Genomic DNA, 144,179 nt, shown 5'->3' with positions numbered 1-144,179 from the left:
TGTGTATATAGTATATACACAGCTATATATACTATATACACACCATATATACAGGCACATACACATATACTACATACACACAGGTATATACACAGCTATATATACTATATACACATACCATATATACAGGCACATACACATATACTATATACACAGCTATATATACTATATACACACAGGTATATACACAGCTATATATACACACCATATATACAGGCACACACACATAGGTATATACACAGCTATATATACTATATACACACACCATATATACAGGCACATACACATATACTATATACACAGCTATATATACTATATACACACAGGTATATACACAGCTATATATACTATATACACACACCATATATACAGGCACATACACATATACTACATACACACAGGTATATACACTGCTATATATACTATATACACACACTATATATACAGGCACATACAGATATACTATATACACACAGGTATATACACAACTATATATACTATATACACACACCATATATACAGGCACATACACATATACTACATACACACAGGTATATACACAGCTATATATACTATATACACACCATATATACAGGCACATACACATATACTATATACACACAGGTATATACACAGCTATATATACACACCATATATACAGGCATATGCACATGTACTATATACACACAGGAATATACACAGCTATATATACTATATACACACACTATACATACAGACACATACACATATACTAGATGCACACAGGTATATACACAGCTATATATACTATATATACACATACCATATATACAGGCACATACACATATACTATATACACACAGGTATATACACAGCTATATATACTATATATACACATACAATATATACAGGCACATACCATATATACTATATACACACAGGTATATACACAGCTATATATACAGCATATATACAGGTACATACACATATACACACAGGTATATACACAGCTATATATACTATATACATACACACCATATATACAGACACATACACATATACTACATACACACAGGTATATACACAGCTATATATACTATATACACACACACTATATATACAGGCACATAAGCATATACTACATACACACAGGTATATACATAGCTATATATACTATATACACACACCATATATACAGGCACATACACATATACTATATACACACAGGTATATACACAGCTATATATACTATATACACACACCATATATACAGGCACATACACATATACTATACACACACAGCTATATATACTATATACACACATACCATATATACAGGCACATACACATATAATACATACACACAGGTATATACACAGCTATATATACACATACCATATATACAGGCACATACACATAATATATATGACTCGCCCCCTGGGCCGTGGGGTACCCGGAGCCGGGCAACAGGAAGACGATGGGGGTAGTGGTGGCGACCCGGTTCCGTGGCTCAGGGTGGTCAGACCAATGGTAGTCTGCTATGTGCTGTTCATGTTGTCCGACTACACCACCCGTGGATTGGGGTTGTAGCGTCGGCGTCCCTGCCTCCTGCAAGGCAGAGACGCCGTTCCTCTCACCTCCCTGCTCCGTCCTGGCTCGCCGCTTCCCTGGCACTGTGCTTAGGGCGCGCGCGCTCCCTCTCTCTTAAAGGGGCCGCGCGCGCCGTCCTAAGGAGTCCCCGGCCAATTGCCGGTGGAGCTCCCATATATAAGGCACCTCCTCCAAAATGGAGGTGCCCGAGCAAAGTTGTTGCAAAGCCTTTCACCTCTGCTTCAGCCCTCAGGTCCCGTTGCCAGTCTGCTTTTCAGCGCTGTCTACCTACTTGCATTCCTGCGGTCCGACAGTCTGTCTACCTGAATCCGCCAGTCTGTCTATGGACCAGTCCGCCTGCTGATCAGGAAGCTCCTGCCTGAGATCACCTGCCAGCCAGCCGAGAGACTCTTACCCGCTCACCTGGGAGCGCTCTCCTGCTACCTGCCAGCTAGCTTACATGGAGGCTCTGCCGTCACCTGCCGTGACCATCTGCCAGCCAGCCGAGAGACTCTTACCCGCTCACCTGGGAGCGCTCACCTGCTACACGCCTGCTAGCCTACCTGGAGGCTCTGCCGTCACTTGCCGTGACCACCTGCCTGTCTAGAGACTCTTACCCTGCTGTCACTTGCCGTGTCCACCTGCCTGTCTAGAGACTCTTACCCTGCTGTCACTTGCCGTGACCACCTGCCTGTCTAGAGACTCTTACCCTGCTGTCACTTGCCGTGACCACCCGCCTGTCAAGAGACTGTTCCCGTTACTTGCCGTGACCTCCTGCCCTTCTTCCCAGAGACTGTTCCTGTCACTTGCCGTGACTACAAGCCCGCCTTCCCTGGGAGCCACCCGCTTCCTTACAAGGACTGCCCCTTTGTATAGTAGCTCAGAGGTTCCACCTTCCAGACCCGTTACAGTTTGCTCGGGCCATGGAACCCGGTGTCACCAAAGCTCTCTCGCTCTCGGACCTATGTCATGAACTTTCCCGTCAGAGGTCCCAACAGGACTCCATCTTGGGCCACCTGCGTAGTGTTCACTCCCGCCTGGACACACTGACTGCCTCGTCGGGAGCTGCTTACACTCGCACAACTACTACCCCGGCAGCGCCGCTGCCCATCAATACCATGGCATCCCTTCCCGGTCCCCGTCTTTCCACCCCGCCTCGTTTTAGTGGAGATCCCAGTCAGGCACGGGGCTTCATTAACCAGTACACCCTGCACTTCGAACTTTTGGCACACCAGTTTTCCACCGACCGAGCCAAAGTGGCCTTCTTCATGTCCCATCTCACTGGGGAAGCGCTGGCTTGGCTAAATCCTCTATGGGAGAGAGGAGACCCCTGGTGTCCGACCTGCCAGCCTTTCTCTCGGCCTTCCGGAAAGTCTTCGACGAACCCGGACGAAAGACCTCATCCGCCTCATCTCTGCTGCGCCTCCGTCAAGGGAGTCTCACCGTGGGCCAATATGCCATACGGTTCCGTATCCTTGCTTCTGAGCTTGCCTGGGATAACGACGCCTTGGTGTCCGTCTTCTGGGAAGGTCTATCCGGCCGGATTAAAGATGAACTTGCCGGTTGGGACATTCCTACCACTCTCGATGATTTAATAACACTTGCCACCCGGATTGACATCCGGTTCCAGGAGCGTACCAAAGAGGTCACCCGTGAGAGGAGGTTTCCTCGCCTTGCTCCTACCTTCCAGTATCCCGTCACTTCCTCTGTTACTCCCCAGGCGCACTCACTCGGGTCTATGCAGGTCGACCAGACCAAGATGGTCAAAACCCGTCAAGAGTCATGCCGTGCCGAGGGGAGCTGCTTCTACTGTGGCAGTAAGGAGCACCGGATCCGTTCCTGCCCGGAGAGGTCGGGAAACGCCTGTGTCTAGGATCGCTCAGAGAGGTCGTCCTAGACAAGAATAAACCCTCTCCATCTCTGATGCTGTCGGTCTCTATCATCTGCGGGGAGAACCGTTACTTTGAACTAGCTGAACTTGATTCTGGAGCTGCCGGAAATCTTATTTCTCAGTCCCTGGTAGAGAAATACCGCATTCCCACCAAACCTCTGGCCGAACCCTTATCTGTCGCCTCCGTGGACGGGGGTCTCTTACCGCATCCCATCCAACTTATCACCGAACCCATAACTCTGCAGGTGGGAATGCTGCACTCTGAGAGCATCTTCTTTCATGTTCTACCTGGTCTCTCTCATGCCCTTTTGCTTGGCCTACCTTGGCTCCAGAGACATGCACCCGTGCTTGACTGGCAGACCGGAGGAGTCCTTCGCTGGGGACAGGACTGCCATAAGACTTGTTTAGTTCCCGTTCGTCCTGCCCGTCCTTCTCCTCCCCCCGCCAATCTACCCGGCCTGCCGGTACCCTATTGGTCTTATGCTGATGTCTTTAATAAAAAGGAAGCAGAGACATTACCTCCTCATAGACCATATGATTGCCCTATCGACTTGGTACCTGGCACTACTCCGCCCCGAGGGCGTATCTACCCTTTGTCCGCTGCTGAGACCCGGTCCATGTCTGAATATATCGAGGAGAACCTGGCCCGGGGATTTATCCGGAAATCTACCTCCCCGGCGGGAGCAGGCTTCTTCTTCGTTAAAAAGAAGGACGGCTCACTCCGTCCCTGCATAGACTATAGAGGCCTTAACCAGATCACGCTGAAGAATAAATACCCCCTTCCGCTCATTCCTGAATTATTTGACCGTCTGAGGGGTGCTAGAATCTTCACCAAGCTGGATCTCCGTGGGGCCTATAACCTGGTTCGTATCCGTCAGGGGGATGAATGGAAGACGGCATTCAACACCCGTGACGGCCACTATGAATACCTCGTAATGCCCTTCGGTCTCTGTAATGCTCCCGCCGTCTTTCAAGAGTTGGTCAATGACATCTTCCGTGACCTTCTCTACTCCTGCGTGGTGGTATACCTGGACGACATCTTGGTCTTCTCTCCGGATCTCCCCACACACTGGAGGGACGTTAGTCAGGTCCTGCTCAGGCTCAGGCAAAACCACCTCTACGCTAAATTTGAGAAGTGCCTCTTTCAGCAGACCTCGCTTCCATTTCTGGGCTACATTATCTCTCAGACTGGTCTACGAATGGATTCTGAGAAACTTTCTGCCATCCAGAAGTGGCCCCGACCGGAGGGGTTGAAGGCTATTCAGCGGTTCCTGGGCTTCGCCAACTACTACCGCCTCTTCATTCCGCACTTCTCTTCCCGGACTGCCCCTATCTCTGCGCTCACCCGTAAGGGCGCTAATCCCAAAGTATGGCCGCCCGAGGCAGAGGAGGCGTTCCTGTCTTTGAAACAAGCTTTCTCCTCCGCTCCTGTGCTGCACCGTCCGGACAGCAACAAACAATTCTTCTTAGAAGAAGACGCCTCCTCCTCCGCAGCCGGAGCGGTGCTCATCCAAAAGGCGCCATCCGGAAGAATGGTAACCTGCGGCTTCTTCTCCAAACTCTTCTCCTCATCTGAGCGCAATTATTCTATAGGAGACCGAGAATTGTTAGCCATTAAGTTGGCACTGGAGGAGTGGCGTTACCTGCTCGAGGGGGCTCTTCACCCGGTAATAATCTACACGGATCACAAAAACTTGGCTTATCTCCAGAGTGCCCAATGACTTAACCCACGCCAAGCCCGGTGGTCCTTGTTCTTCGCCCGCTTTGATTTCATTCTTTATTTGCGCCCGGCCGACAAAAATATCAAAGTTGATGCCTTGTCCCGATCCTTTTTGTACTCCGATCTAGAGGAGGAGCCTAAGCACATCATCGACCCCGCCAAGGTAATGCTGGTGGCTCCCGTGGATCTAAATAGTCTTCCACCCGGTAAGACGTTCGTAACAGTACCTGATCGTGAGAAAGTCCTACATTGGGGACATTCGTCTAAGCTAGCTGGCCATGCTGGCTAGAAAAAGACCCTCCTGCTTATTACCCGGCATTACTGGTGGCCTACCCTGCACAAGGACGTAATAGACTTTGTCTCAGCCTGTGCGTCCTGCGCCCGCAACAAGGTTCCTAGACATCTGCCAGCCGGCTGTCTTCTGCCTCTTCCCATACCTGCTGCCCCGTGGCAGCATATAGCCATGGACTTTATAACGAATCTCCCTGTCTCTACTGGTTGTACGGTCATTTGGGTGGTCGCTGACCGCTTCTCTAAGATGGCTCACTTCATTCCCCTGTCGGGCCTTCGTTCTGCATCTGAATTGGCTAAAGACTTTATCCATCATTTTTTCCGTCTTCATGGTCTCCCTCTCCACATCGTATCCGACCGAGGAGTTCAGTTCACCTCTCGCTTCTGGAGAGCCATGTGTAAACTGCTGGGGGTCACCTTGGACTTCTCCTCTGCTTATCACCCACAGTCCAATGGTCAAGTAGAGCGGATCAACCAAATTTTAACCAGTTACCTCCGGCACTTTGTTAATGCCCACCATTCCGACTGGGTGGATCTTTTACCGTGGGCCGAATTTTCCTATAATAATCACGAGAGCGAGTCTTCCTCCAAATCCCCATTTTTTATTGTTTACGGTCAGCATCCTCGGATCCCGTTTCCCGTCTCCGCCTCGGTGGATAATCCGGCCGCGGAATCTCTTGTTAGCGAATTCTCCTCCATTTGGGAGAGTACCAGATCCGCACTTCTTCAGTCCTCCGAGCGGATGAAGAAACAGGCTGACAAAAGACGTCTGGATCCGCCCCAATTCCGTCCTGGAGATAAAGTCTGGCTCTCGTCCAAGTATGTCCGGCTCAAGATTCCTTCCTACAAGTTAGGGCCACGGTTCATCGGCCCACTGGAAGTTATCAAACAAATCAACCCGGTGGCCTATAAATTGAAACTCCCTGCCAACTTGCGGATCCCTAATTCCTTCCATATATCTCTCCTCAAACCTGTGGTACTTAACTCTTTTTCCAAGTCTACAGGTACGCCTCCTGCTTCGGTTTCCGCTGAAGACGAGTTTGAGGTAGAGAGCATTCTGGCCACCAAAAGGTAAGAGGAAAGACCTTTTTTCTAGTGGGTTGGAAGGGGTTTGGTCCTGAGGAGAGAAAGTGGGAGCCCCGGGAGAACATCCATGCCGAGCTCATCCTTGATAAATTTCTCTCTAGCCTAAAAAAGGGGGGGGCCTAAAGGGGGGGGGTACTGTAGCATCGGCGTCCCTGCCTCCTGCTAGGCAGAGACGCCGTTCCTCTCACCTCCCTGCTCCGTCCTCGGCGTCCTCTTCCCGCGCTGCTGGCAGCGCTCGCCGCTTCCCGGGCACTGTGCTTAGGGCGCGCGCGTTCCCTCTCTCTTAAAGGGGCCGCGCGCGCCGTCCTAAGGAGTCCCCGGCCAATTGCCGGTGGAGCTCCCATATATAAAGCACCTCCTCCAAAATGGAGGTGCCCGAGCAAAGTTGTTGCAAAGTCTTTCACCTCTGCTTCAGCCCTCAGGTCCCGTTGCCAGTCTGCTTTTCAGCGCTGTCTACCTGCTTGCATTCCTGCGGTCCGACAGTCTGTCTACCTGCATCCGCCAGTCTGTCTATGGACCAGTCCGCCTGCTGATCAGGAAGCTCCTGCCTGATACCTGCCTGAGATCACCTGCCAGCCAGCAGACTCTTACCCGCTCACCTGGGAGCGCTCACCTGCTAGCTAGCCTACCTGGAGGCTCTTCCGTCACCTGCCGTGACCACCTGCCAGCCAGCCGAGAGACTCTTACCTGCTCACCTGGGAGCGCTCACCTGCTACACGCCTGCTAGCCTACCTGGAGGCTCTGCCGTCACTTGCCGTGACCACCTGCCTGTCTAGAGACTCTTACCCTGCTGTCACTTGCCGTGTCCACCTGCCTGTCTAGAGACTCTTACCCTGCTGTCACTTGCCGTGACCACCTGCCCGTCTAGAGACTCTTACCCTGCTGTCACTTGCCGTAACCACCCGCCTGTCAAGAGACTGTTCCCGTTACTTGCCGTGACCTCCTGCCCTTCTTCCCAGAGACTGTTCCTGTCACTTGCTGTGACTACCTGCAAGCCTTCCCTGGGAGCCACCCGCTTCCTTACAAGGACTGCCCCTTTGTATAGTAGCTCAGAGGTTCCACCTTCCAGACCCGTTACAGCGGTTATTATGAACCGCCGATGCAAAGTAATCCCCTGAGGCTGATGGTGTACGCATCTGAGGTTGTTTAACTCCCCACGGGAAGAGTGTAGCCCCAGGGTTGTGCAATGGATGATGGGGGTGATGGTGCAGGGAGTCCCAGTACCGGTAGTGCTGGAGAAGCAAGAAAGTACACAGACAACGTACTGCAATCCAATGTCTTTTACTCACAGTTCATGTGCTCCGGGTCACTTCTGTACAGGTAGTGACCGCCCGAGCCGTGCTGCGTCCACCAGGTGTGGGGCTCGGTCAACTCCCAGGCAGTTCAGAAGTGTGGCTCAGGACCCCCTTTTGTCCTTTCTCTGGCCTGCCTCACCAGTGACCCACTTTTGTCCAGCTGCCACGGATCTGCGAGGGTAAACATGGGCCCCGTTCCCCGCTGTCCTATATGGTGCCTTCCTAGCAGGTTTGATGAGGTGTCGCACCAATAAATGATAACGACCTCCGGTCTTTGGCTGAGGGTAGTTTCTCCTCCACCAACTTGGGATCCGGTACCCTTAATCTGCCTGACCCTTCACCTGGTATTCTCATGGGTTCTTAGGGTCCCTTCCACCTTCTTGTTCCTGAGCCCTTCTGTTTCTCTATCTCTCCTCCTCCTTTTCTGTTCCTTCTTCTCCTGTTCCTTCTTCTCCTGATCCTTTCTCGGCCTTTTCTCTAGGCCCATTCCTGAGCAGAGCTCCTACAGAGCCTCTGCTCCCTGTTTTCTCCTCTGACTGAACAGACTCTGCTCTCACTCTCTCCTGCATCTAAGATGGTGCCCAACTTTTATACTTCCCTCTAAAGCATGAGCCCAGGTGACCAGCAACCAATGGGCTCCTACCTACGCTCAGGAACCGTCCCCTCCTGCTCCTACATCACTGGGTTTTCCTCCCCCCTCCCCACTCCAGCCAGGCACATAGTCTGTCGTGCCTGCATTACTGTCTAATGGGAGCACCGTTGAACTGTCCCTCGGAAATGGGGTGTGTGTGCTGTATGCAGCTACCTGAGCCCTGGTCCATACTCCATCCTTACCCGGGAGTGGATATCACACCTCTGGCAGAGGTACAATACCCCAGTAGCGGCCGAACCCTCGGGGCGTTACATTCCCCCCTGGTAAACCACAGCACGCCCTCGGGCTGGAACAGAGCAAAAAAAAAAAAAAGAAAACAATTAAGTACAGGATATACAAAACTTTTTCAAAAACTTTTCACATTAGGAATCGGACGACAGTTCAATTCCCTTTATGGGAAACACTTTCCTTTGTCACTGTTAATACTACCGAAACTCTTTTGTCACATAAACATTATAGAAAATTTTCACATTCTTATTTAGCAGCATATAAAACTTATTCATATAAAACATTTTTAAGCAAAACACATTCTTGGATCCGGGCCGCGGTGCAACTTGCGACCAGGTGTTCATTCTTCTTTTAAGTGCCAAAACTTCAACAAACTTTTAAACGTGAGGGACTCTCTGTCCCGAGGTAGACGTTGCAGTCTTGTTATAAAACCAGTAGGGGGCGCTTTAGGAAGCGCAACTATTTACAGGGGATTGGCCGTTCCCAGTCCTCGGCCGGTTGGAAAGGGGGTGGCTGCTCTCAGTCCTCAGCCAGGTTAGGGATGAGGAGCAACGTTCAAACAGGTAACAGTTCAATATTTGTCCCAATGAGGACCACATTTTCAAAACAGGAACAGTCCCAAAAACAGTTCCTTTACCCCGACGGGTAACTATTTACAGTTATGCGCAGCCATTTTTCAGTGGCGATGTCCTCCTTGCGCACCTTCCTCGGGATAGTCTTCAGACCCGTCCGGGTCCTCTTGGCTTTCCTCGTAGCCATAGTGCTGCAGTTCTTCCTCGGTAAGCCGATGGACATGGAGGGCGTACGGTCCTTTTGCGCACTCGTGTTGGGTAAAGGTGACCACATCACCAGGGTAGAGGTCACGTCCACGGTGTCCCTCGGGTAGATGGCTTTCGATGTCCCTGCGGGTTACAAAGACGTCGCCGACGGTTTCCGGATCTCTTATAAAGCCCCAGCCATTCTCCATGTGGAACTTTATCACGGTCCCGGTTGCTCGGGGACCGCGGGCGGCCCGGGGATCTTGACGGGCCCTGCGCTTCTGCTCGGCACTCTGGGCCTGGAGCCGCTCCTCTCTGATGCGCCTCTCTCGCCGTTCCTGCTCAAAGGTCACCAGCTGCTGTTGGCAAGCCTCTAGACAAACGGACCGCGTCCGCCCGGGTCTCCTGAGTGAATCCCATTAAGTTCTCACCAGCGGGGTCCCACTCAAATTGGACGTCCTCTAGTGATGGCAGGATGACTCTTACAGGCTCTGGAGCAGGTATCAGGGGCTCGCGCGGGGGCTGGATCTTCCATGGCTGACCGCTGGTCAGTTCGGCCGGCCACTCCAGCGGCAGTCTATCTGGACCAGTGTGCTGGGCAAACAGGTCCGCGCCCAGCGGTGGTATAGCGGAGGACCTCAATTTGGGGGAAGCGCCCGGGGGCACTCGACCTTCCGACCAGGCCGGGGGTCTGCTGGTTGTGCCCGATGGCGGCCCAGTCCGGGAAGGGGGCGCTGGTTGGGTAACGGCGCACGGGTTAACTAGGCCTTGCGACCAGGCCGGTGACGCTTCCCTCTTTACGGCGCCCGGGGTCAAGGGGTGTGGCGCCGGGCGGGGCCGCGGCGCTCGCCGCTTGAGGCCTAGCTGGGAGCAGTGGCGGCGCGGCAACAGGTGCGGTGAGTGGGGCTTCGGGTTCTGCGACGGGAGGCTGGGGCAGGCTTGCAGCTGCTGGGCCTGGGGTGGTAACGTCCCCTGTACTTGCCTCGGTCCTCGTGGCTCCCTCTGCGACGCCATCTCCGGCCCTCACTCCTCCTTCACCGTTCTCAGAGGCAGGCGTACTCCGGGGTGCGGGTGATGCCTGCCGCTGGTGGGTTCCAGCCTGCCGGGCCAGTTCTTCTCTCCATCCGGCAAGCGCATCCCGCTGCGCCCGGACCATCCTCCGATCCAGGTCCTCCAGCGCAGCTTGCGCACGCTCCGGATCTCTAGGGAGCTGCACCAGGATCTCCGCTAGGCTGCATGGCGGTTCAGCCTGCAGCAGGCTCCGGGCCAAGGTATGGGTGCGGTTGAATCTTTCCTCCATTCCCGGGTGTGGTCCGTCCAGACTGATCCAGACCGCGCCCTGCCCCACAGTTTTCTTCTCTTCCCACCCCCATTGGGGGTGGTCCTGGGGCGACTTAGTGACAATCACTTTCAGGGACAGCCCCCCCACCTTGATGGACATCTCCACAGCTGCGCTCATGGCTGTTGGGGGTGGCCTCCCTCTTTGGCGCCATTCTGGGACCTGGTCCACGATGGGAGGTGGCTTCCTGTGGTCTTTTGGCACGCACATTATGGCGCTCATTCTTCTGGGGCGGGCGCCATCTTTTAACACGGTGAAACAGTCTCTTTTCAGGCACGCAATACCCGCTGGTGGCGGGCCGGTAACAATCCTGCCGACTACGCCAAAGCTGACTCGACCCCTGGGCCGTTGGGTACCCGGAGCCGGGCAACAGGAAGACGATGGGGGTAGTGGTGGCGACCCGGTTCCGTGGCTCAGGGTGGTCAGACCAATGGTAGTCTGCTATGTGCTGTTCATGTTGTCCGACTACGCCACCCGTGGATTGCGGTTATTATGAACCGCCGCTGCAAGGTAATCCCCTGAGGCTGATGGTGTACGCAGCTGAGGTTGTTTAACTCCCCACGGGAAGAGTGTAGCCCCAGGGTTGTGCAATGGATGATGGGGGTGATGGTGCAGGGAGTCCCAGTACCGGTAGTGCTGGAGAAGCAAGAAAGTACACAGACAACAAACTGCAATCCAATGTCTTTTACTCACAGTTCATGTGTTTCGGGTCACTTCTGTACAGGTAGTGACCGCCCGAGCCGTGCTGCGTCCACCAGGTGTGGGGCTCGGTCAACTCCCAGGCAGTTCAGAAGTCTGGCTCAGGACCCCCTTTTGTCTTTTCTCTGGCCTGCCTCACCAGTGACCCACTTTTGTCCAGCTGCCGCGGATCTGCGCGGGTAAACGTGGGCCCCGTTCCCCGCTGTCCTATATGGTGCCTTCCTAGCAGGTTTGATGAGGTGTCGCACCAATAAATGATCACGACCTCCGGTCTTTGGCTGAGGGTAGTTTCTCCTCCACCAAATTGGGATCCGGTACCCTTAATCTGCCTGACCCTTCACCTGGTATTCTCATGGGTTCTTAGGGTCCCTTCCACCTTCTTGTTCCTGAGCCCTTCTGTTTCTCTATCTCTCCTCCTCCTTTTCTGTTCCTTCTTCTCCTGTTCCTTCTTCTCCTGTTCCTTCTTCTACTGCTCCTTCTTCTCCTGTTCCTTTCTCGGCCTTTTCTCTAGGCCCATTCCTGAGCAGAGCTCCTACAGAGCCTCTGCTCCCTGTCTTCTCCTCTGACTGAACAGACTCTGCTCTCACTCTCTCCTGCATCTAAGATGGTGCCCACCTTTTATACTTCCCTCTAAAGCATGAGCCCAGGTGACCAGCAACCAATGGGCTCCTACCTACGCTCAGGAACCATCCCCTCCTGCTCAGGAACCGTCCTCTCCTGCTCCTACATCACTGGGTTTTCCTCCCCACTCCCCACTCCAGCCAGGGACAGATGCTGTCGTGCCTGCATTACTGTCTAATGGGAGCACCGTTGAACTGTCCCTCGGAAATGGGGTGTGTGTGCTGTATGCAGCTACCTGAGCCCTGGTCCATACTCCATCCTTACCCGAGAGTGGAATATCACACCTCTGGCAGAGGTGCAATACCCCTGTAGCGGCCGAACCCTCGGGGCGCTACATATACACACAGGTATATACACAGCTATATATACTATATATACAAACACACCATATATACAGGCACATACACATATACCACATACACACAGGTATATACACAGCTATATACACACACACACACCATATATACAGGCACATACACATATACTACATACACACAGGTATATACACAGCTATATATACTATATATACACACCATATATACAGGCACATACACATATACTATATACACACACAGGTATTTACACAGCTATATATACTATATACACACACATACCATATATACAGGCACATACACATATACGACATACACACAGGTATATACACAGGTATATATACTATATATACACACCATATATACAGGCACATACACATATACTACATACACACAGGTATATACACAGCTATATATACTATATACACATACCATATATACAGGCACATACACATATACTACATACACACAGGTATATACACAGCTATATATACTATATATACACACCATATATACAGGCACATACACATATACTATATACACACACAGGTATTTACACAGCTATATATACTATATACACACACATACCATATATACAGGCACATACACATATACGACATACACACAGGTATATACACAGGTATATATACTATATATACACACCATATATACAGGCACATACACATATACTACATACACACAGGTATATACACAGCTATATATACTATATACACATACCATATATACAGGCACATACACATATACTACATACACACAGGTATATACACAGCTATATATACTATATATACACACACCATATATACAGGCACATACACATATACTATATACACGCAGGTATATACACAGCTATATATACTATATACACACATACCATATATACAGGCACATACACATATACTATATACACACAGGTATATACACAGCTATATATACAATATATACACACACCATATATACAGGCACATACAGTCATGGCCAAAAGTTTTGAGAATGACACCAAAATGATATTTTCCCATGATCTGCTGGCCTCTGGTTTTTATTAGTGTTTGTCTGATGTTTATATCACATACAGAAATATAATTGCAATCATATTATGAGGACCAATAGGTTATATTGACAGTTAGAATGAGTTAATGCAGCAAGTCAATATTTGCAGTGTTGCCCCTTCTTCTTCAAGACCTCTGTAATTCTCCCTGGCATGCTCTCAATCAACTTTTGGACCAAATCCTGACTGATAGCAGTCCATTCTTGCATAATCAATGCTTGCATTTTGCCAGAATTTGTTGGTTTTTGTTTGTCCACCCATCTCTTGATGATTGACCACAAGTTCTCAATGGGATTAAGATCTGGGGAGTTTCCAGGCCATGGACCCAAAATCTCTATGTTTTGTTCCATGAGCCATTTAGTTATCACCTTTGCTTTATGGCAGGGTGCTCAATCATGCTGGAAAAGGCATTGTTGGGCGCCAAACTGCTCTTGGACGGTTGGGAGAAGTTGCTCTTGGAGGACATTCTGGTACCATTCTTTATTCATGGCTGTGTTTTTAGGCAAGACTGTGAGTGAGCCGATTCCCTTGGCTGAGAAGCAACCCCACACATGGTTTCAGGATGCTTTACAGTTGGCATGAGACAAGACTGGTGGTAGCGCTCACCTCTTCTTCTCCGAATAAGCTGTTTTCCAGATGTCCCAAACAATCGAAAAGGGGATTCATCAGAGAAAATGACTTTGCCCCAGTCCTCAGCAGTCCACTCCCTGTACCTTTTGCAGAATATCAGTCGGTCCCTGATGTTTTTTTCTGGAGATAAGTGGCTTCTTTGCTGCCCTCCTTGAAACCAGCCCTTGCTCAAAGAGTCTCCGCCTCACAGTGCGTGCAGAAGCACTCACACCAGTCTGCTGCCATTCCTGAGCAAGCTCGGCACTGCTGGTAGTCCGATCCCGCAGCTGAAACAGTTTTAAGATACGGTCCTGGCGCTTGCTGGTCTTTCTTGGGCGCCCTGGAGCCTTTTTGACAACAATGGAAGCTCTCTCCTTGAAGTTCTTGATGATGCGGTAGATTGTTGACTAAGGTGCAATCTTTGTAGCTGCGATACTCTTCCCTGTTAGGCCATTTTTGTGCAGTGCAATGATGGCTGCACGTGTTTCTTTAGAGATAACCATGGTTAACTGAAGAGAAACAATGATACCAAGAACCAGCCTCCTTTTAAAGTGTCCAGTGATGTCATTCTTACTTAATCATGACTGATTGATCGCCAGCCCTGTCCTCATCAACACCCACACCTGTGTTAATGGATCAATCACTAAAACAATGTTAGCTGCTCCTTTTAAGGCAGGACTGCAATGATGTTGAAATGTGTTTTGGGGGTTAAAGTTCATTTTCTGTGCAAATATTGACTTTGCAAGTACAGTGATTGCTGTTAAGCTGATCACTCTTTGACATTCAGGAGTATATGCAAATTGCCATTACAAAAAATGAAGCAGTAAACTTTGGAAAAATTACTATTTGTCTCATTCTCAATACTTTTGGCCATGACTGTACACATATACTACATACACACAGGTATATACACAGATATATATACTGTAACGGGTCTGGGAGGCGGAACCTCTGAGCTACTATACAAGGGGGCGGTCCTTGTAAGGGAGCGGGTGGCGACCAGGCAGGCAGTCACAGCAGGTGACCGGGACAGTCTCTGGAAGAACGGGCTGGAGGTCACGGCAAGTGACCGGGGCAGTCTCTGGGTGAACGGGCTGGAGGTCACGGCAAGTGACCGGGGCAGTCTCTGGGTGAACGGGCTGGAGGTCACGGCAAGTGACCGGGGCAGTCTCTGGGTGAACGGGCTGGAGGTCACGGCAAGTGACCGGGGCAGTCTCTGGGTGAACGGGCTGGAGGTCACGGCAAGTGACCGGGGCAGTCTCTGGGTGAACGGGTAGGTACGACCTGTGATGGCTGAACCTCCAGGTAGGCTAGCAAGGCAGATGGAGGATGTGTGCTCCCAGGTGAGCAAGCGAGAGTCTCTGGAATAGCAGGTGGTCACAGCACGTGACGGCGAAGCCTCCAGGTAGGCAAGCAGGCAGGTAGCGGAGAAGCACTCCCAGGTGAGCGGGCAAGAGTCTCTGGAATAGCTGGTGGTCACAGCACGTGACGGCGGAGCCTCCGGGCAGGCAAGCAGGCAGGTAGCGGAGGAGCGCTCCCAGGTGAGCGGGCAAGCTGGTCCATAGACAGACTGACAGGAGTAGAAAGGCAGACCGTCGGACCTCAGGCTAGCAAGCAGGCAGGTAGCTGATGTGCGCTCCCAGGTGAGCGGGCAAGCTGGTCCTTAGACAGACTGACAGGAGTTGTAAGGCAGACCGTTGGACCTCAGGCTAGCAAGCAGGTAGCAGGAATAACTGGCAGGACACAGACAGCAAACTGGCAGGACTCTGGCAGGAATCAGGCAGGTAACTGGCAACGGGACCTGAGGGCTGAAGCAGAGTAGAACAGTGCAATAACATTGCTCGGGCACCTCCATTTTGGAGGAGGTGCCTTATATATGGTGAAGTCCTCCGGCCATTGGCCGGGGACTCCTTAGGACGGCGCGCGCGGCCCCTTTAAGAGGGAGGGAGAGCGCGCGCGCGCGCCCTAAGCACAGTGGCCGGGAAGGAGCGCGCGCTGCCAGCAGAGCGGGAGGAGGACGCCGGGCACGGAGCAGGGAGGTGAGGGGAACAGCGTCCCTGCCTAGCAGAGGGCAGGGACGCCGGCGCTACAGTACCCCCCCCTTTAGGCCCCCCCTTTTTTAGGCCAGACAGAAATTTAGCAAGGATAAGAGGGGCATGGATGTTCTCACGGGGCTCCCACGTTCTCTCCTCAGGACCAAACCCCTTCCAATCTACTAGAAAAAAGGTCTTTCCTCTTACCCTTTTGGTGGCAAGAATGTTCTCTACCTCAAACTCGTCCTCAGCAGAAACCGGAGCAGGAGGCGTACCTGTAGACTTGGAAAAAGAATTAAGTACCACAGGTTTGAGGAGAGATACATGGAAGGAGTTAGGGATCCGTAAGTTGGCCGGGAGTTTCAATTTATAGGCCACCGGGTTGATCTGACTGATGACCTCCAGGGGGCCGATGAACCGAGGCCCTAACTTGTAAGAAGGTATCTTGAGTCGGACATATTTAGATGAGAGCCAGACTTTATCTCCGGGACGAAATTGTGGAGGATCCAGGCGTTTTTTGTCAGCGTGTCTTTTCATCCGTTCGGACGACTGAAGGAGTGCGGATCGGGTACTCTCCCAAATGGAGGAAAATTTGCCAACGAGAGATTCCGCAGCCGGGTTGTCCACAGAGGTGGAGACAGGAAAAGGAATCCGAGGATGCTGACCGAAGACTACAAAAAACGGGGATTTGGAGGAGGATTCGCTCTCGTGATTGTTATAAGAGAACTCGGCCCATGGTAGGAGATCCACCCAGTCTGAATGATGGGCATTAACGAAGTGCCGGAGGTAACTGGTCAGGTTCTGATTGATCCGCTCCACTTGACCATTGGACTGTGGGTGGTAAGCGGAAGAGAAGTCCAGGGTGACGTCTAGCAGTTTACAAGTGGCTCTCCAGAAGCGTGAGGTGAACTGTACCCCACGATCCGACACGATGTGGAGGGGCAGGCCATGAAGACGGAAGATGTGACGAATAAAGTCTTTAGCTAGCTCGGGTGCAGACGGGAGGCCTGGCAGGGGAACGAAATGAGCCATCTTGGAGAAGCGGTCAGCGACCACCCAAATGACCGTACAACCGGCAGAGACTGGGAGGTCTGTTATAAAGTCCATTGCTATATGCTGCCAGGGGGCAGCAGGTACTGGGAGCGGAAGGAGGCGACCGGCTGGCAGATGTCTCGGAACCTTGTTGCGGGCGCAGGACACACAGGCAGAAACAAAGTCTATTACGTCCTTGTGCAGGGTAGGCCACCAGTAGTGCCGGGTAATAAGCTGGAGGGTCTTTTTTTGACCGGCATGGCCAGCCAGTTTAGACGAGTGACCCCAGTGAAGGATCTTCTCCCGATCAGGTACTGATACGAACGTCTTTCCGGGAGGGAGACGATTTAGACTCACGGGAGCCACCTGCATTACTCTGGCGGGATCGATGATGTGTTTCGGATCTTCCTCAAGATCAGACACCAGAAAGGATCGAGACAAGGCGTCCGCCTTGACGTTTTTGTCAGCCGGGCGAAAATGAAGAACAAAATCAAAGCGAGCAAAAAACAAGGACCACCGGGCTTGGCGCGGGTTAAGTCTCTGGGCATGCTGGAGGTAAGCCAAGTTCTTGTGGTCCGTGTAAATTATTACCGGGTGAAGAGCCCCCTCGAGCAGGTAACGCCACTCCTCCAATGCCAGTTTGATGGCCAATAACTCTCGGTCTCCTATGGAATAATTGCGCTCTGAGGAGGAGAAGAGTTTAGAGAAGAAGCCGCAAGTTACCATCCTCCCGGAAGATGATTTTTGAGTAAGTACCGCTCCGGCTCCAGAGGAGGAGGCGTCAACTTCCAGGAAGAACTGCTTGTTGCCGTCCGGGCGATGCAGCACCGGGGCGGAAGAGAAGGCCTGTTTTAAGGAAAGAAAGGCCTCCTCTGCTTCGGGCGGCCACTCTTTGGGATTAGTACCCTTACGGGTGAGCGCGGAAATTGGGGCAGTCCGGGAAGAGAAGTGTGGTATGAAGAGGCGGTAGTAGTTGGCGAAGCCCAGGAACCGCTGAATGGCCTTCAACCCCTCCGGTCGAGGCCATTTCTCGATGGCAGACAGTTTCTCTGGATCCATTCGTAGGCCGGTCTGAGAAATAATGTAGCCCAAAAATGGAAGCGAGGTCTGCTCAAAGAGGCACTTCTCGTATTTAGCGAAGAGGTGATTCTGCCTGAGCCTGAGCAGGACCTGACGAACGTCCCTCCGGTGAGTCTGGAGATCCGGAGAGAAGACCAAGATGTCGTCCAGGTACACCACTACGCAGGAGTAGAGAAGGTCCCGGAAGATGTCATTGACCAACTCTTGAAAGACGGCAGGAGCGTTACAGAGACCAAAGGGCATTACCAGATATTCATAGTGGCCGTCCCGGGTGTTGAATGCCGTCTTCCATTCATCCCCCTGACGGATACGAACCAGGTTGTACGCCCCACGGAGGTCCAGTTTGGTGAAGATTCTAGCCCCTCTCAGACGATCAAATAACTCCGGAATGAGCAGAAGGGGGTACTTATTCTTCACCGTGATTTGGTTAAGGCCTCTATAGTCTATACAGGGACGGAGAGAGCCGTCCTTCTTTTTTACGAAGAAGAAGCCTGCTCCCGCCGGGGAGGTAGATTTCCGGATGAATCCCCTGGCCAGATTCTCCTCAATATATTCGGACATCGACCGGGTCTCAGCAGCGGATAATGGATAAATACGCCCACGGGGAGGAGTAGTACCGGGTAACAGGTCGATAGGGCAGTCGTATGGTCTATGAGGGGGTAGTGTCTCTGCTTCCTTTTTATTAAAGACATCAGCATAAGACCAATAAGGAATCGGAAGTCCAGGTAGATTAGCTGGGGTAGGAGAAGGACGGACGGGATGGACGGGAACCAGACAGGTCTTATGGCAGTCCTGTCCCCAGCGAAGGACTTCTCCGGTCTGCCAGTCAAGCATGGGTGCAAGTCTCTGGAGCCAAGGTAGACCTAGCAAGAGGGCGTGAGAGAGTCCAGGCAGAACATGAAAGGAGATACTCTCAGAATGCAGCATTCCCACCTGTAGAGTAATGGATTCGGTGATGAGTTGGATGGGGCGTGGTAAGAGACCCCCATCCACGGCAGCAACAGACAAGGGTACAGCCAGAGGTTTGGTGGGGATGCGGTATTTCTCTACCAGGGACTGTGAAATAAGATTCCCGGCTGCTCCAGAGTCCAGTTGGGCTAGTTCGAAATAACGGTTCTCCCCGCAGACGATTGAAACTGACAGCAGCAGAGATGGAGAGGATTTATTCTTGTCTAGGTCGACCTCTCTGAGCGAACCTAGACACAGGCGTTTCCCGACCTCTCTGGGCAGGCACGGATCCGGTGCTCCTTACTGCCACAGTAGAAGCAGCTCCCCTCGGCACGGCGTAAGTCCTGACGGGTTTTGACCATCTTGGTCTGGTCGACCTGCATAGACTCAGGAGAGTGTACCTGGGGAGAGATGGAGGGAGTGACGGGTTTCTAAAAGGTAGGAGCTAGACGTGGAAACCTCCTCTCACGGGTGACCTCTTTGGCACGCTCCTGGAACCGTAGGTCAATCCGGGTGGCAAGAGTTATTAGGTCATCGAGAGTGGTAGGAATGTCCCGACCGGCAAGTTCATCTTTAATACGGCCGGACAGACCCTCCCAGAAGACGGATACCAGAGCGTCGTTATCCCAGGCCAGCTCCGAGGCAAGGGTACGGAACCGTATGGCATATTGGCCCACGGTGAGACTTCCCTGACGGAGGCGTAGCAGAGATGATGCGGATGAGGTCTTCCGTCCGGGTTCGTCGAAGACTTTCCGGAAAGCCGTGAGGAAGGCAGGCAAGTCGGACACCAGGGGGTCTCCTCTCTCCCATAGAGGATTTAGCCAGGCCAGGGCCTCCCCGGTGAGATGGGACATGATGAAGGCAATTTTGGCCCGGTCGGAGTTAAACTGGTGGGACAATAGTTCAAAGTGCAGGGTGCACTGATTTATGAAGCCCCGAGCCTGGGCGGAGTCGCCTCCGAAGCGAGGAGGTGCAGAAAGCCGGGGTCCGGGGTAGGATACCATGGTATTGGTGGGCAGCGGAGCTGCCGGGTTGCGAGTCATGGCACTGGCGGTGGTTGCTGGTGGAGCAGTCAGAGTATCCAGGCGAGAATTGACATTCCGCAGGTGACCCAGGATGGACTCCTGTTGGGACCTCTGACGGGACAGTTCATGACAGAGGTCCGAGAGCGAGGGAGCTTGGGTGCCACCGGGTTCCATGGCCCGAGCAAACTGTAACGGGTCTGGGAGGCGGAACCTCTGAGCTACTATACAAGGGGGCGGTCCTTGTAAGGGAGCGGGTGGCGACCAGGCAGGCAGTCACAGCAGGTGACCGGGACAGTCTCTGGAAGAACGGGCTGGAGGTCACGGCAAGTGCCCGGGGCAGTCTCTGGGTGAACGGGCTGGAGGTCACGGCAAGTGACCGGGGCAGTCTCTGGGTGAACGGGCTGGAGGTCACGGCAAGTGACCGGGGCAGTCTCTGGGTGAACGGGCTGGAGGTCACGGCAAGTGACCGGGGCAGTCTCTGGGTGAACGGGTAGGTACAACCTGTGATGGCTGAACCTCCAGGTAGGCTAGCAAGGCAGATGGAGGATGTGTGCTCCCAGGTGAGCAAGCGAGAGTCTCTGGAATAGCAGGTGGTCACAGCACGTGACGGCGAAGCCTCCAGGTAGGCAAGCAGGCAGGTAGCGGAGAAGCACTCCCAGGTGAGCGGGCAAGCTGGTCCATAGACAGACTGACAGGAGTAGAAAGGCAGACCGTCGGACCTCAGGCTAGCAAGCAGGCAGGTAGCTGATGTGCGCTCCCAGGTGAGCGGGCAAGCTGGTCCTTAGACAGACTGACAGGAGTTGTAAGGCAGACCGTCGGACCTCAGGCTAGCAAGCAGGTAGCAGGAATAACTGGCAGGAAACAGACAGCAAACTGGCAGGACTCTGGCAGGAATCAGGCAGGTAACTGGCAACGGGACCTGAGGGCTGAAGCAGAGTAGAACAGTGCAACAACATTGCTCGGGCACCTCCATTTTGGAGGAGGTGCCTTATATATGGTGAAGTCCTCCGGCCATTGGCCGGGGACTCCTTTAGGACGGCGCGCGCGGCCCCTTTAAGAGGGAGGGAGAGCGCGCGCGCGCCCTAAGCACAGTGGCCGGGAAGGAGTGCGCGCTGCCAGCAGAGCGGGAGGAGGACGCCGGGCACGGAGCAGGGAGGTGAGGGGAACAGCGTCCCTGCCTAGCAGAGGGCAGGGACGCCGGCGCTACATATACTATATACACACATACCATATATACAGGCACATACACATATACAGTTATATGAAAAAGTTTGGGCACCCCTATTAATCTTAAGCTTAATGTTTTATAAAAATGGGTGTTTTTGCAACAGCTATTTCAGTTTGATATGTGTAATAACTGTTGGACACAGTAATGTTTCTGCCTTGAAATGAGGTTAATTGTACTAACAGAAAATGTGCAATCTGCATTGAAACAAAATTTGACAGGTGCATAAGTATGGGCACCTCACCAGAAAAGTGACATTAATATTTTGTAGATCCTCCTTTTGCAAAAATAACAGCCTCTAGTCGCTTCCTGTAGCTTTTAATCATTTCCTGGATCCTGGATGAAGGTATTTTTGACCATTCCTCTTTACAAAACAATTCCAGTTCAGTAAAGTTTGATGGTCGCCGAGCATGGACAGCCCTCTTCAAATGATCCCACAGATGTTCAATGATATTCAGGTCTGGGGACTGGGATGGCCATTCCAGAACATTGTAATTGTTCCTCTGCATGAATGCTTGAGTAGATTTGGAGCGGTGTTTTGGATCATTGTCTTGCTGAAAGATCCATCCCCTGCGTAACTTCAACTTTGTCACTGATTCTTGAACAATATTGTCAAGAATCTGCTGATACTGAGTGGAATACATGCGTCCCTCAACTTTAACAAGATTCCCGGTGCCGGCATTGGCCACACAGCCCCAAAGCATGATGGAACCTCCACCAAATTTTACTGTGGGTAGCAAGTGTTTTTCTTGGAATGCTGTGTTGTTTTGCCCCCATGCATAACGCCTTTTTGTATGACCAAACAACTCAATCTTGGTTTCATCAGTCCACAGGACCGTCTTCCAAAAAGAAATTGGATTCTCCAAATGTGCTTTTGCATACCTCAGCCGACTCTGTGGCGTGCTTGCAGAAATGGCTTCTTTCGCATCACTCTCCCATACAGCTTCTCCTTGTGCAAAGTGCGTTGTATAGTTGACCGATGCACAGTGACACCATCTGCAGCAAGTTGATGCTGCAGCTCTCTGGAGGTGGTCTGAGGATTGTCCATGACTGATCTCACCATACTTCTCTGCCTTTCTGATGTTTTTCTTGGCCTGCCACTTCTGGCCCTAACAAGAACTGTCCCTGTGTTCTTCCATTTCCTTACTATGTTCAGCACAGTGGAAACTGACAGGTTAAATCTCTGAGACAGCTTTTTGTATCCTTCCCCTGAACAACTATGTTGAATAAATCTTTGTTTTCAGATCATTTGACAGTTGTTTTGAGGAGCCCATGATGCCACTCTTCAGAGGAGATTCAAACAGGAGAACAACTTGCAAGTGGCCACTTTAAGTAGCTTTTCTCATAATTGCATACACCTGGCTATGAAGTTCAAAGCTCAATGAGGTTACAAAACCAAAAAAAGTGCTTTAGTAAGTCAGTAAAAAGTAGGTAGGAGTATTTAAAACAAGAAAATGATAAGGGTGCTCATATTTATGCACCTGTCAAATTTTGTTTGAATGCAGATTGCACATTTTCTGTTAGTACAATAAACCTCATTTCAAGGCAGAAACATTACTGTGTCCAACAGTTATTACATATATCAAACTGAAATAGCTGCTGCAAAAACACCAATTTTTATAAAACATTAAGCTTAAGATTAATAGGGGTGCCCAAACTTTTTCATATAACTGTACTATATACACACAGGTATATACACAGCTATATATACTATACTAGATGGTGGCCCGATTCTAACGCATCGGGTATTCTAGAATAGGTATGCGGCCGACCGGGCGCAATCAGCAAAACGGTATTTAAATTTGGCGCCAATAATGCTGATTGGTCGCGTTCGCTGGCCGCGACCAATCAGCAGAGCGGGGTTTAAATTTGGCGGCAATAATGCTGATTGGTTGCGGCCGCGACTAATCAGCAGAGCGGTGTTTAAATTTGTCGCCAATAATGCTGGTTATTCGAGACCGGTAACCGCGACCAATGAGCAGAGCGGTGTTTAAATATGGCGCCAATATCGCTGATTGGTCACGGCCGGTGGTTGCGACCAATCAGCAGAGCGAGGTTTAAATTTGGCGCCAATACTGCTGATTGGTCGCGGCCGGAGACCGCGACTAGTCAGCAGAGCGGGGTTTAAATTTGGCACCAATACTGCTTATTGGTCGCGGCCTGCGACCGCGACCAATCAGCAGAGCGGTGTTTAAATTTGGCGCCAATATTGCTGATTGGTCGCGGCCGGAGACCGCGACTAGTCAGCAGAGCGGGGTTTAAATTTGGCACCAAAATCACTGATTGGTTGCGGCCGGCCACCGCAACCAATCAGCAGAGCGTTGTTTAAATTTGGCACCAATCTCGCTGATTGGTAGCGGTCGCCGGCGGCCGCGACCAGTCAGCAGAGCGGAGCTTACATTTGCCACCCATCTAGCTGATTGGTCGTGGTCGTGGCCGGCCACCGCGACCAATCAGCAGAGCGGCGTTTAAATGTGCCGCCCATCTCGCTGATTGGTCGCGGCCGGCCACCGCGACCAATCAGCAGAGCGGCGTTTAAATTTGACGCCGATATCGCTGATTGGTCGCGGTGGCCGGCCGCGACCAATCAGCAGAGCGGCGTTTAAATTTGCCTCCCATCTCGCTGATTGGTCGCGGTGGCCGGCCGCAATTAATCAGCAGAGCGGCGTTTAAATTTGCGGGCCATCTCGCTGATTGATCGCGGTGGCCGGTTGCGACCAAATCAGCAGAGCGGCGATTAAATTTGCCGCCCATCTCGCTGATTGGTCGCGGCCGGGCACCGCGACCAATCAGCAGAGCGGCGTTTAAATTTGAAGCCCATCTCGCTGATTGATCGCGGTCGGCCGGCCACCGCGACCAATCAGCGTCGTATTAGTGTGGGCCCGGGAGCGGCGCTGCTTGTGCGGCTCCGTATTAGCGAGGAACGGGGAGCGGCGCTGTCTGTGCGGCTCCTTCTGCTGCGAGAAGCCGGGAGATGAGCGGCTGCTCGCAGCAGAAGCATCCCGACCGGCGGCGCCGCTCTCTGGTCCTCCGTTCACACTTGCTGTCGGGAGATCAGCGGGTCAAGCCACTGATCTTCCGACGTTAGCAGCATGGAGGTCAGCGGCGCCGGTCGGGGTAGTTGTGCTGCTAGCGCCGCTCATCTCCACGGTGCATCGCCGCTGACCTCCGTCCGCCAAATGAGCCGCTAACGGCCGCCATCTTTTTTCAGAAATCCCGCGGCGCTGATTGGCCGCTGCCGGACCAATGAGCGACGCGCGATATCCAGGACAGACAGACAGACGGGATAAGACAATTATATAGTAGACTAGATGGTGGCCCGATTCTAAAGCATCGGGTATTCTAGAATAGGTATGCGGCCGACCGGGCGCAATCAGCAGAGCGGTATTTAAATTTGGCACCAAAATCGCTGATTGGTCGAAGCCAGCAACCGCGACCAATAAGCAAAGCGGTGTTAAAATTTGGTGCCTATATCGCAGATTGGTCACGGCCGGCGGTCGCGACAAATCAGCAGAGCGTTATTTAAATTTGGCGCCAATAATGGTGATTGGTCACGGCCGCGACTAATCAGCAGAGCGGTGTTTAAATTTGTCGCCAATAATGCTGGTTATTCGTGACCGGTAACCACGACCAATCAGCGAAGCGGTGCTTAAATTTGGCGCCAATATCGCTGATTGGTCGCGGCTGGCCACCGCAACCAATCAGAAGAGAGGGGTTTAAATTTGACGCGCATATCGCTGATCGGTCGCGGCTGGCAGCTGCGACCAATAAGCAGAGTGTTGTTTAAATTTGGCGCCAATCTCGCTGATTGGTAGCGGTCGCGGTGGCCGGCTGCGACCGATCAGCAGAGCGGCGTTTAAATTTGCCGCCCATCTCGCTGATTGGTCGCGGTAGCCGGCCGCGACCAATCAGCAGAGCGGCATTTAAATTTGCCGCCCATCTCGCTGATTGGTCGCTGTAGCCGGCCACCTCGACCAATCAGCACAGCGGCGTTTACATTTGCCGCCCATCTCGCCGATTGGTCACGGTCGGCCACCGCGACCAATCAGCACAGAGGCGTTTAAATTTGCTGCCCATCTCGTTGATTGGTCGCGGCCGGCCTCCGCGACCAATCAGCACAGCGGCGTTTAAATTTGCCGCCCATCTCGCTGATTGGTCACGGCCGGTCACCGCGACCAATCAGCAGAGCGGCATTTAAATTTGCAGCCCATCTTGCTCATTGGTCGCGGCCGGCCGGCCACCGCGACCAATCAGCAGAGCGGCATTTAAATTTGCCGCCCATCTTGCTCATTGGTCGCGGCCGGCCACCGCGACCAATCAGCGTCGTATTAGTGTGGGCCCGGGAGCGGCGCTGCTTGTGCGGCTCCGTATTAGCGAGGACCGGGGAGCGGCGCTGCCTGTGCGGCTCCTTCTGCTGAGAGAAGCCGGGAGATGAGCGGCTGCTCGCAGCAGAAACATCCCGACCGGAGGCGCCGCTCCCCGGTCCTCCGTTCACACTTGCTGTCGGGAGATCAGCGGGCCAAGCTGCTGATCTTCCGACGTTAGCCGCATGGAGGTCAGCGGCGCCGGTCAGGGTAGTTGTGCTGCTAGCGCTGCTCATCTCCCCGCTGCAACGCCGCTGACCTCCGTCCGCTAAATGAGAAGCAAAAGGCCGCCATCTTTTTTCAGAAATCCCGCGGCGCTGATTGGCCGCTGCCGGACCAATGAGCGATGCGGGATTTCCAGGACAGACAGACAGAAAGACAGATAGACAGACAGACGGGATAAGACAATTATATAGATACACACACCATATATACAGGCACATACACATATACACACAGGTATATACACAGCTATATATACTATATACACACACACACATATACTACATACACACAGGTATATACACAGCTATATATACTATATACACACATACCATAGATACAGGCACATACACATATACTATATACACACAGGTATATACACAGCTATATATACTATATAGACACCATATATACAGGCACATACACATATACTACATACACACAGGTATATACACAGCTATATATACTATATATACACACCATATATACAGGCACATACACATATACTATATACACACAGGTATATACACAGCTATATATACTATATACACACCATATATACAGGCTCATACACATATACTACATACACACAGGTATATACACAGCTATATATATATATATATATATATATATATATATATATATATATATATATACACACACACCATATATACAGGCACATACACATATACTACATACACACAGGTATATACACAGCTATATATACTATATACACACACCATATATACAGGCACATACACATATACTATATACACACAGGTATATACACAGCTATATATACTATATACACACACACCATATATACAGGCACATACACACATACTATATACACACAGGTATATATACACTATATACACACACCATATATACAGGCACATACACATATACTACATACACACAGGTATATACACAGCTATATATACACACACACCATAAATACAGGCACATACACATATACTATATACACACAGGTATATACACAGCTATATATATTATATATACACACACACCATATATACAGGCACATACACATATACTACAAACACACAGGTATATACACAGCTATATATACTATATATACACACCATATATACAGGCACATACACATATACTATATACACACACCATATATACAGGCACATACACATATACTACAAACACACAGGTATATACACAGCTATATATACTATATACACATACCATATATACAGGCACATACACATATACTACAAACACACAGGTATATACACAGCTATATATACTATATATACACACCATATATACAGGCACATATACTATATACACACAGGTATATACACAGCTATATATACTATATATACACACCATATATACAGGCACATATACTATATACACACAGGTATTTACACAGCTATATATACACACCATGTATACAGGCACATACACATATGCTATATATACACAGCTATATATACAAGCACATACACTATATACACACAGGTATATACACAGCTATATATACTATATACACACACACCATATATACAGGCACATACACATATACTACATACACACAGGTATATACACAGCTATATATACTATATATACACCATATATACAGACACATACACATATACTATATACACACAGGTATATACACAGCTATATATACAGGCACATATACTATATACACAGCTATATATACTATATACACACACCATATATACAGGCACATAAACATATACTACATACACACAGGTATATACACAGCTATATACACACACCATATATACAGGCACATACACATATACTATATACACACAGGTATATACACAGCTATATATACTATATACACACCATATATACAGGCACATACACATATACTATATACACACAGGTATATACACAGCTATATATACTATATATACACATACCATATATACAGGCACATACACATATACTATATACACACAGGTATATACACAGCTATATATACTATATATACACATACCATATATACAGGCACATACACATATACTACATACACACAGGTATATACACAGCTATATATACTATATATACACACACCATATATACAGGCACATACACATATACTATATACACACAGGTATATACACAGCTATATATACTATATATACACACCATATATACAGGCACATACACATATACTATATACACAGCTATATATACTATATACACAGGTATATACACAGCTATATATACTATATACACACCATATATACAGGCACATACCATATACTACATACACACAGGTATATACACAGCTATATATACTATATATACACACACCATATATACAGGCACATACACATATACTATATACACACAGGTATATACACAGCTATATATACTATATACACACCATATATACAGGCACATACACATATACTATATACACAGCTATATATACTATATACACACAGGTATATACACAGCTATATATACTATATACACACATATACAGGCACATACACATATACTACATACACACAGGTATATACACAGCTATATACACACACCATATATACAGGCACATACACATATACTACATACACACAGGTATATACACAGCTATATATACTATATACACACCATATATACGGGCACATACACATATACTATATACACACAGGTATATACACAGCTATATACACACACCATATATACAGGCACATACACATATACTATATACACACAGGTATATACACAGCTATATATACTATATACACACCATATATACAGGCACATACACATATACTACATACACACAGGTATATACACAGCTATATATACTATATATACACACACCATATATACAGGCACAAACACATATACTATATACACACAGGTATATACACAGCTATATATACTATATACACACACCATATATACAGGCACATACACATATACTACATACACACAGGTATATACACAGCTATATATACTATATACACACCATATATACAGGCACATACACATATACTATATACACACAGGTATATACACAGCTATATATACTATTTACACACCATATATACAGGCACATACACATATACTATATACACACAGGTATATACACAGCTATATATACTATATACACACCATATATACAGGCACATACACATATACTATATACACACAGGTATATACACAGCTATATATACTATATACACACCATATATACAGGCACAAACACATATACTACATACACACAGGTATATACACAGCTATATATACTATATACACACACCATATATACAGGCACATACACATATACTATATACACAGCTATATATACTATATACACACAGGTATATACACAGCTATATATACCATATACACACACCATATATACAGGCACATACACATATACTATATACACACAGCTATATATACACACCATATATACAGGCACATACACATATACTATATACACAGCTATATATACTATATACACACAGGTATATACACAGCTATATATACTATATACACACCATATATACAGGCACATACACATATACTACATACACAGTTATATACACAGCTATATATACCATATACACACACCATATATACAGGCACATACACATATACTATATACACAGCTATATATACTATATACACACAGGTATATACACAGCTATATATACTATATACACACCATATATACAGGCACATACACATATACTACATACACACAGTTATATACACAGCTATATATACTATATACACACCATATATACAGGCACATACACATATACTATATACACACAGGTATATACACAGCTATATATACTATATACACACACCATATATACAGGCACATACACATACACTATATACACACAGCTATATATACTATATATACACACCATATATACAGGCACATACACATATACTATATACACACAGGTATATACACAGCTATATATACTATATACACACACCATATATACAGGCACATATAACCAGATAATAATTACCACTCGGTAGCCTCCTCTCCCGTCCCCTCAGCCTCCTCTCCCGTCCCCTCAGCCTCCTCTCCCGTCCTCAGCCTCCTCTCCCGTCCCCTCAGCCTCCTCTCCCGTCCTCAGCCTCCTCTCCCGTCCCCTCAGCCTCCTCTCCCGTCCCCTCAGCCTCCTCTCCCGTCCCCTCAGCCCCCTCTCCCGTCCCCTCAGCCTCCTCTCCCGTCCTCAGCCTCCTCTCCCGTCCCCTCAGCCCCCTCTCCCGTCCCCTCAGCCCCCTCTCCCGTCCCCTCAGCCCCCTCTCCCGTCCCCTCAGCCTCCTCTCCCGTCCCCTCAGCCCCCTCTCCCGTCCCCTCAGCCCCCTCTCCCGTCCCCTCAGCCCCCTCTCCCGTCCCCTCAGCCTCCTCTCCCGTCCCCTCAGCCTCCTCTCCCGTCCCCTCAGCCCCCTCTCCCGTCCCCTCAGCCCCCTCTCCCGTCCCCTCAGCCTCCTCTCCCGTCCCCTCAGCCTCCTCTCCCGTCCCCTCAGCCTCCTCTCCCGTCCCCTCAGCCTCCTCTCCCGTCCCCTCAGCCTCCTCTCCCGTCCCCTCAGCCCCCTCTCCCGTCCTCAGCCTCCTCTCCCGTCCCCTCAGCCTCCTCTCCCGTCCCCTCAGCCCCCTCTCCCGTCCCCTCAGGCCCCTCTCCCGTCCCCTCAGCCCCCTCTCCCGTCCCCTCAGCACCCTCTCCCGTCCCCTCAGCCTCCTGTCCCCTCAGCCTCCTCTCCTGTCCCCTCAGCCTCCTGTCCCCTCAGCCTCCTCTCCTGTCCCCTCAGTCTCCTGTCCCCTCAGCCTCCTCTCCTGTCCCCTCAGTCTCCTGTCCCCTCAGCCTCCTCTCCTGTCCCCTCAGTCTCCTGTCCCCTCAGCCTCCTCTCCTGTCCCCTCAGTCTCCTGTCCCCTCAGCCCCCTCTCCTGTCCCCTCAGTCTCCTGTCCCCTCAGCCCCCTCTCCTGTCCCCTCAGCCTCCTCTCCTCTCCTGAGCAGAGTCCCGGCCGTAGCCCCTCCACCTCTCCCACAGGGGCGGGGCTTGTACGGAGCTCCTCCCACTGATTCCGGGACCATCGGGATTCACCAGATTACAGGAGAGCGGAGCCCGGAGATATCACTGCTGGAAGAGAGACCCCCGACTGCGGCTGTATGCCCACCCAGGTGTCACACACCGTCCTCCTGTGTATAGTGGTGTCACACGCCGTCCTCCTGTGTATAGTGGTGTCACACGCCGTCCTCCTGTGTATAGTGGTGTCACACGCCGTCCTCCTGTGTATAGTGGTGTCACACGCCGTCCTCCTGTGTATAGTGGTGTCACACGCCGTCCCCCTGTGTATAGTGGTGTCACACGCCGTCCTCCTGTGTATAGTGGGGTCACACGCCGTCCTCCTGTGTATAGTGGTGTCACACGCCGTCCTCCTGTGTATAGTGGTGTCACACACCGTCCCCCTGTGTATAGCGGTGTCACACGCCGTCCCCCTGTGTATAGCGGTGTCACACGCCGTCCTCCTGTGTATAGCGGTGTCACACGCCGTCCTCCTGTGTATAGTGGTGTCACACGCCGTCCTCCTGTGTATAGTGGTGTCACACGCCGTCCCCCTGTGTATAGTGGTGTCACACGCCGTCCTCCTGTGTATAGTGGTGTCACACATCGTCCTCCTGTGTATAGTGGTGTCACACGCCGTCCCCCTGTGTATAGCGGTGTCACACGCCGTCCTCCTGTGTATAGCGGTGTCACACGCCGTCCCCCTGTGTATAGTGGTGTCACACGCCGTCCCCCTGTGTATAGTGGTGTCACACGCCGTCCCCCTGTGTATAGTGGTGTCACACGCCGTCCTCCTGTGTATAGTGGTGTCACACGCCGTCCTCCTGTGTATAGTGGTGTCACACGCCGTCCTCCTGTGTATAGTGGTGTCACACGCCGTCCTCCTGTGTATAGTGGTGTCACACGCCGTCCTCCTGTGTATAGTGGTGTCACACGCCGTCCCCCTGTGTATAGTGGTGTCACACGCCGTCCTCCTGTGTATAGTGGTGTCACACGCCGTCCCCCTGTGTATAGTGGTGTCACACGCCGTCCTCCTGTGTATAGCGGTGTCACACATCGTCCTCCTGTGTATAGCGGTGTCACACGCCGTCCCCCTGTGTATAGCGGTGTCACACGCCGTCCTCCTGTGTATAGTGGTGTCACACGCCGTCCCCCTGTGTATAGTGGTGTCACACGCCGTCCCCCTGTGTATAGTGGTGTCACACGCCGTCCCCCTGTGTATAGTGGTGTCACACGCCGTCCTCCTGTGTATAGTGGTGTCACACACCGTCCCCCTGTGTATAGTGGTGTCACACGCCGTCCTCCTGTGTATAGTGGTGTCACACGCCGTCCTCCTGTGTATAGTGGTGTCACACGCCGTCCTCCTGTGTATAGTGGTGTCACACGCCGTCCTCCTGTGTATAGTGGTGTCACACGCCGTCCTCCTGTGTATAGCGGTGTCACACGCCGTCCCCCTGTGTATAGCGGTGTCACACGCCGTCCTCCTGTGTATAGCGGTGTCACACGCCGTCCTCCTGTGTATAGCGGTGTCACACGCCGTCCTCCTGTGTATAGCGGTGTCACACGCCGTCCCCCTGTGTATAGCGGTGTCACACGCCGTCCTCCTGTGTATAGCGGTGTCACACGCCGTCCTCCTGTGTATAGCGGTGTCACACGCCGTCCCCCTGTGTATAGCGGTGTCACACGCCGTCCCCCTGTGTATAGTGGTGTCACACGCCGTCCTCCTGTGTATAGTGGTGTCACACGCCGTCCCCCTGTGTATAGTGGTGTCACACGCCGTCCTCCTGTGTATAGTGGTGTCACACGCCGTCCCCTTGTGTATAGTGGTGTCACACGCCGTCCTCCTGTGTATAGTGGTGTCACACGCCGTCCCCCTGTGTATAGTGGTGTCACACGCCGTCCCCCTGTGTATAGTGGTGTCACACGCCGTCCCCCTGTGTATAGTGGTGTCACACGCCGTCCTCCTGTGTATAGTGGTGTCACACGCCGTCCCCCTGTGTATAGTGGTGTCACACGCCGTCCTCCTGTGTATAGTGGTGTCACACGCCGTCCCCCTGTGTATAGCGGGGTCACACGCCGTTGCCCTGTGTATAGTGGTGTCACACGCCGTCCCCCTGTGTATAGTGGTGTCACACACCGTCCCCCTGTGGATAGTGGTGTCACACACCGTCCCCCTGTGTACAGCACTGTGTCCCTCTCTCCCTCCTCCTGTGCACAGCACTGTATCCCTCTCTCTCTTCTCCTGTGCACAGCACTGTGTCCGTCTCTCCCTCCTCCTGTGCACAACACTGTGTCCCTCTCTCCCTCCTCCTGTGCACAGCACTGTGTCCCTCTGTCCCTCCTCCTGTGCACAGCACTGTGTCCCTCTCTCCCTCCTCCTGTGCACAGCACTGTGTCCCTCCTCCTGTGCACAGCACTGTGTCCCTCTCCCTCCTCCTGTGTATAGCACTGTGTCCCTCCTCCTGTGCACAGCACTGTGTCCCTCCTCCTGTGCACAGCACTGTGTCCCTCCTCCTGTGCACAGCACTGTGTCCCTCTGTCCCTCCTCCTGTGCACAGCACTGTGTCCCTCTCTCCCTCCTCCTGTGCACAGCACTGTGTCCCTCCTCCTGTGCACAGCACTGTGTCCCTCTCCCTCCTCCTGTGTATAGCACTGTGTCCCTCCTCCTGTGCACAGCACTGTGTCCCTCCTCCTGTGCACAGCACTGTGTCCCTCCTCCTGTGCACAGCACTGTGTCCCTCTGTCCCTCCTCCTGTGCACAGCACTGTGTCGCTCTCTCCCTCCTCCCGTGCACAGCACTGTGTCCTTCTCTCTCTCCTCCCGTGCTCAGCACTGTGTCCCTCTCGCTCTCCTCCCGTGCACAGCACTGTGTCCCTCTCTCCCTCCTCCCGTGCGCAGCACTGTGTCCCTCTCTCCCTCCTCCTGTGCACAGCACTGTGTCCCTCTGTCCCTCCTCCTGTGCACAGCACTGTGTCCCTCTGTCCCTCCTCCTGTGCACAGCACTGTGTCCCTCCTCCTGTGCACAGCACTGTGTCCCTCTCCCTCCTCCTGTGTATAGCACTGTGTCCCTCCTCCTGTGCACAGCACTGTGTCCCTCCTCCTGTGCACAGCACTGTGTCCCTCCTCCTGTGCCCAGCACTGTGTCCCTCCTCCTGTGCCCAGCACTGTGTCCCTCTCTCCCTCCTCCTGTGCACAGCACTGTGTCCCTCCTCCTGTGCACAGCACTGTGTCCCTCTCTCCCTCCTCCTGTGCACAGCACTGTGTCCCTCCTCCTGTGCACAGCACTGTGTCCCTCCTCCTGTGCACAGCACTGTGTCCCTCTCTCCCTCCTCCTGTGCACAGCACTGTGTCCCTCTCTCCCTCCTCCTGTGCACAGCACTGTGTCCTTCTCTCTCTCCTCCCGTGCACAGCACTGTGTCCCTCTCGCTCTCCTCCCGTGCACAGCACTGTGTCCCTCTCGCTCTCCTCCCATGCACAGCACCGTGTCCCTCTCTCCCTCCTCCCGTGCGCAGCACCGTGTCCCTCTCTCCCTCCTCCCGTGCGCAGCACCGTGTCCCTCTCTCCCTCCTCCCGTGCGCAGCACCATGTTCCTCTCTCCCTCACCCGTGCGCAGCACCGTGTCCCTCTCTCCTTCCTCCCGTGCGCAGCACCGTGTCCCTCTCTCCCTCCTCCCGTGCGCAGCACCGTGTCCCTCTCTCCCTCCTCCCGTGCGCAGCACCGTGTCCCTCTCTCCCTCCTCCCGTGCGCAGCACCGTGTCCCTCTCTCCCTCCTCCCGTGCGCAGCACCGTGTCCCTCTCTCCCTCCTCCCGTGCGCAGCACCGTGTCCCTCTCTCCCTCCTCCCGTGCGCAGCACCGTGTCCCTCTCTCCCTCCTCCCGTGCGCAGCACCCTGTCCCTCTCTCCCTCCTCCCGTGCACAGCACCCTGTCCCTCTCTCCCCCCTCCCGTGCACAGCACCCTGTCCCTCTCTCCCCCCTCCCGTGCACAGCACCGTGTCCCTTTCTCCCTCCTCCCGTGCACAGCACCGTGTCCCTCTCTCCCTCCTCCCGTGCACAGCACCGTGTCCCTCTCTCCCTCCTCCCGTGCACAGCACCGTGTCCCTCTCTCCCTCCTCCCGTGCACAGCACCGTGTCCCTCTCTCCCTCCTCCCGTGCACAGCACCGTGTCCCTCTGTCCCTCCTCCAGTGCACAGCACTGTGTCCCTCCTCCAGTGTACAGCACTGTGTCCCTCTGTCCCTCCTCCTGTGCACAGCAATGTGTCCCTCCTCCTGTGCACAGCAATGTGTCCCTCTCTCCCTCCTCCTGTGCACAGCACTGTGTCCCTCCTCCTGTGCACAGCACTGTGTCCCTCCTCCTGTGCACAGCACTGTGTCCCTCTCTCCCTCCTCCTGTGCACAGCACTGTGTCTCTCTCTCCCTCCTCCCGTGCACAGCACTGTGTCCCTCTCTCCCTCCTCCCGTGCACAGCACTGTGTCCCTCTCTCTCTCCTCCTGTGCACAGCACTGTGTCCCTCTCTCCCTCCTCCTGTGCACAGCACTGTGTCCCTCTCTCCCTCCTCCCGTGCACAGCACTGTGTCCCTCTCTCCCTCCTCCCGTGCACAGCACTGTGTCCCTCGCTCTCTCCTCCCGTGCACAGCACTGTGTCCCTCTCTCTCCTCCTGTGCACAGCACTGTGTCCCTCCTGCTGTGCACAGCACTGTGTCCCTCCTGCTATGCACAGCACTGTGTCCCTCCTGCTGTGCACAGCACTGTGTCCCTCCTGCTGTGCACAGCACTGTGTCCCTCCTCCTGTGCACAGCACTGTGTCCCTCCTCCTGTGCACAGCACTGTGTCCCTCCTCCTGTGCACAGCACTGTGTCCCTCCTCCTGTGCACAGCACTGTGTCCCTCCTCCTGTGCACAGCACTGTGTCCCTCTCTCCCTCCTCCTGTGCACAGCACTGTGTCCCTCTCTCCCTCCTCCTGTGCACAGCACTGTGTCCCTCTCTCCCTCCTCCTGTGCACAGCACCGTGTCCCTCTCTCCCTCCTCCTGTGCACAGCACCGTGTCCCTCTCTCCCTCCTCCCGTGCACAGCACCGTGTCCTTCTCTCTCTCCTCCCGTGCACAGCACCGTGTCCCTCTCGCTCTCCTCCCGTGCACAGCACCGTGTCCCTCTCTCCCTCCTCCCGTGCACAGCACCGTGTCCCTCTCTCCCTCCTCCCGTGCACAGCACCGTGTCCCTCTCTCCCTCCTCCCGTGCACAGCACCGTGTCCCTCTCTCCCTCCTCCCGTGCACAGCACCGTGTCCCTCTCTCCCTCCTCCCGTGCACAGCACCGTGTCCCTCTCTCCCTCCTCCCGTGCACAGCACCGTGTCCCTCTCTCCCTCCTCCCGTGCACAGCACCGTGTCCCTCTCTCCCTCCTCCCGTGCACAGCACCGTGTCCCTCTCTCCCTCCTCCCGTGCACAGCACCGTGTCCCTCTCTCCCTCCTCCCGTGCACAGCACCGTGTCCCTCTCTCCCTCCTCCCGTGCACAGCACCGTGTCCCTCTCTTCCTCCTCCTGTGCACAGCACCGTGTCCCTCTCTCTCCCTCCTCCCGTGCGCAGCACTGTGTCCCTCTCTCCCTCCTCCCATGCACAGCACTGTGTCCCTCTCTCCCTCCTCCTGTGCACAGCACCGTGTCCCTCTCTCCCTCCTCCTGTGCACAGCACCGTGTCCCTCTCTCTCTCCTCCTGTGCACAGCACCGTGTCCCTCTCTCTCCCTCCTCCTGTGCACAGCACTGTGTCCCTCTCTCTCCCTCCTCCTGTGCACAGCACTGTGTCCCTCTCTCCCTCCTCCTGTGCACAGCACTGTGTCCCTCTCTCCCTCCTCCTGTGCACAGCACCGTGTCCCTCTCTCTCCCTCCTCCCGTGCGCAGCACTGTGTCCCTCTCTCCCTCCTCCCGTGCACAGCACTGTGTCCCTCTCTCCCTCCTCCTGTGTACAGCACTGTGTCCCTCTCTCCCTCCTCCTGTGCACAGCACTGTGTCCCTCTCTCCCTCCTCCTGTGCACAGCACTGTGTCCCTCTCTCCCTCCTCCTGTGCACAGCACTGTGTCCCTCTCTCCCTCCTCCTGTGCACAGCACTGTGTCCCTCTCTCCCTCCTCCTGTGCACAGCACTGTGTCCCTCTCTCCCTCCTCCTGTGCACAGCACTGTGTCCCTCTCTCCCTCCTCCTGTGCGCAGCACTGTGTCCCTCTCTCCCTCCTCCTGTGCGCAGCACTGTGCCCCTCTCTCCCTCCTCCTGTGTACAGCACTGTGTCCCTCTCTCCCTCCTCCTGTGGACAGCACTGTGTCCCTCTCTCTCTCCTCCTGTGCGCAGCACTGTGTCCCTCTCTCTCTCCTCCTGTGCGCAGCACTGTGTCCCTCTCTCCCTCCTCCTGTGCACAGCACTGTGTCCCTCTCTCCCTCCTCCTGTGCTCAGCACTGTGTCCCTCTCTCCCTCCTCCTGTGCACAGCACTGTGTCCCTCTCTCCCTCCTCCTGTGCACAGCACTGTGTCCCTCTCTCCCTCCTCCTGTGCACAGCACCGTGTCCCTCTCTCTCCCTCCTCCTGTGCGCAGCACTGTGTCCCTCTCTCCCTCCTCCTGTGCGCAGCACTGTGTCCCTCTCTCCCTCCTCCTGTGCACAGCACTGTGTCCCTCTCTCCCTCCTCCTGTGCACAGCACCGTGTCCCTCTCTCCCTCCTCCTGTGCACAGCACCGTGTCCCTCTCTCTCCCTCCTCCTGTGCACAGCACCGTGTCCCTCTCTCTCCCTCCTCCTGTGCGCAGCACTGTGTCCCTCTCTCTCTCCTCCTGTGCGCAGCACTGTGTCCCTCTCTCTCTCCTCCTGTGCGCAGCACTGTGTCCCTCTCTCCCTCCTCCTGTGCGCAGCACTGTGTCCCTCTCTCCCTCCTCCTGTGCACAGCACTGTGTCCCTCTCTCCCTCCTCCTGTGCACAGCACCGTGTCCCTCTCTCTCCCTCCTCCTGTGCACAGCACTGTGTCCCTCTCTCCCTCCTCCTGTGCGCAGCACTGTGTCCCTCTCTCTCTCCTCCTGTGCGCAGCACTGTGTCCCTCTCTCTCTCCTCCTGTGCGCAGCACTGTGTCCCTCTCTCCCTCCTCCTGTGCACAGCACTGTGTCCCTCTCTCCCTCCTCCTGTGCACAGCACTGTGTCCCTCTCTCCCTCCTCCTGTGCACAGCACTGTGTCCCTCTCTCCCTCCTCCTGTGCACAGCACTGTGTCCCTCTCTCCCTCCTCCTGTGTACAGCACTGTGTCCCTCTCTCCCTCCTCCTGTGCACAGCACTGTGTCCCTCTCTCCCTCCTCCTGTGCACAGCACTGTGTCCCTCTCTCCCTCCTCCTGTGCACAGTACTGTGTCCCTCTCTCCCTCCTCCTGTGCACAGCACTGTGTCCCTCTCTCCCTCCTCCTGTGCACAGCACTGTGTCCCTCTCTCTCTCTCCTCCCGTGCTCAGCACTGTGTCCCTCTCTCCCTCCTCCTGTGCGCAGTACTGTGTCCCTCTCTCCCTCCTCCTGTGCACAGCACTGTGTCCCTCTCTCCCTCCTCCTGTGCCCAGCACTGTGTCCCTCTCTCCCTCCTCCTGTGCACAGTACTGTGTCCCTCTCTCCCTCCTCCTGTGCACAGTACTGTGTCCCTCTCTCCCTCCTCCTGTGCACAGCACTGTGTCCCTCTCTCCCTCCTCCTGTGCACAGCACTGTGTCCCTCTCTCCCTCCTCCTGTGCACAGCACTGTGTCCCTCTCTCTCTCCTCCTGTGCACAGCACTGTGTCCCTCTCTCTCTCCTCCTGTGCACAGCACTGTGTCCCTCTCTCCCTCCTCCTGTGCACAGCACTGTGTCCCTCTCTCCCTCTTCCTGTGCACAGCACTGTGTCCCTCTCTCCCTCCTCCTGTGCACAGCACTGTGTCCCTCTCTCTCTCTCCTCCCGTGCTCAGCACTGTGTCCCTCTCTCCCTCCTCCCGTGCACAGTACTGTGTCCCTCTCTCCCTCCTCCTGTGCACAGCACTGTGTCCCTCTCTCCCTCCTCCTGTGCACAGCACTGTGTCCCTCTCTCCCTCCTCCTGTGCACAGCACTGTGTCCCTCTCTCCCTCCTCCTGTGCACAGCACTGTGTCCCTCTCTCTCTCCTCCTGTGCACAGCACTGTGTCCCTCTCTCTCTCCTCCTGTGCACAGCACTGTGTCCCTCTCTCCCTCCTCCTGTGCACAGCACTGTGTCCCTCTCTCCCTCCTCCTGTGCACAGCACTGTGTCCCTCTCTCCCTCCTCCCGTGCACAGCACTGTGTCCCTCTCTCTCTCTCCTCCCGTGCTCAGCACTGTGTCCCTCTCTCCCTCCTCCTGTGCACAGTACTGTGTCCCTCTCTCCCTCCTCCTGTGCACAGCACTGTGTCCCTCTCTCCCTCCTCCTGTGCACAGCACTGTGTCCCTCTCTCTCTCTCCTCCCGTGCTCAGCACTGTGTCCCTCTCTCCCTCCTCCTGTGCGCAGCACTGTGTCCCTCTCTCCCTCCTCCTGTGCACAGCACTGTGTCCCTCTCTCCCTCCTCCTGTGCACAGCACTGTGTCCCTCTCTCCCTCCTCCTGTGCACAGCACTGTGTCCCTCTCTCCCTCCTCCTGTGCACAGCACTGTGTCCCTCTCTCCCTCCTCCTGTGCACAGCACTGTGTCCCTCTCTCCCTCCTCCTGTGCACAGCACTGTGTCCCTCTCTCCCTCCTCCTGTGCACAGCACTGTGTCCCTCTCTCTCTCCTCCTGTGCACAGCACTGTGTCCCTCTCTCCCTCCTCCTGTGTACAGCACTGTGTCCCTCTCTCCCTCCTCCTGTGCACAGCACTGTGTCCCTCTCTCTCTCCTCCTGTGCACAGCACTGTGTCCCTCTCTCCCTCCTCCTGTGCACAGCACTGTGTCCCTCTCTCCCTCCTCCTGTGCACAGCACTGTGTCCCTCTCTCCCTCCTCCTGTGCACAGCACTGTGTCCCTCTCTCCCTCCTCCTGTGCACAGCACTGTGTCCCTCTCTCTCTCCTCCTGTGCACAGCACTGTGTCCCTCTCTCCCTCCTCCTGTGCACAGCACTGTGTCCCTCTCTCCCTCCTCCTGTGCACAGCACTGTGTCCCTCTCTCCCTCCTCCTGTGCACAGCACTGTGTCCCTCTCTCCCTCCTCCTGTGCACAGCACTGTGTCCCTCTCTCCCTCCTCCTGTGCACAGCACTGTGTCCCTCTCTCTCTCCTCCTGTGCACAGCACTGTGTCCCTCTCTCCCTCCTCCTGTGCACAGCACTGTGTCCCTCTCTCCCTCCTCCTGTGTACAGCACTGTGTCCCTCTCTCCCTCCTCCTGTGCACAGCACTGTGTCCCTCTCTCTCTCCTCCTGTGCACAGCACTGTGTCCCTCTCTCCCTCCTCCTGTGCACAGCACTGTGTCCCTCTCTCTCTCCTCCTGTGCACAGCACTGTGTCCCTCTCTCCCTCCTCCTGTGCACAGCACTGTGTCCCTCTCTCCCTCCTCCTGTGCACAGCACTGTGTCCCTCTCTCTCTCCTCCTGTGCACAGCACTGTGTCCCTCTCTCCCTCCTCCTGTGCACAGCACTGTGTCCCTCTCTCTCTCCTCCTGTGCACAGCACTGTGTCCCTCTCTCCCTCCTCCTGTGCACAGCACTGTGTCCCTCTCTCCCTCCTCCTGTGCACAGCACTGTGTCCCTCTCTCCCTCCTCCTGTGCACAGCACTGTGTCCCTCTCTCTCTCCTCCTGTGCACAGCACTGTGTCCCTCTCTCCCTCCTCCTGTGCACAGCACTGTGTCCCTCTCTCCCTCCTCCTGTGTACAGCACTGTGTCCCTCTCTCCCTCCTCCTGTGCACAGCACTGTGTCCCTCTCTCCCTCCTCCTGTGCACAGCACTGTGTCCCTCTCTCCCTCCTCCTGTGCACAGCACTGTGTCCCTCTCTCCCTCCTCCTGTGCACAGCACTGTGTCCCTCTCTCCCTCCTCCTGTGCACAGCACTGTGTCCCTCTCTCTCTCCTCCTGTGCACAGCACTGTGTACACCTCTGTCCTCTCTGTGTCTCCGGGATGGATGTGTGCGCTGCGCTCGCTTTTTTCCTCTCTTCTGCCCCCCCGCCCCGGCCGCCCGCGGTGCATGCTGGGACTGGTAGTTCTCGCGCAGTCTGGCCCCCATTGGCGGCAGTGGTGGGCGGCGCGGTGCCTGGACTACACTTCCCGTCACGCCCTGCGCGGCCTGGCTCTGTGCTCTCGCTCGCTGCTGCCAGTGTCTCCGCCGAAACCTTCTTCTTCTTCTTCTTCTTCTTGTTTTCGTCCGGGAGCAGAAGCCGCCGCGGAGCCCGGGCTGAGCCGCCGCCCCGGGCCGGACTGCGGAGTCACGGAACAGGTGCGTCCAGCAGCGCCGCCGCCGCTCCCGCTCCGCCTCCTCCTCCTGCTGCTGCTCCCGGGTGTCCCCGACGCTCCGGACATTTAAACCCCCCACTGAGCTCCGCTCGGCCCCGCTCCCCGCCGCGGGCTGCGCCGGAACTCCCGGGGGCTGCTCCCTGCCCCGCGCTCAGCCCCGCAACACCCGGCGCTCAGCTGCGGCCGCCCGCGGGTGTCGCGATGTCCGTGGCTCGGAGATGGGTCTCTATGGTAACAGTCGGGCGGCGGCGGCGGAGGGTCCCGGAGCGGAGGGTCCTGAGCCCGGGGGGTCCTGAGCCCCGAGGTCCCGGCAGCGCATCCGCCACAACTCAGCGGGTGTGCGGGTCACCTCCGTGTTCGGGCACTTGGCTGGAGTTGTCCCTCCGCGTCATCCGCGACCGACTGCAGCGGCGCCAGGCAGCACGATCGGCCCGATCCCTGCGCGATGTCTGCGATACTCCGAGCTAATGAGCGCAGCTGGTGCGGCTGTATCGCACGGTATCCGATCTTCAGGCTGTATCGCACGGTATCCGATCTTCAGGCTGTATCGCACGGGATCCGATCTTCAGGCTGTATCGCACGGGATCCGATCTTCAGGCTGTATCACACGGGATCCGATCTTCAGGCTGTATCGCACGGTATCCGATCTTCAGGCTGTATCGCACGGTATCCGATCTTCAGGCTGTATCGCACGGGATCCGATCTTCAGGCTGTATCGCACGGTATCCGATCTTCAGGCTGTATCGCACGGGATCCGATCTTCAGGCTGTATCGCACGGGATCCGATCTTCAGGCTGTATCGCACGGGATCCGATCTTCAGGCTGTATCGCACGGGATCCGATCTTCAGGCTGTATCGCACGGGATCCGATCTTCAGGCTGTATCGCACGGGATCCGATCTTCAGGCTGTATCGCACGGGATCCGATCTTCAGGCTGTATCGCACGGGATCCGATCTTCAGGCTGTATCGCACGGGATCCGATCTTCAGGCTGTATCGCACGGGATCCGATCTTCAGGCTGTATCGCACGGGATCCGATCTTCAGGCTGTATCGCACGGGATCCGATCTTCAGGCTGTATCGCACGGGATCCGATCTTCAGGCTGTATGGCACGGGATCCGATCTTCAGGCTGTATGGCACGGGATCCGATCTTCAGGCTGTATGGCACGGGATCCGATCTTCAGGCTGTATGGCACGGGATCCGATCTTCAGGCTGTATGGCACGGGATCCGATCTTCAGGCTGTATGGCACGGGATCCGATCTTCAGGCTGTATGGCACGGGATCCGATCTTCAGGCTGTATGGCACGGGATCCGATCTTCAGGCTGTATTGCACGGGATCCGATCTTCAGGCTGTATGGCACGGGATCCGATCTTCAGGCTGTATGGCACGGGATCCGATCTTCAGGCTGTATGGCACGGGATCCGATCTTCAGGCTGTATGGCACGGGATCCGATCTTCAGGCTGTATGGCACGGGATCCGATCTCCATATAGACAAAGATGACGTACACAAACATATTCTATTCCAAAAGCTGTTAAATTTATTAGTACATATCAGTAAAAAAGACAAGATAGTCATTAGAAAAGTAGCTCAAATACATAAATAATGAGCCAAAACAAGGATGCCAGCGCTGACACACAACAAATAGATATATACAACAGATGGAGAAGATATGTATGTGTGTGTGTGTGTGTGTATATATATATATATATATATATATATATATATATATATATATATATATATATATATATATATATTATAACAAACCCCAACCCACCCGTACAGTATAATCACAAAGCTGGAGCTATAAATGTAAAAGTGCACAGTGCACATCCAAACAGAGAATATAATGGAAATAGGTATAGGTATAAATATATAACTCACATCTCCCCATCCCAACTACAAGCATGTATACCAAGGCGTCAAACTATCCAGCTACCAATAGAAAAACACAAGGCTTCAAACTAAGCCCTAAGATGCATAAAGACCGCTCACAGAGGTCAGGTTAGTTAGACACCTAAGGTCCTACGCAATAACTAAGTGGGGGTAGAGCATTACTCACTTATTGTAGTGTTATGTCAGCGCAGGCATCCGCAACCCTACGCGCGTTTCGGCGCTGTACCTTCAGGCTGTATCGCGGCGTATCCGATCTTCAGGCTGTATCGCGGCGTATCCGATCTTCAGGCTGTATCGCGGCGCGTCCGACTCCCGAGCCTTATGGCGCCGAGACCCCTCCCTGCGGAGCCCCCTTGTGTCGCCTCCCCTCTCTGCGGAGTCCCCCCAGTATCGCCCCCCCTCTCTGTGGAGCCCCTGTGTCGCCCCCCTCTCTGCGGAGCCCCCATGTGTCGCCTCCCCTCTGCGGAGCCCCCATGTGTCGCCCCCCCTCTCTGCGGAGCCCCCATGTGTCGCCTCCCCTCTCTGCGGAGCCCCCATGTGTCGCCCCCCCCTTCTCTGCGGAGCCCCCCTGTGTCGTCCCCCCTCTCTGCGGAGTCCCCCCTGTGTCGCCCCTCTCTGTGGAGCCCCCCTCTCTGCGGAGCCCCCATGTGTCGCCTCCCCTCTATGGAGCCCCCCTCTCTGCGGAGCCCCCCTGTGTCGCCCCTCTCTGTGGAGCCCCTGTGTCGCCCCCCCCCTCTCTGCGGAGCCCCCCTCTCTGCGGAGCCCCCATGTGTCGCCTCCCCTCTATGGAGCCCCCCTCTCTGCGGAGCCCCCCTGTGTCGCCCCTCTCTGTGGAGCCCCTGTGTCGCTTCCCCTCTCTGCGGAGCCCCCCTGTGTCGCCCCCCCCCCTCTCTGCGGAGCCCCCCTGTGTCGCCCCCTGTCCGGAGTCCTCTTACATCCTGGCTGGTTGTGGCAGTGGACGAGTCCTGTCCTTGCGCTGCCGGAACGTTTCCCCCGTTGGTCACACGGCTGCAGAGCTGACGGCGTGCGACCAATCAGCTGTCAGGTGTGAGGGCTCAGGTGCCGCGTCAGTGACTCGGAGCCCAGGCGGTTGTGACGGGGGCCCGGCGGTTGTGACGGGGGCCCGGCGGTTCTGCCAGTCTTGGGGCCGATGACCTCGGGAATTGAGCTGGTTCTCCGGTTGATTTCTCCTGGTCAGGCGGCCGTCGCTTCCTCTTGGGGTCTGTGCACACAGTCAGTATTTGCTGCAGGTATTTCTGCTCTTGGCAGCGTAACCTCCTCACTTTTTTGCTGCCTTTTACCAGTTTTCATGCGGTTTTGTTGCAGTTTGGTCTGTGGGTAAAATCTGCAATGTAGATTGAAATCTGCAAAGAAAACACAAGCAACGTGTGAACGAGACTCTGCTGATACTTGGAAAATATTCCTGGTTTTGTGGCAGAAGTGCGCAGAAAAAGCATGACAAATACAGCAATGTGTGCACAGACCCTTAAAGGGGTCCTGTACGGGCAGTGGTGATCAGTCGTCAGCGATGCAGACAGATATCAGAGCCATGTGTAGAGGGGGATTGTCAGCGCTGATCCCACCCGTGTGTGTACAGCGGCCGACACTTCCCCGGGCAGAGGCTGTTTGTGGAGGCTTCAGCAGCTGGAGGACGCTGGGCCTCAATCACATGTAGCTGCTCTGATTGTAGCACTGATAATGTCCAGAGAGATGACTGCCCCCTGGTGTTTCCGTACTGTAGATACAAGGATTGGGGGTCAGATCTGTGTAATTGTCACTTTCTCAGTATCGCACCCTCTGATGAGGAGATTCATAGCTGCAGAATTTCACATCAGGCCCATGGGTGCCAGTCACTAGTTAGGCTGTGATCACATGGGCAATGGTCCCCATAATCCGCACCGCTCTCTGCTGCGCTGCCCCAGTGTCCTCTCTCTGCCACGCTGCCCCATTATCCGCTCCTCTCTCTCTGCCCCATAATCCGCTCCTCTCTCTCTGCCCCATAATCCGCTCCTCTCTCTCTGCCCCATAATCCGCTCCTCTCTCTCTGCCCCATAATCCGCTCCTCTCTCTCTGCCCCATAATCCGCTCCTCTCTCTCTGCCCCATAATCCGCTCCTCTCTCTCTGCCCCATAATCCGCTCCTCTCTCTCTGCCCCATAATCCGCTCCTCTCTCTCTGCCCCATAATCCGCTCCTCTCTCTCTGCCCCATAATCCGCTCCTCTCTCTCTGCCCCGTAATCCGCTCCTCTCTCTCTGCCCCGTAATCCGCTCCTCTCTCTCTGCCCCGTTATCCGCTCCTCTCTGCCCCGTTATCCTCTCCTCTCTCTCTGCTCCGTTATCCTCTCCTCTCTCTCTGCCCCGTTATCCGCTCCTCTCTCTCTGCCCCGTTATCCGCTCCTCTCTCTCTGCCCCGTTATCCGCTCCTCTCTCTCTGCCCCGTTATCCGCTCCTCTCTCTCTGCCCCGTTATCCGCTCCTCTCTCTCTGCCCCGTTATCCGCTCCTCTCTCTCTGCCCCGTTATCCGCTCCTCTCTCTCTGCCCCGTTATCCGCTCCTCTCTCTCTGCCCCGTTATCCGCTCCTCTCTCTCTGCCCCGTTATCCGCTCCTCTCTCTCTGCCCCGTTATCCGCTCCTCTCTCTCTCTGCCCCGTTATCCGCTCCTCTCTCTCTCTGCCCCGTTATCCGCTCCTCTCTCTCTGCCCCGTTATCCGCTCCTCTCTCTCTGCCCCGTTATTATCCGCTCCTCTCTCTCTGCCCCGTTATCCGCTCCTCTCTCTCTGCCCCGTTATCCGCTCCTCTCTCTCTCTGCCCCGTTATCCGCTCCTCTCTCTCTCTGCCCCGTTATCCGCTCCTCTCTCTCTGCCCCGTTATCCTCTCCTCTCTCTCTGCCCCGTTATCCTCTCCTCTCTCTCTGCCCCGTTATCCTCTCCTCTCTCTCTGCCCCGTTATCCTCTCCTCTCTCTCTGCCCCGTTATCCTCTCCTCTCTCTCTGCCCCGTTATCCTCTCCTCTCTCTCTGCCCCGTTATCCTCTCCTCTCTCTCTGCCCCGTTATCCTCTCCTCTCTCTCTGCCCCGTTATCCGCTCCTCTCTCTCTGCCCCGTTATCCGCTCCTCTCTCTCTGCCCCGTTATCCGCTCCTCTCTCTCTGCCCCGTTATCCGCTCCTCTCTCTCTGCCCCGTTATCCGCTCCTCTCTCTCTGCCCCGTTATCCGCTCCTCTCTCTCTGCCCCGTTATCCGCTCCTCTCTCTCTGCCCCGTTATCCGCTCCTCTCTCTCTCTCTGCCCCGTTATCCGCTCCTCTCTCTCTCTCTGCCCCGTTATCCGCTCCTCTCTCTCTCTCTGCCCCGTTATCCGCTCCTCTCTCTCTCTCTGCCCCGTTATCCGCTCCTCTCTCTCTCTCTGCCCCGTTATCCGCTCCTCTCTCTCTCTCTGCCCCGTTATCCGCTCCTCTCTCTCTCTCTGCCCCGTTATCCGCTCCTCTCTCTCTGCCCCGTTATCCGCTCCTCTCTCTCTGCCCCGTTATCCGCTCCTCTCTCTCTCTCTCTCTGCCCCGTTATCCGCTCCTCTCTCTCTCTCTGCCCCGTTATCCGCTCCTCTCTCTCTCTCTCTGCCCCGTTATCCGCTCCTCTCTCTCTCTCTCTGCCCCGTTATCCGCTCCTCTCTCTCTCTCTCTGCCCCGTTATCCGCTCCTCTCTCTCTCTCTCTGCCCCGTTATCCGCTCCTCTCTCTCTCTCTCTGCCCCGTTATCCGCTCCTCTCTCTCTCTCTCTGCCCCGTTATCCGCTCCTCTCTCTCTCTCTCTGCCCCGTTATCCGCTCCTCTCTCTCTCTCTCTGCCCCGTTATCCGCTCCTCTCTCTCTCTCTCTCTGCCCCGTTATCCGCTCCTCTCTCTCTCTCTCTGCCCCGTTATCCGCTCCTCTCTCTCTCTCTCTGCCCCGTTATCCGCTCCTCTCTCTCTCTCTGCCCCGTTATCCGCTCCTCTCTCTCTCTCTGCCCCGTTATCCGCTCCTCTCTCTCTCTCTGCCCCGTTATCCGCTCCTCTCTCTCTCTCTGCCCCGTTATCCGCTCCTCTCTCTCTCTCTGCCCCGTTATCCGCTCCTCTCTCTCTCTCTGCCCCGTTATCCGCTCCTCTCTCTCTCTCTGCCCCGTTATCCGCTCCTCTCTCTCTCTCTGCCCCGTTATCCGCTCCTCTCTCTCTCTCTGCCCCGTTATCCGCTCCTCTCTCTCTCTCTGCCCCGTTATCCGCTCCTCTCTCTCTCTCTGCCCCGTTATCCGCTCCTCTCTCTCTCTGCCCCGTTATCCGCTCCTCTCTCTCTCTGCCCCGTTATCCGCTCCTCTCTCTCTCTGCCCCGTTATCCGCTCCTCTCTCTCTCTGCCCCGTTATCCGCTCCTCTCTCTCTCTGCCCCGTTATCCGCTCCTCTCTCTGCCGCCGTCTTGGGGTCCCCTCCCCGTATGGGGGGTCGATGTGGGGAATGAAGCGTGAGCTGTAAGGCATTAGTCAGATGTCTGTGACTGGAGACAGGTTGCGTGTGTGTGAACAGAGCTGTAAGCTGCACTTGTGCATCAGATTGGCAGAAATGGCCGACCGTGTATTGTGTCTTTGTCCGGGGTGAGGATGTGTATGCAGCCTTAAGCTGTGATTCCAGGATGCAGCTCTTGGTGTGTGCAGAGCATGCGACATGCAGCTTTAGAAATTCCCTGCCAGTCACAGCAGTGTGGAGGCATCTCCCTCTGCGATGCTCTGCAAAACTGATGTGACTCCTGATATCACCCAACGTGCGGGGGTCCTCTCCTCCCCGCGGGGGTCCTCTCCTCCCCGCGGGGGTCCTCTCGTCTCGCGGGGGTCCTCGTATGGGTGCAGTTATTGGTACCTCAGTACCGGTGGTGTAATCGCAGCTTAGCGCTGCGGCCGTTCAGGGCACTGACCTGAGTTCAGGAAAAGCAGCAGCTTCTGCTAATCACCGTGACCTCGCGACCTCTGGACATAAAACTGGAGGCGCCGTCCCCTCCTCCCCATCAGTGTGAAGAGCAGAAGATGGGGGCACCGAGGACAACAGCAGGGCCAAATTCACCAGGAGGTTCCTGTGCAGGACACTGGTGTCACCGGCGGTGTCACAACTCCTGACCTACACAAGGAGCCATGTCACCGAGACAGAGACTCAGCCTGCTGACCCCGGCGCTGACCCTGATCCACATCCGTCCCCCCCCCCCATATATGGCAGAGCCATTGTATCCTTGTGCTCAGCTTAGTGTCAGGACGCGCCTGCAACCCTTCAGTATAACCCCCGGCCCCTCCCTCCGTGGCTCCGTGGTGTATAACATGAGGCCCCCGGTGTATAACCTCTGGCCTCTAAAACGCCCCCGCCCCCCGGTGTATAACCTCTGATCTTATCCACCCCCTCGCCCCCGGTGTATAACCTCTGGCCTCTAAAACGCCCCCGCCCCCGGTGTATAACCTCTGATCTTATCCACCCCCCCGCCCCCGGTGTATAACCTCTGGCCTCTAAAACGCCCCCGCCCCCGGTGTATAACCTCTGGCCTCTCGTTCCCCTCACCCTGGTGTATAACCTCTGGCTTCTTGTTCCCCCCCCCCCCCACCCACCCTGGTGTATAACCTCTGACCTCTTGCTCCCCCCACCCGGTGTATAACTTCTGGCCTCTCGTTCCTCCCTCCTGCTGTATAACCTCTGGCTTCTCGCCTCCCCCCGGTGGGTAACTTCTGACTTCTCGTTCCCCCCCCCCTTTCCCTGTGTATAACCTCTGGCCTCTCGTTCTCCCCCCCCCCCGCTGTATAACCTCTGACCTCTCGTTCCTCCCTCCCGGTGTATAACCTCTGGCTTCTCGCCTCCCCCCGGTGGGTAACTTCTGACCTCTCCCCCCCCCCCCCCTTTCCCTGTGTATAACCTCTGACCTCTCGTTCCTCCCTCCCGGTGTATAACCTCTGGCCTCTCGTTCCTCCCTCCCGGTGTATAACCTCTGGCCTCTCGTCCCCTCTCCCGGTGTATAACCTCTGGCCTCTCGTCCCCTCTCCCTCCCGGTGTATAACCTCTGGCCTCCCCCCGGTGTATAACCTCTGACCTCTCGTTCCTCCCTCCCGGTGTATAACCTCTGGCCTCTTTCCCCCCCCCCGGTGTATAACCTCTGCCCCCCCCCCCCCACCCGCCCCGGTGTATAACTTCTGGCCTCTCCCCCCCCCCCCCCCCCCCTGGTGTATAACCTCTGACCTCTCGTTCCTCCCTCCCGGTGTATAACCTCTGGCCTCTCGCCTTCCCCCGGTGGGTAACTTCTGACCTCTCGTTCCCCCACCCCCACCCCACCCCTGCTGTATAACCTCTGACCTCTCGTTCCTCCCTCCCGGTGTATAACCTCTGGCCTCTCGTCCCCTTTCCCGGTGTATAACCTCTGGCCTCTCGCCTCCCCCCGGTGGGTAACTTCTGACCTCTCGTTCCCCCCCCCCCCTTTTCCTGTGTATAACCTCTGACCTCTCGTTTTCCCCCTGGTGTATAATTTCTGGCATCTTGCCCCTCCAGTGTATAACCTCCTGCCCCCCTCAATGCCCTCTGCCATCACTACCATGTGGCGTAGCGGCCGGTGGCACGGAGCCCCCTGATACTAGCGCGGTCCTGTAATAGGAGTCCCCGGGTAACAAGTCCGTCCATGACATTTCTCCTGGATCTCCCCCATCACCTGAGAGTGAAGAAGGTACAGCAGCCGCTGAGCCACCAAGTAGAGACCCCGTAACGTTATAGAGCGGGGGGCCGAGTGCTGAGGAGCAGAAGGCAGAAAAGTCACCACCGCTCTGCTGACCCCATAACTGCAGAGTCCAGACCTCCTCTGGTATAAACATTGCCCCCCGCCGGGAGCTTCATGGCGGAGCAGCTGCCTGCCGTATCTGCGTCTGATGGAGGGGCCTCCAGGAGGACGTTCCCCCCCCCCCCCTGACTGCACGGTGCCGCTGTGCAGATGGTGGAGGGGGATAGTGCTATCAGGGGGAGGCCGCGGACCCTCAGCTCCAGGGAAGGGAAATCTTCATCTTCTAAGCTACATTTCTCCAGAATCTCTTGTGCTGATTTGTGGGAACAGTTTGGGGAAGACCCTTATCTGTCCCCCATGACTGATCCCAGTGATGGATGCAGTATGGGGTGAACCATTGTCCTGCTGAAATATACAAGGTCTTCCCTGAACTAGAATAGCTCCATCTAGATGTCTATCACATCTATATAATGTTCATCATTGGGGGTGCCTCTAATGCCCCCCATGCATCAGAGAACTGTACACTGACAACAATCTGGATGGCGGCCCTCTCGTCTGTCGGGAGCCGGACGGCGGCCCTCTCGTCTGTCGGGAGCCGGACGGCGGCCCTCTCGTCTGTCGGGAGCCGGACGGCGGCCCTCTCGTCTGTCGGGAGCCGGACGGCGGCCCTCTCGTCTGTCGGGAGCCGGACGGCGGCCCTCTCGTCTGTCGGGAGCCGGACGGCGGCCCTCTCGTCTGTCGGGAGCCGGACGGCGGCCCTCTCGTCTGTCGGGAGCCGGACGGCGGCCCTCTCGTCTGTCGGGAGCCGGACGGCGGCCCTCTCGTCTGTCGGGAGCCGGACGGCGGCCCTCTCGTCTGTCGGAGGTGGACGGCGGCCCTCTCGTCTTTCGGGAGCCCGACGGCGGCCCTCTCGTCTTTCGGGAGCCGGACGGCGGCCCTCTCGTCTGTCGGGAGCCGGACGGCGGCCCTCTCGTCTGTCGGGAGCCGGACGGCGGCCCTCTCGTCTGTCGGGAGCCGGACGGCGGCCCTCTCGTCTGTCGGGAGCCGGACGGCGGCCCTCTCGTCTGTCGGGAGCCGGACGGCGGCCCTCTCGTCTGTCGGGAGCCGGACGGCGGCCCTCTCGTCTGTCGGGAGCCGGACGGCGGCCCTCTCGTCTGTCGGAGGTGGAGGGGTGGGGGAGCCTTGAGTCAGGGGGAGCCTTGAGTCGGAGGTTTGGCTTACAGACTCCACAGCCCTATTGAGCCTCCACTACTGACTGTCGGCCTTGTCATGAATTTCTCCAGAATCTCTTGTGCTGATATTATGTGCTGTAGATGGTGGGATATTCACAGTCTTTGCAATTTTATATGGAGGCTCTGTGCCCACGATGCAGAAATGATGCGGATCGTGTGTGCGGATCGTGTGTGCGGATCGTGTGTGCGGATCTTGCATGCGTTTTTCCCGCCAGGTAGAAGCGTTTGTCAAGCGTTCTTCACATGCATTTCCGCATGCGGGTTGACAAGAGATTTTAGCATCACTTGGAAAGTGCTTGACAACTTGTTCACACTATATAAATCCATGTAACCGGCATATATAGTGTGACCGAGTTACGATGCTGCAGATTCATCATCAATAGTAAAAAAAAAAAAAAAAGTAAAAATGATGGCCCCCGGTCTCCTTCTCCGGTGTGTCCGGTGTCTTCAGCAGCTCGCAGTGGTAAAAAGATCTTCCATGACGTCATTTAGTCATGTGACAGGTCAGCGCTCGCGTGCTGTCACATGACTAAATGACGTCATGGAAGATCCTTTTACCACTGCGAGCCGCCGAAGAGCCAGCAGCATCACCGGGAGTCGTCAGAAGGTGAGTATATGTTTGTTTTTTTACTTTAATTCTTTTTTAACTACAGTTTCTATGGTCCCCGGGTCTGGATGAGTCTCCTCCTCTTCTCCAGGCCTCGGTACCATCCGCACATTGAACCGTTTGATATCCGCGTGTGCAGATGTAGTCACGCGGATATCAAGCGTTTCACTGCAAGTCAATGGTGGCGATTACGCTGCGTGTCCGCAGTAATAATGGACGTGCTGCGTATTTTTCCACAATGATAATCCGCAGCGGACATTTCCGCAGCATGTGCACAGCGGATTATCATTGGGGACCATGGGGCGCGGATTACCAAGCGTTGTTTAAGCGATTATGCTGCGGAAACACTTAAAAAAATGCATAGTGGGCACACACCCTAAGGCTGCGTGCACACTATGCGTTTTTCAAGCGTCTTTGCCGTGGAATTTCAGCAGCAAAAACGCTTAAACAACGCTTGGTAATCCGCGCCCCATGGTCCCGAATGATAATCCGCTGTGCTGTGCACATGCTGCGGAAATGTCCGCTGCGGATTATCATTGTGGAAAAATACGCAGCATGTCCATTATTACTGCGGACACGCAGCGTAATCGCCACCATTGACTTGCAGTGAAACGCTTGATATCCGCGTGACTACATCTGCACACGCGGATATCAAACGGTTCAATGTGCGGATGGTACCGAAGCCTGGAGAAGAGGAGGAGACTCATCCAGACCCGGGGACCATAGAAACTGTAAAAAAAAGAATTTAAAATAAAAAATATACATTATACTCACCTTCTGATGTCCTCCCGGTCTTTTCTCCGCTACGTTTGGTCTGCTGTATGGGTTGCGGTGTTGTGAAGGACCTGCCATGACGTCATTGAGTCATGTGACCTGACACATGACTCAATGACGTCACCGCAGGTCCTTTCACAACACCGCGAGCCGCCCAAGACACCGGACAGAGCGGAGAGAACACAGAGAGGACATCGGAAGGTAACTATAATGTATATTTTTTACCATTTTTATTCTCTTTTTTTTTTTACCATTCTTTACAGTCACACTATATATGCCGGTTACATGGATTTATATAGTGTGACCAAGTTCTCAAGCACTTTCCAAGTGATGCTAAAATCACAACCCGCATGCGGAAATGCATGTGAAGAACTCTTCACATCCGCATGTCCCTGGCAGCAATCCGCACGCTCAGTCCGCACATACAATCCGCACGCTCAGTCCGCACATACAATCCGCACGCTCAGTCCGCACATACAATCCGCACGCGCAGTCCGCACATGCAGTCCGCACGCTCAGTCCGCACATGCAGTCCGCACGCTCAGTCCGCACATACAATCCGCACGCGCAGTCCGCACATACAATCCGCACGCGCAGTCCGCACATGCAGTCCGCACGCGCAGTCCGCACATACAATCCGCACGCGCAGTCCGCACATACAATCCGCACGCTCAGTCCGCACATACAATCCGCACGCTCAGTCCGCACATACAATCCGCACGCGCAGTCCGCACATGCAGTCCGCACGCTCAGTCCGCACATACAATCCGCACGCTCAGTCCGCACATACAATCCGCACGCTCAGTCCGCACATACAATCCGCACGCGCAGTCCGCACATGCAGTCCGCACGCTCAGTCCGCACGCTCAGTCCGCACATACAATCCGCACGCGCAGTCCGCACATACAATCCGCACGCGCAGTCCGCACATGCAGTCCGCACGCGCAGTCCGCACATACAATCCGCACGCGCAGTCCGCACATACAATCCGCACGCTCAGTCCGCACATACAATCCGCACGCTCAGTCCGCACATACAATCCGCACGCGCAGTCCGCACATGCAGTCCGCACGCGCAGTCCGCACATGCAGTCCGCACGCGCAGTCCGCACATGCAATCCGCACGCGCAGTCCGCACATGCAATCCGCACGCGCAGTCCGCACATGCAATCCGCACGCGCAGTCCGCACATGCAATCCGCACGCGCAGTCCGCACATGCAATCCGCACGCGCAGTCCGCACATGCAATCCGCACGCGCAGTCCGCACATGCAATCCGCACATACAATCCGCACGCGCAGTCCGCACATACAATCCGCACGCGCAGTCCGCACGCATGATCCGCACGCACAATCCGCATGCATTTTTCCTGCCAGGGAGAAGAGGAAAAAATCTGCAGCATTTCTGCATGGTGGGCACGCCGCCTAGAGCACATTCTCCTCCTTCTTTCAGAGGTGGTTGTTCGGACCCCCGACCTCCTTTGCTCCTGAGACTCTGCCTCTCTCACTTCTTGCTTTTTCAGCCTTTTGTTAATCCTGTCCCGTGTTTTTACGGCGTGTTGCTGACAACCATTTCTAAATGAGGTATTTTTTCGAATGTCCGGCGTTCACAGTCTGATCTGTGTCTTGATGTGAGTACAGTATGGCGGTAAGAGATTTCCGCATCATTGCGCTCTTATTTTCTGTACAGTTTACACTCAACCCGAGCTTTTGGGGCATTGGGGTTTGAGGATGACGTAAGAGATGAGTAAAATGGAGGAGATATTGCAGTCAGTGAAGCGTTTCCAGCCTCTTATACGGGATCCTAATCCGCGAGGCCGGGCCGGCAGCTCTGGAGGACTCTGGGTATGTGGCAGCTCTGGAGGACTCTCAGCTCTGGAGGACTCTGGGTATGTGGCAGCTGTGGAGGACTCTGGGTGTGTGGCAGCTCTGGAGGACTCTGGGTGTGTGGCAGCTCTGGAGGACTCTGGGTGTGTGGCAGCTCTGGAGGACTCTGGGTGTGTGGCAGCTCTGGAGGACTCTGGGTGTGTGGCAGCTCTGGAGGACTCTGGGTGTGTGGCAGCTCTGGAGGACTCTGGGTGTGTGGCAGCTCTGGAGGACTCTGGGTGTGTGGCAGCTCTGGAGGACTCTGGGTGTGTGGCAGCTCTGGAGGACTCTGGGTGTGTGGCAGCTCTGGAGGACTCTGGGTGTGTGGCAGCTCTGGAGGACTCTGGGTGTGTGGCAGCTCTGGAGGACTCTGGGTGTGTGGCAGCTCTGGAGGACTCTGGGTGTGTGGCAGCTCTGGAGGACTCTGGGTGTGTGGCAGCTCTGGAGGACTCTGGGTGTGTGGCAGCTCTGGAGGACTCTGGGTGTGTGGCAGCTCTGGAGGACTCTGGGTGTGTGGCAGCTCTGGAGGACTCTGGGTGTGTGGCAGCTCTGGAGGACTCTGGGTGTGTGGCAGCTCTGGAGGACTCTGGGTGTGTGGCAGCTCTGGAGGACTCTGGGTGTGTGGCAGCTCTGGAGGACTCTGGGTGTGTGGCAGCTCTGGAGGACTCTGGGTGTGTGGCAGCTCTGGAGGACTCTGGGTGTGTGGCAGCTCTGGAGGACTCTGGGTGTGTGGCAGCTCTGGAGGACTCTGGGTGTGTGGCAGCTCTGGAGGACTCTGGGTGTGTGGCAGCTCTGGAGGACTCTGGGTGTGTGGCAGCTCTGGAGGACTCTGGGTGTGTGGCAGCTCTGGAGGACTCTGGGTGTGTGGCAGCTCTGGAGGACTCTGGGTGTGTGGCAGCTCTGGAGGACTCTGGGTGTGTGGCAGCTCTGGAGGACTCTGGGTGTGTGGCAGCTCTGGAGGACTCTGGGTGTGTGGCAGCTCTGGAGGACTCTGGGTGTGTGGCAGCTCTGGAGGACTCTGGGTGTGTGGCAGCTCTGGAGGACTCTGGGTGTGTGGCAGCTCTGGAGGACTCTGGGTGTGTGGCAGCTCTGGAGGACTCTGGGTGTGTGGCAGCTCTGGAGGACTCTGGGTGTGTGGCAGCTCTGGAGGACTCTGGGTGTGTGGCAGCTCTGGAGGACTCTGGGTGTGTGGCAGCTCTGGAGGACTCTGGGTGTGTGGCAGCTCTGGAGGACTCTGGGTGTGTGGCAGCTCTGGAGGACTCTGGGTGTGTGGCAGCTCTGGAGGACTCTGGGTGTGTGGCAGCTCTGGAGGACTCTGGGTGTGTGGCAGCTCTGGAGGACTCTGGGTGTGTGGCAGCTCTGGAGGACTCTGGGTGTGTGGCAGCTCTGGAGGACTCTGGGTGTGTGGCAGCTCTGGAGGACTCTGGGTGTGTGGCAGCTCTGGAGGACTCTGGGTGTGTGGCAGCTCTGGAGGACTCTGGGTGTGTGGCAGCTCTGGAGGACTCTGGGTGTGTGGCAGCTCTGGAGGACTCTGGGTGTGTGGCAGCTCTGGAGGACTCTGGGTGTGTGGCAGCTCTGGAGGACTCTGGGTGTGTGGCAGCTCTGGAGGACTCTGGGTGTGTGGCAGCTCTGGAGGACTCTGGGTGTGTGGCAGCTCTGGAGGACTCTGGGTGTGTGGCAGCTCTGGAGGACTCTGGGTGTGTGGCAGCTCTGGAGGACTCTGGGTGTGTGGCAGCTCTGGAGGACTCTGGGTGTGTGGCAGCTCTGGAGGACTCTGGGTGTGTGGCAGCTCTGGAGGACTCTGGGTGTGTGGCAGCTCTGGAGGACTCTGGGTGTGTGGCAGCTCTGGAGGACTCTGGGTGTGTGGCAGCTCTGGAGGACTCTGGGTGTGTGGCAGCTCTGGAGGACTCTGGGTGTGTGGCAGCTCTGGAGGACTCTGGGTGTGTGGCAGCTCTGGAGGACTCTGGGTGTGTGGCAGCTCTGGAGGACTCTGGGTGTGTGGCAGCTCTGGAGGACTCTGGGTGTGTGGCAGCTCTGGAGGACTCTGGGTGTGTGGCAGCTCTGGAGGACTCTGGGTGTGTGGCAGCTCTGGAGGACTCTGGGTGTGTGGCAGCTCTGGAGGACTCTGGGTGTGTGGCAGCTCTGGAGGACTCTGGGTGTGTGGCAGCTCTGGAGGACTCTGGGTGTGTGGCAGCTCTGGAGGACTCTGGGTGTGTGGCAGCTCTGGAGGACTCTGGGTGTGTGGCAGCTCTGGAGGACTCTGGGTGTGTGGCAGCTCTGGAGGACTCTGGGTGTGTGGCAGCTCTGGAGGACTCTGGGTGTGTGGCAGCTCTGGAGGACTCTGGGTGTGTGGCAGCTCTGGAGGACTCTGGGTGTGTGGCAGCTCTGGAGGACTCTGGGTGTGTGGCAGCTCTGGAGGACTCTGGGTGTGTGGCAGCTCTGGAGGACTCTGGGTGTGTGGCAGCTCTGGAGGACTCTGGGTGTGTGGCAGCTCTGGAGGACTCTGGGTGTGTGGCAGCTCTGGAGGACTCTGGGTGTGTGGCAGCTCTGGAGGACTCTGGGTGTGTGGCAGCTCTGGAGGACTCTGGGTGTGTGGCAGCTCTGGAGGACTCTGGGTGTGTGGCAGCTCTGGAGGACTCTGGGTGTGTGGCAGCTCTGGAGGACTCTGGGTGTGTGGCAGCTCTGGAGGACTCTGGGTGTGTGGCAGCTCTGGAGGACTCTGGGTGTGTGGCAGCTCTGGAGGACTCTGGGTGTGTGGCAGCTCTGGAGGACTCTGGGTGTGTGGCAGCTCTGGAGGACTCTGGGTGTGTGGCAGCTCTGGAGGACTCTGGGTGTGTGGCAGCTCTGGAGGACTCTGGGTGTGTGGCAGCTCTGGAGGACTCTGGGTGTGTGGCAGCTCTGGAGGACTCTGGGTGTGTGGCAGCTCTGGAGGACTCTGGGTGTGTGGCAGCTCTGGAGGACTCTGGGTGTGTGGCAGCTCTGGAGGACTCTGGGTGTGTGGCAGCTCTGGAGGACTCTGGGTGTGTGGCAGCTCTGGAGGACTCTGGGTGTGTGGCAGCTCTGGAGGACTCTGGGTGTGTGGCAGCTCTGGAGGACTCTGGGTGTGTGGCAGCTCTGGAGGACTCTGGGTGTGTGGCAGCTCTGGAGGACTCTGGGTGTGTGGCAGCTCTGGAGGACTCTGGGTGTGTGGCAGCTCTGGAGGACTCTGGGTGTGTGGCAGCTCTGGAGGACTCTGGGTGTGTGGCAGCTCTGGAGGACTCTGGGTGTGTGGCAGCTCTGGAGGACTCTGGGTGTGTGGCAGCTCTGGAGGACTCTGGGTGTGTGGCAGCTCTGGAGGACTCTGGGTGTGTGGCAGCTCTGGAGGACTCTGGGTGTGTGGCAGCTCTGGAGGACTCTGGGTGTGTGGCAGCTCTGGAGGACTCTGGGTGTGTGGCAGCTCTGGAGGACTCTGGGTGTGTGGCAGCTCTGGAGGACTCTGGGTGTGTGGCAGCTCTGGAGGACTCTGGGTGTGTGGCAGCTCTGGAGGACTCTGGGTGTGTGGCAGCTCTGGAGGACTCTGGGTGTGTGGCAGCTCTGGAGGACTCTGGGTGTGTGGCAGCTCTGGAGGACTCTGGGTGTGTGGCAGCTCTGGAGGACTCTGGGTGTGTGGCAGCTCTGGAGGACTCTGGGTGTGTGGCAGCTCTGGAGGCCTCTGGGTGTGTGGCAGCTCTGGAGGCCTCTGGGTGTGTGGCAGCTCTGGAGGACTCTGGGTGTGTGGCAGCTCTGGAGGACTCTGGGTGTGTGGCAGCTCTGGAGGACTCTGGGTGTGTGGCAGCTCTGGAGGACTCTGGGTGTGTGGCAGCTCTGGAGGACTCTGGGTGTGTGGCAGCTCTGGAGGACTCTGGGTGTGTGGCAGCTCTGGAGGACTCTGGGTGTGTGGCAGCTCTGGAGGACTCTGGGTGTGTGGCAGCTCTGGAGGACTCTGGGTGTGTGGCAGCTCTGGAGGACTCTGGGTGTGTGGCAGCTCTGGAGGACTCTGGGTGTGTGGCAGCTCTGGAGGACTCTGGGTGTGTGGCAGCTCTGGAGGACTCTGGGTGTGTGGCAGCTCTGGAGGACTCTGGGTGTGTGGCAGCTCTGGAGGACTCTGGGTGTGTGGCAGCTCTGGAGGACTCTGGGTGTGTGGCAGCTCTGGAGGACTCTGGGTGTGTGGCAGCTCTGGAGGACTCTGGGTGTGTGGCAGCTCTGGAGGACTCTGGGTGTGTGGCAGCTCTGGAGGACTCTGGGTGTGTGGCAGCTCTGGAGGACTCTGGGTGTGTGGCAGCTCTGGAGGACTCCGGGTGTGTGGCAGCTCGCTGATGGCGGCTGGAGCCGCAGCTCTCCAGGGACGTGGTAATGGTGGTGGGCTCTGGGTTCATTCTGTGGCCCCTGCAGGCCCAGCCCGCTCTTCTAGCCCTTCAGAAGCTCTGCCCTCATTGTACCATAATCCTGTCGGCGCTTTACCACGAATATGGCCATGTTGTGTGTGATGTCTCTGGACTGATAGCAGTAATGTCCCTCTTCATGGAGGCGCTGCAGATGTCAGGAGATGACGCTGACCGTCGCCTCACAGCTGGGGATCACATGTGATCTGCATTCATTAGGGAGAGCCAGTGGATTCATCCAGAGCCCCCGAACCTTCCCAGCAACTGCCCATCCTCATGTCCCCCACTGTCAGCTGAGACTATCTGTCACCGGGAAAGCTGGGAGGAGGCTGGAAGATTCATCATCATCTTCCCCAGATGTCGGCAGACATTGTTACTGCGCACTTTGATTTTATTAATTTGAGCATCTGGGAAGATCTGGAATACTGATCCTGAATTATCCTCCAGAGCTGCACTCACTATTCTGCTGGTGCAGTCACTGTGTACATACATTACAGTACTGATCCTGAGTTACATCCTTTATTGTACTCCAGAGCTGCACTCACTATTCTGCTGGTGCAGTCACTGTGTACATACATTACATTACTGATCCTGAGTTACATCCTTTATTGTACTCCAGAGCTGCACTCACTATTCTGCTGGTGCAGTCACTGTGTACATACATTACATTACTGATCCTGAGTTACATCCTGTATTATACCCCAGAGCTGCACTCACTATTCTGCTGGTGCAGTCACTGTGTACATACATTACATTACTGATCCTGAGTTACCTCCTGTATTATACTCCAGAGCTGCACTCACTATTCTGCTGGTGCAGTCACTGTGTACATACATTACATTACTGATCCTGAGTTACATCCTGTATTATACTCCAGAGCTGCACTCACTATTCTGCTGGTGCAGTCACTGTGTACATACATTACATTACTGATCCTGAGTTACCTCCTGTATTATACTCCAGAGCTGCACTCACTATTCTGCTGGTGCAGTCACTGTGTACATACATTACATTACTGGTCCTGAGTTACATCCTGTATTATACTCCAGAGCTGCACTCACTATTCTGCTGGTGCTGTCACTGTGTACATACATTACCTTACTGATCCTGAGTTACATCCTGTATTATACTCCAGAGCTGCACTCACTATTCTGCTGGTGCAGTCACTATGTGCATACATTAAATTACTGATCCTGAGTTACTTCCTGTATTATACTCAAGAGCTGCACTCACTATTCTGCTGGTGCAGTCACTGTGTACATACATTATAATACTGATCCTGAGTTACCTCCTGTATTATACTCCAGAGCTGCACTCACTATTCTGCTGGTGCAGTCACTGTGTACATACATTACATTACTGATCCTGAGTTACCTCCTGTATTATACTCCAGAGCTGCACTCACTATTCTGCTGGTGCAGTCACTGTGTACATACATTACATTACTGATCCTGACTTACCTCCTGTATTATACTCCAGAGCTGCACTCACTATTCTGCTGGTGCAGTCACTGTGTACATACATTACATTACTGATCCTGAGTTACATCCTGTATTATACCCCAGAGCTGCACTCACTATTCTGCTGGTGCAGTCACTGTGTACATACATTACATTACTGATCCTGAGTTACATCCTGTATTATACTCCAGAGCTGCACTCACTATTCTGCTGGTGCAGTCACTGTGTACATACATTACATTACTGGTCCTGAGTTACATCCTGTATTATACTCCAGAGCTGCACTCACTATTCTGCTGGTGCAGTCACTGTGTACATTACCTTACTGATCCTGAGTTACATCCTGTATTATACTCCAGAGCTGCACTCACTATTCTGCTGGTGCCGTCACTGTGTACATACATTACATTACTGATCCTGAGTTACATCCTGTATTATACTCCAGAGCTGCACTCACTATTCTGCTGGTGCAGTCACTGTGTACATACATTACTGATCCTGAGTTACATCCTGTATTATACTCCAGAGCTGCACTCACTATTCTGCTGGTGCAGTCACTGTGTACATACATTACATTACTGATCCTGAGTTACATCCTGTATTATACTCCAGAGCTGCACTCACTATTCTGCTGGTACAGTCACTGTGTACATACATTACATTACTGATCCTGAGTTACCTCCTGTATTATACTCCAGAGCTGCACTCACTATTCTGCTGGTGCAGTCACTGTGTTCATACATTACATTACTGATCCTGAGTTACCTCCTGTATTATACTCCAGAGCTGCGCTCACTATTCTGCTGGTGCAGTCACTGTACTGATTCTGAGTTAGCTCCTGTGTTCGCCTCAGGTAGAGCAGCATCCATAACGCTGCGTTCTACAGGACAAGCACAATGGATGATTTATAATAATCTCATTCCCACTATGTTTAATGCTGCGTAAACTCCCCCGCGGTGCGGGTTCACAAGCCGCAGCATGTTAATTTCTGTAGCGGAGACCACCTGAGCTCGGCGGTGCCTCCTGGAGATGTGTGTCCCGGGCCGACTGTGCTCGGCGGTGTCTCCTGGAGATGTGTGTCTGGGGCCGCCTGTGCTCGGCTGTGTCTCCCGGAGATGTGTGTCTGGGGCCGCCTGTGCTCGGCGGTGTCTCCTGGAGATGTGTGTCTGGGGCCGCCTGTGCTCGGCGGTGTCTCCTGGAGATGTGTGTCTGGGGCCGCCTGTGCTCGGCGGTGTCTCCCGGAGATGTGTGTCTGGGGCCGCCTGTGCTCGGCGGTGTCTCCCGGAGATGTGTGTCTGGGGCCGCCTGTGCTCGGCGGTGTCTCCCGGAGATGTGTGTCTGGGGCCGCCTGTGCTCGGCGGTGTCTCCTGGAGATGTGTGTCTGGGGCCGCCTGTGCTCGGCGGTGTCTCCCGGAGATGTGTGTCTGGGGCCGCCTGTGCTCGGCGGTGTCTCCCGGAGATGTGTGTCTGGGGCCGCCTGTGCTCGGCGGTGTCTCCCGGAGATGTGTGTCTGGGGCCGCCTGTGCTCGGCGGTGTCTCCTGGAGATGTGTGTCTGGGGCCGCCTGTGCTCGGCGGTGTCTCCCGGAGATGTGTGTCCCGGGCCGCCTGTGCTCGGCGGTGTCTCCCGGAGATGTGTGTCCCGGGCCGCCTGTGCTCGGCGGTGTCTCCTGGAGATGTGTGTCCCGGGCCGCCTGTGCTCGGCGGTGTCTCCCGGAGATGTGTGTCTGGGGCTGCCTGTGCTCGGCGGTGTCTCCCGGAGATGTGTGTCTGGGGCTGCCTGTGCTCGGCGGTGTCTCCTGGAGATGTGTGTCTGGGGCCGCCTGTGCTCGGCGGTGTCTCCTGGAGATGTGTGTCCCGGGCCGCCTGTGCTCGGCGGTGTCTCCCGGAGATGTGTGTCCCGGGCCGCCTGTGCTCGGCGGTGTCTCCCGGAGATGTGTGTCTGGGGCCGCCTGTGCTCGGCGGTGTCTCCCGGAGATGTGTGTCTGGGGCCGCCTGTGCTCGGCGGTGTCTCCCGGAGATGTGTGTCTGGGGCTGCCTGTGCTCGGCGGTGTCTCCTGGAGATATGCGTCCCGGGCCGCCTGTGCTCGGCGGTGTCTCCCGGAGATGTGTGTCTGGGGCTGCCTGTGCTCGGCGGTGTCTCCTGGAGATGTGTGTCTGGGGCCGCCTGTGCTCGGCGGTGTCTCCTGGAGATGTGTGTCCCGGGCCGCCTGTGCTCGGCGGTGTCTCCTGGAGATGTGTGTCTGGGGCCGCCTGTGCTCGGCGGTGTCTCCCGGAGATGTGTGTCTGGGGCCGCCTGTGCTCGGCGGTGTCTCCCGGAGATGTGTGTCTGGGGCCGCCTGTGCTCGGCGGTGTCTCCCGGAGATGTGTGTCTGGGGCCGCCTGTGCTCGGCGGTGTCTCCTGGAGATATGCGTCCCGGGCCGCCTGTGCTCGGCGGTGTCTCCCGGAGATGTGTGTCTGGGGCTGCCTGTGCTCGGCGGTGTCTCCTGGAGATGTGTGTCTGGGGCCGCCTGTGCTCGGCGGTGTCTCCCCTAAGCTTTATTAGTGGGATCTCTTTGATTTCCCGCTGTGTTGCAGACGTTGGGTAACGTGATTCTTTGTAGCGATTCACCCGGTGTTGTATGGATGGGCTGGGACACAGCAGACACGAGCAGACAGTGTGCTCGTACGACCGGCACACTGTGCGCAGGGCTCTGCTCGTACAGCCGGCACACTGTGCGCAGGGCTCTGCTCGTACAGCCGGCACACTGTGCGCAGGGCTCTGCTCGTACAGCCGGCACACTGCGCAGGGCTCTGCTCGTACAGCCGGCACACTGTGCGCAGGGCTCTGCTCATACGGCCGGCACGCTGTGCGCAGGGCTCTGTTCTCTACGGCCGGCACGCTGTGCGCAGGGCTCTGTTCTCTACGGCCGGCACACTCTGCGCAGGGCTCTGTTCTCTACGGCCGGCACACTCTGCGCAGGGCTCTGCTCGTACGGCCGGCACGCTGTGCGCAGGGCTCTGCTCGTACGGCCGGCATGCTGTGCGCAGGGCTCTGCTCGTACGGCCGGCACGCTGTGCGCAGGGCTCTGTTCTCTACGGCCGGCACACTCTGCGCAGGGCTCTGTTCTCTACGGCCGGCACACTCTGCGCAGGGCTCTGCTCGTACGGCCGGCACGCTGTGCGCAGGGCTCTGCTCGTACGGCCGGCACGCTGTGCGCAGGGCTCTGCCCGTACGGCCGGCACGCTGTGTGCAGGGCTCTGCTCCCCCGGGATCCAGGCGTCACTCAGAGCTGTGATCCGCTGATCGGAGCAGTTGGTGCGGCGCTCTGTTCCCTGGAGTCTGATCTATTGACTCTAGGGAGGCAGCGCACCTGTAAGATGAGTGGTCCGGGTGATCGCCCCACGGTTCTCCGCTCACCGCAGCACTGCGCTCCTTAGGGTTCAGCTTTCCAGGGACGTCGCTGCTTTTCCACATGCAGATATTTTTTTTTAAAGGGCCGTCCAGTCTGCTGCTAAGATTCTTTGGGTTTCACTTCCTTGAGGTTTTAAAGATTTTTGCTTGCACCTCTAGTAGTTCACACAGCAGAAGGTTTGTTACAGTGTTAGCCATTGTTTTTACTTGGCTCCCCAGACCGGTGATAGGAGACAGTGGGGATGAGTTCCAGCCGTTCAGCTTCCTGTGTCCGGCGGCCCGTGTTCTGCCCATGTTCTACCCGCGTCGGGCGGCCTGTGTTCTGCCCATGTTTTGCCCGCATCGGGCGGCCCGTGTTCTGCCCGCGTCGGGCGGCCTCTGTTCTGCCCATGTTCTGCCCGCGTCGTTAGGAGAGCAGAGCACGACCGGTCCTGGGCAGTGAAGAGTGACTGAAGAAATGGGAGATACTATCTGCTATGGATGGTGATGACCGCACAGCAGTCCCGTGTAATGTGATAGCAGCGGTCACCGCACAGCAGTCCCGTGTAATGTGATAGCAGCGGTCACCGCACAGCAGTCCCGTGTAATGTGATAGCAGCGGTCACCGCACAGCAGTCCCGTGTAATGTGATAGCAGCGGTCACCGCACAGCAGTCCCGTGTAATGTGATAGCAGCGGTCACCGCACAGCAGTCCCGTGTAATGTGATAGCAGCGGTCACCGCACAGCAGTCCCGTGTAATGTGATAGCAGCGGTCACCGCACAGCAGTCCCGTGTAATGTGATAGCAGCGGTCACCGCACAGCAGTCCCGTGTAATGTGATAGCAGCGGTCACCGCACAGCAGTCTCGTGTAATGTGATAGCAGCGGTCACCGCACAGCAGTCTCGTGTAATGTGATAGCAGCGGTCACCGCACAGCAGTCCCGTGTAATGTGATAGCAGCGGTCACCGCACAGCAGTCCCGTGTAATGTGAGCGCAGCGGTCACCGCACAGCAGTCCCGTGTAATGTGATAGCAGCGGTCACCGCACAGCAGTCTCGTGTAATGTGATAGCAGCGGTCACCGCACAGCAGTCCCGTGTAATGTGATAGCAGCGGTCACCGCACAGCAGTCCCGTGTAATGTGATAGCAGCGGTCACCGCACAGCAGTCCCGTGTAATGTGATAGCAGCGGTCACCGCACAGCAGTCCCTTGTAATGTGATAGCAGCGGTCACTGCACAGCAGTCCCGTGTAATGTGATAGCAGCGGTCACCGCACAGCAGTCCCGTGTAATGTGATAGCAGCGGTCACCGCACAGCAGTCCCGTGTAATGTGATAGCAGCGGTCACCGCACAGCAGTCCCGTGTAATGTGAGCGCAGCGGTCACCGCACAGCAGTCCCGTGTAATGTGATAGCAGCGGTCACCGCACAGCAGTCCCGTGTAATGTGATAGCAGCGGTCACCGCACAGCAGTCCCGTGTAATGTGAGCGCAGCGGTCACCGCACAGCAGTCCCGTGTAATGTGAGCGCAGCGGTCACCGCACAGCAGTCCCGTGTAATGTGATAGCAGCGGTCACCGCACAGCAGTCCCGTGTAATGTGATAGCAGCGGTCACCGCACAGCAGTCCCGTGTAATGTGATAGCAGCGGTCACCGCACAGCTGTCCCGTGTAATGTGATAGCAGCGGTCACCGCACAGCAGTCCCTTGTAATGTGATAGCAGCGGTCACCGCACAGCAGTCCCGTGTAATGTGATAGCAGCGGTCACCGCACAGTAGTCCCGTGTAATGTGATAGCAGCGGTCACCGCACAGCAGTCCCGTATAATGTGAGCGCAGCGGTCACCGCACAGCAGTCCCGTGTAATGTGATAGCAGCGGTCACCGCACAGCAGTCCCGTGTAATGTGATAGCAGCGGTCACCGCACAGCAGTCCCGTGTAATGTGATAGCAGCGGTCACCGCACAGCAGTCCCGTGTAATGTGATAGCAGCGGTCACCGCACAGCAGTCCCGTGTAATGTGATAGCAGCGGTCACCGCACAGCAGTCCCGTGTAATGTGATAGCAGCGGTCACCGCACAGCAGTCCCGTGTAATGTGATAGCAGCGGTCACCGCACAGCAGTCCCGTGTAATGTGATAGCAGCGGTCACCGCACAGCAGTCCCGTGTAATGTGATAGCAGCGGTCACCGCACAGCAGTCCCGTGTAATGTGATAGCAGCGGTCACCGCACAGCAGTCCCGTGTAATGTGATAGCAGCGGTCACCGCACAGCAGTCCCGTGTAATGTGATAGCAGCGGTCACCGCACAGCAGTCCCGTGTAATGTGATAGCAGCGGTCACCGCACAGCAGTCCCGTGTAATGTGATAGCAGCGGTCACCGCACAGCAGTCCCGTGTAATGTGATAGCAGCGGTCACCGCACAGCAGTCCCGTGTAATGTGAGCGCAGCGGTCACCGCACAGCAGTCCCGTGTAATGTGATAGCAGCGGTCACCGCACAGCAGTCCCGTGTAATGTGATAGCAGCGGTCACCGCACAGCAGTCCCGTGTAATGTGAGCGCAGCGGTCACCGCACAGCAGTCCCGTGTAATGTGATAGCAGCGGTCACCGCACAGCAGTCCCGTGTAATGTGATGGCAGCGGTCACCGCACAGCAGTCCCGTGTAATGTGATGGCAGCGGTCACCGCACAGCAGTCCCGTGTAATGTGATAGCAGCGGTCACCGCACAGCAGTCCCGTGTAATGTGAGCGCAGCGGTCACCGCACAGCAGTCCCGTGTAATGTGATAGCAGCGGTCACCGCACAGCAGTCCCGTGTAATGTGATAGCAGCGGTCACCGCACAGCAGTCCCGTGTAATGTGAGCGCAGCGGTCACCGCACAGCAGTCCCGTGTAATGTGATAGCAGCGGTCACCGCACAGCAGTCCCGTGTAATGTGATAGCAGCGGTCACCGCACAGCAGTCCCGTGTAATGTGAGCGCAGCGGTCACCGCACAGCAGTCCCGTGTAATGTGATAGCAGCGGTCACCGCACAGCAGTCCCGTGTAATGTGATAGCAGCGGTCACCGCACAGCAGTCCCGTGTAATGTGATAGCAGCGGTCACCGCACAGCAGTCCCGTGTAATGTGATAGCAGCGGTCACCGCACAGCAGTCCCGTGTAATGTGATAGCAGCGGTCACCGCACAGCAGTCCCTTGTAATGTGATAGCAGCGGTCACCGCACAGCAGTCCCGTGTAATGTGATAGCAGCGGTCACCGCACAGCAGTCCCGTGTAATGTGATAGCAGCGGTCACCGCACAGCAGTCCCGTGTAATGTGATAGCAGCGGTCACCGCACAGCAGTCCCGTGTAATGTGATGGCAGCGGTCACCGCACAGCAGTCCCGTGTAATGTGATGGCAGCGGTCACCGCACAGCAGTCCCGTGTAATGTGATAGCAGCGGTCACCGCACAGCAGTCCCTTGTAATGTGATAGCAGCGGTCACCGCACAGCAGTCCCGTGTAATGTGAGCGCAGCGGTCACCGCACAGCAGTCCCGTGTAATGTGAGCGCAGCGGTCACCGCACAGCAGTCCCGTGTAATGTGAGCGCAGCGGTCACCGCACAGCAGTCCCGTGTAATGTGATAGCAGCGGTCACCGCACAGCAGTCCCGTGTAATGTGATAGCAGCGGTCACCGCACAGCAGTCCCGTGTAATGTGATAGCAGCGGTCACCGCACAGCAGTCCCGTGTAATGTGATAGCAGCGGTCACCGCACAGCAGTCCCGTGTAATTTGATAGCCGCGGTCACCGCACAGCAGTCCCGTGTAATGTGAGCGCATACAGCCCCCCGTCCGTCTGACACCTGAGCGCGTACAGCCCCTCGTCCGTCTGACACCTGAGCGCGTACGGCCCCCCCCCCCGTCTGAGACCTGAGCGCGTACGGCCCCCCCGTCCGTCTGAGACCTGAGCGCATACGGCCCCCCCGTCCGTCTGAGACCTGAGCGCACACGCGGCAGCCCCCCGTCCGTCTGAGACCTGAGCGCATACAGCCCCCCGTCCCTCTGACACCTGAGCGCATACAGCCCCCCGTTCGTCTGAGACCTGAGCGCACACTCGGCAGCCCCCTGTTCTTCTGAGACCTGAGCGCACACGCGGCAGCCCCCTGTTCTTCTGAGACCTGAGCGCACACACGGCAGCCCCCTGTTCTTCTGAGTCCTTATGTCAGACCCTGCTCCTGTCAGCGCTGTGTACGGCTGCACGTTCTGCTTACTTGCGCTCTCTTCTCTCGCTCGGGGCCTCTGTGCTGGAATCTCGCGATTAATAATAATTTACATGGAGCGTCGCAGCTCATCATTAATTCATCCGGCAATAAGCTGAGAGGCCAACGACACGACAGCGAGAGAAGCCGGATACGCGGTGCCTGGCTGCCCCCCCCGGCCTGGCCGCCCTCTCGGCGAGCGCTGCCACCCCCCCTGGGCCTGGCCGCCCACTCAGCGAGCGCTGCCCCCCAACCCCCACGGCCTGGCCGCCCGCTTGGCGTACGCTGGCCCCCCGCATGGCGAGCGCTGCCCCCCCCGGCCTGGCCCCCCCCCCACCCCCCCGGCCTGGCCGTCCGCTTGGCGTACGCCACGGCGAGCGCTGCCCCCCCTGGCCTGGCCCACCGCACGGTGAGCGCTGCCCCCCCCCCCCCAACCCCCTCGGCCTGGCCGCCCGCTCGGCGAGCGCTTCCCCCCCCCGGCCTGGCCGCCCGCTCGACGAGCGCTTCCCCCCCCGGCCTGGCGCCTGCTCGGCGAGCGCTGCCCCCCCCATCCCTGGCCTGGCCGCCTGCACGGCGAGCGCTGCCACTCTCCGGCCTGGCCACCCTCTCGGCGAGCGCTGCCCCCCCCCCTCCCGGCCTGGCCGCCCACTCGGCGAGCGCTGCCCCCCACCCCCCCCCCCCCGGCCTGGCCGCCCGCTCGGCGTACGCTGCCCCCCCCCCCCGGCCTGGCCGCCCACTCAGCGTACGCTGCCCCCCGGCTCCTCCATCCTCTCGTATAGTAGAGCTCGTGGGTCATGTGGATGCTGCTGACAGCTCAGGATCATGGTCGGGATTGGCACTCGGCTTTGCCGGCTCATCTCAGTATTCACTGCACAGTCGGTGGACGGTTCTGGAGCGTGGCAGCGCGGTGGGCCGTACCGAGGAGCTCCGAGCATCTCTGTCCTCATTCACATCTGAATTGTTTCTTCATTCCCTTTTTGTTTTCAGGCGGACTCTACATCGGGCGCCGTGGAGGGAGTCCGGGGGGCTGCGGACTCTTTCAGCAGCTCCAGGGGTGCCATCACCTGCCATGATATCGGCTGCCCCACTCTTTGGTGGTGTGCACAACTGGACCAGCGCTGACCGCGTGCGTATGTGCGGCATTACTGAGGACAGGTAAGAGTTCAGTCTCAACCCTCTGGGGACCCTCCATTGTCCTCCCTGTCCCTCTAGATGAGCTCTCGCTGTGGAACAACGGCGGGTCTATCACATCAGGGCACAGAGGGTCCCGCTGCCTTATAACTGTGAGGGGCGGGTGGAGGCCGGCCCGTGGTGAGGGGCGGGTGGAGGCCGGCCCGTGGTGAGGGGCGGGTGGAGGCCGGCCCGTGGTGAGGGGCGGGTGGAGGCCGGCCCGTGGTGAGGGGCGGGTGGAGGCCGGCCCGTGGTGAGGGGCTGGTGGAGGCCGGCCCGTGGCGAGGTGAGGGGCGGGTGGAGGCCGGCCCGTGGCGAGGTGAGGGGCGGGTGGAGGCCGGCCCGTGGTGAGGTGAGGGGCGGGTGTAGTCCAGCCCGTGGCGAGGTGAGGGGCGGGTGGAGGCCGGCCCGTGGTGAGGTGAGGGGCGGGTGGAGGCCGGCCCGTGGCGAGGTGAGGGGCGGGTGTAGTCCAGCCCGTGGCGAGGTGAGGGGCGGGTGGAGGCCGGCCCGTGGCGAGGTGAGGGGCGGGTGGAGGCCGGCCCGTGGCGAGGTGAGGGGCGGGTGGAGGCCGGCCCGTGGTGAGGTGAGGGGCGGGTGGAGGCCGGCCCGTGGTGAGGTGAGGGGCGGGTGGAGGCCGGCCCGTGGTGAGGTGAGGGGCGGGTGGAGGCCGGCCCGTGGTGAGGTGAGGGGCGGGTGGAGGCCGGCCCGTGGCGAGGTGAGGGGCGGGTGGAGGCCGGCCCGTGGCGAGGTGAGGGGCGGGTGTAGTCCAGCCCGTGGCGAGGTGAGGGGCGGGTGGAGGCCGGCCCGTGGTGAGGTGAGGGGCGGGTGGAGGCCGGCCCGTGGCGAGGTGAGGGGCGGGTGGAGGCCGGCCCGTGGCGAGGTGAGGGGCGGGTGGAGGCCGGCCCGTGGCGAGGTGAGGGGCGGGTGGAGGCCGGCCCGTGGCGAGGTGAGGGGCGGGTGGAGGCCGGCCCGTGGCGAGGTGAGGGGCGGGTGGAGGCCGGCCCGTGGCGAGGTGAGGGGCGGGTGGAGGCCGGCCCGTGGCGAGGTGAGGGGCGGGTGGAGGCCGGCCCGTGGCGAGGTGAGGGGCGGGTGGAGGCCGGCCCGTGGCGAGGTGAGGGGCGGGTGGAGGCCGGCCCGTGGCGAGGTGAGGGGCGGGTGGAGGCCGGCCCGTGGCGAGATGAGGGGCGGGTGGAGGCCGGCCCGTGGCGAGGTGAGGGGCGGGTGGAGGCCGGCCCGTGGCGAGGTGAGGGGCGGGTGGAGGCCGGCCCGTGGCGAGGTGAGGTGAGGGGCGGGTGGAGGCCGTTGGTACAGAACCCTCCCGTGTCATTGACTGAGGGGCGGCCATTGTTCACTATGATATTCTCCTTTGGTTTTGGACAGGAGGACGACACTGTCTGATGAGGAATCCAAGTCCAGTGGTGCCCAGAGCCTGGGATCTGACGACCGTTGTGTGAGCGCTGTCCTCTCCAAGGTGAGCCGTCGCCGGAGGCGCTGCTGACAGACGGCGCTGCTGACAGACGGCGCTGCTGACAGACGGCGCTGCTGACAGACGGTGGCCGGACACCGATACAAGGAATGTGTACAGCATTCAGCACAGAGTCTCAGGGCCACACGTGTCCATAGTAAAATATATAATATATGCATCTCACTATATTAGAATATCATCAAAAAGTTCATTTATTTCAGTTATTCAATACATAAAGTGACACACAGAGGGATCTATTATATAGAGTCATTACACACAGAGGGATCTATTATATAGAGTCATTACACGCAGAGGGATCTATTATATAGAGTCATTACACGCAGAGGGATCTATTATATAGAGTCATTACACACAGAGGGATCTATTATATAGAGTCATTACACGCAGAGGGGTCTATTATATAGAGTCATTACACGCAGAGGGATCTATTATATAGAGTCATTACACGCAGAGGGATCTATTATATAGAGTCATTACACGCAGAGGGATCTATTATATAGAGTCATTACACGCAGAGGGATCTATTATATAGAGTCATTACACGCAGAGGGATCTATTATATAGAGTCATTACACGCAGAGGGATCTATTATATAGAGTCATTACACACAGAGGGATCTATTATATAGAGTCATTACACACAGAGGGATCTATTATATAGAGTCATTACACACAGAGTGATCTATTATATAGAGTCATTACACGCAGAGGGATCTATTATATAGAGTCATTACACGCAGAGGGATCTATTATATAGAGTCATTGCACGCAGAGGGATCTATTATATAGAGTCATTACACGCAGAGGGATATATTATATAGTCATTACACACAGAGGGATCTATTATATAGAGTCATTACACAAAGGGATCTATTATATAGAGTCATTACACAAAGGGATCTATTATATAGAGTCATTACACACAGAGGGATCTATTATATAGAGTCATTACACACAGAGGGATCTATTATATAGAGTCATTACACGCAGAGGGATCTATTATATAGTCATTACACACAGAGGGATCTATTATATAGAGTCATTACACGCAGAGGGATCTATTATATAGTCATTACACGCAGAGGGATCTATTATATAGAGTCATTACACACAGAGGGATCTATTATATAGTCATTACACGCAGAGGGATCTATTATATAGTCATTACACACAGAGGGATCTATTATATAGAGTCATTACACACAGAGGGATCTATTATATAGAGTCATTACACACAGAGGGATCTATTATATAGAGTCATTACACGCAGAGGGATCTATTATATAGAGTCATTACACACAGAGGGATCTATTATATAGAGTCATTACACACAGAGGGATCTATTATATAGAGTCATTACACACAGAGGGATCTATTATATAGAGTCATTACACGCAGAGGGATCTATTATATAGAGTCATTACACACAGAGGGATCTATTATATAGAAGCATTACACACAGAGGGATCTATTATATAGAGTCATTACACTCAGAGGGATCTATTATATAGAGTCATTACACGCAGAGGGATCTATTATATAGAGTCATTACACGCAGAGGGATCTATTATATAGAGTCATTACACGCAGAGCGATCTATTATATAGAGTCATTACACACAGAGGGATCTATTATATAGAGTCATTACACACAGAGGGATCTATTATATAGAGTCATTACACGCAGAGGGATCTATTATATAGAGTCATTACACGCAGAGGGATCTATTATATAGTCATTACACACAGAGGGATCTATTATATAGAGTCATTACACAAAGCGATCTATTATATAGAGTCATTACACACAGAGGGATCTATTATATAGTCATTACACGCAGAGGGATCTATTATATAGAGTCATTACACAGAGGGATCTATTATATAGTCATTACACGCAGAGGGATCTATTATATAGAGTCATTACACACAGAGGGATCGATTATATAGTCATTACACGCAGAGGGATCTATTATATAGTCATTACACGAAGAGGGATCTATTATATAGAGTCATTACACAGAGGGATCTATTATATAGTCATTACACGAAGAGGGATCTATTATATAGAGTCATTACACAGAGGGATCGATTATATAGTCATTACACGCAGAGGGATCTATTATATAGTCATTACACGAAGAGGGATCTATTATATAGAGTCATTACACAGAGGGATCTATTATATAGTCATTACACGCAGAGGGATGTATTATATAGAGTCATTACACACAGAGGGATCTATTATATAGTCATTACATGCAGAGGGATCTATTATATAGTCATTACACGAAGAGGGATCTATTATATAGAGTCATTACACAGAGGGATCTATTATATAGTCATTACACGCAGAGGGATCTATTATATAGAGTCATTACACACAGAGGGATCGATTATATAGTCATTACACGCAGAGGGATCTATTATATAGAGTCATTACACACAGAGGGATCTATTATATAGAGTCATTACACACAGAGGGATCTATTATATAGTCATTACACGCAGAGGGATCTATTATATAGTCATTACACGCAGAGGGATCTATTATATAGTCATTACACACAGAGGGATCTATTATATATAGTCATTACACGCAGAGGGATCTATTATATAGAGTCATTACACGCAGAGGGATCTATTATATAGAGTCATTACACGCAGAGGGATCTATTATATAGTCATTACACACAGAGGGATCTATTATATAGTCATTACACGCAGAGGGATCTATTATATAGAGTCATTACACGCAGAGGGATCTATTATATAGAGTCAGTACACGCAGAGGGATCTATTATATAGAGTCAGTACACACAGAGGGATCTATTATATACAGTCATTACACAGAGAGGGATCTATTATATACAGTCATTACACACAGGGATCTATTATATACAGTCATTACACACAGGGATCTATTATATAGTCATTACACGCAGAGGGATCTATTATATAGACTATATAATAGATCCCTCTGTGTGTAATGACTCTATATAATAGATCGCTCTGTGTAATGACTCTATATAATAGATCCCTCTGTGTGTAATGACTCTATATAATAGATCCCTCTGTGTGTAATGACTCTATATAATAGATCCCTCTGCCTGTAATGACTCTATATAATAGATCCCTCTGCCTGTAATGACTCTATATAATAGATCCCTCTGCGTGTAATGACTATATAATAGATCCCTCTGCGTGTAATGACTCTATATAATAGACCCCTGTGCGTGTAATGACTCTATATAATAGATACCTCTGCGTGTAATGACTCTATATAATAGATCCCTCTGCGTGTAATGACTCTATATAATAGATCCCTCTGCGTGTAATGACTCTATATAATAGATCCCTCTGCGTGTAATGACTCTATATAATAGATCCCTCTGCGTGTAATGACTCTATATAATAGATCCCTCTGCGTGTAATGACTCTATGTAATAGATCCCTCTGCGTGTAATGACTCTATGTAATAGATCCCTCTGCGTGTAATGACTCTATATAATAGATCACACTGTGTGTAATAACTATATAATAGATCCCTCTGTGTGTAATGACTATATAATAGATCCCTCTGTGTGTAATGACTATATAATAGATCCCTCTGTGTGTAATGACTATATGATAGATCCCTCTGTGTGTAATGACTCTATATAATAGATCCCTCTGTGTGTAATGACTATATAATAGATCACTCTGTGTGTAATGACTCTATATAATAGATCACTCTGTGTGTAATGACTATATAATAGATCCCTCTGTGTGTAATGACTCTATATAATAGATCCCTCTGTGTGTAATGACTCTATATAACAGATCCCTCTGTGTGTAATGACTATAGAATAGATCCCTCTGTGTGTAATGACTCTATAGAATAGATCCCTCTGTGTGTAATGACTCTATAGAATAGATCCCTCTGTGTGTAATGACTATAGAATAGATCCCTCTGCGTGTAATGACTATATAATAGATCCCTCTGTGTGTAATGACTCTATATAATAGATCCCTCTGTGTGTAATGACTCTATATAATAGATCCCTCTGTGTGTAATGACTATATAATAGATCCCTCTGTGTGTAATGACTCTATATAATAGATCCCTCTGTGTGTAATGACTCTATATAATAGATCCCTCTGTGTGTAATGACTCTATATAATAGATCCCTCTGTGTGTAATGACTCTATATAATAGATCCCTCTGTGTGTAATGACTCTATATAATAGATCCCTCTGTGTGTAATGACTATATAATAGATCCCTCTGTGTGTAATGACTCTATATAATAGATCCCTCTGTGTGTAATGACTCTATATAATAGATCACTCTGTGTGTAATGACTCTATATAATAGATCCCTCTGTGTGTAATGACTCTATATAATAGATCCCTCTGTGTGTAATGACTGTATATAATAGATCCCTTTGTGTGTAATGACTCTATATAATAGATCCCTCTGTGTGTAATGACTGTATATAATAGATCCCTCTGTGTGTAATGACTCTATATAATAGATCCCTCTGTGTGTACTGACTCTATATAATAGATCCCTCTGCGTGTAATGACTCTATATAATAGACCCCTCTGTGTGTAATGACTCTATATAATAGATCCCTGTGTGTAATGACTCTATATAATAGATCGCTCTGTGTGTAATGACTCTATATAATAGATCCCTCTGTGTGTAATGACTCTATATAATAGATCGCTCTGTGTGTAATGACTCTATATAATAGATCCCTCTGTGTGTAATGACTCTATATAATAGATCCCTCTGCGTGTAATGACTCTATATAATAGATCACTCTGTGTGTAATGACTCTATATAATAGACCCCTCTGTGTATAATGACTCTATATAATAGATCCCTCTGCGTGTAATGACTCTATATAATAGATCCCTCTGTGTGTAATGACTCTATATAATAGATCCCTCTGTGTGTAATGACTCTATATAATAGATCCCTCTGTGTGTAATGACTATATAATAGATCCCTCTGTGTGTAATGACTATATAATAGATCACTCTGTGTGTAATGACTCTATATAATAGATCACTCTGTGTGTAATGACTCTATATAATAGATCCCCTCTGTGTGTAATGACTCTATATAATATAGGAGCTTCACTTTTTGTATTGAAGAACTGAAATAAATTCACCTTTTGATGATATTCTAATATAGTGAGATGCAGCGGTATATGAAACAATCTAATGGCCCCATATCTATTTTGTGTCATCTGTTAGGATCCATTCATTACTCACTGATACTCGTCTGTCCTCCATCACTGCAGACATTATCTGATGGTGGAAGCGTTATTCTGTGTACCCGGGCATGGTGTTAGTTGTGTCTTTGATCAGCCATCTCATGGTGTGTTGATCAGCTGCTACTTTATCCACAAGCAGCTCCCACAATGCCCCTCATCCGATGGTTTAGTCTCTCCTATAAATTTAGAAGATGCATAAGGGGTAGCCACATTTTTTATACCCCCTTTTAACTATGCACTTTAAAGATAGTACACATTCACACTAAGCAATGTTTCCAAATGTTTTCACTCTCTCCCCTATAGTCCTTCACTTTCTACTAACCCCCCCTAATCCTTAAACTTCATAATCAACTGGTCATCTCTCCCTCCATCCCCCCCATCCATCTCACCTCCTCCTCAGAATTGTTTCTCAATATTCAATCCTGTGTCTCCAAACACAGACAGCCACCTCATGCTCTCTCCTGCTCCCACCTACTAACACTTTCTCTTCTCCTCCTCACTGCCGGCGACATCTCTCCACATCCCCACAGTCACTTCTACCTCTCATCCACTACCTGCCACAAATTTCCGTACCCCTTCTAACCTTATACCATTCACCCAGTCACCTCTTCTCCAGTCCCACTAACTGGAGCTCTAAGGAACGCTCGCTCCGTCGGCAAAAGACTTTCCTACATCCATGATCGTTTCATTACTAACAAACTCCTTCCTCGCCATCACCAAAACCTGGCTCACCCCCTCTGACAGAGCCTCTCCAGGTACACTTTCTTTATGGCGGGCCCCCCACCCTCCCCCCGCTCCAGCCGCAAGCATGACGGAGGAGTTGGTATCCTCCTGTCAGATAGCTGCTCCTTCACCCATATTCCACTGCCACCCTCCTTTACACTCCCCTCTTTTGAAGTGCACTGTGTGCGCATCTACTTCCCCTCTAACCTCCAACTGGCTGTCATTTACCGACCCCCAGGACCAACCACCACCTTCTTAGACCATTCACCACCTGGCTACTTCACTTCCTTTCCGCTGACATCCCCACTATCATCATGGGTGACTTCAACATCCCCACTGACACTTCCCTCTCATCTGTCTCTAAGCTTCTATCTCTCACTTCCTCCTTCTGCCTTACTCAATGGTCTTCCGCAGCCACTCACAAAGATGGTCACACACTGGACCTCATCACCCGCCTCTGTTCTCTATCCAACCTCTCTAACTCCCCTCCTTCCCTGTCTGATCACAACCTACTTTCATTCTCTTCCCTCTCCTCTCCAGGTCCTCAATCCCCACTCCACAAACTTACAAATCCTCGCAGAAATCTCAAACACCTTGACCTTCACTCAATCTCTGAATCCCTCCTCCCTCTTACCGACATTAGTTCCTTACATGATGCCGATCCTGCTGTCGCTTTATAAAACACCGCAACAGCTGCAGCTCTCAATTCAATCTCCCCCCTCACACATACCAAAGCTCGCACAATCAACAGACAACCCTGGCACACCAGCCTAACTAAAGAACTGAGACTGGCCTCCAGAGTTGCTTAGCGGAGATGGAAAAAGTCACGCTCCAATGAACTCTTCATCACATTCAAACAATCCCTCACTACCTTAAAGTCCACACTCACTGCAGCAAAACAAACCTACTTCTCATCTCACATATCCTTCCTGTCTCACAACCCTAAACAGCTATTTAACACTTTCAATTCTCTCCTCCGTCCACCAGCATCTCCTCCCTGTCCTCTCATCTCAGCCAAAGACTGTGCCTCATTCTTCAAACAGAAGATTGACACCATCAGACAAAGCTTTTGCCTAAAATCCTCACAGTCCTTCCTCGTATCTACTCAATCCTCCTCCTCCAAAACCAGCTTCTCCACCATTACAGAAGATCAAGCCTCTTCTTTACTCTCCAAATCACACCTCACTACCTGTGAACTCGACCCAATCCCATCCCACCTCATCCCTAACCTTACCACAGTCTTCATATCAACTCCTAACCCGCCTTTTCAACTTGTCACTAACAACTGGTGTCTTCCCCTCATGCTTCAAACATGCCGCAATCACACCCATCCTCAAAAAGCCCTCCCTTGACCCATCCTCCGTGTCTAGCTATCGCCCCATATCACTTCTCCCCTTTGCCTCAAAACTACTGAAACAACACGTCCATTCTGAGCTGTCCTCCCACCTCTCCTCCTGCTCCCTCTTTGACCGCCTACAATCTTGCTTCCGACCTACTAACTGCCAAATCCAAGCGACAATACTCCGTCCTCCTCCTCCTGGACCTGTCCTCCTCCTCCTGGACCTGTCCTCCTCCTCCTGGACCTGTCCTCCTCCTCCTGGACCTGTCATCTGCCTTCGACACAGTGGACCATTCCCTTTTCTCACAGACTCTCATCTCTCGGCATCACAGACTTAGCCCTATCCTGGATCTCCTCATACCTAACGGACCAGACATTCAGTGTCTCACACTCCACCTCCTCATCTCGCCCCTAAGGTTCAGTCCTAGGACCCCTCCTCTTCTCCATCTACACCTTCGGTCTGGGACAGCTCATAGTCTCATGGCTTTCAGTATCACCTCTATGCTGATGACACACAGATCTACCTCTCTGGACCTGATATCTCCTCCCTACTAACCAGAATCCCACAATGTCTGTCCGCCATCTCATCCTTCTTCTCTGACAGATTTCTAAAACTTAACATGGTTTGTATGTTCTTCCTGTGTTTGCGTGGGTTTCCCTTTTAGTATGTCTTTGGAGTGTGGGAGGAATGTAGATTGTGAGCCCCAATGGGGACAGTGCTGATAATGTCTGTAAATTGTCTGAATTGTAAAGCGCTGTGGAATATGTTGGCGCTATATAAATATTATTATTATGATTATTATTATTATTATAAACTGAATTCCTCATCTTTCCCCCCATCTCATTCATTCCCCCCATCTGACCTATCCATCAAAGAGAATGACTGCCTCGGGGTAACCCTGGACTCGGAACTCTCCTTCACACCACATATCCAAGCCCTTTCCACTTCCTGCCGACTCCAACTCAAAAATATCTCCCGGATCCGCACATTCCTCAACCACGAATCTGTAAAAAAACTAGTGCATGCCCTCATCATCTCCTGCCTCGACTACTGCAACCTCCTGCTCTGTGGCCTCCCCTCTAACACTCTCACACCCCTCCAGTCCATCCTAAACTCTGCTGCCCGACTAATCCACCTGTCCCCCCCACTATTCCCCAGCCTCTCCCCTCTGTCAATCCTCTCACTGTCTCCCTACTACCCAGAGACTCCAGCTCAAAACTCTAACCCTGGCATACAAAGCCATCCACAACCTGTCTCCCCCATGCATCTATGACCTAGTCTCCCGGTACATACCTGCACGCAACCTCCGATCCTCACAAGATCTCCTTCTCTACTCCCCTCTTATCTCCTCTTCCCACAATTGCATACAAGATTTCTCCCGTGCTTCCCCTCCTACTCTGGAACTCTCTACCCCAACATGTCAGACTCTCGCCTACCGTGGAAACCTTCAAAAAGAACCTGAAGACCCACCTCTTCCGACAAGCCTACAACCTGCAGTAACCCTCTCTCCACCATACCGCACCACGACCAGCCCTACCCTCACCTACTGTATCCTCACCCATCCCTTGTAGACTGTGAGCCCTCGCGTGCAGGGTCCTCACTCCACCATACCGCTGCATGACCAGCTCTACCCTCACCTACTGTATCCTCACCGATCCCTTGTAGACCATGAGCCCTCGCGGGCAGGGTCCTCACTCCACCATACCGCTGCATGACCAGCTCTACCCTCACCTACTGTATCCTCACCGATCCCTTGTAGACCATGAGCCCTCGCGGGCAGGGTCCTCACTCCACCATACCGCTGCATGACCAGCTCTGCCCTCACCTACTGTATCCTCACCCATCCCCTGTAGACTGTGAGCCCTTGCGGGCAGGGTCCTCGCTCCACCATACCGCTGCATGACCAGCCCTACCCTCATCTACTATATCCTCACCCATCCCTTGTAGACCGTGAGCCCTCGCGGGCTGGGTCCTCGCTCCACCATACCGCTGCATGACCAGCTCTGCCCTCACCTACTGTATCCTCACCCATCCCCTGTAGACTGTGAGCCCTTGCGGGCAGTGTCCTCGCTCCACCATACCGCTGCATGACCAGCTCTGCCCTCACCTACTGTATCCTCACCCATCCCTTGTAGACTGTGAGCCCTTGCGGGCAGGGTCCTCGCTCCACCATACCGCTGCATGACCAGCCCTACCCTCATCTACTATATCCTCACCCATCCCTTGTAGACCGTGAGCCCTCGCGGGCTGGGTCCTCGCTCCACCATACCGCTGCATGACCAGCTCTACCCTCACCTACTGTATCCTCACCCATCCCTTGTAGACTGTGAGCCCTCGTGGGCTGGGTCCTTACTCCACCATACCGCTGCACGACCAGCTCTACCCTCACCTACTGTATCCTCACCCATCCCTTGTAGACTGTGAGCCCTCGCGGGCAGGGTCCTCGCTCCACCATACCGCTGCATGACCAGCCCTACCCTCATCTACTATATCCTCACCCATCCCTTGTAGACCGTGAACCCTCACGGGCTGGGTCCTCGCTCCACCATACCGCTGCATGACCAGCTCTACCCTCACCTACTGTATCCTCACCCATCCCTTGTAGACTGTGAGCCCTCGCGGGCTGGGTCCTTGCTCCACCATACCGCTGCATGACCAGCCCTACTCTCATCTACTATAGCCTCACCCATCCCTTGTAGACTGTGAGCCCTCGCGGGCTGAGTCCTCGCTCCACCATACCGCTGCATGACCAGCTCTACCCTCACCTACTGTATCCTCACCCATCCCTTGTAGACTGTGAGCCCTCGCGGGCTGGGTCCTTACTCCACCATACCGCTGCATGACCAGCTTTACCCTCACCTACTGTATCCTCACCCATCCCTTGTAGACTGTGAGTCCTCGCGGGCAGGGTCCTCGCTCCACCATACCGCTGCACGACCAGCTCTACCCTCACCTACTGTATCCTCACCCATCCCTTGTAGACTGTGAGCCCTCGCGGGCAGGGTCCTCGCTCCACCATACCGCTGCATGACCAGCCCTACCCTCATCTACTATATCCTCACCCATCCCTTGTAGACCGTGAACCCTCACGGGCTGGGTCCTCGCTCCACCATACCGCTGCATGACCAGCTCTGCCCTCACCTACTGTATCCTCACCCATCCCTTGTAGACTGTGAGCCCTTGCGGGCAGGGTCCTCGCTCCACCATACCGCTGCATGACCAGCCCTACCCTCATCTACTATATCCTCACCCATCCCTTGTAGACCGTGAGCCCTCGCGGGCTGGGTCCTCGCTCCACCATACCGCTGCATGACCAGCTCTACCCTCACCTACTGTATCCTCACCCATCCCTTGTAGACTGTGAGCCCTCGCGGGCTGGGTCCTTACTCCACCATACCGCTGCATGACCAGCTTTACCCTCACCTACTGTATCCTCACCCATCCCTTGTAGACTGTGAGTCCTCGCGGGCAGGGTCCTCGCTCCACCATACCGCTGCACGACCAGCTCTACCCTCACCTACTGTATCCTCACCCATCCCTTGTAGACTGTGAGCCCTCGCGGGCAGGGTCCTCGCTCCACCATACCGCTGCATGACCAGCCCTACCCTCATCTACTATATCCTCACCCATCCCTTGTAGACCGTGAACCCTCACGGGCTGGGTCCTCGCTCCACCATACCGCTGCATGACCAGCTCTACCCTCACCTACTGTATCCTCACCCATCCCTTGTAGACTGTGAGCCCTCGCGGGCTGGGTCCTTGCTCCACCATACCGCTGCATGACCAGCCCTACTCTCATCTACTATATCCTCACCCATCCCTTGTAGACTGTGAGCCCTCGCGGGCTGAGTCCTCGCTCCACCATATCGCTGCATGACCAGCTCTACCCTCACCTACTGTATCCTCACCCATCCCTTGTAGACTGTGAGCCCTCGCGGGCTGGGTCCTTACTCCACCATACCGCTGCATGACCAGCTTTACCCTCACCTACTGTATCCTCACCCATCCCTTGTAGACTGTGAGTCCTCGCGGGCAGGGTCCTCGCTCCACCATACCGCTGCACGACCAGCTCTACCCTCACCTACTGTATCCTCACCCATCCCTTGTAGACTGTGAGCCCTCGCGGGCAGGGTCCTCGCTCCACCATACCGCTGCATGACCAGCCCTACCCTCATCTACTATATCCTCACCCATCCCTTGTAGACCGTGAACCCTCACGGGCTGGGTCCTCGCTCCACCATACCGCTGCATGACCAGCTCTACCCTCACCTACTGTATCCTCACCCATCCCTTGTAGACTGTGAGCCCTCGCGGGCTGGGTCCTCGCTCCACCATACCGCTGCATGACCAGCCCTACCCTCATCTACTATATCCTCACCCATCCCTTGTAGACTGTGAGCCCTCGCGGGCTGAGTCCTCGCTCCACCATACCGCTGCATGACCAGCTCTACCCTCATCTACTATATCCTCACCCATCCCTTGTAGACTGTGAGCCCTCGTGGGCTGGGTCCTTGCTCCACCACATTACTGCATGACCAGCCCTACCCTCATCTACTGTATCCTCACCCATCCCTTGTAGACTGTGAGCCCTCGCGGGCAGGGTCCTTGCTCCACCACATTACTGCATGACCAGCTCTGCCCTCACCTACTGTATCCTCACCCATCCCTTGTAGACTGTGAGCCCACGCGGGCAGGGTCCTCGCTCCACCATACTGCTACACGACCAGCTCTACCCTCACCTACTGCATCCTCACCCATCCCTTGTAGACTGTGAGGCCTCGCGGGCAGGGTCATCGCTCCACCATACCGCTGCACGACCAGCTCTACCCTCACCTACTGTATCCTCACCCATCCCTTGTAGACTGTGAGCCCTCGCGGGCAGGGTCCTCGCTCCTCCTTTACCAGCCGCCGTCACGTTTGTGTTCAAGATTATTGTAATTGTTTTTGTCATGTAAACCTTGATCACATGTAAAGCGCCATGGAATAAATGGCGCTATAATAATATGCAGTCAGCTCTGTGCAGAATCTCGGGGCCATATATATCTTTTACTACATAAATAGCTTAATGTTGAGGTGAGTCTGAGAGAAACATCAGCTGACGTTGGAGCGATGACTGTTGTTGTAGATGACGACTATGAAAGGGAACATTTTCCTATCAAATTTTTCAATAGCTTAACCCCATCAGGCGCCAAGTCATTGCCTTAGACTTAAGGTGGGCCCCATTATTATGTTGTTGAGAAATTTGAATACAAAACGAGGACTCTGCAATGGTGCAGGATTAGCTGTAACATCATTGAATAGAAATGTTCTTGAGGCAGAGATCGTCACAGGACCAGCTGAAGGTGATAGGGCATACAGAGAGATTTCCACCCCATCTGCCCTGGGCAATCCACTTTCTAAATTTGCGAATGTCTCTGTAATCTTCTAAATTTTATTTTTGTTTTCCATAATGCCATTTACTAATTTATTAATTTATGACAACTTTGTTGTTTATCGTGCTCAAAAGTTTACATACCCCGGCAGAATTTTTCCTTTCTTGGCCTTGTTTCAGAGAATATGAATGATAACCACAAATGGAGAAAAAGGTTTTTTGTTATTGGTTGGGTGAAGCCATTTATTGTGTTTTCTCTTTTTAAATCTTAATGACAACCAAAAAAATCCAAATGACCCTGATCAAAAGTTCACATACCCTGGTGATTTTGGCCTGATTACATGCACAGAATTTGTCACAAATGGGCTTGAATGGCTACTAAAGGTAACATCCTCACCTGTGACCTGTTTGCTTGTAATCAGTGTGTGTGCATAAAAGCTGAGTGAGTTTCTGGGATCCAGACAGACTCTTGCATCTTTCATCCAGCCACTGATGTTTCTGGATTGTGAGTCATGGGGGAAGCAAAGGAATTGTCAACGGATCTACGGGAAAAGGTAGCTGAACTGTATAACACAGGAAAGGGATACAAAAAATATCCAAGGAATTGATAATGCCAGTCAGCAGCGTTCAAACTGTGATTAACCAATGGAAAACCAGGGGCTCTGTAAAAACCAAACCACGGTCAGGTAGACCAACAAAGATTTCGGCCACAACTGCCAGGAAAATTGTTCAGGATGAAAGAAAAACCCAACTTGGATTTCTAGCACATGCATTATTGTACAATGGAAATCCCTTAATAAAACTTCATATTTCTGGAACCTCTCCCAACTTAAAAAAAACAAATTACATTTCTGGATTCCCCGAATTTAAATATTTATTTCATAAGCAGGTTGATTCTGTATTGTAGCGTTAAGTTTTGAGTTACCGTATATACCCAAGTATAAGCCGACCTGAGTATAAGCCGAGGCACTAATTTTACCACAAAAAAACTGTGAAAAAACGTATTGACTCGAGTATAAGCCTAGGGTGGGAAATGCAGCAGCTACTAGTAAATTTCCCCATCCTGGTATGCATGGCGCCCTTACCCAAATCCTGGTATGTATGACACCCCTCATCCCCAATCCTGCTGTGCATGGCCCCCTCTTCCCCAATCCTGGTATGCATGGCCCACTCATCCCCAATCCTGCTATGCATGACCCCCTCATCCCCAATCCTGCTATGCATGGCCCCTCATCCCCAATACTGGTATGTATGGCACCCCCTCATCCCCCAATCCTGGTATGCAGGGCCCCCCTCATCCCCAATCCTGGTATGCAGGGCCCCCCTCATCCCCAATCCTGGTATGTATGGCTCCCCTCATCCCCCAATGCTAGTATGCATGGCACCCCTCACCCCCAATCCTGGTATGCATGGCCCCCCTCATCCCCAGTGCTGGTATGCATGACACCCCTCATCCCCCAATGCTGGTATGCATGGCCCCCCTCATCCCCAATCCTGGTATGCATGGCACCCCTCATCCCCAATCCTGGTATGCATGGCCCCCCTCATCCCCAATCCTGGTATGCATGGCCCCCCTCATCCCCAATCCTGGTATGCATGGCACCCCTTATCCTCAATCCTGGTATGCATGCTTCCCATCCTGGTAAGAATGGCCCCATCTTTGTATGCATGGCCCTCTCGTCCCCAATCCTGGTATACATGGCCACCCCACATCACTGCACTCATGAAAAAATTAAACATTTCTATTCACCTTCCTTCCTCCCCTGTGCTCTGCTCCAGCGCTGCATCCTGTTCTGCCAGCAGCTCATGTCAGCATCTGAGCAGCGCATGACGTCACTGCCATGTGCCCTCAGACGCCGAGGTGAGCTGCGGGGATATTCGCTCCTCTCCACGCCCATGTGAGTGGAGAAGAGTGAATATTCATACTCTCTAATTTCGGGCACGGAGGATCGCTGAGCCGCTGCAGCGCTGCTGACACTGTGTGCCCGCTATTAAAGAAATGAATATTCACTACTCTCCACTCCCATGGACGTGGAGAAGAGTGAATATTCATTTACCTTTTAGCAGCGGGAACACGTAGCTGCAGCAGCCGGCTACTGCGTGTGCCCCCTCCGCCGCAACCCTCCCCACCACGATCCACCACCGGAATGTATATACTCGAGTATATACGGTAACCAGAAAAGAACAGATCAGTAGAAGCTGTGTTGGTAATGGCAGAGCCAGAGTAAATCGGACTCACCTCAACATTAAGCTCTTTATGTAGTAAGATATCTTTTGCATTTCCAAGTGATTTCACAAAAACCTGGGATATGAACAAGGGTTTGTAGACTTTTTATATCCACTGTACATGCACATCCACTCCTCAGCATGGACACACGGAGATTTCTGCTCGTGGCTCATTCTCCAGACTGAATACATCCAGAGGTTTTGGGAATGTTATTAACATTGTTCCATCACTTGCAGCTCAGTGACGTCTCCATCCGGTGACCCCCTGGGGCTCCGGGCCCGACGCGAACCCCCTGGGGCTCCGGGCCCGACGCGAACCCCCTGGGGCTCCGGGCCCGACGCGAACCCCCTGGGGCTCCGGGCCCGACGCGAACCCCCTGCGGCTCCGGGCCCGACGCGAACCCCCTGCGGCTCCGGGCCCGACGCGAACCCCCTGCGGCTCCGGGCCCGACGCGAACCCCCTGCGGCTCCGGGCCCGACGCGAACCCCCTGCGGCTCCGGGCCCGACGCGAACCCCCTGCGGCTCCAGTACATGCTGCTGATTCCTTCTTTCTCTTTTTCAGGTGGATTTAATACCTGCATCCAACCAAAGTGATGCCCTGATGCTGCAGGAGGTCGGTGCTACACAGGTGGAGACTGGGCAGAAACCAGAGGACAAACCGCCAGATGGAGCAGAACCAGAGGCAGCCGGCACCATCTCGCCTTCTAAAGCTTGTAGTAATCTGTTCCGGCCCCAGGGGAAAGTGGTCACAAAAGCAGCGACGGAGAATCCGATCCTTGCTGCTCCGAGCCGGCACAGTAAGAAGAGCGAAGCTTCGAGGCCTCTGGCACCAGAGAAGGCTGCAGGCCTTGAGCCCCCGGCCGCCTCGATGGCCGATGTGGACTCTGCTGGAAAGCAGAATGCTCTCCTGGCCCCCGGAATACAGATGGCCGGCCCGCCGGTGGATGCGTCTCACGCCGTTGTGTCCTCGGGGTTTCCCTTCACTATGAGCAGAATCTGCTTCCCCACCACTCAGGTCCCCAATGTGCAGAAGCTTCCTCTTACTTTCCCACCCGGTGCCGTTTTGACGCCGAGCCAACCCCTAGTGTACATTCCGCCCCCCAACTGTGGACAGCCCCTCAGTGTGACTACCTTGCCCACCACATTTGGGGTGACATCGACTCTGACCCTTCCCATCATGCCCCATCACGCCTTGACAGAGCAATGTCTTCTGCGGACTCCTTCAGAGCTGCAGTCACACACGTTCGCTTCACCAGTGGGTCGACCGCTGACAACAGACACTAAAGTGGTCTCTGCAGAGATGACGAAGCCGGCGAGCACGGCCACCCCTTCTGCTCCCCTCACTACCAGCAATATCAGCCCTGTTGTGGACGGGCCGCCCGTCTGCACCGATGCCCCCGCCACTACCCTGTCAGCTCTGCAGACTCTGTCCGCACACCCCACCATCCCCGTCGTCAGTGTCGCACTCGCTTCCTACTCCAGAACGCCTATCCTAGAACCACAGAATGATTCCTCCTCGTCATCCTCAGTCTCCCCATTAAAGTCTCCTCCGCAGTTAGAAAGGGAGATGCTGTCTCCCCAGGACTCGTATGAAATGCCTTTGGATCTGTCCTCCAAGTCTCACCGTCATAAACATGTTCCACCTAACCAACGCAAGACCCCACCGATGCCAGTGTTAACCCCCGTGCACACCAGTGGGAAAGCCTCACTGTCCACCGTTCTGTCCCGGTCTGATCCTAGCACTACGAGTCCGGCCACGGTCAGCTTCACCAGCAGCAGTGTTAGCCAGAACCTCCGGGGAGTCCCTCCGCTGGTGGTGTTCCCAGACTTTTTAAGAAACGGAGATCAGCTTTCATCACAGATCGTCGGAACATCTGGATCTTGGATGAAGAGTTCTGCCGCTCTCATTAGTACTATACCTGGCACTTATGTTGGCGTGGCCAACCCGGTGCCGGCCTCTCTGCTGCTGAACAAAGACTCTAGCTTGAGCCTCAGCTCAGACTCGCGCCATTTGGCAAAGCAGGAGCCAATATCCATAATTGACCAGGGAGAGCCAAAAATCTCAGGGTCATGTGGCAAGAAAAATAGCCAGCCGGGCGTAGATAGCCTGCAGCCCACAGAAAAGCGGCAGCATGGACGTCCTACGGCAGTGAACTCTCTATGTTCTTCAAAGGACTGGACGTTAGCTGGGCAAGGGTCCGTGCACCCCAAGTGTCCCTTAAATGGGAAGCCCAGCAATTCTCAGGTTCTGCCCATTAGTTGGTCTCCATACCATCAGACATCAGTGCTGTCCATTGGCATACCAGCCTCAGGCACACTCCATCCAAACCAGGGCTCTCACCAGAGACTGCCCGTCGGTGAGTTCACTCTATTTTCCAGCATTCTTCCAACAGAATCCAAGGTGACGCCTCCGAAAAGTGCAGGAGATTCTATACTAAGTTCTCAGCAAAAGCCTGCGACGACGCCAGCCCACGAGCAGGACCCGCCGGCTACTGCAAAGACTTGTCAATCTGCTCCTAGGCCTCGGAAAACTCACACAAACAAAACATTGCTCGCACCAAAACCCGCTGCAGGGAAATCTGCGCTATACCTCCAGTCCGGCATCGCTGACCCAGCGGACGGCAATGTGGATGGTAAGCAGGCGTCTGACCAGAGCGCCTCGCTGCACACAACGTCCAACAAGCCAAACTGCAAAGACGACAAGATCCGGCCACCTAAGCTCAGCTGCAGCCGAAAGACACTTGGGGACACAAAGCCAAAAAACAAAGTTTTGGCCTCCTACATGACTAACAACCCCCTGGCTGTGGCTCAGCGAAAAGACAGTGGTCAATGTCTGCCTTTAAGTCAGGAGGGCAGCAAAAAGGACGCCAAGAGCGACAAATCACCGGATCAGCCAGTGCATCGTAAGCGTGGCCTCAAAAAAGCCCAGGCTTCCCCGGACAGCCGGCATTGTGTGCAGGAGGTCGACTTGAGCAAAGTCAAGATCGAGAGGGTGGACGATGATGAGAACTTTGGCTGCCTGCCATCCTTTAGCAGTCCATCATGGTCGCCTGTGGATATGCCACCAATCACCAAAGTCAAGGCCAAGGTTAAGAAAGAGCCCGGTGCACGAGGTCGGTCAAAGCGCCTAGAAGAGGTCGCACCCAGCAAGCCAGCAGCCCCGAAGGCCAGGAGTAAAGTAAAAGGCGAGGACGTGGACGGAAGCATGCAGCCATCGCACAAGAGAAAGGTGAGCGGCCGCTGACGGACATGTATAGTTTACCATGCTTGAACTCATGCGTTCTCTCACCATACACGTCTGACTGGGGGGGAGGCAGGGGCAGGTGGGCCACAGATGTAGCCGGGTCTTGTATCTGGAGGAGCTGCCAACCTCACTCTAAGGGTTAATGACCTTCTGGATATAGGGTAGCCGGCAATGAACCATGCAGCAGAAAGTGACACGAAACAGAAGATGGTGACTGCACGGTCCCAAGACTGGCCCCCGACCCTCAACCCAGCCCCATAGCCGGCACTACATGTGAATACGGGACCATCTGGCCGTACTACAACCCCCTCTGTCACAAAATCCTTGGAAATCTCACCTGAATGGTGGGCTGGGCGGGAAGGAGCAGAGGTAATGTGAATGATCCCCTGGTGTTAGGCTGCATGACAACCTTTCCACTATGGCAGATTCCTCCTCCAGGTTATAGGCGGATTCTTTATTGTGGTCCTTCATTGTCCCGAGGTGTAATGACAACGTGAAGGAGACTCCAATCAGGGAAGTTCACCGTCAGGGTGGTGCTTTATAGAGGTCGTGGCTCAGAGCTCGTACAAATACCGTGCCGGTAACCACCATAGCTTCCACCAGTGCCGAGAGTGGATCTAAGCCATGCTCCGCCCCTGGAGTAGAGCAGACGGATCTGTGCAGAGAGTGGATCCAAGCCATGATCCACCACTGGAGCAGGACAGATGGATCTGTGCCGAGAGTGTATCCAAGCCATGATCCGCCTCTGGAGCAGAGCACACGGATCTGTGCAGAGAGTGGATCCAAGCCATGATCCGCCTCTGGAGCAGAGCAGACGCATCTGTGCAGAGAGTGGATCCAAGCCATGCGCCACCCCTGGAGCAGAGCAGACTCATCTGTGCCGAGAGTGGATCCAAGCCATGCTCCACCCCTGGAGCAGAGCAGACGGCTCTGTGCCGAGAGTGTATCCAAGCCATGATCCGCCTCTGGAGCAGAGCACACGAATCTGTGCAGAGAGTGAATTCAAGCCATGATCCGCCTCTGGAGCAGAGCAGACGCATCTGTGCAGAGAGTGGATCCAAGCCATGATCCGCCTCTGGAGCAGAGCACACGGATCTGTGCAGAGAGTGGATCCAAGCCATGCTCCACCCCTGGAGTAGAGCAGACGGATCTGTGCCAAGAGTGGATCCAGGCCATGCTCCACCCCTGGAGCAGAGCAGACAGATCTGTGCAGAGAGTGGATCCAAGCCATGATCCGCCTCTGGAGTAGAGCAGACGGATCTGTGCAGAGAGTGGATCCAATCAATGCTCCACCCCTGGAGTAGAGCAGACGGCTCTGTGCAGAGAGTGGATCCAAGCCATGATCCGCCTCTGGAGTAGAGCAGATGGATCTGTGCAGAGAGTGGATCCAAGCCATGATCCGCCACCCTGGAGTAGAGCAGACGGATCTGTGCAGAGAGTGGATCCAAGCCATGATCTGCCCCTGGAGCAGAGCAGACAGATCTGTGCCGAGAGTGGATCCAAGCCATGATCTGCCCCTGGAGCAGAGCAGACGGATCTGTGCCGAGAGTGGATCCAAGCCATGCTCCACCCCTGGAGTAGAGCAGACGGATCTGTGCAGAGAGTGGATACTAGCCATGATCCGCCCCTGGAGTTGAGCAGACGGATCTGTGCCGAGAGTGGATCCAAGCCATGCTCCACCCCTGGAGTAGAGCAGACGGATCTGTGCAGAGAGTGGATCCAAGCCATGCTCCACCCCTGGAGCAGAGCAGACGGATCTGTGCAGAGAATGGATCCAAGCCATGCTCCACCCCTGGAGCAGAGCAGACGGATCTGTGCAGAGAGTGGATCCAAGCCATGCTCCACCCCTGGAGCAGAGCAGACGGATCTGTGCAGAGAGTGGATCCAAGCCATGATCCGCCTCTGGAGCAGAGCAGACGGATCTGTGCAGAGAGTGGATCCAAGCCATGATCCGCCTCTGGAGCAGAGCAGAAGGATCTGTGCAGAGAGTGGATCCAAGCCATGATCCGCCTCTGGAGCAGAGCAGACGGATCTGTGCAGAGAGTGGATCCAAGCCATGATCCGCCTCTGGAGCAGAGCAGATGCATCTGTGCCGAGAGTAGATTCAAGCCATGATCCACCCCTGGAGCAGAGCAGACGGATCTGTGCAGAGAGTGGATCCAAGCCGTGCTCCACCCCTGGAGCAGAGCAGGCGGATCTGTGCCGAGAGTGGATCCAAGCCATGCTCCACCCCTGGAGCAGAGCAGATTTAGCTGTGCCGAGAGTGGATCCAAGCCATGCTCCACCCCTGGAGCAGAGCAGATTTAGCTGTGCCGAGAGTGGATCCAAACCACGATCCGCATTTGGAGCAGAGCAGACGGATCTGTGCCGAGAGTGGACCCAAGCCATGATCCGCCTCTAGAGCAGAGCAGACAAATCTGTGCAGAGAGTGGATCCAAGCCATGATCCGCCCCTGGAGCAGAGCAGATTTATCTGTGCCGAGAGTGGATCCAAGCCATGCTCCGCCCCTGGAGCAGAGCAGACGGATCTGTGCAGAGAGTGGATCCAAGCCATGATCCGCCTCTGGAGTAGAGCAGATGAATCTGTGCAGAGAGTGGATCCAAGCCATGATCCGCCCCTGGAGTAGAGCAGACTGCTCTGTGCAGAGAGTGGATCCAAGCCATGCTCCGCCCCTGGAGCAGAGCAGACGGATCTGTGCCGAGAGTGGATCCAAGCCATGCTCCGCCCCTGGAGCAGAGCAGACGGATCTGTGCAGAGAGTGGATCCAAGCCATGATCCGCCCCTGCAGTAGAGCAGACGGATCTGTGCAGAGAGTGGATCCAAGCCATGCTCCACCCCTGGAGCAGAGCAGACGGATCTGTGCAGAGAGTGGATCCAAGCCATGCTCCACCCCTGGACCAGAGCAGACGGATCTGTGCAGAGAGTGGATCCAAGCCATGATCCGCCTCTGGAGCAGAGCAGACGGATCTGTGCAGAGAGTGGATCCAAGCCATGATCCGCCCCTGGAGTAGAGCAGACGGATCTGTGCAGAGAGTGGATCCAAGCCATGATCCGCCTCTGGAGTAGAGCAGACGGATCTGTGCCGAGAGTGGATCCAAGCCATGATCCGCCTCTGGAGTAGAGCAGACGGATCTGTGCCGAGAGTGGATCCAAGCCATGCTCCGCCCCGGGAGTAGAGCAGACGGATCTGTGCAGAGAGTGGATCCAAGCCATGCTCCACCCCTGGAGCAGAGCAGACGGATCTGTGCAGACAGTGGATCCAAGCCATGCTCCACCCCTGGAGCAGAGCAGACGGATCTGTGCAGAGAGTGGATCCAAGCCATGATCCGCCTCTGGAGCAGAGCAGACGGATCTGTGCAGAGAGTGGATCCAAGCCATGATCCGCCCCTGGAGCAGAGCAGACGGATCTGTGCAGAGAGTGGATCCAAGCCATGATCCACCCCTGGAGCAGAGCAGATTTATCTGCAGAGAGTGGATCCAAACCATGATCCGCCTTTGGAGCAGAGCAGACGGATCTGTGCAGAGAGTGGATCCAAACCATGATCCGCCCCTGGAGCAGAGCAGATTTATCTGTGCCGAGAGTGGATCCAAGCCATGCTCCACCCCTGGAGTAGAGTAGACGGATCTGTGCAGAGAGTGGATCCAAACTATGATCCACCCCTGGAGCAGAGCAGACGGATCTGTGCCGAGAGTGGATCCAAGCCATGATCCGCCTCTGGAGCACAGCAGACGGATCTGTGCCGAGAGTGGATCCAAGACATGATCCGCCCCTAGAGCAGACAGATCTGTGCAGAGAGTGGATCCAAGCCATGATCCGCCTCTGGAGCAGAACAGATTTATCTGTGCCTAGAGTGGATCCAAGCCATGATCCGCCCCTGGAGCAGAGCAGACGGATCTATGCCGAGAGTGGATCCAAGCCATGATCCGCCTCTGGAGCACAGCAGACGGATCTGTGCCGAGAGTGGATCCAAACCATGATCCGCCTTTGGAGCAGAGCAGACAGATCTGTGCAGTGAAGGATCGCACTTCTCTATCTGCGTCTGATGGAGGAGTCTGGTGATTCCTGGAGGACATTACCCCCTTGACTGCATTGTGAGAGGGCTCCATCCCGTGTAACATAGGAGAGGCTTCCATCCCGTGTAACATAGGAGAGGCCTCCAACCTGTGTAATATAGGAGAGGCCTCCAACCTGTGTAATATAGGAGAGGCCTCTCCATCCTGTGTAATATAGGAGAGGCCTCCATCCTGTGTAATATAGGAGAGGCCTCCAACCTGTGTAATATAGGAGAGGCCTTCAACCTGTGTAATATAGGAGAGGCCTCCATCCTGTGTAATATAGGAGAGGACTCCATCCTGTGTAATATAGGAGAGGACTCCATCCCGTGTAATATAGGAGAGGCTTCCATCCTGTGTAATATAGGAGAGGCCTCCATCCTGTGTAATATAGGAGAGGACTCCATCCTGTGTAATATAGAAGAGGCCTCCATCCTGTGTAATATAGGAGAGGCGTCCATCCCGTGTAACATAGGAGAGGCGTCCATCCCGTGTAACATAGGAGAGGCCTCCATCCCGTGTAATATAGGAGAGGCCTCCATCCAATGTAATATAGGAGAGGCCTCCATCCTGTGTAATATAGGAGAGGCCTCCATCCCGTGTAATATAGGAGAGGCCTCCGTCCCGTGTAATATAGGAGAGGCCTCCGTCCCGTGTAATATAGGAGAGGCCTCCGTCCCGTGTAATATAGGAGAGGCCTCCGTCCCGTGTAATATAGGAGAGGCCTCCGTCCCGTGTAATATAGGAGAGGCCTCCGTCCCGTGTAATATAGGAGAGGCCTCCGTCCCGTGTAATATAGGAGAGGCCTCCGTCCCGTGTTATATAGGAGAGGCCTCCATCCCGTGTAATATACAGTGCTGGCCAAAAGTATTGGCACCCCTGCAATTCTGTCAGATAATACTCAGTTTCTTGCAATCACAAATTCTTTGGTCTTATTCTCTTCATTTAATTTGCTTGCAAGGAAAAAACACAAGAGAATGAAGCAAAAATCAAATCATTGATCATTTCACACAAAACTCCAAAAATGGACCGGACAAAAGTATTGGCACCCTCAGCCTAATACTTGGTTGCACAACCTTTAGCCAAAATAACTGGGAACAACCGCTTCCGGTAACCATCAGTGAGTTTCTTACAATGCTCTGCTGGAATTGTAGACCATTCTTCTTTGGCAAACTGCTCCAGGTCCCTGATATTTGAAGGGTGCCTTCTCCAAACTGCCATTTTGAGATCTCTCCACAGGTGTTCTATGGGATTCAGGTCTGGACTCATTGCTGGCCACCTTAGAAGTCTCCAGTGCTTGCTCTCAAACCATTTTATAGTGCTTTTGGAAGTGTGTTTTGGGTCATTGTCCTGCTGGAAGACCCATGACCTCTGAGGGAGACCCAGCTTTCTCACACTGGGCCCTACATTATGCTGCAAAATTTGTTGGTAGTCTTCAGACTTCATAATGCCATGCACACGGTCAAGCAGTCCAGTGCCAGAGGCAGCAAAGCAACCCCAAAACATCAGGGAACCTCCGCCATGTTTGACTGTAGGGACCGTGTTCTTTTCTTTGAATGCCTCTTTTTTTTCCTGTACACTCTATATTGATGCTTTTTCCCAAAAAGCTCTACTTTTGTCTCATCTGACCAGAGAACATTCTTCTAAAACGTTTTAGGCTTTCTCAGGTAAGTTTTGGCAAACTCCAGCCTGGCTTTTTTATGTCTCGGGGTAAGAAGTGGGGTCTTCCTGGGTATCCTACCATACAGTCCCTTTTCATTCAGACGCCGACGGATAGTACGGGTTGACACTGTTGTACCCTCGGACTGCAGGGCAGCTTGAACTTGTTTGGATGTTAGTCAAGGTTCTTTATCCACCATCCGCACAATCTTGCTTTGAAATCTCTCGTCAATTTTTCTTTTCCGTCCACATCTAGGGAGGTTAGCCACAGTGCCATGGGCTTTACACTTCTTGATGACACTGCGCACGGAAGACACAGGAACATTCAGGTCTTTGGAGATGGACTTGTAGCCTTGAGATTGCTCATGCTTCCTCACAATTTGGTTTCTCAAGTCCTCAGACAGTTCTTTGGTCTTCTTTCTTTTCTCCATGCTCAATGTGGTACACACAAGGACACAGGACAGAGGTTGAGTCAACTTTAATCCATGTTAACTGGCTGCAAGTGTGATTTAGTTATTGCCAACACCTGTTAGGTGCCACAGGTAAGTTACAGGTGCTGTTAATTACACCAATTAGAGAAGCATCACATGATTCTTCAAAGGGTGCCAATACTTTTGTCCACCCCCTTTTTTAGGTTTGGTGTGGAATTATATCCAATTTGGCTTTAGGACAATTCTTTTTGTGTTTTTTCATTGAAGACAAATTAAATGAAGAGAATAATACCAAAGAATTTGTGATTGCAATCATTTTCAGGAAGAAACTGAGTATTATCTGACAGAATTGCAGGGGTGCCAATACTTTTGGCCAGCACTGTATATCATTCTCTGATATAACTGCAGGTCATCTCTTATGATGCCCTCGTATATAGTTGTGCTCAAAAGCTTACATACCCCGGCAGAATTTTTCCTTTCTTGGCCTTGTTTCAGAGAATATGAATGATAACAAAAAACCTTTTGCTCCCCTCATGGTTATTGGTTGGGTGAAGCCATTTATTGTCAAACTACTGTGTTTTCTCTTTTTCAATCTGTCAGGGATTGCAGACAGCGACGACACCGGGGAGATCACGCGATATCTCGCGGTTGCCGTCATGCTGTCAGTATTTCATCCGGAATCGCGAGCACACAATCCAGACTACTCGCTACGTGGATATCGGCAAGCGACCAGTGAGAGTATGGCGTCACACCTCTGGTTTCCAAAGCCTGAAATCCATGTTTACGCCCTCCTTACCATCACTGTCAGCTTCACGATAGCCCAATTATTATTATTCTCTGCCACCAATGTCCAGATTTATAATATAGTACAGGCCTGGCCGGACCCCTGTGTTTTGGTAGTGTATATGGCTTCGGGGGAGGGAACGATTACAGAACAAAGGAAACAGAACTATTAAATTTTTTTATTTAGTCTAAAATGGAGGCAGTGTTAAAGAAAAATATATGCAAGGATATTACAAAGGAGACATTTAAAATACATAATCAGTTACATAAAATAAACAGGATAAAAGAAGAAAAACTTACACTATACAGTTCGCAGGGACGAATCGGCATAGATGGAGGAGGGGCTCCCCAGTTGATTTGAGCGTTATCGAACGCGACCCGTAGCTTATAATCCTTATACCCCCTGGCAATGAGTGCTCCTGTATTCTCTATGGGTTCTCTTATACCTAAGGGGAGATCTGGCCACACGTCTCTTGTGGTGACGTCATGTGGGTCTTCAGCCTGTACATTATTAAAAACTCTAACTTCTGCAATAACTCATCACTCGTTGGTCGCAGAAGCTTGTAAACGACACCATTTTTTCCCTTATGATTTTATCTTCAGTTAGAGACCACACATCGCATAGCTGCAGTCTGCTATTCTGGTGTTCTTGTGCTACAGCATTAGGTATTGTTTTTCAGTTCCAGAAAAATATCCCTATCATTCCCTAGTTGATTCTATCTCTAAAGATATAAGTTTCTTTATTATCGGACGCATGGACCTTACAATATTTCATATTACGTTTCCGAGTCAGCGTGTCTGCAAATTTTCCTCGGGAAGCAGCCTCACGGTTACACGCAAATTAGTGCAAGCCTGCATTTAATTACCTCCTGCGTCTTTCAGGGACAAGATGCTTGCTTCCTAATGAAGTTTAACACTCCTTGGCTGGCATTTGTTTGTGTAAGCTATTTCTCAGGCATTTGTTAATTGGGGCTTTTGTGCTGAGCAAAAGGGAAATGAGGGAGGTGGGGTGAAGAGAGGTTTGGGAGGAATAGTTAATATCCATGACAGACTTTCAATATTCCTCAATATTTCCCTGACATTAATATCTCCCTGACAAAATCTTAATGACAACCAAAAACATCCAAATGACCCTGATCAAAAGTTCACACACCCTGGTGATTTTGGCCTGATAACATGCACAGAATTTGACACAAATGGGTTTGAATGGCTACTAAAGGTAACATCCTTACCTGTGACCTGTTTGCTTGTAATCAATGTGTGTGCATAAAAGCTGAGTAAGTTTCTGGGATCCAGACAGATTCTTGCATCTCTCATCCAGCCACTGACACTTCTGGATTGTGAGTCATGGGGAAAGCAAAAGAATTGTCAACGGATCTACGGGAAAAGGTAGTTGAACTGTATTACACAGGAAAGGGATACAAAAAGATATCCAAGGAATTGACAATGCCAGTCCGCAGCGTTCAAACTGTGATTAACAAATGGAAAATCAGGGGCTCTGTAAAAACCAAACCATGGTCAGGTAGACAAACAAAAATTTCGGCCACAACTGCCAGGAAAATTGTTCAGGATGCAAAGAAAAACCCACAAATAACATCAGCTGAAATTCTGGACTCTCTGAAAACTAGCGGTGTGGCTGTTTTAAGATGCACAATAAGGAGGCACTTGAAGATAAATGGGCTGCATTGTCGAGTCGCCAGAAGAAAGCCATTACTGCGCAAATGCCACAAAGTATCTCGCCTACAATACGCCAAACAACACAGAGACAAGCCTCAAAACTTCTGGAACAAGATAATTTGGAGTGATGAGACAAATTGAACTTTTTGGCCACAACCATAAACGTTACATTTGCAGAGAGGTCAACAAGGCCTACGATGAAAGGAACACCATTCCTACATTAAAGCACGGAGGTGGATGGCTGATGTTTTGGGGATGTGTGCGCTACAAAGGCACAGGAAACTTGGTAAGAGTTGAAGGAAAGATGAATGCACCACGTTATCAGCAAATACTGGAGGCAAATTTGCACTCATCAGCCCGGAAGCTGCGCATGGGACGTACTTGGCCGTTCCAACATGATAACGATCCAAAACAAAAGGCCAAGTCGACCTGTCATTGGCTACAGCAGAACAAAGTGAAGGTTCTGGAGTGGCCATCTCAGACTCCTGACCTCAATATCATTGAGCAACTCTGGGGAGATCTCAAGCGCGCAGTTCATACTAGAGAGCCCAGGAATTTACAGGAACTGGAGGCTTTTTACCAAGAAGAATGAGCAGCTTTACCATCTGAGAAAATAACCTCATCCACAACTACCACAAAAGACTTCAAGCTGTCATTGATGTTAGAGGGGGCAATACACGGGATTAAGAACTGGGGTATGGGAACTTCTGATCAGGGTCATTTGGATGTTTTTAGTTATCATTAAGATTTAAAAAGAGAAAACACAGTAGTTTGACAATAAATGGCTTCACCCAACCAATAACCATGAGTGGAGAAAGTTTTTTTTTGTTATCATTCATATTCTCTGAAACAAGGACAAGAAAGGAAAAATTCTGCCAGGGTGTGTAAACTTTTGAGCACAACTGTATATCACTACCGATGTCAGACGTACCGGACGGTAGTTACCCAGATCCACCTTCTTACCTTTCTTATATTTCGGTACCACATCGGCCTCCTCCAATCCAGTTATATAATGTAGACACTTGTATAACAGATCCAGTATTGGTGAACGCGGTGGATACCAGGCTCACTGAAACCATCATACCTTTTTCTTCTCTAGGACTGGGACTGTTGTTCTTTTGGACACTTGAGTCCTTTTTTTTTTTTTCTTCCCCCTTCTCACTTGTGCAGTCGGCGTTCACTGATGAAGGTCCTGATTGTCACCGAAACATCTACTTTATTTCTCTACTTGTCTGACTGCAAATACAATTAAAAACATCTATTAAGCATATTTATGAGTGGCAAGTTTCTACATTATATATTGGTTTTGGACCCTGCTTGTGTACCTACTCCAGGAGTGCCATGATCCATATTTACATCCTCCAATCCTGGGGCACTACTCCTGTTACAAGAGAGTCTAAGAATGAGATTACTGAGCTCAGCTCCCTCAGTATCCATGGATGAATGCCATGTGGGCCAGGGGATTTGTCAATGTTTAATTGGCTCAGACGCAGGTGTACTTCTTTTTGTGAGTTATATTGGGTGGTAAACTTTTATTTCTGCATCGCTGAATGTTACTGGGCACGGCCATTTCATTGGTGAACACTGATGAGACGGGCCTGTTTAATATCTCAGCCTTTTCTTTGTCCTCTACATGATCCCTATGTGGTCTCCTCTATATGACCTCTGTAACCTTATACCCATCCGCCCAGCCCCCGCTTCCCCAGTCCCACTATCAGGAGCTCTATGGAACACTCGCTCCGTATGCAACAAACTTTCCTACATCCATGATCTTTTCATCACTAACAAACTTTCCTTCCTCGCCATCACCAAAACCTGGAGCACCCCCTCTGACACAGCCTCTCCAGCTGCATTTTCGTATGGCGGACTCCACCTTTCCCACACCTCCCGCCCCAGCGGCAAGCATGGTGGAGGAGTTGGCTTTCTCCTGTCAGACAACTGCTCCTTCTCACATATTCCAATGCCACCCTCCATTACTCTGCCCTCTTTTGAAGTGCACTGCGTGCGCATTTACTCCCCCTCCAACAGGCTGTCATTTACCGCCCCCCAGGACCAGCCACCACCACCTTAGACCACTTCACCACCTGGCTACTTAATTTCCTCTTTGCTGACATCCCCACTATCATCATGGGCGACTTCAACATCCCCATTGGCACTTCTCACTCATCTGTCTCCAAACTTCTATCCCTCACTTCCTCCTTTGGCCTTGCTCAATGGTCTTCCGCAGCCACTCACAAAGATAGACACACACTGGACCTCATCAACACCCGCCTCTGTTCCCTATCCTACCTCTCTAACTGTCCTCTCCCTCTTTCTGACCACAACTTACTCACATTCTCTCCTCTCCAGATCCACAATCCCCCATCCAAAAACTTGCACACCCTCGCAGATCTCAAACCCCTCAACCTACACTCCCTCTCTGAATCCCTCCTCCCTATTACAGACATAAATTCCCTACACGATGCAGATGCTGCTGCCTTATTTAACACCATAACAGCTGCAGCTCTTGAATCGGTCTCCCCCCTCACACGTACCAAAGTTCGCACAATCAACAGGTAACCCTGGCACACCAGCCTGACTAAAGAACTGAGATGGGCTTCCAGGGTTGCTAAGCGGAGATGGAAAAGGTCTCACTCCAACGACCACTTCATCGCATTCAAACAAGCCCTCACTACTTTCAGGTCCACACTCAGTGCAGCAAAACAAACATACTTCTTGTGAGGACCTGGCCACTTTCTAAATACTTTTCCAGCACTGAGCACCCCTTTTAGTCAATCTTAATTTTGTGTTTTGTTAGAAATTTGCTTGCTGTGTTTTGTTAGTGATTTGTTTGCTCATCAGTTCAACCTCAGGTATCTATTCCATTCAGTGACCATATCTCCGAGACCTTGGGCCATTGTTCTCTCCGTCACCACAGGTAGTCTCACATGCAAACCCAGGGGATTGGTTCCACCTGAGAAAATATCTCCACTAAGGCACAATTAGCTGGGGGAGGGAGGGGTGAGCTCTTCTGCTGATTCAGGGAGCTGAACCCTGTGCAGGAGAAAGAGAAGATTCATTGCTATTCGGACGGAGAGCTGGGTGGAATCACGGGCTGCGGTCGTGATATCCATCATCCAAAGGAGCATATGCTGTGACTGCCAATATCCCGGCGGGAGATACAAAAAGCTGTGGGCCAACCAAAAGTTGGGGGACAGTGGGTATCACCTGGTACGGGGCAGTGGAACTACTGAGCCCAGGTTGGAAACTCAAGGACTAAGAAAATTGCCTGTTGGACATTTACCTAGAATTGCTGTTCACCATGGTCAGAAGGAATAAAACTAATTGCATCGATAACCTGCCTAGGTGATTATTAAAATCCACAACCGCACATCTTTACACTTCTTCTCATCTCTCATATCCTCCCTGTCTCACAACCCTAAACAGCTATTCAGTACTTTTAATTCTCTCCTCCGTTCCCCAGCACCTCCTCCCTCTCCACTCATCTCAGCTGAAGACTTGGTATCAATCTTCTGCTAGAAGAATGAGGCAATCAGACAAAGCTTTTGCCATAAGTCCCCACAGTCCCTCCTCATATCTACTCAACTCTCCTTTTCCAAAACCAGCTTCCATCACGGAAGATCAACTTTACTCTTTACTCTCCAAGTCACATCTCACCACCTGTGAACTTGACCCAATCCCATCCCACCTCATCCCAAATTTTACCGCAGTCTTCATCCCAACCCTAATCCACCTCTTCAACCTGTCACTAACAACTGGTGTCATCCCCTGATGCTTCAAACATGCCTTTATCACACCCATCTTCAAAAAGCCCTCCCTTGACCCATCCTCTCTGTCTAGCTATCGCCCCATATCACTTCTCCCCTATGCCTCAAAACTACTGGAACAACACGTCCATTCTGAGCTGTCCTCCCACTTCTCCTCCTGCTCCCCCTTTGACCGCCTCCAATCTGGCTTCCGACCTCACCATTCTACTGAAACTGCCCTGACTAAAGTCACCAACGACCTACTAACCGCCAAATCCAAGCGACACTACTCCATCCTCCTCCTCCTGGACCTGTCCTCTTTCTCCTTCTGGACCTGTCATCTGCTTTTGACACAGTAGACCATTTCCTCTTACTACAGACTCTCTCATCTCTCGGCATCACAGACTTGGCCTTATCTTGGATCTCCTCATACTTAACAGACCGGACCTTCAGTATCTCCCACTCATACACCACCTCCTCATCTCGCCCCCCTATCTGTCGGTGTCCCCCAAGGCTCAGTTCTAGGGCCCCTACTCTTCTCCATCTACACCTTAGGCCTAGGACAGCTCATAGAGGCTCACGCCTTTCATTATCACCTCTATGCTGACGACACACAGGTCTACCTCTCTGGACCTGATATCACCTCCTTACTAACCAAGATTCCCACACTGTCTATCCGCTATTTCATCTTTCTTATCTGCTAGATTCCTAAAACTTAATATGGATAAAATTTGAATTCATCATTTTTCCCCCATCTTGCTAAAACGCTGTCCACTCTCCCCAGTCCCACAAGCTCGCTGCCTCGGGGTAACCCTTGACTCTAATCTCTCCTTCAAACCTTATATCCAAGCCCTTTCCACTTCCTGCTGACTCCAACTCAAAAATATCTCCCGAATCCGCACGTTCCTCACCCATGAATCTGCAAAAAACACTAGTGCATGCCCTCATCATCTCCCGCCTCGACTACTGCAACCTCCTCCTCTGTGGCCTCCCTTCCAACACTCTCGTACCCCTCCAATCTATCCTAAACTCTGCTGCCCGACTAATCCACCTGTCCCCCCACTATTCCCCGGCCTCTCACCTCTGTCAATCCCTTCACTGGCTCCCTATTACCCAGAGACTCCAGTTCAAAACCCTAACCATGGCATATATAGTCATCCACAACCTGTCTCCTCCATACATCTGTGGCCTAGTCTCCTGGTACATACCTGCACTCAACCTCCGATCCTCACAGGTTCTCCTTCTCTACTCCCCTCTTATCTCCTCTTCCCATAATCGCATACAAGATTTCTCTCGTGCATCCCCCCTACTCTGAAACTCTCTACCCAAACATATCAGACTCTTGCCTACCGTGGAAACCTTCAAAAAGAACCTGAAGACCCACCTCTTCTGACAAGCCTACAACCTGCATTAACCCTCGCTCCACCACACCGCTGCATGACCTCCTCTACCCCCACCTACTGTATCCTCACCCATCCCTTGTAGATTGAGCCCTCGCGGGCAGGGTCCTCGCTGCACCATACCGCTGCACGACCAGCCCTACCCTCACCTAATGTATCCTCACCCATCCCTTCTAGAATGTGAGCCCTCGCGGGCAGGGTCCTCGCTCCACCATACCGCTGCACGACCAGCCCTACCTTCACCTACTGTATCCTCACCCATCCCTTGTAGATTGAGCCCTCGCGGGCAGGGTCCTCGCTCCTCCTGTACCAGTCGCCGACTCGTTTTTGTTCAAATTATTGTACTTACTGTTTGCTACGTATACCCCTATCACATGTAAAGCCCCATGGAATAAATGGTGCTATAATAATATGATCAATCTATATGATCTTCTATACGTTCCCAATGAAATTACATCACCAAGCAGGAGACGTTGTGTAATTCTGGTAATCACCGGATGGAGACGTCACTGATCTGCAAATGATGAAAACATGGACACAACATAATTACCACCTCTGGAGACTGAGCCTCCTTGCAGAAATCCCGGCACCTCCGGCCTCGGCTGTCGCTGAGGTTATTAATGGACATCCGCGATGTTCTCGACGGAGACCAGTCCAGAAATCTTGTTTGACGAATGACTTCCTCAATGTGCTCGAAGGAGACAAGTCTGGAGACGCTGCTGGCAGCTCCTGTGTGATCACCGACCAATGACGTTCCTGATGGAGACAAGTCTGGAGATGCTGCTGGCAGCTCCTCTGTGATCACCGACCAATGACGTCCCCAATGTGCTCAAAGGAGACAAGTTCGGAGACGCTGGCGGCCACCTGCGGTGTAATCACCGACCAATGACATCCCCGATGTGCTCGACGGAGACAAGTCCAGAGATGCTGCCAGCAGCTCCTGTGTGATCACCAACCAATGTCATCCCCGATGTGCTCGACGGAGACAAGTCCAGAGATGTTGCCAGCAGCTCCTGTGTAATCACCAACCAATGACGTCCCCGATGTGCTCGACGGAGACAAGTCCAGAGATGTTGCCAGCAGCTCCTGTGTGATCACCGACCAATGACATCCCCGATGTGCTCGACGGAGACAAGTCCAGAGATGTTGCCAGCAGCTCCTGTGTGATCACCGACCAATGACATCCCCGATTTGCTCGACGGAGACAAGTCCAGAGATCCTGCCAGCAGCTCCTGTGTAATCACCGACCGGTGATGTCTCCGATTTGCTCGACGGAGACAAGTCCAGAGATGCTGCCGGCAGCTCTTGTTTGACCAATGACGTCCTCAATGTGCTCGAAGGAAACAAATCCGGAGACGCTGCCGGCAGCTCTTGTTTGACCATTGACGTCCTCAATGTGCTCGAAGATGACAAATCCGGAGACGCTGCAGCCATAGGAGCAGGTTTAGGCCACTCAGGGAGCTCACAGTAGTGCTGGGAACATGTGACCTGGTGTTATGTGGAAAATAGCTCTTGGGATACTAAAGAAATGGCCGCACCACTGGTTCCACCACCAAATATATGTAGGCTGAGCTGTTAGTGCACCTGGAGTGAAGACTAGAGGGGTTCAGCTAAGGTACATTATGTCATACCCAATCCCCCTCCACCCCATAATTCTGGGAGCAAGACCGGTGTGATGTTCTTTTGTGAAGTCACTTCACGGTGTCCCCCACGTTGGCTCCAGACCAATCTCTGGCTATCGTTGCATTAAAGACGTAAGAGAGACTCCTCACTGAAGAGCACAGACCTCCAGCCAACCTCCATCGTCGTCTTGCTCTGCACAGTGATGGCCTTTGGGACCGGTGGCGTGAGGTCAGTGAACACCTGTAGCTGGACGTCCAGCTCGTAGCCGTTGTGCAGACGCTTTTTGATGGGTTGTGTAGACACTGTGACTCCTTCGCTTGGTGTGTGACGTCCAGTTTCACTTGCATTATAGAGCAGATCACTACGCGCTATTCTTCTAATGTGACGATTCATCCATGCAGATCCGTCCGTGCAAAGGTAGCCTCTGCTGCTCCTGCTGTCATCCCAGTTCTCCCAACCAAGTGCCACCAGCTCAAGGCTTCCGGTCTAAACTGGTGACACAAGTGGTGATATCTGATACGTCGGCCAACAGGAGGCATCGCGCAGTCATCCAACAAGTTTTCTTACAATGTGTGAGGTTTCATGTTGCAAAAAAATGCTCTTGTGCCGCAGATTGAGGCGAGATGGCGGCGAGGGCGAGGGCCTCGGCAAATGTCGTCATTGTAAATCTAACGACACCCGCTCCATCCTTCATGTGAAAAACCGTACGGCCTCTCCTGCATGGCGGAGCAATCTATCCTGAGGAGCGTAAATGATCCCTCCATAACATCTTCTATATGCTCCATTCTGTGTGATCCCTATATGATCCCCATATAATCTCTTCTATACGATCCCTTCTATATGATCCCCATATAATCTCTTCTATACAATCCCTTCTATATAATCCCCATATAATCTCTTTTATACGATCCCTTCTATGTGATGCCCATATAATCTCTTCTATATGATACCTTCTATATGATCCCCATATAATCTCTTCTATGATACCTTCTATATGATCCCCATATAATCTCTTCTATACGATCCCTTCTATATGATCCCCATATAATCTCTTCTATACAATCCCTTCTATATAATCCCCATATAATCTCTTCTATACGATCCCTTCTATATGATCCCCATATAATCTCTTCTATACGATCCCTTCTATATGATGCCCATATAATCTCTTCTATACAATCCCTTCTATAAGATCCCCATATGATCCCCATATAATCTCTTCTATACGATCCCTTCTATATGATCACCATATAATCTCTTCTATACGATCCCTTCTATATGATCCCCATATAATTTCTTCTATACAATCCCTTCTATAAGATCCCCATATAATCTCTTCTATACGATCCCTTCTATATGATCACCATATAATCTCTTCTATACGATTCCTTCTATATAATCCCCATATAATCTCTTCTATACGATCCCTTCTATATGATCCCCATATAATCTCTTCTATACGATCCCTTCTATATGATGCCCATATAATCTCTTCTATACAATCCCTTCTATAAGATCCCCATATGATCCCCATATAATCTCTTCTATACGATCCCTTCTATATGATCACCATATAATCTCTTCTATACGATCCCTTCTATATGATCCCCATATAATTTCTTCTATACAATCCCTTCTATAAGATCCCCATATGATCCCCATATAATCTCTTCTATACGATCCCTTCTATATGATCACCATATAATCTCTTCTATACGATTCCTTCTATATAATCCCCATATAATCTCTTCTATACGATCCCTATATGATCCCCATATAATCTCTTCTATACGATTCCTTCTATATGATCTCCATATAATCTCTTCTATATGATCCCTTCTATAAGATCCCCATATGATCCCCATATAATCTCTTCTATACGATCCCTTCTATATGATCACCATATAATTTCTTCTATACGATTCCTTCTATATAATCCCCATATAATCTCTTCTATACGATCCCTATATGATCCCCATATAATCTCTTCTATACGATCCCTTCTATATGATCCCCATAGAATCTCTTCTATATGATACCTTCTATATGATCCCCATATAATCTCTTCTATACGATCCCTTCTATATGATCCCCATATAATCTCTTCTATACGATCCCTTCTATATAATCCCCATATAATCTCTTCTATATGATCCCCATATAATCTCTTCTATACGATCCCTTCTATGTGATGCCCATATAATCTCTTCTATATGATACCTTCTATATGATCCCCATATAATCTCTTCTATACGATCCCTTCTATAAAATCCCCATATGATCCCCATATAATCTCTTCTATACGATCCCTTCTATATGATCACCATATAATCTCTTCTATACGATTCCTTCTATATGGTCCCCATATAATCCCTTCTATAAGATCCCTTCTATAAAATCCCCATATGATCCCCATATAATCTCTTCTATACGATCCCTTCTATATGATCACCATATAATCTCTTCTATACGATTCCTTCTATATGGTCCCCATATAATCCCTTCTATAAGATCCCTATAGGATCCCCATATAATCTCTTCTATATTATTCCTTCTATATAATCCCCATATAATCTCTTCTATACGATCCCTTCTATTAGATCCCTGTATGATCCCCATATAATCTCTTCTATACGATCCCTTCTATATAATCCCCATATAATCTCTTCTATACGATCCCTTCTATATAATCCCCATATAATCTCTTCTATATGATACCTTCTATATGATCCCCATATAATCTCTTCTATACGATCCCTTCTATATGATGCCCATATAATCTCTTCTATACAATCCCTTCTATAAGATCCCCATATGATCCCCATATAATCTCTTCTATACGATCCCTTCTATATGATCACCATATAATCTCTTCTATACGATCCCTTCTATATGATCCCCATATAATCTCTTCTATACAATCCCTTCTATAAGATCCCCATATGATCCCCATATAATCTCTTCTATACGATCCCTTCTATATGATCACCATATAATCTCTTCTATACGATCCCTTCTATATAATCCCCATATAATCTTCTATACGATCCCTATATGATCCCCATATAATCTCTTCTATACGATTCCTTCTATATGATCTCCATATAATCTCTTCTATATAATCTCTTCTATACGATCCCTATATGATCCCCATATAATCTCTTCTATACGATTCCTTCTATAAGATCCCTATATAATCTCTTCTATACGATCCCTTCTATTAGATCCCTATATGATCCCCATATAATCTCTTCTATACGATTCCTTCTATATGATCCCTATATAATCTCTTCTATATGATCCCTTCTATTAGATCCCTATATGATCCCCATATAATCTCTTCTATACGATTCCTTCTATATGATCCCCATATAATCTCTTCTATATGATCCCTTCTATTAGATCCCTATATGATCCCCATATAATCTCTTCTATACTATTCCTTCTATATAATCCCCATATAATCTCTTCTATATGATCCCTTCTATAAGATTCCTATATGATCCCCATATAATCTTTTCTATACGATTCCTTCTATATGATCCCCATATGATCCCCTCTATAAGATCCCTATATGATCCCCATATAATCTCTTCTATATGATCCCTTCTATAAGATCCCTATATGATCCCCATATCTCTTCTATGTGATCCCTTCTATAAGATCCCTATATGATCCCCATATAATCTCTTCTATACGATCCCTTCTATACGATCCCCATATAATCTCTTCTATATGATCCCTTCTATAAGATCCCTATATGATCCCCATATAATCTCTTCTATATGATCCCTTCTATAAGATCCCTATATGATCCCCCTATAATCTCTTCTATACGATCCCTTCTATATGATCCCCATATAATCTCTTCTATGCGATCCCCATATAATCTCTTCTATGCGATCCCCATATAATCTCTTCTATATGATCCCCATATAATCTCATCTATACGATCCCTTCTATAAGATCCCTATGTGATCCCCATATAATCTCTTCTATACGATCCCTTCTATACGATCCCTATATGATCCCCATATAATCTCTTCTATATGATCCCTTCTATAAGATCCCTATATGATCCCCATATAATCTCTTCTATATGATCCCTTCTATAAAATCCCTGTATGATCCCCATATAATCTCTTCTATACGATCCCTTCTATATGATCCCCATATAATCTCTTCTATGCGATCCCCATATAATCTCTTCTATATGATCCCCATATAATCTCATCTATACGATCCCTTCTATAAGATCCCTATGTGATCCCCATATAATCTCTTCTATACGATCCCTTCTATATGATCCCCATATAATCTCTTCTATGCGATCCCCATATAATCTCTTCTATGCGATCCCCATATAATCTCTTCTATATGATCCCCATATAATCTCATCTATACGATCCCTTCTATAAGATCCCTATGTGATCCCCATATAATCTCTTCTATATGATCCCTTCTATACGATCCCTATATGATCCCCATATAATCTCTTCTATATGATCCCTTCTATAAGATCCCTATATGATCCCCATATAATCTCTTCTATATGATCCCTTCTATAAGATCCCTATATGATCCCCATATAATCTCTTCTATACGATCCCTTCTATATGATCCCCATATAATCTCTTCTATATGATCCCTTCTATAAAATCCCTGTATGATCCCCATATAATCTCTTCTATACGATCCCTTCTATATGATCCCCATATAATCTCTTCTATGCGATCCCCATATAATCTCTTCTATATGATCCCCATATAATCTCATCTATACGATCCCTTCTATAAGATCCCTATGTGATCCCCATATAATCTCTTCTATACGATCCCTTCTATATGATCCCCATATAATCTCTTCTATGCGATCCCCATATAATCTCTTCTATGCGATCCCCATATAATCTCTTCTATATGATCCCCATATAATCTCATCTATACGATCCCTTCTATAAGATCCCTATGTGATCCCCATATAATCTCTTCTATATGATCCCTTCTATACGATCGCTATATGATCCCCATATAATCTCTTCTATATGATCCCTTCTATAAGATCCCTATATGATCCCCATATAATCTCTTCTATATGATCCCTTCTATAAGATCCCTATATGATCCCCATATAATCTCTTCTATACGATCCCTTCTATATGATCCCCATATAATCTCTTCTATATGATCCCTTCTATAAAATCCCTGTATGATCCCCATATAATCTCTTCTATACGATCCCTTCTATATGATCCCCATATAATCTCTTCTATGCGATCCCCATATAATCTCTTCTATATGATCCCCATATAATCTCATCTATACGATCCCTTCTATAAGATCCCTATGTGATCCCCATATAATCTCTTCTATACGATCCCTTCTATATGATCCCCATATAATCTCTTCTATGCGATCCCCATATAATCTCTTCTATGCGATCCCCATATAATCTCTTCTATATGATCCCCATATAATCTCATCTATACGATCCCTTCTATAAGATCCCTATGTGATCCCCATATAATCTCTTCTATATGATCCCTTCTATACGATCGCTATATGATCCCCATATAATCTCTTCTATATGATCCCTTCTATAAGATCCCTATATGATCCCCATATAATCTCTTCTATATGATCCCTTCTATAAGATCCCTATATGATCCCCATATAATCTCTTCTATACGATCCCTTCTATATGATCCCCATATAATCTCTTCTATATGATCCCTTCTATAAGATCCCTATGTGATCCCCATATAATCTCATCTATACGATCCCTTCTATAAGATCCCTATGTGATCCCCATATAATCTCATCTATACGATCCCTTCTATAAGATCCCTATGTGATCCCCATATAATCTCTTCTATACGATCCCTTCTACATGATTCCCATCTACAGTGGCGACCAGAAGTTTTGCATTTTTTTACAGTGTGTTTCCTTCTGTCCGGTTGTTTTGATGCCATTTTCCTGGTGATTTTAGTAACCGGAAGCAAATAGTTGTCAGCTATAAAGGATGAAAATTGTGTGTGCCGTTGTTTTATCCTTGATGTGTTAGTTTTCAGCATTTGCTGGGCCAAATGTTTTCTCATGGGTAGTCGAATTTTGCCTGAAATATACATATATTTTTTATGTGTGTTTTTAGGGTAAAACATGGCAAAGACTAAGCCAAATGTATCCGCCGATGTCAGGAAGCTGATTATTATTCTGAGAGTGAAGTCATAATGGGATCACCTGTTCTCAGAGTCACGTATAGTAAAGAAAGAAAAAGAAGGTTCTGGAACAGCTGAGAAACCGAGAAGTGGACGACCACCGAAAACTTCCTCCAGAGCCGATTACATTATCAAGAAAATGTCAGTATCTGATGCCCATAAAAGTACTGGACAGATTTCACACGAAGTGAACGAAGAATATGGGGTGAAAGTGAATCTCCAAACAGTGGGCGACGGCTGAGAGCAGGAGGGTGAATGCACGAGGTCCAGACAAGAAGCCTTTCATCTCTGCAAAGAACCGGAAGGTCCAACTTGAGTTTGCCAAAGAGCAATGGAAAGAGCTAGATTGGTGTAAGGTGTTGTGGTTGGATGAATCCCATAGCAATCTGTTTGGTAGTGATGGCAGCGCTATATATACCACCCAATTGGAAAACATAATGATGTAAGGTACCAAACACCTACAGTGAAACATGGTGGAGGCAATGTCCTGGTACGGGGCTGCTTTTCTGCATCTGCCATTGGCCCTCTGCGTAGAATTGATGAAAATATGAATGCTACCATCTACAAGGATATACTGGAAAATGTAGTGCCATCACATGGCAAAACCAAAGTAGGCCGGGGATGGAAATTCCAGCAAGACAATGAACCTAAGCACACATCCAATTTAGTAAAAAATTGTTTAGCAAAGAAAAATATTCGCCTGTTGCACTGACCGAGCCAATCACCTGATTTACACCCTATAGAGCACCTCTGGGATGAGTTACGGCCACGAGTTGGGGCCTGTACACACAGCAATAAAGATGAATTGTTTGCAGATTTGCAAATGGAGCAAGATCCCTCGAGATGTCTGGAATCCCCGAGTGGCGTCAATGCCCCGCCGGTGCAGTGCAGTAATTACAGCAAGAGGTTATACTACAAAATACTATAGTTTCATTACTTACAATCCATAACTTATGCATTACTCTGTCGTGATCAATAAATAGTAGATGCAAAACTTTTGGCCATCAGTTTTCTTTAATGAAATGACCATAACTATATTCAGAAGCATTGTGGGTAAAATTAAGGTCTTGTATAATGACGACTTCATGCACTTTCAGTTCATCACCAGGGAAAACATGTCACAACAACCAGACAGAAGTCATCACACTTTAAAAAAAAAATGCTAAACTTTTGGTCGCCACTGTAGGTTCTACAGTGCTGCTCACGATTATTGGCACCCTTTCATTTTTTTCATAGACTGTACAATATCTTGAGAAATAAATGGAAATGTACCAAAGTTATATCCTCAGGATTTTTTAATTAGTGGTCCAAAGTAATACAACAATAAAACATTGTTTTTCAACTTTCATGCTGCAATTTCAAAGAAAAAAAACAGAATAAACAGCATGTGCAGGAATAAAGACCCCCTAATTAATATTTGGATTTTAGATCATAGACTCAAGCCAAGTTTTCTTACACTGTAGGACATTTCGCTCTAAAATCTCTTGATAATTTCTCTGACTTCATAATTCCTGTGATACGGTCAAGACTTCCAGTACCAGACGCAGAAAAGCAACCCAACAGCATTATGGATCCTCCATCATGCTTAACTGTTAGTAAGGTATTATTTTCTATATAAGCTTCATTGCGCAGACTGAAAACAAACTGTTGCTTTGCATTGCCAAAAAGCTCTATTTTTGTTTCAACTGTCAACAGAACATTTGCCCAGAAGGATTGTGGTTTGTTAGGGTATGTGCACACGATGCAGAAATGCTCAGGATTTTTTCCTGAGCGTTTCTGCATTTCTGTGGCAGGAAAAAACGCATGCGGATTGTACATGCGGTTTCCTGCCAGGGACATGCGGAAATGAAGCGGTCTTCACTTTCATTTCCGCATGCGGGTTGACAAGCGCTTCCCAAGCGATTTTAGCATCACTTGGAAAGTGCTTGTCAACTTCACACTATATAAATCCATGCAACCGGCATGGATTTATATAGTGTGTGAATGTCAAAAAATAAAAAATAAATATATACTTTACCCTCTGATGGCCCCCGGTGTCCTGCTTCGCTCGGTCCCGGCTGCCGGCAGTGAAGACTTTAGGACCTTCCGACGTCAGCGTCACGTGACCCGTCACATGTCTCTGACGTCAGCGAAGGTCCTTCTTCATTCAACCGCGAAGTGCGGGGAACCAAGCAGGAGCGCTGCGCGGGCCGTCAGAAGGTGAGAATATATATATTTTTTATTTTATTCTTTTTTTTTTTAATGGTACCTGGGTCTGGAGGAGACTCTCCTCTCCTCCACACCCGGGTACCATCCGCACATTAGACCGCATGAAAAGCGCATCAACATATACAGTGATGCGGATTCCATGCGGTTTAATGCAAGTCAATGGCGGCGAAAGAGCAGCGTTTCCGCAAAATTAATTGACATGCTGCAGATTTTTGACCGCAGCGTTTACGCTGTGGAAAAATCCGCATCATGGGCACAGAACATGCGGATTTCAATTGGGGAACATTGCTGCCCTTCTACCATGCGTTTTTAATGCGTTTCTGCGGCGTTTACGCAACTGCAAAGACGCCGCGGAAAAGCATGAAAAACGCATCGTGTGAACTCAGCCTTAAGGTACTCTTTGGCAAAGATCAGTCGTTCCTTTTTATGTCTTTTCGTCAGCAATGGTTTCTTCCCTGACCTTCGCCCATAAAGCTCTGCTTGGTTTAGTGTGCAGTGTATAGTACTTGTTGAAACTATGATCCCAGACTGTTCCAGGTGGGCCTTCAGGTCTTTGGATGTTTGACGTGGTGTTTTTTCCACCATTCGCACCAACCTTCGAAGACATCTCTGTCAATTTTCCTCTTTCCCCCACGTCCAGGGAGGTTCTTGACGCTTTCATGCTTGGCAAACCTCTTACTATCATTGCGCACTGTTGAAACTTGGATCCCCATATCCCTTCTATATGATCCCTTCTATGTGATCCCCCTATAATCTCTTCTATATGATCCCTTCTATATGATCCCTTCTATGTGATCCCCCTATAATCTCTTCTATATGATCCCTTCTATATGATCCCTTCTATGTGATCCCCCTATAATCTCTTCTATATGATCCCTTCTATGTGATCCCCCTATAATTTCTTCTATATGATCCCTTCTATGTGATCCCCCTATAATCTCTTCTATATGATCCCTTCTATGTGATCCCCCTATAATTTCTTCTATATGATCCCTTCTATGTGATCCCCCTATAATCTCTTCTATATGATCCCTTCTATGTGATCCCCCTATAATTTCTTCTATATGATCCCTTCTATATGATCCGTATTTGACTTTTGTATATGATCTTCTTCTCTTTTAGGGTAAGCGGCTGCCATGCATCTCGAATCTTGAGAATAAAGAACATACAAGCTCGAAGTCCAAGCAGGATCCGGTGGTCTCCAGAGTCAGGCGGCGGCGGAGGAGAGCCATAAAGAGCGAGCCTCTGGACCCAGAGTTTGACCCCGGTGAGACGCGTGGGCAAGTAAATCTCCGGCTGGAGACGTCCGATCTTGTAGCATTGTACAGAGAATGGAAAGGAGCAGGAATGTTTTTAAATCGATAATGAACACCATGTATACTCGCCTCTCGCAGCGGCGCTGTTCCCTGTTGGTGATGTGACATTATGTCATGTGACCACTGCAGCCAATCAGCAGCGGCTGATGGGCTGCAGACTTCACTATTTTGTCACATCAGATGTTGCAAGAGGGGAGTGTCAGCAGGTGAGTCCAGTAGTAGACAACCCCTTTAAATCCAGGTGGCATTATAGTTCTGCATATAATCATCTATTCATTGACCGTAACAGAGATCTGAAACTCCAAAGGGGCAGTCCCCGCACGTCTGCCTGGGGGGGAAGGGCAGTCCCCGCACGTCTGCCTGGGGGAGAGGGCAGTCCCCGCACGTCTGCCTGGGGGAGAGGGCAGTCCCCGCACGTCCGCCTGGGGGAGAGGGCAGTCCCCGCACGTCCGCCTGGGGGAGAGGGCAGCCCCCGCACGTCCGCCTGGGGGAGAGGGCAGTCCCCGCACGTCCGCCTGGGGGGAGAGGGCAGTCCCCGCACGTCCGCCTGGGGGGGTAGGGCAGTCCCCGCACGTCCGCCTGGGGGGGTAGGGCAGTCCCCGCACGTCCGCCTGGGGGGGAGGGCAGTCCCCGCACGTCCGCCTGGGGGGGAGGGCAGCCCCCGCTCTGTGCTTTGCGCCCCCGCTCTGTGCTTTGCGCCCCCGCTCTGTGCCTTGCGCCCCCTCTCTGTGCCTTGCGCCTCCACTCTGTGCCCCCGCTCTGTGCCTTGCTCCCCCGCTCTGTGCCTTGCGCCTCCACTCTGTGCCCCCGCTCTGTGCCTTGCGCCCCCGCTCTGTGCCTTGCGCCCCCGCTCTGTGCCTTGCGCCCCCTCTCTGTGCCTTGCGCCCCCGCTCTGTGCCTTGCGCCCCCTCTCTGTGCTTTGCGCCCCCTCTCTGTGCTTTGCGCCCCCTCTCTGTGCCTTGCGCCCCCTCTCTGTGCCTTGCGCCCCCTCTCTGTGCTTTGCGCCCCCTCTCTGTGCCTTGCGCCCCCTCTCTGTGCCTTGCGCCCCCTCTCTGTGCCTTGCGCCCCCTCTCTGTGCCTTGCGCCCCCGCTCTGTGCTTTGCGCCTCCACTCTGTGCCCCCGTTCTGTGCCTTGCGCCCCCGCTCTATGCCTTGCGCCCCCGCTCTGTGCCTTGCGCCCCCTCTCTGTGCTTTGCGCCCCCTCTCTGTGCTTTGCGCCCCCTCTCTGTGCCTTGCTCCCCCGCTCTGTGCCTTGCGCCCCCGCTCTATGCCTTGCGCCCCCTCTCTGTGCCTTGCACCCCCTCTCTGTGCCTTGCGTCCCCTCTCTGTGCTTTGCACCCCCGCTCTGTGCCTTGCGCCCCCGCTCTATGCCTTGCGCCCCCTCTCTGTGCCTTGCGCCCCCTCTCTGTGCCTTGCGCCCCCGCTCTATGCCTTGCGCCCCCTCTCTGTGCCTTGCTCCCCCGCTCTGTGCCTTGCACCCCCGCTCTATGCCTTGCACCCCCGCTCTGTGCCTTGCACCCCCTCTCTGTGCCTTGCACCCCTGCTCTGTGCCTTGCGCCCCCGCTCTATGCCTTGCGCCCCCTCTCTGTGCCTTGCGCCCCCTCTCTGTGCCTTGCGCCCCCGCTCTATGCCTTGCTCCCCCGCTCTGTGCCTTGCGCCCCCTCTCTGTGCCTTGCACCCCCTCTCTGTGCCTTGCGCCCCCTCTCTGTGCATTGCGCCCCCTCTCTATGCCTTGCGCCCCCTCTCTGTGCCTTGCGCCCCCTCTCTGTGCCTTGCGCCCCCGCTCTGTGCCTTGCGCCCCCTCTCTGTGCCTTGCGCCCCCTCTCTGTGCCTTGCGCCCCCGCCCTGCTCCCTCGCTCTGTGCACCCTGACCCTGCGGTTGCTGTATGTGGCAGGACAGTGGTCTGTAGTGTCCATAGTCCCTGTCTCGGCCCCTGTGTCCTGAGAATCACATCATGGCGGTATCCGGTGGTATCGGGTGACGCTGCAGACGATTACGTATCTTTGTTCTCCGCCGTCCTGAATGCAGTGCTCGTTGTTGTCAGCATCATCTGGTGGTGCTGGGGTTGTCAGGGCCTCATTTCCATCTTGTCATAGACTAGTACCTGACATGGTCGACGGCCGTTCGGCGTTTTTATCGAGTGCTGTTAGTGGGGGTAATGGGGGGTTTAGTATCTGAATGCAGATATTATATTTTGTGCCCCTTATACATATCACTGCAGTAAGGGGAAGAGCGGCGATCAGCGGGATCTCAGGCGCGCAGTCTGGCTGCGGCAGGAGGAGTAGTCCTGCACATTGGGGACAGGTTAGATCCACCTGCTCTGACCCCCCTGATGTCATGAATCCCCTCTTTTCCCATTGGGGTGTATGCCTCCTGTATTTCCAAGACCCTCGGTTTTGTAGATGACGGCAGGTTGAATTGTGAGCTGATGGGAGGATATTACACAACGTGCAGCAGTCGTGGCCGACATCCGTGCTTCCTGTGACTTCTACTACCCGTCTGAGGCGCTGCTGATGTTCACAGCTTCAGCTCATCATACCGAGCTTTTCACATCTTCTCCTTTCACATGAGGAATTTGATGAGCTGCAGTCAGCAGAGGATGCTGGGAGTTGTAGTTGCAGTGCAGTGCGCAATGATTCTACCCATTGGAGCAAGTGATCAGAATCCACATCCAGGGTTGTGAACTGAACAATCTACGAAATCCAAGAGTATATTGGCTGGATGTGCGGATGGCTCCTGTGTATTTCACCATTACTTGTGGACGTGCGCACATCCCGAATGACTGTACCTCCCTGGCCCTGGCGCCGGCGCCTCCACGGGTCTCGCTGGCTCTAGGCGCCAGCGCCTCCCCAGGTCTCGCTGGCTCAGGGCGCTGTCGTCTCTCCGGGTTTCCCTGGCTGTGGGCACCGTCGCCTCCTGGATCTGGGTGCCGCCGCCACATCCCTGGCTTTGGGCGCCGGCGCCTCCCCGGTTTTCCTGGCTCTGTGCGCCGGCGCCTCCCCGGGTTTTCCTGGCTCTGTGCGCCGGCGCCTCCCCGGGTTTTCCTGGCTCTGTGCGCCGGCGCCTCCCCGGGTCTTCCTGGCTCTGGGCGCTGGCGCCTCCCCGTGTCCTCTTGGCTCTGGGCGCCTCCCCGTGTCCTCTTGGCGCCTCCCCGGGTCCTCCTCGCTCTGGGCGCCTCCCCGGGTCTTCCTGGCTCTGGGCGCCGGCGCCTCCCCGGGTTTTCCTGGCTCTGTGCGCCGGCGCCTCCCCGGGTTTTCCTGGCTCTGGGCGCCGGCGCCTCCCCGTGTCCTCTTGGCTCTGGGCGCCTCCCCGGGTCCTCCTCGCTCTGGGCGCCTCCCCGGGTCTTCCTGGCTCTGGGCGCCGGCTCCTCCCCGGGTCCTCCTGGCTCTGGGTGCCTCCCCGGGTCCTCCTGGCTCTGGGTGCCTCCCCGGGTCCTCCTGGCTCTGGGTGCCTCCCCGGGTCCTCCTGGCTCTGGGCGCCTCCCCGGGTCCTCCTGGCTCTGGGCGCCTCCCCTCTTGACGCCGGCGCCTCCCCGGGTCCTCCTGGCTCTTGACGCCGGCGCCTCCCCGGGTCCTCCTGGCTCTTGGCGCCGGCGCCTCCCCGGGTCCTCCTGGTTCTGGGCGCCTCCTCGGGTCCTCCTCATTCTGGGCGCCGGCACCTCCTCGGGTCCTCCTGGCTCTGGGCGCCTCCCCGGGTCCTCCTGGCTCTGGGCGCCTCCCCGGGTCCTTCTGGCTCTGGGCGCCTCCCCGGGTCTCGCTGGCTCTGGGCACCGGCGCCTCTCCGGGTTTCCCTGGCTGTGGGCGCCGCCGTCTCTCTGTGTTTCCCTGGCTGTGGGCACCATCGCCTCCTGGCTCTGGGCGCCGCCGCCACATCCCTGGCTCTGGGCGCCGCCGCCACATCCCTGGCTCTGGGCTCCGCTTCCACATCCCTGGCTCTGGGCGCCGCCGCCTCCCTGGGTCTCGCTGGCTCTGGGCGCCTCTCCGTGTTTCCCTGGCTGTGGGCTCCGCCGTCTCTCCGTGTTTCCCTGGCTGTGGGCACCGTCGCCTCCTGGGTCTGGGTGCCGCCGCCACATCCCTGGCTCTGGGCGCCGGCGCCTCCCCGGGTCTTCCTGGCTCTTGGTGCCGGCGCCTCCCCGGGTCCTCCTGGCTCTTGGTGCCGGCGCCTTCCCGGGTCCTCCTGGCTCTGGGCGCCGCCGCCTCCTTTGGTCTTCCTGGCTCTGGGTTCCGGCGCCTCCCCGGGTCTTCCTGGCTCTGGGCGCCGGCGCCTCCCCGGGTCTTCCTGGCTCTGGGCGCCGGCGCCTCCCCGGGTCTTCCTGGCTCTGGGCGCCGGCGCCTCCCCGGGTCCTCCTGGCTCTGGGCGCCGGCGCCTCCCCGGGTCCTCCTGGCTCTGGGCGCCGGCGCCTCCCCGTGTCCTCCTGGCTCTTGGCGCCGGCGCCTCCCCGGGTCCTCCTGGCTCTTGGCGCCGGCGCCTCCCCGGGTCCTCCTGGCTCTTATCGCCGGCGCCTCCCCGGGTCCTCCTGGCTCTTGGCGCCGGCGCCTCCCCGGGTCCTCCTGGCTCTTGGCGCCGGCGCCTCCCCGGGTCCTCCTGGCTCTTGGCGCCGGCGCCTCCCCGGGTCCTCCTGGCTCTTGGCGCCGGCGCCTCCCCGGGTCCTCCTGGCTCTTTGCGCCGGCGCCTCCCCGGGTCCTCCTGGCTCTTTGCGCCGGCGCCTCCCCGGGTCCTCCTGGCTCTTTGCGCCGGCGCCTCCCCGGGTCCTCCTGGCTCTTTGCGCCGGCGCCTCCCCGGGTCCTCCTGGCTCTGGGCGCCGCTGCCTCCTTTGATCTTCCTGGCTCTGGGCGCCGCCGCCTCCTTTGGTCTTCCTGGCTCTGGGCGCCGCCGCCTCCTTGGGTCTTCCTGGCTCTGGGCGCCGCCACCTCCTTTGGTCTTCCTGGCTCTGGGCGCCGCCACCTCCTTTGGTCTTCCTGGCTCTGGGCGCCGCCGCCTCCTTGGGTCTTCCTGGCTCTGGGCGCTGCCGCCTCCTTTGGTCTTCCTGGCTCTGGGCGCCGCCGCCTCCTTTGGTCTTCCTGGCTCTGGGCGCCGCCGCCTCCTTGGGTCTTCCTGGCTCTGGGCGCTGCCGCCTCCTTGGGTCTTCCTGGCTCTGGGCGCCGCCGCCTCCTTGGGTCTTCCTGGCTCTGGGTGCCGCCTCCTTGGATCTTCCTGGCTCTGGGTGCCGCCACCTCTTGGGTCTTCCTCCGCGCCAGCTCCTCCTAGGTCCTCCTGTGTATCTAGTTATGTTCTTGTCTGAAGTCTGTGCAGTATGGCAGCTGGTGATTGCTGGCATAAGTCTCTTTCGCCGCTGCGGCTCCTTCGACTCGGATACCGCAGCCTTACCAAAACTTCTTCACAGATCGCTCAAAAAAAAAAACAAAAACGTGGCTTGTGACCCCACCCAAATTATTCTGGCCCGCTAACAGTAGAATTCCCCTTTACCTATACAGACCAGTGGGCATTTTTGGGGTCCAGCTGTGTTGGCATTAGACCCCGGTTTACTGGCCTCTTCCTCTGCTGCCCGTTAAACTAAGCTTTGTTCCTTTCTTGCTTTCCTCTCATTGTGCTCTCCCTTCCCGACAGCCACGCCAGAGAGAAAATCCAAAAACAGCTTCAAAGACTTCATCCCAGTCGTGTTAAAGAGCCGAACCCGCAGTCAGACAGGTAACGATGCAGCAGTGGGGGATGGGCACTGCCCTTCTTATTGGCTGTTCCAGTGATCTCGGCCGAAACGGATAATGCAGCGCGATCACGCGAACATCCGCAGAGTACAACACTTTTGTCTACACAAAATCGGAGTCTTTTTATTTTCTCCACCTTCTTGGCAGTCGAGCAGGACTTCTGCTAAGTCTAAGCCGACCGTGCAGCATAACGTCTCCGAGTCTTCATTCCTTTCCCCACGGTCTTCAAAATATAAAATCCCTGGTAAATACCTAAATCTGTCCGGTCGCTGCGGGGTGGGTGTGATCCAGGGTCGCCGCGGGGCGGGTGCGATCCAGGGTCGCCGCGGGGCGGGTGCGATCCAGGGTCGCCGCGGGGCGGGTGCGATCCAGGGTCGCCGCGGGGCGGGTGCGATCCAGGGTCGCCGCGGGGCGGGTGCGATCCAGGGTCGCCGCGGGGCGGGTGCGATCCAGGGTCGCCGCGGGGCGGGTGCATTTTGTTCAAAGACAAAAAATAAAAGCTCCCCTTACTGCGCATGTAACTCCCTCGCGGCTCCAGCGCTGGTGCCGGGAGGGATGCCGTTCTGTAGCTGCCCGTGAGCGTAGCAGTGCTGTGCGGCATGTTACCAGCGCGGGAGCGGCGAGCACGCACGAGGTGAGCGCAGCCTGTTTTTCCTTTTACTCTTTTTTTTCCTTTTTGTCATCCTGCTTCTCAGACTCCTGTTGGGTAAGCCCATCAGTCACTTCTATTACCACTGTCTGGGAATGGGCCACATTCACATGCGGGCTGTAATGGCGGGCTGTAATGGTGGCCGTGGGTTTTCAGACGGCTCCCAGGACCCTGAGATTGGTAGAAGCAGAAACATCTGACGCATCTTCTGATATATTTGTGTATTTTCCTCCTTGTTGCTGTAGTTTGTCTTGGTGCCGAGCTACCTAGCGTCACCAGTTTACTTCTGTTTTTCTGCAGGATCTTATGGATTCTCGGACATTGGACCCACAGTAGATGCTATCCGGACTGAGGAAGAGGAGGACGAGGCATCCATCCCCTATAAGAGAAGGAAGCTGCGGAAGAACTGCAAACCGGGCCGGCCGCGCAAGTACACAGTCATCAAAGAGGAACCGGAGCCCGAGCTCATCACCCCGGTAATACAGGACTCCTGGGAACTGTCCAGCAGGGGTCTAGACACTGCCACCGAGACCCACCGAGAGCAAGACAACAATGGTGAAGAGGATGGTGTATTACGACGGAGAAAGAGGCGGAGACAGAAGAACCGGAAATACCAGAATGGGGAGTATCTGACGGAAAAAGAGGAGGAGGAAGTGTCTCAGTACTATTGTCGGAGGAGGGCACGTACAGGTGGGTCCAAGGGTGGCGCACCGTGAAGCTGCCCACACACATCAGTCAGCAATCTGCTGATTGTTCTCATCTGCTAAACATTGTGTGCTGCGCAAGGAGGGGCCATGAACGGGATCGCTGTGCGGACAGGAGGATACGGGAGTGCTGTGCGGACAGCAGGATATGGGAGGGTTGAGGAAACGGGATGGCTCTGCGGATGGGAGGAGACGGGAGTGGTGTGCAGCTGGGAGGAGACAGAATGGCGCTGCGGACGCGAGGGGACGGGAGTGGTCTGGGGATGGGAGTGGTCTGCGGCCGGCAGGAGACTCGAGGGCTGTGAGGCCGGCTGGGAGTAGTCTGCGGACAGGAGGATACAAGAGGGTTCTGTGGATGGGAGGAGATCTCTTGAGGGATTTTCATAAATCCTTCCTTGGAAAATTCTCCCAGTTCTGTGAGAACTCTGGGTTTTCTTGCATGAACTGCTATTTTGAGGTCTAGCCACAGATTTTCAATGATGTTCAGATCAAGGGACTGTGAGGGCCATTGTAAAACCTTCAGCTTGCGCCTTTTGAGGTCGTCTATTGTATGTCTGTTTAGGATCATTATACACTGCTCAAAAAAATAAAGGGACCCCTGAAATCCCCCCTCCTAGGTGTGAATGGATGAAATCTTCTCATTGAATACTTTGTTCTGTACAAAGCTGAATGTGCTGACAGCAAAATCACACAAAAATCATCAATGGAAATCACATTTATTAACCAATGGAGGCCTCGATTTGGAGTCACCCCCAAAATTGAAGTGGAAAAACACACTACAGGCTGATCCAACTGTGATGTAATGTCCTAAAAACAAGTCACAATGAGGCTGAGTATTGTGTGTGGCCTCCACGTGCCTGTATGACCTCCCTACAGCGCCTGGGCATGCTCCTGATGAGGCTGAGTATTGTGTGTGGCCTCCACGTGCCTGTATGACCTCCCTATAACGCCTGGGCATGCTCCTGATGAGGCTGAGTATTGTGTGTGGCCTCCACGTGCTTGTATGACCTCCCTACAACGCCTGGGCATGCTCGTGATGAGGCTGAGTATTGTGTGTGGCCTCCACGTGCCTGTATGACCTCCCTACAACGCCTGGGCATGCTCCTGATGAGGCTCAGTATTGTATGTGGCCTCCACGTGCCTGTATGACCTCGCTACAACGCCTGGGCATGCTCCTGATGAGGCTGAGTATTGTGTGTGGCCTCCACGTGCCTGTATGACCTCCCTACAACGCCTGGGCATGCTCCTGATGAGGCTGAGTATTGTGCGTGGCCTCCATGTGCCTGTATGACCTCCCTACAACGCCTGGGCATGCTCCTGATGAGGCTGAGTATTGTGTGTGGCCTCCACGTGCCTGTATGACCTCCCTACAACGCCTGGGCATGCTCCTGATGAGGCTGAGTATTGTGTGTGGCCTCCATGTGCCTGTATGACCTCCCTACAACGCCTGGGCATGCTCCTGATGAGGCTGAGTATTGTGTGTGGCCTCCACGTGCCTGTATGACCTCCCTACAACGCCTGGGCATGCTCCTGATGAGGCTGAGTATTGTGTGTGGCCTCCACATGCCTGTATGACCTCCCTACAACGCCTGGGCATGCTCCTGATGAGGCTGAGTATTGTGTGTGGCCTCCATGTGCCTGTATGACCTCCCTACAACGCCTGGGCATGCTCCTGATGAGGCTGAGTATTGTGTGTGGCCTCCACGTGCCTGTATGACCTCCCTACAACGCCTCGGCATGCTCCTGATGAGGCTGAGTATTGTGTGTGGCCTCCACGTGCCTGTATGACCTCCCTACAACGCCTGGGCATGCTCCTGATGAGGCTGAGTATTGTGTGTGGCCTCCATGTGCCTGTATGACCTCCCTACAACGCCTGGGCATGCTCCTGATGAGGCTGAGTATTGTGTGTGGCCTCCACGTGCCTGTATGACCTCCCTACAACGCCTGGGCATGCTCCTGATGAGGCTGAGTATTGTGTGTGGCCTCCACGTGCCTGTATGACCTCCCTACAATGCCTGGGCATGCTCCTGATGAGGCTGAGTATTGTGTGTGGCCTCCACGTGCCTGTATGACCTCCCTACAACGCCTGGGCATGCTCCTGATGAGGCTGAGTATTGTGTGTGGCCTCCACATGCCTGTATGACCTCCCTACAACGCCTGGGCATGCTCCTGATGAGGTTGCGGATGGGCTCCTGTGGGATCTCCCCCATACCTGGACTAAAGCATCCGCCAACTCCTGGACCGTCTGTGGTGCAATGTGACGTTGGTGGATGGAGCGAGACATGATGTCCCAGATGTGCTCAATCGGATTCAGGTCTGGGGAATGGGCGGCCCGTCCATAGCTTCAATGCCTTCATCTTGTAGGAACTGCTGACACACTCCAGCCACATGAGGTCTGGCATTGTCCTGCATTAGGAGGACCCCAGGGCCAACCGCACCAGCATATGGTCTCATAAGGGGTCTGAGCATCTCATCTCGGTACCTAATGGCAGTCAGGCTACCTCTGGCGAGCACATGGAGGGCTGTGCGGCCCTCCAAAGAAATGCCACCCCACACCATTACTGACCCACTGCCAAACCGGTCATGCTGAAGGATGTTGCAGGCAGTAGATCGCTCTCCACGGCGTCTCCAGACTCTGTCATGTCTGTCCCATGTGCTCAGTGTGAACCTGCTTTCATCTGTGAAGAGCACCGGGCGCCAGTGACCACTTTGCCAATCCTGGTGTTCTGTGGCAAATGCCAAGCGTCCTGCACGGTGTTGGGCTGTGAGCACAACCCCCATCTGTGGACGTCGGGCCCTCATACCACCCTCATGGAGTCGGTTTCTATCCGTTTGTGCAGACACATGCACATTTGTGGCCTGCTGGAGGTCATTTTGCAGGGCTCTGGCAGTGCTCCTCCTGTTCCTCCTTGCACAAAAGCGGAGGTAGCAGTCCTGCTGCTGGGTTGTTGCCCTCCTACGGCCCCCTCCACGTCTCTTGGTGTACTGGCCTGTCTCCTGGTAGCGCCTCCAGCCTCTGGACACTACGCTGACAGACACCGCAAACCTTCTTGCCACAGCTCGCATTAATGTGCCATCCTGGATGAGCTGCACTACCTGAGTAACTTCTGTGGGTTGTAGAGTCTGTCTCATACTACCACGAGTGTGACAGCACAACCAACATTCAAAAGTGACCAAAACATCAGCCAGAAAGCATTGGTACTGAGATGTGGTGTGTGGTCCTCACCTGCAGAACCACTCCTTTATTCAGGGTGTCTTGATAATTGCCGGTAACTTCCATCTATTGTCTATTCCATTTGCACAACAGCAGGAGACATTGATTGTCAATCAGTGTTGCTTCCTAAGTGGACAGTTTGATTTCACAGAAGTTTCATTTACTTGGAGTTATATTCTGTTGTTTAAGTCTTCCCTTTATTGTTTTGAGCAGTATGTATATATATATATAGAATCATCCTCTTTTCAATTTCAGCTTTTTTTACAGATGGTGTTATGTTTGCACCAAAAATTTGTTGAAATTTCATTAAATCCATTCTTCACTCTACCTGTGAAATGTTCCCCGTGCCATTGGCTGCAACACAACCCCAAAGCATGATTGATCCTCCCCCATGCTTAATGGTTGGCTAGATGTTCTTTTCCTGAAATTCTCTGCCATTTTTTTTCCACACATACCTTTGATCATTGTGGCCAAAGAGTTCTACATCGATCCACAGGACTTGTTTCCACAATGCATCAGGCTTGTTTAAATGTTCTTTTTCATACTTCTGACGCTGAATTTTATGGTGAGGATGCAGGAGAGATTTTCTTCTGATGACTCTTCCATGAAGGCCATATTTGTGCAGGTGTCTCTGAACAGCAGAACAATGTACCACAACTCCGGAGTCTGCTAAATCTTTCTGAAGGTCTTTTTCAGTCAAGCGGGGGTACGGATTTGCCTCTCTAGGAATCCTACAAACAGCTCTTAATGAAATTTTGCTTGGTCTTCCAGACCTCATCTTGACCTCCACTGTTCCTTTTAACTACAATTTCTTAATGAAATTTCGAACTGAGAAAAGGGCAACTTGAAAACGCTTTGCTATCTTCTTATAGCTTCTCCTGCTTAGAAGAACCCATGGCTGCAGTTTTTGGCACAAGGTTAGAGGAGGTTGGGTTTTTATAAAGCTGAGAAATTTGCATCACCGGCCTTTCCTAATGATGATGGTGAACAGGCCATAACCCTAACAGGCTAATTAAGGTCTAGAAGTGTCTAGAAGTTGATCAAAGTTATCTGCGCACACAAACCTCCAAGGGTGCCCAAACTTTTGCATCGGCCTATTTTCCTTTTTGTAATTTTTAAAATGTAAAAAATGAAAATATATATAATTTTTTTTTGCCTAAAATTCAAAGGAAATGTGTCTTCTGTAACTTTTGGCCTTTTACAGATCATTTCATCTTCAACTTGTTTAACTGTTCACAGTAACAGTAATTTTGACCAGGGGTGCACAAACTTTTACATGCCAGTGTTTTGACTCTTATTAGATTATTTAACCTACTATGGGGCCACTAAATTGATGAAACTGTTGCACAGGAGGTGACGATTCTTTCACCATGTGAGGGGAACTTTCTTAGGATACTTTCTTTTTTTCTTTTCCTCCTTTTTCCAGTTTTGCTAATACCGCTCTATTCATGATTTTAGATTTTCGGAAGAGAAAAATCTCAACAGACGAAACGAGTGAGATCCTGCGGAGTAACCGGAGACCGAGCGACCCCAGAAACTTCAGCCTTCAGGATTCGCCGCCTTTGCAGATTCTGGAAAAACCCTCTGGAAAACGCAAGTGCAAGACAAAACATCTAGGGGGCGGCACAGATGAAGAGGCCAAGGTAGGAGAATAAGGGCATCCCGGGTTCTAGATTGTATAGACGGTGAGCTTAAATATGGCCTCTGATATGCAGTAGTGTTGGTGTCAGGTCTCTGGGACTCTCGGCATATTTTATCATTATTATTTCTCACTGTACATCTTGTTTTCTTACTGTAGGGACGGGGCTGGCGGAGCAGCCTGACTCCCAGAAGCACCCCCACCAAATCTCCCCGGAAGAGTTGTCAGCCTGGAACCCCGTGCAGCTCTCGTCGGACCAGCAGCCTGGGCTCATGTGGCACCCACTGCAGCCAGAACATGCCCCCTGAAGCCCGGAGACTCATTGTAAATAAGAATGCTGGAGAGACCCTTCTACAGCGAGCTGCGCGGCTGGGATACAAGGTGAGGGGGCGAGAGGTGCAAGCGGGGATCCACAGGTGTGACCTGAACATGGCTCCTCTCTGCCTGGGGGGAAGTAATAAAAGCAGACAGAATAGAGAGCACCAAAGATGTTAATGTTTAATTCAACAGAGCAGCTTCCCCCCCCATTCGCAGAGCGGCGTCCCGCCCGGCCATTCCCAGAGCAACGCCCCGCCCGGCCATTCCCAGAGCAACGCCCCGCCCGGCCATTCCCAGAGCAACGCCCCTCCACGTCATTCCCAGAGCAACGTCCCTCCACGTCATTCCCAGAGCAACGTTCCTCCCCGCCATTCCCAGAGCAACACCCCCATCCTCCTCATTGCTGCTGCCTCCTCTTACTTGCTACCTCTCCTCCCTGCTTGCTGTTGTGTGCTTGCTCTTCCTCGTTACAGTCTCATCTTCTCGCCACTGCCGCCGTCTCTTCCTCTCCGACGACACCTCTTCCTTTGCACCGCCACGTCTTCCTCGCTGCCGTCTCCTCCCTGCTTGCCACCGCCACCTCTTCCTCACCAACTCCTTTTCACCTACCCGCCGCCTCAACCTCCTTGCCCGTCACTACATCCTCCCTGTTTGCCAGCGTCTCTTCTTCCTCACCGCCGTCTCTTCTTCTTCGCCGCTGTCTCCTCCCTGCCCGTCACCACATTCTCCCTGCTTGCCGCCGTCTCTTCTTCCTCGTTCCTCGCCGCCTTCTCTTCTTCCTCACTGCCGTCTCCTCCCTGCTTGCCGCCACCTTTTTTTCTCGCGCCTCCTCTTTCTCGCCGCTGCCTCCTCTTTCTTGCCGCCGCCGCCTCCTCCTTCCTGCTGGCCGTCGCCTTCTCCCTGCTGGGGCCGCTGCCTCCTCTTTCTCGTCACCGTCTCTTCCATGCTCACTGCCGCCTCCTCCTCCTCGCCACTGTCTCTTCCTTGCTCACTGCCACATCCTTCCTGCTGGCCGTCACCTCCTCCCTGCTGGCCGCCGCCTCCTCTTTCTCGTCGCCGTCTCTTCCTTGCTGTCTGCCGCCTCTTTCCTCCTGGCCGTCACCTCCTCCCTACTGGCCGCTGCCTCCTCTTTCTCGTCACTCTCTCTTCCTTGCTCACTGACGGCTCTTTCCTGCTGGCCGCCACCTCCTCTTTCTCGTCGCCGTCCCTTCCTTGCTCACTGCCGCCTCCTCCTCCTTGCCGCCATCTCTTCCTTGCTCACTGCCGCCTCCTCCTCGCCGCTGTCTTTCTTGCTCACTGCCGCCTCCTCGCCACCGTCTCTTCCTTGCTCATTCCCGCCTCCTCCTCGCCGCCGTCTCTTCCTTGCTCACTGCCGCCTCTTCGCCGCAGTCTCTTCCTTGCTCACTGCCGCCTCTTTCCTGCTGACTGTCACCTCCTCCCTGCTGGCTGCCGCCTCCTCTTTCTCGTCGCCGTCTCTTCCTTGCTCACTACCGCCGTCTCTTTCTTGCTTACTGCAGCCTCCTTCCTGTTGGCCGTCACCTCCTCCCTGCTAGCCGCCGCCGCCTCCTCTTTCTCGCCGCCGCCTCCTCTTTCTCGCCGCCGCCTCCTCTTTCTCGCCGCCGCCTCCTCTTTCTCGCCGCCGCCTCCTCTTTCTCGCCGCCGCCTCCTCTTTCTCGCCGCCGCCTCCTCTTTCTCGCCGCCGCCTCCTCTTTCTCGCCGCCGCCTCCTCTTTCTCGCCGCCGCCTCCTCTTTCTCGCCGCCGCCTCCTCTTTCTCTCCGCCGTCTCCTCTTTCTCGCCGCCGTCTCCTCTTTCTCGCCGCCGTCTCCTCTTTCTCGCCGCCGTCTCCTCTTTCTCGCCGCCGTCTCCTCTTTCTCGCCGCCGTCTCCTCTTTCTCGCCGCCGTCTCCTCTTTCTCGCCGCCGTCTCCTCTTTCTCGCCGCCGTCTCCTCTTTCTCGCCGCCGTCTCCTCTTTCTCGCCGCCGTCTCCTCTTTCTCGCCGCCGTCTCCTCTTTCTCGCCGCCGTCTCCTCTTTCTCGCCGCCGTCTCCTCTTTCTCGCCGCCGTCTCCTCTTTCTCGCCGCCGTCTCCTCTTTCTCGCCGCCGTCTCCTCTTTCTCGCCGCCGTCTCCTCTTTCTCGCCGCCGTCTCCTCTTTCTCGCCGCCGTCTCCTCTTTCTCGCCGCCGTCTCCTCTTTCTCGCCGCCGTCTCCTCTTTCTCGCCGCCGTCGTCTCTTCCTTGCTCACGGCCGCCTCCTCTTTCTCGTCGCCGTCTCTTCCTTGCTCACTGCCGCCTCCTTCCTGCTTTCCGTCACCTCCTCCCTTCTGGCCGCCGCCTCCTCTTTCTCGTCGCCGTCTCTTCCTTGCTCACAGCTGCCTCCTCTTTCTCGTCACCGTCTCTTCCTTGCTCACTAGCACCTCCTTCCTGCTGGCCGTCACCTCCTCCCTTCTGGCCGCCGCCTCCTCTTTCTCGTCACCGTCTCTTCCTTGCTCACAGCTGCCTCTTCTTTCTCGTCACCGTCTCTTCCTTGCTCACTGGCACCTCCTTCCTGCTGGCCGTCACCTCCCCCCTTCTGGCCGCCGCCTCCTCTTTCTCGTCACCGTCTCTTCCTTGCTCACAGCTGCCTCTTCTTTCTCGTCACCGTCTCTTCCTTGCTCACTGGCACCTCCTTCCTGCTGGCCGTCACCTCCTCCCTTCTGGCCGCCACCTCCTCTTTCTCGTCGCCGTCTCTTCCTTGCTCACGGCTGCCTCCTCTTTCTCGTCGCAGTCTCTTCCTTGCTCACGGCCGCCTCCTCTTTCTCGTCGCCGTCTCTTCCTTGCTCACGGCTGCCTCCTCGCCGCCGTCTCTTCCTTGCTCACTCCCACCTCCTCTTTCTCGTCACAGTCTCTTCCTTGCTCACTGCCGCCTCCTTCCTGCTGGCTGTCACCTCCTCCCTTCTGGCCGCCGCCACCTCTTTCTCGTCGCCGTCACTTCCTTGCTCACTGCCGCCTCCTCTTTCTCGTCGCCGTCTCTTCCTTGCTCACTGCCGCCTCTTTCTCGTCGCCGTCTCTTCCTTGCTCACTGCCGCCGCCTCTTTCTCGTCGCCGTCTCTTCCTTGCTCACTGCCGCCTCCTCTTTCTCGTCGCCGTCTCTTCCTTGCTCACTGCCGCCTCCTCTTTCCCGTCGCCGTCTCTTCCTTGCTCACTGCCGCCTCCTCTTTCTCGTCACCGTCTCTTCCTTGCTCACTGCCGCCTCCTCTTTCTCGTCACCGTCTCTTCCTTGCTCACGGCCGCCTCCTCGCCGCCGTCTCTTCCTTGCTCACTGCCACCTCCTCTTTCTCGTCACCGTCTCTTCCTTGCTCACGGCCGCCTCCTTCCTGCTGGCCGTCACCTCCTCCCTTTTGGCCACCGCCTCCTCTTTCTCGTCGCCGTCTCTTACTTGCTCACTGCCGCCTCCTCTTTCTCGTTGCCGTCTCTTACTTGCTCACTGCCGCCTCCTCTTTCTTGTCACCGTCTCTTTCTTGCTCACTGCCGCCTCCTTCCTGCTGGCCGTCACCTCCTCCCTTCTGGCCGCCGCCTCCTTTTTCTCGTCGTCGTCTCTTCCTTGCTCACTGCCGCCTCCTTCCTGCTGGCCGTCACCTCCTCCCTTCTGGCCGCCGCCTCCTCTTTCTCGTCACCGTCTCTTCCTTGCTCACTGCCGCCTCCTCTTTCTCGTTTCCGTCTCTTCCTTGCTCACGGCCGCCTCCTCGCCGCCGTCTCTTCCTTGCTCACTGCCACCTCCTCTTTCTCGTCACCGTCTCTTCCTTGCTCACGGCCGCCTCCTTCCTGCTGGCCGTCACCTCCTCCCTTTTGGCCACCGCCTCCTCTTTCTCGTCGCCGTCTCTTACTTGCTCACTGCCGCCTCCTCTTTCTCGTTGCCGTCTCTTACTTGCTCACTGCCGCCTCCTCTTTCTTGTCACCGTCTCTTTCTTGCTCACTGCCGCCTCCTTCCTGCTGGCCGTCACCTCCTCCCTTCTGGCCGCCGCCTCCTTTTTCTCGTCGTCGTCTCTTCCTTGCTCACTGCCGCCTCCTTCCTGCTGGCCGTCACCTCCTCCCTTCTGGCCGCCGCCTCCTCTTTCTCGTCACCGTCTCTTCCTTGCTCACTGCCGCCTCCTTCCTGCTGGCCGTCACCTCCTCCCTTCTGGCCGCCGCCTCCTCTTTCTCGTTACCGTCTCTTCCTTGCTCACTGCCGCCTCCTCCTCCTCGCCGCCGTCTCTTCCTTGATTACTGCCACCTCCTCTTTCTCGTCGCCGTCTCTTCCTTGCTCACTGCCGCCTCCTCTTTCTCGTCGCCGTCTCTTCCTTGCTCACTGCCGCCTCCTCTTTCTCGTCGCCGTCTCTTCCTTGCTCACTGCCGCCTCCTTCCTGCTGGCCGTCACCTCCTCCCTTCTGGCCGCCACCTCCTCTTTCTCGTCGCCGTCTCTTCCTTGCTCACTGCCGCCACCTCTTTCTTGCTGCTGCCTCCTCTTCCTCCTTGCCGTTTCCTCCCTGCCCGCTGATCGCTTTGTCCTGTCTGATTCTTCCCCTCAGGATGTCGTACTGTACTGTCTACAACGAGATCAGGGTGACATCAATCACAGGGATAATGCTGGGTACACCGCCCTGCATGAAGCTTGTGCCCGTGGCTGGACGTCCATCCTTCGGATCCTGCTAGAGAACGGAGCGAATGTGAACTGCAGCGCACAAGACGGGACCAGGTGAGAGTAGCTGAGCCCCGTTTTCTTCCTGGTCTGCTGGGACATTGTCCACAAAGGGACATAAAATCCTGTGGTTTTACATTAAATTATGAAGTACTCAGGCCTGAGCCATCACCAGGATCCACCCTTTAAAAGCTCCAACATGGCCCCCTGCTTTCTCATAGAGACTGCATACAGCACGTGACATGGCAGATGTTCTCTGGAGGGTTGGGGAGTCACCGGAGCTGCCGCGGAGAGGTCCGGCCTAATGGGATATCTATAAAGAGGACTGATGGGAAGCGTCCTTCGCCGGCTCGGTCTCTGCATCGCTCTCATCTCATGTGTTCTTCTTTGCGCCAGGCCCATCCATGATGCCGTGGTCAATGACAACCTGGAAACGGTGTGGCTCCTGCTCTCCTATGGGGCCGACCCAACCCTGGCCACCTACTCCGGCCAGACGCCCATGAAGCTGGCCAGCAGCGAGGCCATGAGGATGTTTCTGAGTGGTAAGGCTGCACTTAGGGGTCCTTGCATTACTCCTGGCTGGGCGGGCGTGCTGCAATGCCCAACATGCCCGATTTGGGTAATAAAAAGTTCTCAAGTTACAGTTTCTGCCAATTTTCCAGATCTCTGCTTATTGTCAGTAAATAGAAAGCACCTTGTTTCCGTCTGGAGTCTGAACAGGGTTGTATCCAGCCTAGAGACTCCGGACTCCAGACACATTGCAGCAAAGGCTCCGTGCGTTATCTAGGCTGGATGCAAGTGTAGCAAACCCTCCCCTGTGAGAAGTATTGGGTCAGGATTGAACGCCCCACAAGATACACATATTACATCTCTGGTGTTTCTCGCCTTGTAGATTACCTCTCTGATCTGCGCGGCCGTTGTGATGGGGACCCGCGGGCCTCCTGGGACTTCTACAGCAGCTTGGTATTAGGTGAGTGCGGCCATCATTTTACACGGCGCCTCCTGCTGTCACACGGACCCCCTCTATGGTTCTCTGCTTCTCCGTGCTACTGTCAGGGCCGGCAGCCATTGTCCTTCGCCCACCCCAGAGAGACGCAGGGTGCTGCCCTGTTGTCAGGTGCTACCTTCCCTGTTATATGGATACCTTGGCATGGAAAAGTTTGGGCTCCCCTGGTCAAAATTACTGTTGTTGTGAACAGTTAAGCAAGTTGAAGATGAAATGATCTAAAAGGCCTGAAGTTACAGATGACACATTTCCTTTGTATTTTAGGCAAAAAATATATATATATTATCATCTGTTACATTTTTATAAATTACAAAAAGAAAAAAATGGGCTGATGCAGAACTTTGTGCACCCTTGGAGACTTGGAGATTTGTGTGCTCAGATAACTCTGGCCAAGGTTTGAGACCTTAATTAGCCTGTTAAGGTTATGGCTTGTTCTGTATCATCGTTAGATAAGGCCGGTGATACAAATTTCCAGCTTTATACATCCGCCTCCTCTAACCTTGTGCCAAGAACCAGCAGCCATGGGGTTTTCTAAGCAGCTGCCGAGCTCTGAGAATGGTGGAGGCCACAAAGCAGGAGAAGCTAGAGGAAGATAGCAAAGCGTTTTCAAGTCGCCCTTTCCTCAGTTCAAAATGTAATTCAGAAATGGCAGTTACCAGGAACAGTGGAGATCAAGATTAGGTCTGGAAGACCAAACAACCTTCCAGTGAGAGCTGCTCATAGGATTGCTAGAGAGGCAAATCAGAACCAGCACTTGACTGCAAAAGACCTTCAGAAAGATTTAGCAGACTCTGGAGAGTGGTACATTGTTCTGTTCAGAGACACCTGCACTATGGCCTCCATGGAAGAGTCATCAGATGAAGCTCTCTACTGGGTCCTCACCATAAAATTCAGCGTCAGAAGTAGTATAAGAACATCTAAACAAGCCTGATGCAATTTGGAAACAAGTCCTGTGGACTGATGAGGTAAAATAGAAGTCTATGGCCACAATGATCAGAGGTATGTGTGGACAAAAAAGGGCACAGAATTTCAGGAGAAGAACATCTCGCCAACCATTAAGCATGGCGGTGGATCAATCATGCTTTGGGGTTGTGATGCAGCCAATGGCACGGGGAACATTTCACAGGTAGAAGGAAGAATGTATTCAATGAAATTTCAACAAATTCTTGATGCCAACATAACACCATCTGTAAAAAGCTGAAGCTGAAAAGAGGATGATCCTACAAATGGATAATGATCCTAAATACAGGTCAAAATCCACAATAGACGACCTCAAAAGGTGCAAGCGAAAGATTTTACAATGGCCCTCACAGTCCCCTGATCTGAACATTGACAATCTGTGGCTAGACCTCAAAATAGCAGAGGATGCAAGACGCCCCAGGAATCTCACAGAATGGGAAGAATTCTCCAAGGAAGAACGGATGGAAATCCCTCAAACAAGAAGTGAAGACTCTTCTCTGGCTATAAAAGGCATTTATAAGCTGTGATACCTTCAGAAGGGGGCGCTACTAGCTACTAACCATGCAGGGGGCACAAACTTTTGCATCGGCCCATTTTTCTGTTTGTAATTTTTAAAATGTTAAAGATGAAAATATATATTTTTGTCTAAAATACAAAGGAAATGTGTCGCCTGTAACTTCAGGCATTTTAGATCATTTCATCTTCAACTTGCTTCACTGTTCACAATATCCGGAGCTTTGACCAGGGGCGCCCAGACTTTTACATGCCACTGTACAGGGTTGGTGATAGGAACATATGAATCCTGCCGGTGGCAGCAGCCCTGGACCAGCCTATCTAACACCTTGTATACAGCGAGATCAGCTGATGTAATGCGGACCCTTCATGTGCGATGCCAGGGGCCACGGTGCTCACGCCGGTCCAGATTGCTGGAGCCCCCGATACTGTCAGAAGCCCTCCATAGTGATATCAAATAAAGAGGCCATGAAGGTTCCTGTGTCCTCAGCCTCCGGCAGTGGCACTACTTGTCCCAGCGTGTCCTGACACCCTCCTACCCTGGTCTCAGACTGAAGGCTGCCGCAGCTCTGCAGTCCTCACCACACAGTCACTTCTTCTCTCCTAGATCCTAAGGATGAGATCGGCCATGATGTCCTCCTAGACGCGTCTTGTACGGAGGGGCTGGAGGGTGAGGAGCCGCAGGAAGACGATTTCTTGTTTGAGTTTTCAGAGTCTCCGCTCGTTTCCTGCTACAACCTGCACGTCTCGCTGAGCAGCGGGTGAGTGAGTGCTCGGGGGGTGACAGGCTGCCCACATGGAGGACGGCTCGGGGGGTGACAGGCTGCCCACATGGAGGACGGCTCGGGGGTGACAGGCTGCCCACATGGAGGACGGCTCAGGGGGTGACAGGCTGCCCACATGGACGACGGCTCGGGGGGTGACAGGCTGCCCGCATGGAGGATGGCTCGGGGGGTGACAGGCTTCCCGCATGGAGGACGGCTCAGGGGGTGACAGGCTTCCCGCATGGAGGACGGCTCGGGAGGTGACAGGCTGCCCGCATTGAGGACGGCTCAGGGGTGACAGGCTGCCCGCATGGAGGACGGCTCAGGGGGTGACAGGCTGCCCGCATGGAGGACAGCTCGGGGGGTGACAGGCTGCCCGCATGGAGGATGGCTCGGGGGGTGACAGGCTTCCCGCATGGAGGACAGCTCAGGGGGTGACAGGCTGCCCACATGGAGGACGGCTCGGGAGGGGACAGGCTGCCCGCATTGAGGACGGCTCAGGGGTGACAGGCTGCCCGCATGGAGGACGGCTCAGGGGGTGACAGGCTGCCCGCATGGAGGACAGCTCGGGGGGTGACAGGCTGCCCGCATCGAGGACGGCTCGGGGGGTGACAGGCTGCCCGCATGGAGGACAGCTCAGAGGGTGACAGGCTGCCCGCATGGAGGACGGCTCGGGGGGTGACAGGCTGCCCGCATGGAGGACGGCTCGGGGGGTGACAGGCTGCCCGCATGGAGGACAGCTCAGAGGGTGACAGGCTGCCCGCATGGAGGACGGCTTGGGGGGTGACAGGCTGCCCGCATGGAGGACGGCTCGGGGGGTGACAGGCTGCCCGCATGGAGGACGGCTCGGGGGGTGACAGGCTGCCCGCATGAAGGACGGCTCGGGGGGTGACAGGCTGCCCGCATGGAGGACGGCTCGGGGGGTGACAGGCTGCCCGGACGGCTCGGGGGTTGACAGGCTGCCCGCATGGAGGACGACTTGGGGGGGTGACAGGCTGCCCGCATGGAGGATGGCTCGGGGGGGCGACAGGCTGCCCGCATGGAGGACGGCTCAGGGGGTACGAGTCCGGTGTAAGATGCCTGCAGGGGAGGATCGTGGGATCAATGTGGCCGCTCCCCGGGCTTCACTCCAGCATGTTGAAATCACAATCGCAGCTTTTGCTCCGGGCCGTTTACAAAACTTCTGTTCTTGGAAAAACTTCTGATTGTTTCCTGAACCTCGAATACCCCGTTACATTCCCGTTACACACCAGCAATGGCGTCTGCAGGGTCCTTCCTGTCTAATGACAGCTGGGGCCAGGAGGAACCATGACAAAAAGGGACTCCCCCTCCTGAAGTGGAGAAGACCCTTGGGGGTCGGTACAATCAGCCCACTATAGGGGCAGTAAGTGTCCCAGATGAAATTACATCGAAAACAGGGTTTATAAAGTAGTCGAGGGCAGACAAAGCAGATGCCGCCGCCTTCCTCCTGTCCGGCCGGCCCCCACCGCTGCCACCTTCCTCCCGGCCGGCCCCCGCCGCCGCCTTCCTCCCTTTTTTTTCCAGCTCAAAAGTCTGAGTCCCCACTTTTCAATGAGATTTGGGTTCTGGTTCAAGTTTGGGTACAGTTTTGGTACCTGAACCGAACTTTGAAATAAAGTTTGGTTTGGGTTCCAGAACCCGACTTTCCATGGATCCGCTCATCCCTATTCTTTATACAATTGGAATAACGCGCCCGGCCGGAAGCGACAACTCCGCCGTGTAGGATAAGCGATGTGTCTAGAGCTGACATTAGGATGATCATGGTGACAGAAGTGTCCGTCCCCTGTATCGCTGCCGCGCTGAATCCTGCTCCATCGTATTGATACAGCACCAGTGTAAAGTGAGTGGGGGAAGCGCGTGTTCCGCGTCGGGGGGTAGCGCTGGTGCCGTGTCGGGGTAACAAGATATGTCCGGTTTTCACGTCTTCCTCACCTCGCCTTCTTTTTTGCTTTCTTTAGGTAGCAGAAAACTAAATCCCTGGTCACATGATGATAAAGGGGTTTCTGGGTCGGTCATGTGATTCTGCGTTGCGCACTCTCAGGATTCCACTGCTTCCTGCTAGAGCGGTGGTCACATGACTGCTCAAGTAGCAGCATGTGACCGCCAGAATACCAATCATGTATGAGCAGTCATGTGACCACTACAGCGAAATCTTGACAGTGTGCTTATGGTCGAATCCCTTGTCCGACCCAGAAACTTTTTAATGGATTCTGTTTGGATGCCAGGAGTCTGTGACGTCTCCCACTATACAGACAAACATGTCTCCCAACCCTATATACTGTATGTAGTACCCCCTCTATACAGTATGAGCCCCCTAAATACAGTGTTAGCTCCACATAGCCTCCTATATACGGTATGAGCCCCCACATAGCCTCCTATATACTGTATGAGCCCCCACATAGCCCTCTATATACAGTATCAGCCCCCACATAGCCTCCTATATACTGTATCAGCCCCCACATAGCCTCCTATATACGGTATGAGCCCCCACATAGCCTCCTATATACTGTATGAGCCCCCACATAGCCTCCTATATACAGTATCAGCCCCCACATAGCCCTCTATATACTGTATCAGCCCCCACATAGCCTCCTATATACTGTATCAGCCCCCACATAGCCTCCTATATACGGTATGAGCCCCCACATAGCCTCCTATATACTGTATGAGCCCCCACATAGCCCTCTATATACAGTATCAGCCCCCACATAGCCTCCTATATACTGTATCAGCCCCCACATAGCCTCCTATATACGGTATGAGCCCCCACATAGCCTCCTATATACTGTATGAGCCCCCACATAGCCTCCTATATACAGTATCAGCCCCCACATAGCCCTCTATATACAGTATCAGCCCCCACATAGCCTCCTATATACTGTATCAGCCCCCACATAGCCTCCTATATACGGTATGAGCCCCCACATAGCCTCCTATATACTGTATGAGCCCCCACATAGCCTCCTATATACTGTATGAGCCCCCACATAGCCTCCTATATACAGTATCAGCCCCCACATAGCCTCCTATATACAGTATGAGCCCCCACATAGCCTCCTATATACAGTATCAGCCCCCACATAGCCTCCTATATACTGTATGAGCCCCCACATAGCCTCCTATATACTGTATGAGCACCAACATAGCCTCCTGTATACAGTATGAGCCCCCTAAATACAGTGTTAGCTCCACATAGCCTCCTATATACAGTATGAGCCCCCACATAGCCTCCTATATACTGTATGAGCCCCCACATAGCCCTCTATATACAGTATCAGCCCCCACATAGCCTCCTATATACTGTATCAGCCCCCACATAGCCCTCTATATACAGTATGAGCCCCCACATAGCCTCCTATATACTGTATGAGCCCCCACATAGCCTCCTATATACTGTATGAGCCCCCACATAGCCTCCTATATACAGTATCAGCCCCCACATAGCCTCCTATATACAGTATGAGCCCCCACATAGCCTCCTATATACAGTATCAGCCCCCACATAGCCTCCTATATACTGTATGAGCCCCCACATAGCCTCCTATATACTGTATGAGCATCAACATAGCCTCTTGTATACAGTATGAGCCCCCTAAATACAGTGTTAGCTCCACATAGCCTCCTATATACAGTATGAGCCCCCACATAGCCTCCTATATACTGTATGAGCCCCCACATAGCCCGCTATATACAGTATCAGCCTCCTATATACTGTATCAGCCCCCGCATAGCCTCCTATATACTGTATGAGCCCCCACATAGCCTCCTATATACTGTATGAGCCCCCACATAGCCCGCTATATACAGTATCAGCCCCCGCATAGCCTCCTATATACTGTATCAGCCCCCACATAGCCTCCTATATACTGTATGAGCCCCCACATAGCCTCCTATATACTGTATGAGCCCCCACATAGTCTCCTATATACTGTATGAGCCCCCACATAGCCTCCTATATACTGTATGAGCCCCCACATAGCCTCCTATATACTGTATGAGCACCCACATAGCCTTCTATATACTGTATGAGCCCCCATATAGCCTCTTATATACTGTATGAGCCCCCCATAGTTTCCTATGTATAGTATAAGCCCCCACATAGCCTCTCTATAAAAAATGAGCCCCCACATGTTCTCCTATATACTGTATGAGCACTCACATAGCCTCATATATACTGTATGAGCCACTACATAGCCCCTGTATACAGTATGAACCCTCATATAGACTCTTATATACTGTATGAGCCCCCACATAGCCTTCTATATACTGTATGAGCGCCCACATGGCCTCCTATATACTGTATGAGCCCCTACATAGCCCCTGTATACAGTATGAACCCTCACATAGCCTCTTATGTACTGTATGAGCCCCCCATCGTTTTCTATGTACAGTATAAGCCCCCACATAGCCTCTCTATAAAAAGTAGCCCCCACATACTCTATATACTGTGACCCCCACATAGCCTCCTATATACTGCATGAGCCCCATCATAGCCCCTGTATGCACTATAAGCCCTCACATAGCCTCTTATATACTGTATGAGCCCCCACATAGCCTCCCATATAGTGTGAGCTACCTATATACAGTGTGAGCCCCCACAGTCTCCTGTATACAGTATGAGCCATCACATAGTCTCTTATATACAGTATGAGCCTCCACACAGCCTCCTATATACTGCATGAGGCCCCCCAGTCTCCTGTATACAGTATGAGCCCCGCATAGCCTCCTATATACAGTATGAGCCCCCATAGCCTCCTAAATACTGTGTGAGCCCCCCATAGCCTCCTAAATACTGTGTGAGCCCCCCATAGCCTCCTAAATACTGTGTGAGCCCCCACATAGCCTCCTAAATACTGTGTGAGCCCCCCCATAGCCTCCTAAATACTGTGTGAGCCCCCCATAGCCTCCTAAATACTGTGTGAGCCCCCACATAGCCTCATAAATACTGTGTGAGCCCCCACATAGCCTCCTAAATACTGTGTGAGCCCCCACATAGCCTCCTAAATACTGTAGGAGCCCCATCATAGCCTCTGTATACTGTATGAGTCCCAACATAGCACCTGTATACTGTATGAGCCCTCACATAGCCTTTTATATACTGTATGAGCCCCCACATAGCTTCCTATATACTGTATGAGCCCCAACATAGCCCCTGTATACTGTATGAGCCCTCACATAGCCTCTTATATACTGTATGAGCCCCCACATAGCCTTCTATGTACTGTGTGAGCCCCCACATAGACTCTCTATATACTGTGTGAGCCCCCACATAGCCTCCTATATACTGTATGAGCCCCATCATAGTCTCTGTATACTGTGAGTCCCAACATAGCCTCCTATATACTGTATGAGCCCCCACATAGCCTCCTATATACTATATGAGCACCCACATAGCCTTCTATATACTGTATGAGCCCCCATATAGCCTCATATATACTGTATGAGCCCCCCATTGTTTCCTATGTATAGTATAAGCCCCCACATAGCCTCTCTATAAAAAATGAGCCCCCACATATTCTCCTATATACTGTATGAGCCCCCACATAGCCTCCTATATACTGTATGAGCACTCACATAGCCTCATATATACTGTATAAGCCCCCACATAGACTCCTATATACTGTATGAGCCCCGACATGGCCTCCTATATACTGTATGAGCCACTACATAGCCCCTGTATACAGTATGAACCCTCATATAGACTCTTATATACTGTATGAGCCCCCACATGGCCTCCTATATACTGTGTGAGCACTCACATAGCCTCATATATACTGTATAAGCCCCCACATAGACTCCTATATACTGTATGAGCCCCCACATGGCCTCCTATATACTGTATGAGCCCCTACATAGCCCCTGTATACAGTATGAACCCTCACATAGCCTCTTATGTACTGTATGAGCCCCCCATCGTTTCCTATGTACAGTATAAGCCCCCACATAGCCTCTCTATAAAAAGTAGCCCCCACATACTCTACATACTGTGACCCCCACATAGCCTCCTATATACTGCATGAGCCCCATCATAGCCACTGTATGCACTATAAGCCCTCACATAGCCTCTTATATACTGTATGAGCCCCCACATAGCCTCCCATATAGTGTGAGCTACCTATATACAGTGTGAGCCCCCACAGTCTCCTGTATACAGTATGAGCCATCACATAGTCTCTTATATACAGTATGAGCCTCCACACAGCCTCCTATATACTGCATGAGGCCCCCCAGTCTCCTGTATACAGTATGAGCCCCGCATAGCCTCCTATATACAGTATGAGCCCCCCATAGCCTCCTAAATACTGTGTGAGCCCCCACATAGCCTCCTAAATACTGTGTGAGCCCCCCATAGCCTCCTAAATACTGTGTGAGCCCCCACATAGCCTCCTAAATACTGTAGGAGCCCCATCATAGCCTCTGTATACTGTATGAGTCCCAACATAGCACCTGTATACAGTATCAGCCCTCACATAGCCTTTTATATACTGTATGAGCCCCCACATAGCTTCCTATATACCGTATGAGCCCCAACATAGCCCCTGTATACTGTATGAGCCCTCACATAGCCTTCTATGTACTGTGTGAGCCCCCACATAGCCTCCTATATACTGTATGAGCCCTCACATAGCCTCTTATATACTGTATGAGCCCCATCATAGTCTCTATACTGTGAGTCCCAACATAGCCCCCTTCCTGATGGTCTTGCCTTGTAAACAGGCAGTGATCACCTGATGAAGCAGTGAAACGCTCCTCCTTCTGGTGCACTGATTTTCACGCTTTCTAATCCTGTTTCTCAGCAGCACATAGCCCTGTGTAACCAGGATATGCTGCCGAGAACAGTGGTAATAATGAGGTCTGTGGTCGGGCCATTATACAACCGCCCATCGGGCTGCCGGCATCCAATCATCATGTGTAGACCACCATAGCACATACATGTACCAGTGTCACTGCGTCTGGTCTGGAAGGCACAACGTAGCCTGGCCCAGAAGTGGTTAACGATTGCCAGCAGCAGGTCGTCCCCTGCACACAAGACTTCTGTAAATGCTGCCTTAGCTCAGGGTCCATATAAACCAGGAGGGCGGTGTGGTGTGGTGTGGTGCGGTGTGGTGTGGTGTGGTGCGGTGCGGTGTGGTGTGGTGCGGTGTGGTGCGGTGCGGCCCTTCTCATCGCTCATGGTGGTCTTGGCTCATGCTCTCCTTTATTCACAGACCCAGTAACTGGTTCCTGGTGTCCGATGTGCTGAAGAGGCTGAAGTTATCCTCCCGGATCTTCCAAGCGCGATATCCCAACTTCGAAATTGTCACCATGCAAAAGAAAGAGTTCACCCGACAGGCGTTCACCAGCCAGATCCTGACGCCCAGCGAGGGCACGGACTACTGGCCGCAGGACTGCGGAGAAATGGTGGAGCTGGTGAAGTACGGGCCTGAACTGCTGCGGCTCCTGGGCTCCGCTGTGGAATTCCAGAGTGTCGACAGCTGACAGACGAGCACAAGTCACGTACGAGACCCTCCAGCTGCGTCACAGGCAATAACCGAGAGCCAGAAAAGCCGGCTCCTGCTGCACTCACAGCTCCTGCTGCGCCCGCACCGGTGAATGCAGCTCCTGCTGCGCCCGCACCGGTGAATGCAGCTCCTGCTGCGCCCGCACCGGTGAATGCAGCTCCGGCTGCGCCCGCACTGGTGAATGCAGCTCCGGCTGTGCCCTTTGTTTCCCGTCAACCTGCCATGGCTCATGTATTCCACGCTTCTACAGTGGGGGTGAGATTCTACGCACAGGGTCGGAGGATGGACGGCCTGGAACTCCTCCAGATCATCACCTCCATCCGCCATGTCTGTCTGGTTACATTTGGACATCTGTCAGTAATGCACTGCTTTATCCATCGACACAATGGATGAACTGAAGGGTAGACAATCATGGCTCCGCTGTCTGATGACTTGTAGCCAAGGAGAAATGTTCACCTTTTCTTTCCAATCAGTCCATTTATGAAATATATTCTTTAAAGCCGGTGATGATGATGAGGATGATGGGAGCAGGGCTGACCAGGCACGAGCCCCCTAACCTGCAGGAACATGGTCTTCTACTGGCTCCAAGCATTGTGCGCTCCTACTGATAACACGTAACATGGGGAGGCTGTAGGGGCGACCGGGGACACGCACTGACGAGGCGACCGCCGGACGTGGCTCAAGCTCCTCAGTCCACGCCAGCACCACTAGATGCTTCAGTCCGTGGCAGAACCATAGACCGCATGGCTACAGACCGGGGAGGAGGAAATAGGTGTGATTGTCCTCAGGGCTCCTCTTCCCGCTTCATCCAATGCTTCGTACTTTTTATAGTAAATGCTAATTTTAAAAGAAAAAATGCAATTTGGAGTGAAAGTAAAAAAAAAAGAAGAAAAATACAAAAAAAGTGTGTGACTGTTCGCTTCCTGGAAAGGAAAAGTAAAAATAAAATCACAAAAGCCCCTCCCGTGTCGTGGGGCGCAGGCCGCGTGTCGCGCCATGAAACACGCGCCACTTTAACTTGTTTTGAACTGAGATTTTTCTTTTTATTGTAAATGGTACAGTTTTATTGTACGGGTGCTAAAAACAAAAATACAACTAAAAAATACTGACCTGAAGTTTGGACAATCCGTCATTCACGGTGCAATGGTGACAACCTGGGAGCGGATCTGATGAGTGTAGGAGTAATAAAGGCTGGTCCTTCATCATTCCTCCATCGCTGCTGCTGGTCGGTGACTGGAAACATTTACACGCCCGAAGCCCCCCTAGATCTTCTCTGTTACCGTGTAACAGACCCTGTGTGAGCAGAATCTGATCAGGGGACTTACTGTTTCCATTCACTGACTGCAAGCAGAAATGATGGAAAAGGTAAGAAACCCAAACATAGCGGGAATGAAAAGTTCTTCAGCTTTGTGTAAATAAAGCTTAGCAATTATATTACACTGTGGAATGCCCCTTTAATAATTTTGACACCTGTCAGGACCATTAAAGGGGTTGTCTTATTACGACATGGACAGACTAGGGCAAACGGAGTAAGATTTTCTCTGAAGCCATGCTATTCTAGAAACATAGAAAGGGAGAGTTGGAGGGGACCTCCAGGGTCATCTGGTCCAACCCCCTGCTCAAAGGAGGATTCACTAAACCATCTCAGACAGATGTCTGTCCAGTCTCTGAAGACGACCATTGAAGGAGAACTCGCCACCTCTCGTGGCCGCCTCTTCCATTCATTGATCTCCTCACTGTCAAAGTTTTTTCTAATATCTAATCTGTGTCTCCTCCCATTCAGTTTCATCCCATTGCTTCTCGTCTTTCCTTGTGCAAATGAGAATAAAGATGATCCTTCTACAGTGTGACAGCCGTTCAGATATTTGTAGACCGCTATTAAGTCTCCTCTCAGTCTCCTCTTTTGCAGCTAAACATTCCCAAATCCTCTAACCTTTGAATCCTCTCTCTCTCTTCTCTAGTATTAGCTATTCCTCCTAGCTTTGTGTCGTCAGCAAATTTAATCAGTTTACCCTCAATTCCTTCATTGATAAAGATGTTGAACAACACAGGACCCAGGACAGAGCCTTGTGGTACCCAACTTGAGACATTCTTCCAACTGGATCTGCAACCATTTATGACCACTCTTTGGGTTCGATCACTAAGCCAGTTATGAATCCACCTAACAGTTGCCTTGTCCATTCCATACTTGGTCATTTTTTCAATAAGGATGGTATGAGATACTTTGTCAAATGCTTTGCTAAAGTCAAGATATACTAGATCTACTGCCTTTCCCTGATCCACCCAGTCAGTGATTCTGTCATAGAAGGAAATTAAGTTAGTCTGACATGACTCATTAGTTACAAACCCATGCTGGCTCTGGTTAATTACTGTATTCTTATCTAAGTACTTACATACATGTTTAATAATTTGTTCAAAGATCTTTCCCGGTATAGAAGTAAGGCTCACAGT

At 53.0% G+C, this 144,179-nt stretch overlaps 1 protein-coding gene across 3 annotated transcripts; it reads left to right on the top strand.

The window, feature by feature from the left end:
* Positions 1-31,160: 31,160 nt before the first annotated feature.
* On the top strand, positions 31,161-143,363 carry BCORL1 (BCL6 corepressor like 1). Of its 3 annotated transcripts, none has more exons than XM_073642207.1 (14): positions 31,161-31,272; positions 69,130-69,297; positions 70,693-70,783; positions 86,286-88,952; positions 113,887-114,031; positions 119,689-119,769; positions 120,736-121,125; positions 125,812-125,996; positions 126,152-126,373; positions 130,853-131,019; positions 131,359-131,504; positions 131,855-131,932; positions 134,049-134,202; positions 141,435-143,363. In XM_073642207.1, exons 2-14 carry the CDS (start codon positions 69,212-69,214, stop codon positions 141,703-141,705), a joined length of 4,683 nt encoding a protein of 1,560 aa, XP_073498308.1. In that variant the 5' UTR covers positions 31,161-31,272; positions 69,130-69,211; the 3' UTR covers positions 141,706-143,363. The 3 variants fall into 3 exon arrangements, with proteins under 3 accessions (XP_073498308.1, XP_073498306.1, XP_073498309.1); XM_073642205.1 differs by lacking the exon at positions 31,161-31,272 and adding an exon at positions 41,343-41,533; XM_073642208.1 differs by lacking the exons at positions 31,161-31,272; positions 119,689-119,769 and adding an exon at positions 41,343-41,533 and having other exon boundaries at positions 141,435-143,355.
* Positions 143,364-144,179: the final 816 nt, after the last annotated feature.

The sequence above is a fragment of the Phyllobates terribilis genome, unplaced genomic scaffold, assembly GCF_046119375.1.
Source record: "Phyllobates terribilis strain yellow unplaced genomic scaffold, ASM4611937v1 Scaffold_7__3_contigs__length_470593459, whole genome shotgun sequence".
Taxonomy (NCBI): domain Eukaryota; kingdom Metazoa; phylum Chordata; class Amphibia; order Anura; family Dendrobatidae; genus Phyllobates; species Phyllobates terribilis.
Note: the sequence above shows the minus strand (reverse complement) of the source record. Positions and strands in the feature narration are given on the sequence as shown.

What these genes read in the sequence shown, in the direction of transcription:
- BCORL1 (XM_073642207.1), top strand. Translation starts at nt 69,212, where the DNA reads ATGATATCGGCTGCCCCACTCTTTGGTGGTGTGCACAACTGGACCAGC. An exon ending in GCACAGATGAAGAGGCCAAG is followed by an intron (nt 125,997 to 126,151) that starts GTAGGAGAATAA and finishes TTCTTACTGTAG; the next exon opens with GGACGGGGCTGGCGGAGCAG. An exon ending in AGCGCACAAGACGGGACCAG is followed by an intron (nt 131,020 to 131,358) that starts GTGAGAGTAGCT and finishes TCTTTGCGCCAG; the next exon opens with GCCCATCCATGATGCCGTGG.